The 144,179-nt window shown below is 44.5% G+C and overlaps 3 protein-coding genes and 2 long non-coding RNA genes across 5 annotated transcripts; 3 read left to right on the top strand and 2 right to left on the bottom strand.

Annotated features, from left to right (window-relative positions):
• Window positions 1-36,429: 36,429 nt before the first annotated feature.
• LOC134445347 (uncharacterized) lies at window positions 36,430-84,138 on the bottom strand. The gene is made up of 4 exons (XR_010034232.1): window positions 84,058-84,138; window positions 75,079-75,139; window positions 45,935-46,132; window positions 36,430-36,490 (listed from the first exon to the last, which is right to left on the bottom strand). It is a non-coding gene; the product is annotated as an uncharacterized LOC134445347 (long non-coding RNA).
• Window positions 53,897-71,698, top strand: nr6a1a (nuclear receptor subfamily 6, group A, member 1a). The gene is made up of 9 exons (XM_063194428.1): window positions 53,897-53,912; window positions 63,483-63,713; window positions 65,044-65,099; window positions 66,140-66,309; window positions 66,638-66,847; window positions 67,467-67,721; window positions 70,542-70,663; window positions 70,801-70,953; window positions 71,253-71,698. Exons 1-9 carry the CDS (start codon window positions 53,897-53,899, stop codon window positions 71,393-71,395), a joined length of 1,356 nt encoding a protein of 451 aa, XP_063050498.1. The 3' UTR covers window positions 71,396-71,698.
• Window positions 84,139-84,308: 170 nt separating the features above from the next.
• Window positions 84,309-90,912, top strand: nr5a1a (nuclear receptor subfamily 5, group A, member 1a). Its single transcript, XM_063195212.1, has 7 exons — window positions 84,309-84,384; window positions 84,610-84,708; window positions 84,811-84,952; window positions 85,745-86,478; window positions 88,952-89,071; window positions 89,377-89,524; window positions 90,131-90,912. Exons 2-7 carry the CDS (start codon window positions 84,613-84,615, stop codon window positions 90,382-90,384), a joined length of 1,494 nt encoding a protein of 497 aa, XP_063051282.1. The 5' UTR covers window positions 84,309-84,384; window positions 84,610-84,612; the 3' UTR covers window positions 90,385-90,912.
• A 1,862-nt stretch (window positions 90,913-92,774) lies between these two features.
• adgrd2 (adhesion G protein-coupled receptor D2) lies at window positions 92,775-116,954 on the bottom strand. Its single transcript, XM_063193802.1, has 25 exons — window positions 116,865-116,954; window positions 110,000-110,072; window positions 108,385-108,639; window positions 107,232-107,870; window positions 106,040-106,165; window positions 105,578-105,672; window positions 103,490-103,759; window positions 102,783-102,894; window positions 101,569-101,703; window positions 101,260-101,368; window positions 100,508-100,613; window positions 100,148-100,203; window positions 99,783-99,909; window positions 99,342-99,445; window positions 98,965-99,067; window positions 98,375-98,528; window positions 97,663-97,796; window positions 97,093-97,208; window positions 96,443-96,563; window positions 94,664-94,705; window positions 94,456-94,509; window positions 93,873-94,023; window positions 93,123-93,181; window positions 92,997-93,027; window positions 92,775-92,888 (listed from the first exon to the last, which is right to left on the bottom strand). Exons 1-25 carry the CDS (start codon window positions 116,952-116,954, stop codon window positions 92,881-92,883), a joined length of 3,270 nt encoding a protein of 1,089 aa, XP_063049872.1. The 3' UTR covers window positions 92,775-92,880.
• Window positions 116,955-118,008: 1,054 nt separating this feature from the next.
• On the top strand, window positions 118,009-121,327 carry LOC134445345 (uncharacterized). The gene is made up of 3 exons (XR_010034231.1): window positions 118,009-118,087; window positions 120,385-120,541; window positions 121,152-121,327. It is a non-coding gene; the product is annotated as an uncharacterized LOC134445345 (long non-coding RNA).
• Window positions 121,328-144,179: the final 22,852 nt, after the last annotated feature.

Below are 144,179 nucleotides of genomic sequence, written 5' to 3'. Positions count from 1 at the left end.
ACTTTGCCTTGTACGTATGTCTGTGTGTTTATTTGTTGGTGTGTGTGTGTGTGTGTGTGTGTGTGTGTGTATACATACAAGTGTGTGTGTGTGTGTGTGTGTGTGTGTGTGTGTGTGTGTGTGTGTGTGTGTGTGTGTGTGTGTGTGCGTGCGTCATATGTTTGTGACACTTTTATAGTCACAAACATATCGTGTCGGTGTGGGACTGTGTGTGCAAGTGACTAGATGTGTGTGTGTGTGTGTGGCTTCCTTTCATGATTGCACTTGCACTTGTCTCTACACCTGTGCTCCTGCTCCCTCTCCCTCTCCGCCTCCTCTGCTTCCCTCTTTCTCTTCTCTCTGCATCTCTTTCTCCTTCAAGTTAATGTTTATGGCAGTAATGACCTCACAGGCCCATAAACGTCACTCACTGACGTACTTAACGCACACTCTGCACTCTGGGCCACTCGCTGTCTGTAACTCAAACCCGCGCTGTCAGAGAGAGAGAGGGAGAGAGACGTGTGCACCCGCCCTGCCAGTTTCCCCGTCGACCCTCACGCTTCCTCTCGTCTCTCTGTCCCCCTGTCCTGTCTCTTTCTTTCCTAATCTGTGGCTCTCTCTCTCTTTCTCCATCCTTGCCCTTTCTTTATCTTTCTGGTAATCTATATCTCTTCCTCTGCCTCTCTATCCCTCCATTTCTGTCCTTCCTATAGCTTCCTTTTACTACCCCTGCACAGGTCAAGTCAGAACTTCATGTAACTTCACTGTGGAGAAATAAGTGTGTGTGTGTGTGTGTGTGTGTGTGTGTGTGTGTGTGTGTGTGTGTGTGTGTGTGTGTGTGTGTGTGTGTGTGTGTGTGTGTGTGCGCGCGCCTGTTGTTTCTTTGCAAATACTGTATATGTGTCTGTGTATGCATGAGCTACTTTGTACTTCATGATCAATAAAGTAGCTCCTCTACTATGAGAAGCAGGGCCTTTGTTTAAGTGCGCATTGTGTGAACATGTGTGCAAAACAGTAAGTGGTAGTAAATTGGTATAGGTAGTGGCTATTGTGTTAGGACTTCTGTCATTGCCATGCTCTCTAACTATGGTAAACTATAACGATTCCACTGATCCATCCCCCACCCTTGAAGTTTCTATCTATCTGTGAGTCTGGCAGGCTGAAAATGTGTCATTTAATCACAGTTTAATACTACATTATTGCAGACCTTTGGCCTCCTGCAAGTCTTATCTCTGGCGGAGGTTTTCTTTCTGCCCCTCTTCCTCTATTTTGGGCTGAACAGGCACATTCACACATGCACAACCGTGCACGCGTACACAGATATGTGCACACGCACACACACCCACGCAAACACACACACACACACACGCACAGTGAACGGGGGATTCATGCTTCTCATATGAGAACTTGCTAATCAAGAGAAGTATTAACGTGGTTGGACTCGGGTCATCCTCCAATATGGAAGAGGTCTGGCATATCAGCCATTTATTCATTAGCCCTGGGCCGGCTGACTGGCTGCTTGGCTGAATACATTAGCCACTGGTCATATCACTCTGCGCTCGATGCAGCAACTGCAAGTTTTTTTGGGGGGAGTATTTAAAAAATCCCAAACGAACTGGATGTTAATTGCATTAGATAGAGAGCCGGGGCTCGGGTCGAAATTATTATGGCTGAGTGGTTTTGTGGACCATTTACATTCCGCTGCATGCACAGTCCGCTCTGCGTGACATGCAAACACGAATTAAATGCAGCTGTTGGGACATTCGAGACACGCTGACCTGAGGGGGGGAAACATTTATGCATTTGCTGTCGATAATTAATACAGACTTTAAATAACATCCATGCCCTTTTCAATACTATATTAGCAACACGTGCGCTTGTGTTCCAGTTTCTGCAAGCGTTCTAAAAAAAAACTTCTAAAAAGACCCCCTTCCTTCCCCCAACTTCCTCCTTCAGTTATATACAAACGTTAAAACAAACCGTTTGGCTGGGCACACCTGTGTTCAAAAAAGGTCAAAGCTTTTTGACCCTGCAGCCACAGTGGTCTGCACTGCAGTGTTATGTTATGTTATCATCTGTTCAGTTTTTCGCATCAGTGGATTTTGTGGTCGCTGACCCATTTCCTACCCACCTGGCTCTTGACACCAATGCCTTCCCCTCCAACCACCCACCCACCCACGCTACAATCTGTTTATGGCTTATGGATATATACATTCAAACATGTTCATCATGTTTCTCGGGTCTTAAACTGCTCTGAAACAGAATACCACATAGCCTGGCTCAGATTTAGACATGTCATCGCCGGCCAGTCAACAGTAACACATAGTTGGATGCTCAAGCTTCCAAAACACCCGAGCCTCTGGTTTCAGGGCCTTTAGACAAGTGTTAGTTTGAAAGTCAGTCAGCCAATGCCGTCCTTCAGAGGAGTACAGAATTTCTTCTCATAGGCAGACGTTGTTGGTTGGGGTGCAGCAAAGTCAGTGTGGCCTGGTCATCATTGAAATATATGGCCTGAGCTTTGTGAGTGGGGGGTAAAGAAAGGGAGGAATGAGAGAGGTGTGTGAAGAAGGAAGTTGTTTGTGCATAGGCGGGTGGGCTGTTTCAGTGGGAACGAGGAGGGGGTGGGGGGGGGTGCAGGGAGGAAATGAGTGTGTGGTGCACCTTCAGTTGGAGTGGGAAAGGTGCACACGGCTCACTGTGAAACCAGACGCGTAGAGAGGAGCCTGTGTTTGCTTAACGTGCGTGGGTGTGGGAGTGTGTGAAGCAGGAACAGAGAGAACAGAGACAATAGAGACAGATGTGGTGAGGAGGGAGAGAGAGAGAGAGAGAGAGAGAGAGAGAGAGAGAGAGAGAGAGAGAGAGAGAGAGAGAGAGAGAGAGAGAGAGAGAGAGAGAGAGAGAGAGAGACGTGGTGAGGGGAGAGATAGAAAGAATTGGAGAGAGGGAAAAAAGGTGAGACAGAAATAGGGAGAGAGAGAGAGATAGGGAGAGAGAGAGAGAGAGAGAGAGAGAGAGAGAGAAAAGAGGCCTGCGTGTTGTGTATGCCTGTATGTGTGTGCACATTGGGTCAAGTTCACAGCGCTATTGTGCATGTTTTATGTGATGAGGTTTAGTAGGACCAGATGCCCATCTATCAACGTCCGTGTAATCTCTCCACAAAATGCTCTCGCAGCTTCAGGCTTACGGCTGGGCTCGGCTCAACTCACCTCGCCAACTGCCACATTTCACATCCCTCCACCCAGTCCAGTCCTCCCTCCCTCCCTCCCCCACCTCCTCTTTCTAGCAAAACACAAAAAAGAGCATGCATATAGTATATATTTATATATATACACACAGACACAGACACAGACACACACACGTATGTATATATCATGGACCACTTCCAAGGGCCTTACAGGGACCTCCAAAGAAAGCACAAAATAGCCTCTGTGCGCAGCCCATTACGGAAGTTAAACAACTTAAAATGGGTTTAATTGTACGAGTCTGGGTGAGCGAGCGCGATCTTATCAAAACACAAGCGGCCCCGGCTGTGTTTAGGCCGAGCGGCGAGCGGCGAGCCGGCCGTCGAGAAGGGAAGGTCAGCCAGAGGTCTTGCTGTTGGCTACAGCGGTGCACGCCAAGGCACACGCCATCTCGGCTCCCACCGCGCCACACCATGCCATGTCATGCCATGCTGGCAAGACAAGGGAGAGAAAGCACCTCAGAGAGACATACTTGTACCACCAGGTATCAGGTGACTGTAAGATGGTCTGTAAGGTTTTTTTCTGAAGGGTGTGGGGAAGGGTTGGTAAAGGAGGATGTCACACCCTGATACTTTTGGTTTTGTCTCACATCATAAGCAAATACTGTATGTCGACATGTTTTAAGTGTGTATGCATACACATGCATGCTCTCGCATGCACACGCACACATGTGCCCGCTTGCACACCCACCCACACACACAAGAAAAACGGTTCTTTTTGTTTTGTTACACCCGAACTGAGGGCAAAACCTACACTTTGGTTACATTTTTTCGCTGGGCCTAATCTGTATGCTGTGTGTGCGGTTCTGGCTCCCGTTCAGCTGCGGCTCTTTAACTGCCGAAAGTGCAGCCAGGTTCCCATGGAGAGAGGAGGAAACACCACCAACAATATACCACCACCCCAATAATGTCCCTCCCTTCCCCTCCCCTCCCCTTCGCAGAGCCTCCTCCTCCTCCCCCCTACTGCTCATACCTGTCGGCCAGGTAAACAAAGATGGAGAGAGAGAGAGGAGGTCAGACAGTTCATCGCTGCCACTGACATGAAACTAAACGGCTCAGCTGCAGACTTCCTGGTTCTCACGGTTTCGTTTCAGGCCTGACCAGAGACGATGGAGAAGTCCAGGCTTTTCAGCCAACCACATCGCTCCGCCCTGACACAAAGGAGAGAGAGAGCGAGAGAGAGAGCGAGAGAGAGAGAGAGGAGCTGCTCAATGTCAGACTCATCCCTTCTCTTCACCACACTAATCATCCTATTGAATGGATCCGCTCTCATGAGAGGTCAGTCCACAGACGACACTCTTTTCTTTCACTCTTTCCATTCTGTCATCCTTTTCTTTTTCATTCTTAATATCGCTCTTCTTTCTTTGGTTATTTATTATCATGAAATCAAATCAAAGAATGGTGAGGATGTGGCCAAAATGATTTTTCCAGGAAGCCCGAATGAGGAGAAGCCATTATGTTTGTTGGACAGAGAGAGAGAGAGAGAGAGAGAGAGAGAGAGAGAGAGAGAGAGAGAGAGAGAGAGAGAGAGAGAGGAAGTTTTTCTGTGTGAAGACAGAAGCGGGGAAGGGGGCAGTCTAATAGCTTGCATATATGTTCAGGCCTGAGTTGGGTTGAGTGTGCAGCCAGCCACTGAGGGGGGTGGGGTGGGGGGGTGGGTAGTGGAGTAGATGGGTGGGTATGGTAAAGGATGGTAAAGGAAAAGAGAAGAGAAGAGGGGAGTGGAGTGGAGTGGAGCGTGCAGCCACTGAAGGGGGGGGGTGGAGTGGAGGGGAGAGATTGGAGGGTAATGGTAGTGGAAAAGAGAAGAGAAGAGGGGAGGGGAGTGGGGTAAAGAGGAGTGGAGTAGAAGGGAGGGGAGGGGAAGGAAAGGCTGCTCCCCTGCCGGAGGTGATGTTCCTAAAACCCAAACAGTGTTTTACGGCGGTGTCTAGATGACAGGGCTGTGCTGTGGAGTGCTGCTGGGCTATAGACACCACTGCAGGACATGTGGAAGGGGACTCTTTAGCCTCCTCTTTTACTGAGCACCACTGTTATGTGGCACGGCTTCTCATCAAAGCAAAGGCACTCATTTCCTGTGCAGTACGACCCTCTCTTGCACAAACGCACACACACAGATTGCACACTGCAGCCGGACACACACACACACACACACACACACACACACACACACACACACACACACACACACACACACACACACACACAAACACATCCTGTCCTTTTTTCCCATCCCCCCACACAGAGCTGTGGTCCGCTGATCTTGCCCCCCCTTCCCAAACCAGTATGCGTGCATGTGTGCACATACACACACACACGCACACATGCAAACACACACACACACATGCGCGCACATGCTCACACGCACACGCACACGCACACACACACACACACACATCAGTATTATAAGCTTTGTGTTTGCTGGCAGGAGACTGGAGATCCTTATTGTCCAGGGTAATGCTAGTGACAGAGGGATGAATCACTGTCTGGTGTCTATTCAAATACAGGTAGTGTAGGGGGTGGGGTGGTTACGAGGGGGCCTAGAAGAAGTAGAAGCCCAACAAAACAAATAAAGATAAAAACAAAACAAATAAAGAGAAAAACAAAACAAAATGTGAAGATGATTGTCAGTGGGATTTTAACAGGATTGAAAAAAAAGAGAGAGAACAACATCCAACAGACTCAGAGTATGTGTGTGTTTTTTTATTTGACCACACTGGTTAATGATGGTCTTTGGGGGTGTGTGACAGACAAGAAAATGACTATTTGTGTGTGTGTGTGTGTGTGTGTGTGTGTGTGTGTGTGTGTGTGTGTGTGTGTGTGTGTGTGTGTGTGTGTGTGTGTGTGTGTGTGTTTGTGTGTGTATGTGTTTGTGTGTGTATGTGTGTGCGCGTGCGTGTGTGTCTACCAGCATGTGTAAGGACTACACAGCAAGACTCAACATGTTTCGGCATTTCCCAGCCTCCGCCGTAAACAGCTAAAAGAAACGGGAGGAGGAGATTTCACAGCCTTTGATGGCTGGAAATGATCACACAAATATTTAGGCACACACACTCAACAACACAACGCACAAACAGAGACCCACACACCAAGATCTACCGAACACTGTGGCACATCTTCTTTTATACACAGTCCGACCACACAGTTGATTTTTCTACATTTATGAACAGAACGAATTGCCCCGTCGTGCTCACAGTTGGGTCTGTAAAAAAAGAGGTGTTTTTGGCTAGTGTTGGATGGGTGTCCCTGCTGTGTTGCTGTCTGTATCTCCCCAAAACAGGCACAACAAACAGTTTTACAAATGCATGGCTTTGGACAGAGACAGGGAAGATACAAAGAGGAACTGGGAGAGCATTTCCTGTCTCACAGCAGCAACGCATAAGCCTGTGCATGCCATGTGCAATATATATATGAAGGGTTTCGTATCTCCATTTTGTAGAATGTTGGGAAATGGACTTTTTCTATTGGGAATTCCATTGCATTGCATTGCAAAATGTATTTTATCCAAACTATTTGAATGCCAAGGTGATAGGACCTCTGAACAGCCATTTTCAATAATAAAATGCAAAAGTCAAAAATGGTGGATACACCGTTTTGCAACAAAACCCTTACTATATATACATATACACACACAGGCAACTGCACATAATAAATGGGACAGGGCAGAGCAAAATTGTATAGTATTAAAACATCGTTTAAATTCTACAGCCAAAATTAGCAAACACTTCATGTCATTACTCTTATCATACAAATGCACTTTGTGCTCACATTTACTGCATATTTTATTTTTACCCGTCATGTTAATCTTTTCGCCTAATTACACCCCAATCTAGTTCTGAGGTCACATACTGTGCATTTAATTTGTGTGTACAATCCAAGCCATAGGAAAAGAAACACACACAGCAAGAAGTTAAGTCAGGAGAGAAGAAAAGAAAGTGGTGGAGATGGACACTGAGACCAAGAGAGAAAGAGGGAGAGAGAGAGAGAGAGAGAGAGAGAGAGAGAGAGAGAGAGAGAGAGAGAGAGAGAGAGAGAGAGAGAGAGAGAGAGAGAGAGAGAGAGAGAGGGAAAGAAAGAGAGCGAGCGATAGAGACAGAGAGAGGAGGGAAAGACGAATACAGGGAAACAGAGATGGAGAGACCGACAGATAAAGAGAGGGAGAGAGAGAAAGAAAATGAAAGAGAGAATGAGAAGTGCCCACCCCCCCCCCCATCTCCACACCATCCCTCCAAGGCCACCCCTCTTTTCTAAGCCTTTTGAGAAACTAGTCACGAAGTGGAGCATGGGCACCTCTAACCCCCATCGCTCCAGCCCCCCCAGACCCCAGGTCCCCTCCCTCGCTCCCCCCTGGCCCGGCCTCAGCAGCTGGCTGACCCGCCGTGCTGTCGGACGGTCATTAGGCTGACCTGACCTGTCTGGATGGGGCTGGGGCCACCACCACTTTTGTCCACTGTCTGGATCTGTCCGCAACCGCCCGCCTGCCCCCCTTTCAGTCAGTCATACACCCCCCACCCCCCTACCCCTAGCCCCTCTCCTCTCTACTTCACTCCACTGCTTGTCGCGCCACCGCACTGCACTCCACCCCACCCCACCCCAATCTCGTTGTCTGTGTCCGAACAACGTGGCTCAGACAGGGACTCCCTGTCACCCCCTCACCCTGCCGCGCTATGTGCACACACACTCACACAAAAACACATACATGCGCAAAATACACACCGCACTGAAGTCAACCAACCAGACAAATTCTCACCCACTCAATCCCTACACAACTGCTCTTTATTTTCTGTTTGGCTATACACTATTAAAAAAATCACAACCCTTCAAAAACTACACTTTTCTAGTTAGATCTTGAACCGTCAAGACGTGTGTGATCACCTCACTCATCCATCACAAATAAGAAAACTTTGCCAAGCGCCAGAAGGAGTATCAAAAAAGTCAACAACTGTTTTGGAAATGTTGACGGATTTCATTCAAACATTTAGGATTCACTTGAGGGATAGATAGGTTCCAAGGAGCAAGACAGAAAGAAAGAAAGAAAGAAAGAAAGAAAGAAAGAAAGAAAGAAAGAAAGAAAGAAAGAAAGAAAGAGTGAATAGAGAGAGCGAAAGAGAGAGAGAAAGAGAGAGAGAGAGAGAGCATAGTACTCTGCATGTGAGAGCATAACCCCTCATTCAGGGCTTAGATAACAGTAAAGCAAACAAGCGTGTGCCGATGGAATGCACTCTGTGAACTGCTCTGTAGCAACTGAGACCTTACAGTGGAGACCGCTAGACTCTCCAAGAGCTTACCGACAGCACATGCAGAACTGCAGAAATATGAATGACGAAAAAAATTGTTTGGAAAATGGAATGAGTTACGAGAAAAAAGGAGCTGGTACTTACCAATGAGCAAAGCACACGTTACCTTGATAAAAGTGACTAAAAATCAATTTTGACTGTCTGGTTCTTAAAACTTACACATTTTACGTGGAAGGGGGGAAAAAGAGGGAAAAAAGTAGGCTCCATAACCACGACTGTGCAGAAGTAAGAAGTTCCCATGAGCGGAGCGTGAATGAGGAGCTGGATGGGACATTTTCTTTCTGTCTCTCTTCCCCACTTTTCTTCCTCTTTCACTCATACTTAAATCGACTGCATTTGAGAACACACACACACTCACACAGACAGACAGACACACGCACACACTCATACACACTCAAAGCACACAGAAGGCACAAAGAGTACTCCACACTGCACCACACTCCAAACAGCCCTGTCTGTGTCTTGTAATGAACTATATACGACTCGGCTGATGGACAGGAGCAGATTCTGTCAGGTGACTGGGCTAGGGCTTCCCCCATTGGCTGACTCCCTACAGCCCCAAGGCTAAGGGCCTCCCATTGGTCGAGTCAAGAGTGACTGAAAGAGCTCTCGCTCTCTCTCTCTCCCTCTCCCTGTCTCCCTCTCTCAGTGCACAGGACTACTGTGGAGCAACAGAGGCAAAGCAGGGCAGGGTTGGGTTAGACTAGGCTGGGCTGGGCAATGGACTGTCACACAACCTTTAATCGGCGTGAGAGAATCCTCAGTTCAACTTCCATTTTCAAACTCCGTCTCTACCCCCCCACCCCCGCCCCCCTCCCCTCTCTCCAGAGGTGTCTTTCTGATCAGCTCAGTATCATAATAAATGTGTTTTAGCCTTTTGACAGAATGTTCTACACGCTTTGTTTTTGAGACTGACATTGGTTCACATCTAGGTTAGGTTTTTTCTCTCCATTTAGGCCTACTTGTTTACAGCTGCTGTGCAGTCAGTAAAATCATCAGGTTGCATTCTTCTGCTTTTGCAGAGAAAGATAATGGTATTTGTCCTGTTGGGTTTTGACAAGCAATGGTCATCATAATCCCTTCATGTAACAACTGAACAAAATGGAAAATACAGGGTAGATATTAAGCTGTTTTGAGAAACAACAAATGAATAATAAAATCCAAACATCATAGGTTAAAATCATATCTCCCAATATAAATAATGAGTAAGTAGGAGGATGTAAACAATTTAACCGCGTCAGTGATGATTACTGTCTGAAGCAGTGCCACTTCATAAGGCCCCATTGCAAAAAACAAAATGTGTATCAAAATATGCAAATTTAATATCTTCTGCCAATCCTCTTTACACACAACATTCCTGTGGTGGAGGAATGACTGTCGTACGAGTGCATGGCTGAGGTTTTGAAGCTCAGTGGCCCAGGGACAGCCGAGTGTCTCCAGCTGCACGCTCCACTGCGCATTCACAGCCATCATGACATGCGATGACGAACAAGAGGCACCGGGAGTGACGCCAACCGCTTTCATTCACATCTGATAAGATCCTCGCTGCTCCCGATAAAATCCCAACTCTCCGCTCCGCTCGCAGCAAGCAACCACATCACGACTCATTTTGAAAGCGCCAAATTTTTCTTTTGTGTTTTTGAAAAGACAGAAAGAAAGACAACGGACAAAGAAGAGTGTGTAACAGTGTGTTCCAAATGTGAACAATGTCAGTGATTGGCAATGCAAAAAACAAGAAGTAAAAATGACAGGATTTGGCAAGCACTTCAATAAAGACTAAAATCAACCCCCATATTTTAATCATTTGTATGCAGATCTAAACCTCAACTTCAATCCTGGACAACTGTGAGACATCTTTAAAGGTGGACGGTGTGAGATTGTGGCCAGAATAGGTATTGCAACTATGCTTCTCATTGAAAGTGTGCTGCCTATTGCCAAATTTGCTCTTTTCATGAATACTTACTAAGTAATAAACTAGTATTTTACTAGTATGACCACAGTACAGTAAGTTTTGCAGTTAAAAATGTCTATTTCTGGAAATTCAAAATGGCGGACCATGGAGAAGATCCCCCTTTTCATGTATGAAAAGTGCAATTTTCCCAGTCATATTGAATTTCCCAGAAGTTGATGGTGGTGGTAAGTATTTGTTAAAAAGGTAGCATTTGTGAATGGGCAGCATGAATTCTGGAAATGAACTACTAAAGACATCTTTAAAGGTGCACTGTGTAAGATTGTGGCAAGAATAGGTATTGCAACTATGCCTCTCATTGAAAGTGTGCTGCCTATTGCCAAATTTGATCTTTTCATGAACACTTTGTTAAAAAGGTAGCATTTGTGAATGGGCGTTATGAATTCTGGAAACGAACTACTAAAAATATTACATGGTACATCTTTAAAGGAATCAACTGACTGTCAATTGACAGGAAAAATGGGTTAGGCGTGTGAACTTGATTACTAAACTGTGTGTCATCAGCTACATCCAGAGATTTCTTGGTATGCAAAGCGTTTCATTATGAATCACCAATCTCTTCTTTCAACAGAACACATTACATAAGACTTCTAAGAAAACCCTGTTACGCTCCATTCATTTCCATGTGATTTAAAGTTAAAGTCATCTCACGAGGGAGTTAATACGAGATTCATCTTTGTTAACCTAAAGCTGTGGTTCAAAAATGGTTTGAAGAAGACGGAGCCTACTCTCGTGAACTGATTCAGTGCATGTGTATGATTCAATGAAGTGATTTAAAGTAGCTTTAAAGCAGGATACAGATTGTTCTAGTTGCTTGAGGATGAGTAAGCCCAACACCACCACCCTTTAGAGAAATACCTCAAAGAGCTTACACTACGAAGATTCTCATTCACCCAGGTCAGCTAAAGCCTATGATTAAGCTCTATTGACTATGTCTGCTTACATAATTCAGTTCAATCCCATTGAGCAGCATCTGTGTTTTTCTGTTTTTACCTAACATAAACTGTGAATTGTGTGTAGTGTAGTGTAATAAGAACTTGAAAGGAGGCAAAGTGAAGAATAAAAAAAACACACGTAGGGAACAAAGACATCTGTGGTTGCTGAGCTTAGTGTTCAGAGAACATTTAAAAAAAAAAATCAACATCTGGGCCGTCTGGGGCAGTGGTCACCACATGTGTCTGGGACTGTGTGCGTGCACACACACACACACACACACACACACACACACACACACACACACACACACACACACACACACACACACACACACACACACACACACACACACACACACACACACACACACTAAAATGCATGGACACAACTCCAGACCAGACTAAAGTTAAGTAACAATCGTTGGTAAGGTTGAATGTGTTTCTCTGTTTCTGTTAATTCAGTTTCTTCCTGAAGTTTAAAGTCTTAACGTTATCCTCACTTTGAGCATGTGTTTAAGATAAAAGCATGCACAAATAGATTTCTAATTACACACCCCCTTGATGTATAACCTCAGCTGCAACAGTTGGAGAAGACAAATTCCCTCGACAAAAAAACGGCTCTTGAACGTACGTCTGCCAATGAAAAATATTCCAGAGTTCGTCTTCTCCTTCTTCTTCAGGTCTTATGACATTTTTGATTTTACGATGACACCAGAAACCAGAGGTGGAGGTGTTTAAGGAACCTTGAGAGTATTATTTGAGACTATATGGTGGCAGAAAAAGTGGGGGAGGGGGTGGTAGAAGAATGAACAGGATGGGGGGAGCGAGCAGCCTTCATAACCCTCCAGCCCCCATACCATACCACCCCTATCCTATCCTACCCTCCCCACTTTTCCAAAATGAACCCGGTGAACCCAGCCCTGGAATGCTACTGATTGGACCCTTCCTGCTCAACCAAGGATCAGCCCTTGGCTTCTGTTTACTGGGGTGTGCACTCCAGGTGGGGTCTAGTAGTGCTCATATCATATGCCCAATGCAATACCTGACAATTCTTCACACTTGTTTACCGACCACATACGTTTAAAGAGAACACAGCTCAAAGAAGAGACACACGCAGTGAAAAAAAAATTGGTCTTGCTTCGGTATTCGTCATTGTGTGCTTTAGGGTAGGGTGTCATACTATGGGCTGTTGCCCCTTGGGTCTGAGCAAAGGATTTCTTCTTTTTTCCTCTTCTGCTGATTTGCAGTGGAGGTTTATCAAACTGTCATTGTGGTCCTCGCAAAGAGTATATTTAGACTTTTTTCGTCCGCGTGGTTGGACAGACCCGACTGCTCTTGGTTGAGGAGAGGGAGCGGGAGGCAAGAGCGAGAGAGAGAGAGAAAGAGAGGAGAGAGAGAGAGAGTGTGTGTATATGTGCAGCCGCCATCGCCTTACGTTGCCTCCCTCTCCCTGCCGACTGCTGGTTTATATTTTGGCAGCCCACAGCCTGGGCCTAAATGAGAGCCACATGGGTTCAGCTCGAACCCCTTACCCCACCTTACCTCACACACACACACACACTCACACACTATGCAACCTTCCTCGAGCCCCATCCTACTCCTGGTCCAATAACACACACACACACACACACACACACACACACACACACACACACACACACACACACACACACACACACACACACACACACACACACACACACACACACAATATGTGAGCCAGGATTACAGTGAAGGGAAAGCCCTATCTGCAAGCCGCTCAGGGCACATTTTTAGCACTAGTTGTTACCAGTCACAACACCGCCACATTCCACCAGTGCTCTGGTCAATTAGGGTCCCTCAGCCTTGCGCTCTGACAAGGGAGCCTCTTTGCCACACCTTCAAACTGCACTCTCTGTCTGCCGTAACAGGATTTTGGTCCTCCCATGGAGCCCTGATTGAACCCGGCTAATGAGTTCATTGCTCCTCCGCTTTTTGCCCCCCTCGCTCCCTCCCTCCCTTTTTTTGTTACTTTTTTCCCGCTGTGTTGGAACTATGTGGTCAGCACATTCAGTGTGACATCATTTTAGGGTTTCATTTTGCTGTTTGTTTGGGGTCCTTTTTCACGCTTTTTGCATGTTTATGAGCTGTCTACTGCTTGTGCCTATGGATATGAAGTGAACAATTTTCCTGAAGTTACATAGGTTCATTGCAGAGACCTACTGACACAATACTCACAATATAACTCCACTTGGACGATGGCGTATCAGTTTCCTCACATTTACATAAATGCTGTAATGTACTGTACAGTATCTATGGCAAGTCGGCCTTAAACCAAGCGGTTGTACGCAAGCATGAATGTCTGATTTGATGGTTCCAATACAGTGGAGGGGAAAAACCTCAACAGCATATCCACAGACTCTGTGGCAGATGACATCATGGTATTATGAAGAAGCATTAGATGTACTGCCTTGAAGCAGAGAGAGAGAAAGAGAGAGGGGGGAGACCAAGACAATGGACGAGAGAGTCTTACAAAAAACGTAATGCCTTTTAATGGCCCCATTATGAAGAGGGATTCCTGTAAACATGGATAAGTGTTGGCATGGTGAACTGCCACTTGTGTGTACGCATCTGTTTACAGTTATGGCACAGCCATGTTACATCAAATTCATACTGTGCTAGAAGTGTTCTGGAGCTTTCTCTCACACTTTTTTCCCGCCACAAGTATGTTCTCCATCTAAAAGACTTTGTGTTCCCTGACATGTTCCCTACCCCCCATTCCACACACACACACACACACACACACACACACACACACACACACACACACACACACACACACACACACACACACGCTAAGCTCCATACACTCACTCAAGGGGAACTGAGGGCCCCCTGACCACATCCTGCAGCTGTCTTCTGGATGACAGACTCTACTCAAACAGCCTTAACCAGGGCTATTACCTTTGCTCAATCAGGCAAAAACCAGTGTGAACCAGACCTGTTCCTTCTGCTCAACAATACTCGACTAACACATGTGACATAAGGTACTCAAGCTCAACCAGCCGGACTAGTTCACAAAAAAAGCCATCCTCTTCAAAGGCCATAAACTTCAGCACCCAAGGGGCATATTATTACTAAGAGACATATTAAGCGCCATGGGAAATGTGTATCTCAACCTGTACTCTGTAAACTATAACCATGCACATTTTGGAGAGAATAAAAACAATTTGTCAAAAATTTTGAAACTGGGACAAAGATGGATCTACAACAAGCGAGGACAATCAATGTTAACTTCCGGGAGGCATTTTCTCCTGGACACAATGCGCCTGAAGTGACAGCCGCTCAAAATACACAGAGAATGTAAAGTGAGATATACTTCATTTCCACGTAAAATACTAAGAAATATATTTCCGAAGCAACGGGAATCTCTTCAGTTACTTTGGTTTATACCAAATCATGCATTTTTCTGTAGTGAAGTTGGCTGAAGAAATTTATGTTAATTTTAGAGTGGGAGTGAATGACGACCGGAAACGGAGTGAATGACTTCCCAAAAAACGCCCTATTGTCCGCTCCTGTTGTAGAGCCATCTCTTTGACTGGGATTTATGGATATTTGTTTCAGTTAAAACGTGCCTGATGTAACGGAGGCCAACTAGCAGAGTTCAGTGCATGTGGAACGTTAGTAAACCTCCCTCCCGAAGCCTCAATACAGTGCGGTAGCGTTGGGCTATCGGACCGGCCCTTTAGCTCAGCGCGCTCGTACTGTGACTCCCATTGCCGAACCGATGTAGTTGACGAGGTGGCAGGTTCGCGCCCCGAGGGGGACGAACTGTGCAGGAACACCTCCGTCACACTGACACCTGACCTGACTCTCACCAGATCCTTATGTATTGTGCACAGCTTCTTGAGGGTTTGGAGGACCCTCAGATTTGCCCTGCTCTCAAACCAAAATGCAGTAGATCCAATCAGGATCGCAGGATTTTCAGATATGTGACAAAGGTAAACATAAGTGAAACGCGACAGTTGTTTCAGCAACAATGGCCGCATGGACACATTCATTGACATTGATTCTGTAATTTTAATTCTGTTGTCGATTCTGTGACTAGTTAAAATAGCAGCTCATAAAAAATGTCAGACAAGTGTTTCCCCAATCATGTGCAAGGGTTTCCTATTATAAAAAATGCCTTCTGAGACCTGGCCCTATGGTGTAGCTGCAAAAGGATGTTCGTGGAGCAAGGCGGAAATAAATTCATCTGGCAGGAGCCAGGTTATCTTATCTTCAACATCAGAAATGGTAGGAACAACATTGGGGTCCTCCAAAAAAAAGTCCTACATAGGGATGTCCGACATTGGCTTTTTTGCCGATATTGTCCAACTTTCAATTTTCAATTCCGATATCAGCCGATACCGATATATGGGTTGTTTTTCCTCAAAACTAATTTTAGGCAACGCTGTTGTGGAATTAACCCCACATGCTTAATTTTATTGTGATGCCCCACTGGGTGCATTCTCGAATGCAACAAGGCTTTCGCTCTCTCGCTCTTTCGTGTCTCTGACTCACAAAACGCTATGACTTTCGCTGTTTCATTATTTCACTGCAAGACTTAACTTCTCTCACTGCGACCTCGTTCGCTTAAGAGGAAAAAAGTCACACTAGCCATTGTGTTAGAAGTTGTCTACACAAACAAAGTGTAATGTCGCCCTTATGAAACTCAAATAGATGGTTGTGAGCTCGCTACTAGCTTTAAAAACTGCCCTCCCACCTCTTGCTTGCAGTTAGCACCAACCCATCAGAGTCTGGCATGGAACCTGACCATCGAACTGAACATGCTGAAAGTCACCCAACGGAGACCCACAAGCAACAACCTCCTCCAACTCCCTCAAACGTACCGAGACACATCGAGCCAATTCTTACACTGTACCCAACGCTTGACAATACCCAACCATTGGCTTGATGTGGAGTAGGCTTATTTGCACAGGCTCCTAAAACCTGAGGGTTTTCAGAAAAATGTAATGGCAACCCCTGAAGTGATGACGCTTCATTTGGAAACTCTATTTGGATGCCTGGCTTTCGTACCGCATCTTTGCGCAAGGGTGAAAGTTTACTCTTTTCCAGTAATCATGAAAGATATCTTCAAACATCGCTTGAATCCACTGATCTCTATCTATGAGTTAGTCTATCTCAACTCCATCCCGAATTCCACCCAAATCTGAATGAACGTCATCAATATCTATGGTCGATCACTGGTAACATTGGGGCTTTTTTAACACTCCAATGTCAAACCAACACATATATTTTGTGTATGTATTTAGACAAACGAAAATTTTTTTCACATTACTCATACAACCCCTTTACAACCCCAAGGTGTATGTCAGCCAATAAGACAACATAATATTAGCCATGTGCCTGTAGATCCTTGAAAACCAATTTAACTTAAAAACATTGAAATAACTATAGCCTATAGGCTGTGTGCAGTTTATATCATTCTAAATCACAGTAGAAATGAAATGGACAACTTGCTGTAAAAGACACAGTAACATAAAGAGCAAATATTTGTCACGCTGGTTGAGGCACACTGCTTGAGATCAATGGGGTTTTCATCTTGATGTAAACAAGGAAGTTACACTGGCCTTTGTATTACCAATTTTAGCACTAGCTTTAGCACTGCTCAGGATATCCTGAATGGTGGGAAGCCAGCCTGATATGTGACAACTACCTAAACAGAATGCCTTACACATGCATAATGAGCTGTCTCTTGTTTCGTTGTGATGGATGAGCCAATCTTCAGATTTTAACCCTTTACTGTAAACCATAATGACATAGGTTTCCCATGATGCCTCCCAAGGTTATCATTATTGAAGCATGACACTGTTTATGGCAAGTAAATTCCAATAATGATGCCGGATCAGCATCTTGAAAATGCTAGATGGTTCCTCTAAACATGTGAAACAGACAGCACAGTTAGCAGCGTTTGCAGGAAATCGCTTAGTCAAGATGGTTAGTCTTCAGGCTTGGGGCTTGGGAGGTGTTGTGGTGGATAGTGTCATGGCAGAAGATAGATAGATAGACAGACAGACAGACAGACAGACAGACAGACAAACAGACAGACTTAAACTACATAGTGATAGAACATGAATATATAATATTTTTCAAGATTATCTTTCTCAAGCACATGGCATGACAGTTGTGTATGATGTGGTATAAAGTTCCTATTGATTATTATTTCACAAATTCGCCCATTTTAACAAATATTCACATTGTTGCTAAAAGCTAATTTTCAATCAAAACCCAAAACGGGGTCAGCCCAATGTTCCCACGGCCCATTGGTCCCACAGTCCATTGGTCCCACATTGCTAAGACTTTTGCGTTTTTTCAAAATTAGGCCCAATGGTCCCACAGCCCATTGGTCCCACAGCCCATTGGTCCCACATCACTAAGATTTTTTAATTTAATTTTAGGTCCGTTGGTCCCACAGTCCATTGGTCCCACATCACAAACAGTTCAATGGGCTGTGGGACCAAGGGACCCACTAGTTTGACGCCCTCTCTGTACTTCACATGGTAATCAAACATTTCAAACAAGCGATTTAAGGTTAGTGTTAGGTTTAGGGTTAAGGTTAGGGTTAGGTTTAGGGTTAGGTTTAGGGTTAAGGTTTAGGTTAGGGTTAGGGTTAGGTTTAGGGTCGTATGACGTAAGCGGTAAGTACCGAAAGGGCGTCGAATTAGTGAGTCCCGTGGGACCAATGGGCCTAAAAATTCAATTAAAAAAGTAATGTGGGACCAATGGGCTGTGGGAACAATGGACTGTGGGACCAATGGGCCTAAATAATGAAAAAAAGTCTTAGTGACGTGGGACCAATGGGTTGTGGGACCAATGGGCTGTGGGACCAGTGGGCCGTGGGACCAATGGGCTGTGGGACCAATGGGGCGTGGGAACATAGGTACGCTCCCCCCAAAACAGCCCTGCAAAAATTACATTTTGACCTCAAAGAGCAAAAGAGTGTGTAGAGACACACAGACATTTATGCGCTCTCTCTCTCTGTCTCTCCCTCTCTCACAGTACTGTATGTGGGCATTAGAAGCAGCTGAATGCCTCGTGTGCATGCTCTTGTTCACCTAGTCCTACACCTCGTTGGGTTGACCTACACCTATTGGGGAACCTTTTGTCATTCGAGTGGTCACTTCAAATTTTACAAAGTCCTCCAAGGGCTGTACTATGAACACGAACCAGGATTTCCCCATGCAACTTAAGGGCTATTTTGAAGCCCTACAACAGACTCGCTTTACAAATGTGCCATATTTCATGTGAAACTGCATAACACTAAAATTATATCAGCGGCCGTATAAGACAGACTCGCTGGACTTGTTATGGCCTGCGAAACGCAGGCACTTGGAAGACGCTATTTCTGTTGGTCATATGCTACAGACTCGTGGAACCACACTGGTAGACTTGCGGCGTCAACTTACTTGGTCTTTTACCGTTGCCCTCAACTGAAAGAAATTGCGAGACAGAAACCATGTTTGCAACCCTGTATATGGGCCACCTAAGTCTCCACCCCTTCCGGGCGGCTCATGGGACTGTGAAAGCCAAACCTTTTGACTGGGTTGTATCGATCACACATATGCTGTACCTCAGAATTAATGATAACCAATGGTGTGCTTGTTGACTTCACTTGGCAAGCGATTTTTGAGTTGTGTGCGTGCAAAGATATGTAATTGTTTGGACTACACAACAGAAGTCGCACGTCCAACATGCAGCCACTTCAGCCACGGTGCAGCAGTAGGGTTATCTGTGCCTTGGTTCACGTCAAATATGCGAGGCGCACGTTGTAGTCTCTAACACAGTTTTGCAAAAAAAGGCAAAAGCTAAAATAACCTTTCTTGCGTGCCGAAAACGAGTGGTCTTACGACGTGAATACAAAGCTTATACATTCACTGCCATCATATGTGAAATCCGGAGCACATGCCAAACGGGATGAGAATTTACCTTGACTAGCTCCATTTACACCGATTCAAAATTTTGAGAGTAACAGCCCCACGGCGCGGAAGTAGAAGGGTGTGACTTAGGTGCCCCATACAGTATTTTCCTGATCACAATGAGATCTGCTTGGTCTTAGAAAGGTGGGGATGAATGCTCAGCAACTAATGTGGACAGAGATATCTAACATGACTTCCAAAGACAAAAAATGCTAATTCCTGCTTGAAGAAGCAAGTGAACTAACCTGATTTACATCATCTGGGCTGCGTTTGGCTACGTCACGCAGGGGCGTTCCCATGCCTCACCACCCCATCTGAAAAGCAGTGAGACCATTTGTGTCAGAAAATGTGTACAGCCAATCATGAATCGCGGGTGGGACTTTGAGTGGATGGGTGGTGTTATGGGCGGATGTGATGTAAAGCAGTAACGACGGAAATGTAGTCATTTGAGATCTCAACAATAATGGCTGCCAGTCTAGGAATTCGAGCACTGTATTTCATTAGGCTATTTCAACTGTTTTATAATATCTAATCTACCGCATGCTTATTTCCTGGCTGAAGGATGAACAGAGGACAACTTTGAGGGCACTTGTTGGTGTTGTGGATGAATTCGCACGTGTCTGGCAAGAGTTTGATGCTTTATATCAGGGCACCGCGTCAGGGACATTTCCAGCAAAGTTCCTTCATCATACTTATAACATCTCTGATTCCAGCGAGTATCCCAGCGCCATGGCCCAAGGATAAATGGATGGTTGTTCTAGCTTACCAGAAACAGAGACGGTTCAGGAAGAACTTTGCCACAACTGTTGATACTCTGGTAAACGTGATGCAAAACTTTCGCTGATAATTATATCACAAGTACTTGCTTTACGTTGTAACGAGTTGGCATTCTGGTTAGTTTACTCATCGTATTCTTAGCACTGAGAGGGATCTGAATAAATGTCGCAATCTTGGTCAGAAAATGTTATGTCCGTGCATTTGGCCTACTTTAATTAGTATGTCTTGCCTGTGTGTGAGCTTCAACGCAACAGCTTTACAAAGGGCCTATCTTTTCCTCTGGAATGACCATCAAGTAGTAGACCAAATAAAACTTACTTGAAAGATGACTCAGCAAACGTGTAAAATGGTTGATATCGTTTGCTGCCGTCTTTCATTGTATTTCGCGATCTGTGAAACTGACATCCAAAGGGTTTCACTATGCTAAACAAGCCAGTCCCTCCAGGAAATCGCGATGTTGCGATCGCAGCGTTTTTTGCAACTTCAATGAATTCCCGCGAATTCTGCGCGAGAGCGCAACTTTAACCAATCACCATGATTTCCCGCAACATTGAACACTTTGAACCAATCCATGTTGCGCTGACTTCACTGACGTCGACAAACTTCCTTTCAAAAAGGATAATACAATAAAAAAATACAATAAAAAAGTAACCTAGCAATCAGTCCCAGCACTTCACTATGCATGTACAAAGTTGTAGTGAGGAGGGGGGGGAACTAATAAATACTAATGTAGGAAACGCCATGTTCTCATTGCGCGTCTGCTCGCATGGTCATAGGAGGGAAAATGTATGCCTAGGCATAACCAATAGGCCTACATGTTTAAAATGTGGTAGGCCTACATAAATATATAATTAAAGGATTTATCCGGAGTTGGAACAAGTTTGCCTGATTTTTGCATGTTTGGGATGAAATACAGTCACTCTAGAGCAAAATCAAGGCAAAAGGATGCGTTTTGAGAAAGTTTGATAATATCACGTTAGCCTCGTTAGCCATATCAGCTATGCAATATGAAAGATGCGGGCATCGTTTTTCGGCGGTTACACACATTTCAAAAACACAACATTTTAAAGTCTTGCACAGCTCAAAACAACGTCACACTTACCTCGTAATATGTTGAGGGTATCCACACATAAACCAAAGTGTCTAAAGTCCTTCATGTATTCTTGAAAGGTCTGCAGAATGTGTTTTGTGAAGCTACTACCTTGAGAATATCTAAATTACGGTCAAGACAACTATTTGACACTAAAGCCCACCAAGTAGATTGCCGAGTGCGTCGCACCATCAGCTGTGGTTACTCGCTATGGAAATAATCATAGCTGATGGTGCGACGCATTCGGCAATCTACTTGGTGGGCTTTAGTGTCAAATAGTTGACTTGACCGTAATTTAGATATTCTCAAGGTAGTAGCTTCACAAAACACATTCTGCAGACCTTTCAAGAATACATGAAGGACTTTAGACACTTTGGTTTATGTGTGGATACCCTCAACATATTACGAGGTAAGTGTGACGTTGTTTTGAGCTGTGCAAGACTTTAAAATGTTGTGTTTTTGAAATGTGTGTAACCGCCGAAAAACGATGCCCGCATCTTTCATATTGCATAGCTGATATGGCTAACGAGGCTAACGTGATATTATCAAACTTTCTCAAAACGCATCCTTTTGCCTTGATTTTGCTCTAGAGTGACTGTATTTCATCCCAAACATGCGAAAATCAGGCAAACTTGTTCCAACTCCGGATAAATCCTTTAACTCTTCATGACAGTCATCTATACATTAGGCCTACGCCAAGAGGGCTCCTACAACAAGACAGGGTTCATACACTTTTTCACCAATTTTTTTCCATGACTTTTCCATGACTTTTCCAAAACCTTTTTCTGAATTTCCAGGACCGAAAAACCAATGACCAATCGCGCGCGGGGGGTGGGGGCGTATTAGGCTATATTACAGGCATATTATGTAGCCTATATTATAAATATGTAATTACTGTATATATTTATACTATAGACTATGGCATATTATATTATATATTACATAGCCTATATTACAAATATGTAAACAATAAACATATTCATACTATAGGTTATCTTTTACTACAAGCTATAAGCAACCATTATACTTCATGTTGTATTACATTAATTCTGCTATTATTCACCAATGTTATATAATTCGCTTGTCTAATGTACAGTCAGAAATGAAAATGAATAGACCTAGGCCAGCCTATAGCAAATTAGGTCGTGAAATCATCATGAAGACACATTTGTATCAACATGCTCTCTATGGAGATGGATAAATGCTCATCCTGCCCAAGTAAGAAATCATAGGCCTGCCTACTACACCTGCCTAAGCACAACAGTCCAAAGCTCCTGTAAGAATGATAATGTTGTCATTTGTTGTGGTCGTTGCTGGAGCAAAAAAAAAAAGAGAGAGAGAGACTGCACTGTTCGTGGCATAGTTCTAGTCTGACGCCCACTCAAGGAGATGCTAGGGTGAGTTTCATTTTGTGTTACAACGATCTGACAGATTTGAAAACAAAGCCACAGATGACTTTTTCAAACTCTAGTCACGCTGCCGTTTATACCGTATTTCAAAACAGGCGCGTCATGCAGACATTGGTTAATCGTTTGGCTCGCGGTCAGCTGCACATAGACTACTGTACGGATTTCATGTAATCTTTCAGCACACTGGACAAGTTCACTCGCAGGCAGCAGGTGCATTGCTTATCAATATCAAAATCTCGGGGCTTACCGAAAGCATAAAGGTTCGCTTGGTGCCCTATCTGGCAAATTAAACCAAGACCAAACAGGTCTTAGGATTGTATTCCTTTTGGCATTAGCTACGTTTTAATGGAACCGCTAAATATTTTAAAACGCGTATAACTGCTAACCTGTTAGTAGCTGAGGAGGTAACCGCCTGCTGTATCTTGCCCTTCAGGTGGCTAACAAGTGCCGCTGCTTCGCCCATATCGGACGGACACATCACAACTTTCGTCCCCTCCGGCCATTGTTGATCATCTTTTCAGAAAGTTAAGCCGCGCATTGTTGAAGTAACACTTCGCGACATGCTGTAATATCGTACAGAACCACATTTCTTTTCTAGGATTAGAGCTATGATCACCTCTCACCACCACGCACACACTACATCTAGCTCGCGCGTTACGAGGCGGGTTGCCAGGTGTGACTGATTTCTAGCGCCAAAAACGCTTGAAACCCGCCTGGAGCCATTACAACATGCGTTATTTGAAACCCACTCAATTTGGCAACACATGGTTAGGCAGACGCAGCCTGCACTAGACAACATTTCCACGAGAACTCGGACATTTAGATTTTATTACGCCGTGGCATCAACTTCATAAAGATAATTGATGAAACACTGGATGGATTTCCATGACTTTTCCAAAACTTTTGACCAAAAATACGTTTTCCATAACTTTTCCAGGCCTGGAAATTTGAATTTTCAAATTCCATAACTTTTCCAGGTTTTTCATGACCGTACGAACCCTAACAAGATGTGTTTTTTTTCTAAAGCAGTCCACCTGCTGGACCACTTTGTTGTTTGGCTTGTGCGCGCACAGAAGGCAACATTTTCCCTCCGAATTGAGATGCGCAAATGTCTTGTCCACAACAAAGGAGTAATTTTCATCCTTCATTGTGAATGCTGCGTGCGTGCCTGGCCGATATTGATCTCTTTCGCGCAAATTGGGCTATGGCTGGATACGAGCACTTGGTGACTGTGGTGTCAAATCACTTTCGTTTAACCTGACGCGGTCAAACGGGCAAGGAACACGGAACATGAATAAAACCAGAGCAGACACGTTGGAAAGCTGTGGGACTAAAGCTGGGCTTATACTGTGCTACTTTTGCCCCGATTTGGCACTCGCACGACTTTTTGAGAGTCGGGCCGATTTCTTGCTCAATCGCAGATCAATCGTGAGTCTCGCATCATGCAGTGTACATGGGGTAACGACAAGAGATTTCGCCTCACGATCGTGCAATCGCAGGGTCGCAAGAAAATCAAAACGGTTTGAAATTCTGGTCGTGGCTCGTGCGTAAATCGCGCAGTTAAAGCAGTGCTACGACCCGATTTGACACTTCACATGCACAAATTAATAGGGCCGTGCGATTCGCTGTTGAGCGCGACCTCATCTCCACCTCAGGTGCGCATGTTCCCTCCTCTGCAGACCGGGGAAACATGACTGTTGCATCGTACGGTGGAAGATTTTGGCTCGCATCCGACTGTCGGCTCGTGTAGTGTGAGGACGCGAGTCGTGAGTTGTGAACTTTTAAACAGTGAAATTCCATCGTGCAGTGTGAGCAGAAGCTTAAGACCCACGAGTGAAAATATCGCACAGTGTATGCCCGGCTTAAGTTGGAAAACTACTTTCTGTTTCTCCCTCTCCTTCTCTCTTCCTTGCGCGATTGACTGTATTGATTGACAGCTGAGACCTCCGTCTACAGGCGACGTGGTGTTTTATAGATAACAATCTCGTCGTCTTTTATGTTCACAAGAGCACCACGATTTATATAATTTCTGAGCATTATTCAGCAAGCACCCTTCACAACTGGAAATCTGTGAACTCCATCCTCGTTACATTGAAAGATCATCAGCCGTTAATTTAAAGCCGGCTGACGGCGTAGGAGAACAGAAAAAAAAAACCTAGGCCTATGCCTTCTTTCGAAAGCGACCCCTCCCTCTGCTTTTATTTGTGTTGCTTTTGACAAGCTTGAAAATTAAACGCCGACACGGGCAGGCTATGTGTAGCAGACGACTCACATTAACCAGGATTTCAGTCACAATAAGAGTTCCTGTCACGCATCCTCTTCAACTGGGTGGACATTAGGGGTGGGCGATATGGGCAAAAAAAATTATCTCGATAAGTTTTAGAATTTTCACGATAACGATAAGTTGACGATAATTTCCAAAAAACACTTGCAAAAACCAGTAGGGCCTATTTCAGGAGGAGGGGGGGGGGTAATCAATGTGTTTGAATTTTACTGTATAGGAATTTGGCAGGGCAGGGTGAGTAAAGCAGATAATTTGTAGGCCTATGTAGCCTAAACTGCATGTTACCAAGAGGTCTGCATAAATGATGGCATGTCTACACTAGGCTACATCACAAAGCATGGCAGTATAACAAAGCTACACATTTATGCTGTCTATTATTTGTGCATGATTCCAGACCAATTTCAATTCTGCACTGGAGGTAGTAGTGCTGCATTTGTGTTGTAACTGGGGAGGGACAGAGAGTTGGGAGAAATGCTGTGCTGAAGAGCTTTTGAATTTAATAACATGCATATGCTCTGGTCTGTAAAGTAATACTTCATCACTTGGCATGAAAACATATCCATGTAAATAAAAAATAGTTTTATAATGTATTGCTTATGATTCTGTTAGATGACAGCCATTTTTCACTGGAAACAGTACATGGATAGGAAACTAGGGCAGCTGCAAATTGCATGTGTTGAATTTCACACATTGTAATTTAACTCACTGCACCAGTCTAACTTCACAGTACTTGTCCACCTAAGCAGTTATGCCATCTGTATGCAGGTGGGTGTTTGAGTAGTGAGTAACAGCCACTAATAGTTGTAGAGAACAACATTGCTTAGCCTAGTTCGCTAACTAGCATGCTAACTAGCGATTTCTCAGACCAGAGACAAAGCTATTTATCTTCCTAACTATTTGGCTTTCCATAATCACAGACGGTTGCTAAGTAAAGCACATAGTTTCAAAACGCCCTCAGCACCATGCAATGGCTGGTTTAGTGGTTGAATTCCTCATGTAAATCCACCATTTGGATAACAGCAACTCTCCTCCAGTGCCCAGCAGCAGCAGTGCTGTCTGTGCACGAGTGACACGGAAATTTTTCTCTCCTGTCTGCATTGTAATGAAGGGTGTCGTAATGGCAGCATGAAAGAGATGGAACTTTTCACGACGACATTCTGGCTAAAAACTCGCCCTGGCCGCTTCCCTGCTTTGCTTAAGTATCAAAATTATAATATAAAAATGGAAATAATATAAAAACACCAGAGGACTGGAATGTGGCAGTGTCCTTTACTTTCAAGCGTGGGGAAACACATTAAAAATCGCAACAAAAATCGCACCTTTCAATTCATGCCGCAACAAAATCGCAACAACACAGTAAGAAGCTCCGCAACTTTTACCGCGATTTTCTGGAAATCCTCGTGCACCATCTGGCAATTCCGACCGCGATTTTTTGAGAAAATGCCCGCGATTTCCTGGTGGGATTGACAAGCTACACAGTAGAATGGGTTGACCTGAGCTGCTTATGTTACACAGACTCATGATAACACGTTAGTAAACGTACAAGTTGAATACAGATTTGCCCATGTCAATGATTTCATATGCACCCTTTTCAATATCTGCTGTATTGTTAAAACAGAGCTCTTCTCTGACCACCAGGAATGAAAGGCCTTCCTGCTCAGTTGGGAGAACAACGTTACAGCAAAGGTGAGTCACTCTTGTAAATAAGTAGGCCTGCACCGATTGTCATTAGGAGGCAAAGTGTGGTTGTCTGTTAGTATACCTGTTAACATCATGCACCATGTCTTTCAGACACGGCTGTCATGGCTTAGATGGCATCTGCTGTCACAGAAGATGGGACACAGAGAGCTGCTACATATGGAGAGAGTGTCATTCAACAGTGAGCCCACTCAACAGGACAGTTTGCACTAGGACACAGCTTATTGAAGCAGCAGTGGGGCATTAGTCCCTATATCTTTGACCTAACATATAGTACATAACCAACAACCTTCCTGTTTTCAAAGTGTTGCATGTGCAGGAAATCCCAGGTTATGTTGATTAAAAGATTGAGTATTTTGTCAGTGAAACACCACAGAGTAGTAGCTGGTTCGTTGACCAACTAACATCCTTTGGCAGTGCTTGGCAGCAACCTCGTACATGCTGTTGTACAAATGTGTATGAATGACCGTGTCTGTATAGAAGAACTGTAAATAAAATTACACATTTGAAAAAAACTGTTGCCATGGGTTTTTTGAAGGAAGAAATATTGTAGACTGTTTAGTGTTGACCGTACTGTTTAATTTACTTCAAGTCACACAACATACCTTAAGCTTTTTTTATACATTCACAGAAAGACAACAAAATATTATTAAAAAGTTGCACTGGGTTATTTTATATACACTAGTTACATCACACAATTACATTATTTACAAACATTACTACAGTAAATGCATTTACTCCACACGGGAGTAAACTGTTGGCCAACCAGTTCAGGGGTGCGTCCCCTCGGAGGCAGAATGCAGACGAACATCAACAGGGATAAGCAAAGTCCATCTGCAGTCGTATTGATTCCGTGATAGTTTGACACCATGTGACATGTCACCTTGTCATCACATTTTGAGGTAATGATGGAAAGCTCGCACATCCACAGGAACGTCTGACCTGGGAGCAGGACCACAAGTGACTAGATGATTCTGAGAAAAAGTCCGCTGCACGACCAGGATTTCTTTTGCTCCCAATATTTTATTTTTACGTGACGTTTCGGGTTTTACCCCTTCTTCACCTTGTCATCACATGACTGAAATTTGGTAAGCTGGACAAGAGAACTAACCATCATGCAACATTTTCATCCAGAATGCATTGCTGTCTGCATGTGCATGCAGACGTTGAGCCCACTATATGCAGGAGCAGGAGCAATTGGTAGCAAGTAGACAGCATCTGCTCACCGTTGAATGAACGAATATTATTTCAAATGTTGGAATTGAAATAATGTGACAGTAAGTCAATTAATTAGAGCATCTGAGGACTGAGCGTAACGTGGTGTGCCACAGGAATTAATTCTTAGGCCTCCACTATTTAACCTCTACTATGAGTTAGGTACACTATTGGGAACACTATAGCTCGGCAACATTACATCTGTCTTTCTTTCCATATGTAAGCAGCCCAAAAGACTGACTAACCGTACCAACAGACCGAAAATGCCAAGTGCCAGAAGTAATTGACTTCTTATATATTTTATATAATCGTATATTATTGTGATATTTGGATGATTGGAGCCGTTTTGGGTGACAAGAGTGACAGGAGTGAACTTCAGCAGACTTTAAAATACTGAGCTTTGACAAGTTGTGATAACAGCTGTGGCAGCCAGGTGTTTCAACCAACAACGGCACTGATTGAGATGTTGAAGTTCAGCAAACTTAAAGGCCAACTTCCGATAAAACACAGCTTTACTCACTCCTTTTGAAAATCAGACGGTCACCCCAAGTTAAACTCACTTGCAAGCCTCTCATAGCGGTGCGTCACCTCATCTGGCTGTGTTTCCCGGTGTTTCCCAATTGACATAAATAATGCAGAGAAACGAGCAAATCACGAAAGCCTTTCTGTGTTGCATCACGTCGAAAGAAGGCGTTGCCCACAAAGGTTTATGTCGACCCATTTTTCTAAAAACATGTTGAGTCATTTTTTTCTGCTTGTTTTCAAAACAAAGAAAGTTGGCGTCTGCGCCTTGAACTTAGGATCGCTTGTTGCGACTGCTCACCAAAAATAGTGATACTAGGACAGTCAGAAAGATGAGGCGCACACAAGGCTTGCAGGTTCAAAAAGTGTATTGTGTCCGACAAATTAACAAAAGAAGTCAACGGAAAATATCTGGAGCTACAAACGTTTCGGATTTAGTCCAGGTACGCTTCCGGGATACAACCCCATACACATCTGGCTCCAGCTCTGAATATATCACTGACTCTGATGGTGATTTTTTATCCGAGGGCGAAAGAGATGCCAACTACCGAAGGCCGTTCCCGACGCGCGCAATGCGCGCCTACAACACCAGGACCGTAAGAGAACGCGGAGGGGGCAACGTGGAAAGGGCAAGAGGAAGAGGAAGATACAACAGACAAGGGAGGTTTTAAGAGGGGATCACACAACGGGGAATGATGACACAGGGGAAATCGACCGTCAGCAACTCGTCTTCAACCTGTCCAAAACCCAATTAAACCAGCCGGAACTGCAGATTCTCAACAAAGGTTTGTCTTATGTCCCTCCTACACCTACTGACCCATTCAAACTCAAAGTAGAAATGTTCCGTTTTTACAGATCGCTGAAACTGAGATATTTTTTCAGAAAAGAAAATCCTCAGATGGACATTTCACATAGTTCCCACCCCGTACAAGCGCAGCCCCTAAGACCTATGAACCAGGCACAACCCTTAAGACCCAAGAGCCAGTTCTGCCCACCGGTCTGTAACGCAGCCATCACAACCTTTTGTAACCTGGTTGACAGAGACATTGACAACATCCTCCTCGATACTGACTATAAGAAATATGGTAGCAAAGAAAGACACCTCCTTACCCAATTGGGCAAAAAACAAGAAGTGGTATGGAAGGATGCGGATAAAGGCGGTGGAATTGTCTTATTAAATAAGGACGAATATAGAACTGAAATCATATCACAGCTCTCCAATGACAGATGTTATGTCAAATTAGCCAAAAACCCAACCCCCGACTTTAAGAGAGAGATTGACATTTTTCTGAACGACTCCCTTGAAAAGGGCCACATTAGCCAAACTGAAATGAAGTTCCTCACTACTAATCACCATGTCACTCCTGTGATATACATCCTACCAAAGGTACATAAGACATTGGTGAAGCCTCCAGGGCGTCCAATTGTTGTGTGCAATGACAGCCTCATGGAGCCGCTATCATTGTATGTTGACCGAATTTTGAGACCTCTTGTGGTATAACTCCCCTCATACTTACGTGATACTAATGACTTTATTGAACAGCTCTCCAATGTCCACATTGATTGTGAAACTCAAGACATCTTCTTGACTACCATGGATGTAGTATCGCTCTATACGAACATACCACAAGATAAGGGCATCGTTGCCATCGAACACTTCCTCAACGAACGAACTGACAAAACCCCCCCTGCGCAGTTTTTGACAGATGTTGTTTACCTCCTTTTACACAAGAACTTTTTTCTTTTTGAGAACCAGTACTATTTGCAAACACAAGGGGCAGCAATGGGCTCGAGATTCTCTCCTGATTACGCGTGCCTTTTCATGGGCTACTTGGAGGAGAGATATGTCTGGAATAACAATCCTTTTTCTGATAATGTGATCCTGTGGAAAAGATATGTGGACGACATTTTTTGCCTGTTTAAGGGCTCGGTTGAAACCTTTCAGACTTTTGTGAACTATCTAAATAGCGTTCCTGGACACTGTGGTACATCTTGAAGAATGCAGCCTACGGACTACGCTTTACACAAAGCCAACAGACAAGAACAGCATCTTACATGCTACCAGCGCGCATCCACCTGCTCTGAAACGTGGTTTGCCCTACACACAATTCCTTAGAGCCAAGCGTATATGTACTAATGCATCTGAGTTCAACAGGGAAGTCACCAGGATGTATAAGCAGTTCAGCCTGAGAGGGTATGACAACACCTGTCTCAATGAGGCCTTGGAAAAAGTCCACCGTACTTCGACGCCCCCGAAAAGAGAGAAGCGCTCCTCTGTTGTCTGTACCACAACATATAGCAAACACAGTACGCAGATAAAAGAAGCTGTCAAAAAGTATTGGCACGTCCTGAGCAGTGACGACACATGCCGCGCCCTCTTCCCAGAGCTACCCCTCTTTGCCCACCACAGGGCCAAGAACATTAGAGATTTTTTGGTCAAGGCTGATAACTTCAGTACACGCAGTGGTGTTGAACGCCTAAGCAGGTTTCCACCCATGTCGGTCATGCGCCGCTTGTCGCAACAACTCAACCAAGAGCAACACAATCTGCAGTCCCGTCACCACCAAGACACACAAACTCCACCAATTCACCACTTGCTCCACTCGGAATGTTGTCTATTTGATAACATGCCCATGTAAAAAATAATATGTTGGAAAAACAAACAGAGCAGTGAAGACGCGCATTATTGAACACAACAGCGCCATTAGGCGTAAGGATGAAAAGTCACCAGTGGCACGGCACTTCCACGAAGCGGGCCATCCTGTGTCATCACTGGCATACACTGTCATTGAACAGGTCACACTGACACGCAGGGGAGGGGATATGGAAAAAAGATTACTGCAGAGGGAATGTTTCTGGATTTTTACTTTGAAAACTGTTTACCCATTAGGGATGAATGAAGAGCTTGTCTTATCATGTTTTCTATGAATTGACCTAACCACTTAGTATGTTTTAAGTCTCTGTAGCCTATATAACCTGCATGGTATACATCCCGTTATCACTTTGATATTGTTTATACTTGTTTGTTCATTTTATCATTTATTTTGAATTATCCAGGTTGGATGCTGACAGGGTTTCACCTTGGGGGAGCACCTCACCTCACACGTCACACTATTTAAGACCGGAAAGCGCGCCACGCGCTTCCTACTGGAGACATTGATAATGGACTAGATCCGAAACGTTTGTAGCTCCAGATATTTTCCGTTGACTTCTTTTGTTAATTTGTCGGACACAATACACTTTTTGAACCTGCAAGCCTTGTGTGCGCCTCGTCTTTTTGACTGTCCTGTTTTCAAAACAAGCAACGTCTGGTGGCCCAACCTAGCTTAGCTTAGCTATCAGCTGGTTGCTACTCTCAGATACATACAAAGCACAAAGCCTCATACATACAGCATGCCCACTCTGGTTGCTCCGTGCCTGCAGCTCGCCTAGGGGTCGCTGTCGAAAGAGCACAGCCCTGAATGGAGCCTGCACGCCTCCGTTGGCGCCCCTATAGTGCATTACCACCCGGGGAAGTGGCTCTGTTTCCCATTACAAGCTCTCCGAGGACAGGAGGACTGAGCCAATCAGAGTCGCATTTCCACGAGAGCAGGAGGAGTGAGCCAATCAGAGACGCATTTCCACGAGAAACCCGGAACACCCTCTCGTTTCTCCACCAGCCACCTTGCTAGCTTAACAGATTCAATAACAATGGGGAACACAGCAATATTTATGAAATGACGTTGAGAGGCGGCCTTTAAAAGGTGCACCGTGTAATATTTTTAGTATTAATTTCCAGAACTCATACTGCCCATTCACAAATGTTACCTTTTGCTAACCACCACCATCAAATTCTAAGTATTCAATATGACTGGGAAAATTGCACTTTTCTTACATGGAAAGGGGGATCTTCTCCATGGTCCGCCATTTTGAATTCCTAGACATAGGCATTTTTAGTTGCAAAACTTCCTGTACTTGGTCATACTAGTAAATATTAGTTTATTACTAAGTACATATTCATGAAAAGGTCTAATTTGGCAATAGGCAGCACAATTTCAACGAGAAGCATAGTTACAATACCTATTCTGGCCACAATCTTACACAGTGCACATTTAAGGAAATGAGCTGTGACATGTTGCGGCAACATACGCCAGAGCCAATAAGAGTGTCAAAATGCTTGCATCCTGTCTTGCTTGTCTTATTCCGGGCATACAATGCACGATTTTTTATCAGATTTTTTGGGAATCAGGATGATATTTGTTTCAATTGTTGGTCATTTGTGTGTCTCGATAGTGTAATGTACATGAGGTAACGAGAAGCGATTGATACCTCATGACCGTCAAAAAAATTCTTGGCCGTCATTGGGCTCCTTGTGACCTTTCTACAAATGCTTCCTACGGGGAGAAGGAGAAATGTTGTTACATGCTGAATATAACTGTACCGGTTTACTGTTCATGCCCACCCAAGGGGACCCCGGTTCGATTCCGGCTGGGGTCATTTCCCGATCCTCCCCTGTCTCTCTGTCCCATTCGCTTCCTGTCACCATCTTCAACTGTCCTGTCAAATAAAGGCATAAAAGCCCCTAAAAAAATAGGGGCTCCAGGTAGTATTAAAAAGTTAAATTAATCACGTTCCCGAGTCAGCTGATGCTTATGTGAGTCATTAGTAAGTTAACGATGGCTCTCGCGACCACTTCCACGGTCTGCTGTCACATGCCGCTTTCCATAATGCGCATCAGCACTGGTGCGTGCAAAATAGCACCTTCTACTATTAATTCGACTCATAAATGGAATACCACACAAATCATTAGCTCCGCCAAGGAGGTTATGTTTTCGGTCGCATTGTTTGTCTGTCCGTTTGTTTGTCTGTCTGTCTGTCTGTCAGCAGGATGACTCAAGACGTTGGGGGATTTGGATGAAACTTTGTGGAGTTGGTGGAAATGACAAAAGGAACAGGTGATTTCATTTTGGTGGTGATCTAAATCACGGTCCGGATCCAGGAATTTTTAAATAGATTCTTCACCATTGCGGGATAGGGAGAATTTTGACATTCCAGTTTCTAACTCCACAAAAAGAAAGCAGACACACTTAAAAAAAATAGGGAGTAACATAGTCAAATGTTCTATCAAACAGCTTCCATGGCGGAGGTCTACACTCTCTGAGTGCAATTGTAGTTTGAAAGGTGAGAATCCAGAAACAGCTTTAGTGATATGACTCATCTATGACTTAGGCCTACACACAGGGCCGGTGTCCTGTCTATATGAGCGACCCGTCGAGATGTGATACTTTTCGCTACTGAGTATGCGCACGCATGCGCACACCCTCGCAGCGGTTTTCGCGGGTGATTGCCCATCGAATTGTGCGACCGCGGCAGTAGACTACTGGTTCGGAAATTGCATACTCTCGTATGGGTTAAGTAGCCTATGGTTGGCTTGCTACAATAATAAGAAATGCACTGGTGGGGATGTTTTGAAAATATGACTCCGGTCATTAAAATAGGCCTAGGTGTTGCCCATAAATTGACAGACATCTGCCAAAACAAAGCCACAATACGCTATCTGCTATCTGGGAATATCTAAACCGTGCTTGTTTATTCCAATTTCATATGGCAATGTTGCCTTGTGAGACAGGCCCACGTCGCATTGAAACCAAACCAACAGCAAATGGCTGCATTAAACAACCCGTAGCCAGGCCCTGATCCCAAACACTTTCTCCAGTATTTGCGCAAACTCAACTCAATCTCTTTCATATGGCACGTTTATTAACTTGCTCAAACGAGAGGCTCACGGTTTTTTAGTGGTCAGCAGCCGCACGTTCTTATTAAACTCCGCACGAACGATTGCACACCCCTGTCCGTGAAATAAACAAAGTAGCCTAATGGTTATTAAAACAGTCCTACGTGGACCAATTGAAACGTCTTCCATGGAAAATCAAGGTCGCTCATTTAGATGAGGCAACATATCTCGACAGAGCACCGGCCCAAGCCTTCACAGGGCCCAAGGCAAAATGTAATCCGGGGCCCCCATACCACCACTTACTCAGCATCAGATGCTTCATAAGCTTCACTTACTTGCACGAGTTAGGGGTAGTAGCTAAGCAGGCTGTATGTAGATTGTGTACCCATTATGTACTACACTTCTTGGAGCAAAAATTCAGAAAAACAGAAAGCCCTTTATCGCGAAGGAAAGTGATTAGAAACTATTACTCTTTGTTATATTCCGCGTTTATTGTAGGCTTTTTAAAATTAAAAGTGGTACATTAAATGTGATGTTGTACCCGCAGTCATTACATGAAATACATGACTAGGGAAAATGGTGGAGAGTTCATTTCTTCCTGTAACTTTGCTACTCACAGGGGGGCCCTGACATCATGGGGGACCTAAGCCATCGCGTAGTTCACTTATGCCTCGGGCTGGCCCTACCTACACATTAAATGTTGCACAGGGTCCACCCGGCTTTACTTTCCAATTTTGCTACTTTTTTCCCCTTCTGATCTGGAATAGCCCGGCGATGCATTATGGGCTTCATGTTAGCTTCTGGTCTGTTCAGACATCGAGTCAATGTGAGTAGAACAAATTGGGGAACATATTTCCTTTAAACAAAGATATTACCATTTGTCTTTGACACCTAAAACCAGAGATTAAGTTTGCAATGTTCAAGAAGAGCTCAGACCTCTATGTAGAGGCATCATTTGGTGACGAGACTGTTTGCAGCCTCAACAAACACGAGCAAACTGCACCAAGACATGGGGTGCATTTCTCGAAACCATAGTTGCTAACTATATTAGCTACTTTGTTGTTTGCAATGCAATTTCCCATAGACAACTACCCAAGTTGCTAACTGGCTAACAACTACGCTTTGATCTACCCCAGATCAGGTGTGTCCCAAATATTGCTGCAGTCTTCAAAACCACGTTGGAGCATTTGCCTTGTCACATGGCTCTTTGACGCTTTTTACTGTAATGAATGTGATGGTTTATTTTCATATAATTCGACATATCAACCTAGTTAACTATATAGTATACTATAATTAAATTGCACCATGGATGCATCTCTGTAAGAAAATATATGTGTTTTATTTTGACCTGCTTCATTCAGGCGAAAATATGTCTGCTTGTATATTCATATGTCATGGGTCAATGAGTTAAGATGCTCATGGAATATGCACATTTTATCACGCTTCTTTTAAATCCAAGTGATTGTATGGACATTCTTTTGCAGCCAGTGTGGTCATATCAAAGTTAAAAGGGGACAAATATGTAGGCTTCCTTATATATCACTACACAAAAATTGCTATATTACAATGACAAGTGGTGCATGATTTTATGTTCCAGTGAACATTTCTTGCACAGTGAACCACAAACACATTCTGAGTCAGCCAACAAACCTGGGGAATCTCTTCAACCCTGTACGGGTCGCTGAGAATCTAGGTCATTGTGCATGCCGCCAGTTGTGGCAGCATTTTCCCTGTCTTCCCTCTCTCTAAACCTATGAAGTAGGCCTTTTATATAAGAGAGCGTTTGTTGGTGAGGGGGAGGGGTGATGGGTATTTGTTGGGGGGGAATTTTCCCAGACTGCATTTGTGCACAGAATGAGAAAACATTGCATTTCTTCTCTCCCTGGCACTGTACCTTCAAAACCGGAGGAAATGCGGTGGGATCTTATTATAATCGTGAATGTGGAGTAAGGGAGGAGCCGGGAGAGATTAAACACAAGTCCCCGCTTTGAAGTATAGCTCCCATTCTTTGTGTGTCATATCCACATCCGCATGTATGGCAATGCCGTGAAAGAGGGGGGAGGGATGCCTAGCGCAGAGGAAGCCATTAAAAAGTGGTTTTTGCATAGCTTTTTTGGATGGAATTTTCCCCATTCAAACACTAAAGCTTTTTGGGCAAGGCTGGAAATATCCCCTCTGTATGTGCAGTATAGAAATCTATAAGACGAATGTACTTTTTTTTTATCCCTGCTGTAATTTTCCTTTTCCATGGTGGCCAATTACAGGCATTCAAACGTTTCGCTCAGCATTAACGCCAACATTACCTCAGATTTCCTGACGCACAGCAGGAGTGGCCATTTTACCTCAGCGGTTGTCCAAACGTCCAACAGTTTCCGTCCACCACCATGTCTGCAACAACCCTGTCTGGATTGACAGCAAAAGGAATCATTACAAAGGTTGTTTTGGTCGTAGCAGTAAAACAACTCTGGAGTGTTGAAAAGACTATTTGATGCGGAGCAGATTGCAGAATTGGGTGCCATAGTGCAAACCTTTGATCTCCTGAGCCGGTGTCTTGTGCGCGAACTCTTTGAACTCTGGAAATGTGGGCCCAAAGCTGCTGGTGTTGGGTGTCAGTGGAGGGATTTCCATTCTGCTGATGTGTGTGGTGGTCGCTGGCGTGAGGTTACCCAGGGCACAGCGATTAGAACCCCCTTATAGTGTCGGACGGGAGCGCAAGGGTCCCCTGAACTTGCAACAGAGATCCTGTTGCAGTGGGAGACATGGGATGTGTGGAGGTGCTAGACCAAACAAAAACAGAGCCCCTAGCAGGCAGGTGTCTGTCTGAACATGCCCTTTACGGAGCAAGTTATCTTCATGGTATCCATTCCCCTTCCCGCTCTATAACTGCTAGCTCTTTCATTGCTCCCTCCTCCATCCTAAATTATCTCAGGTACTGATCACAGATATTATTTTTCGGAGTGGTCTCTGTGGAGGTTCACACATCATAATGTGTTCACAAATAGCACATTGACTATACGTATCTACGTACAGTATATATCTTATGCACTTTCAGTTATCTATCACATGACTTAAGCTGGCACAGTAAAAATCACAAGATGAAGTGCAGGCTTCAAGAGAGAGGCCCAGTCCTTTGTACAAATAGACGCGTTTAGTTGTTGACACAAAACAATAAAAATTCTAAGGGCCTCTATCTTCCTGCACAGCACTCTAGGATTTGTTGGCGAACAGCAGCTCAAGCTGTGAAGAAACAATTACTGTGGAGGAGAGCCAGTAATTCTTCTGGTGCATTACTGAGGAACTAGAGCAGAGCTATGACTTGAGGGTGCCAAGCTACAGCACAGCGAGCAACCCCCAATGAATGTATGGATTCATCCTACTTCCACGCTGATGCATTTTTCATATTCCCCCATAAATACAGTCCCTCAGTGGTTCATTAAAAACCAGAAAGACAGAAAAGCAGGTCAGACCACAAAATGAAAGCTTTTGCGTCTGCGTTTTACAGTCCTTTGAAGTGCTAATTAGATGTTTTGGCGAGTGGTTAACACTTGAAGGGCATCCATTCACTGTTATCAAGTCAGGCAACATGTTACAGTGGCATTCGGAAGACCCATCATTGAGGCAGATTGGAAGTGTTCCTCTCTTCCCCTTCAGCTTTGTCTAAATTATTTAGCTGGTATGGGGAAGCCCAGTACACGATACAGGAAGACAGATATTTTTAGCTAACAAGAAGGAGCACTGTGAAAGAGACTCCCTTATGCAGCTCTCTCCTCTCTCTCCTCCACACTCCTCTCCACTTTCTCCATTTCCTCCTCTGGCTTGCTTGCGTGAGAAATGTTTGATGCGACAGTGGGTTACTAGGTAACCTAGATGTGCGTCTGAATGAAAGGATCCACGGGGGATGTTGTCTTGAAAAAAAAGAGCGCAGAAAACCAAACAAATTAAAACAAAAAGTTCATTTGTGATGTGTTAGGGCAAAAAACATCAGATGCTGTTTGTTCTTTTCTATCCCTTGTGTAGTCCTCCTACATAAATTATTTGTGCTTGAGAGGTTTTGTGGTGAAAATATATAAGAAATACTAACTGCTCTTCCACTTTGAGAGAGAGAGAGAGAGAGAGAGAAAGAGAGAGAGAGAGAGAGAGAGAGAGAGAGAGAGAGAGAGAGAGAGAGAGAGAGAGAGAGAGAGAGAGAGAGAGAGAGAGAGAGAGAGAGAGAGAGAGAGAGAGAGAGAGAGAGAGAGAGAGAGAGAGAGAGAATGACAGCAAGAGAGCCTGGAGCAAGTGCGATAAGAAAGTTGGAAGTAGGGAGACTTTGCTGACATGTTTTCTTTTTATCAGAATAATTTTAATGCAGGTTTTGTCATAGCAGCACAGGTTTCCCATCAGTCTCCGAGTCTCTGAATCTCTGCATCTCTAGTTGATTCTCATCTGGCTGTAGGAGTAGGCTACACAGCAGGGAGACTTTTGCATCCATTTTTAATCCGCATCTCCTCATCATTCCTTCCCCTCCCTCACAACAACATCTCCCTTGGACCCACCCCCCCCCCCCCCCCCATATTTCTTTCTGTTTTTTTCCTTCACGAAATTACATGAAAGTGTGCAGCTTGCAGATGGAGAGAGAGGGAGAGAGAGAGGGTATGCGTCAAAGAAGTGAACAAAGCCCTAGATATGGATGTGAAATTGTGCTTCTGTTGTGTATTTACATCACTGAGCAGGCCAGCACTTGGGCCCCCTTATCTGTGATGTAATTTTATGTGACATATTGAGTCTAATTCTTAGCCGACAGTACTAAACAGATGTGGCCCACTTCCACTTCCACCCCCAACACCATCACCCCCACCCCCAACCCCTCCTCCACCCCCTCCACCCCCCTTTCGCTTCTTCCAGCATTTCTGCCTTGTAAGGCTGAGCTATTCCGGGTACATTGCTGTGCGGACAGGCCAGGGCAGAAGGTTAGGTTGTCATAGCTTATGACCACACAGAGGATGAGATGGTAGCCGTGGGATTAATATATGGAAGGGGGTCAAACAATGCCTGAAGGAAGGAGGCGTCAGGGTTAGGGAGGGAAATCTGGGGATGGTTGGTGAGGTTGGGGGGGGGGTGATGGGGCACTGCTGACCTTGTTTACATTACATGCCAAACGCACACACAAACACACACACACACAATTTCGGATCTACCCTGGACATTAACACTATTAACATGATAATATATATTAAGGTTTATATGATACGTGGGCAAGAAGGCAAGATTAGTAGAGGAACATTTCTCACATTACTGGATTCCAATTCTGCAAGAATGCTAAGAAATGAAAAACTGATGGAAGATGGGGAATTTCAATATATATATATTTATATATATTTGTTTTACTTCAAACATGTGCCTTCAGATCAGCTTACAATCACAAAAGGCGTATCATTGGGTAAAGCATTTAAAAGGCCTCCCCTATAAAAAAGCATGAAACCTCATTTGGAACCCCGAGGGGCCAAGCAACCGGCAAATTAAGGCTAAAATATACAATTTCATTCACGGTGTCTCGTGTAACGATCCCGGTGCGCAGACACACCCAGGATTCAGTTTCCCACAATATTTGAGCAATTTTTTTACAGCCTGCAGTAGACGGCTCCTTTAATAAAACACATACTGTAACAGTTTGCTTTGAAGCAGCGAGAGGCCACACCCTGCCCAGGCAGCACGGGTGCCACGTGGGGCTTCTCTCGGGAGCAGAATGCATCTTGTGTGCGAATGAGTAAACTCAGCATACCTGTGCAAAAGAGAGAGAGGCATACCTGAGCCACCAGCTGTCAGGATTATGCTATCAATCCACACAGGCTCGGGCATGTCGAGCCGAGCATCAGACCGTACGGCCCAGGAAGGCTCCCTAATCTCACTGACTTGTCTCCTCTCTGTGCTTTGTGCTGCACCAGACGTTGTGTAATGTAGCATTTTAGCCGGTAGTCTTTTGTGTCTACAAGTCTGCACATTTTCTTCTACTGTACTTAAACCAGATCAAGTTGTTGTATCACTATTACATACTGTAGACAAAAACGGTTTATGAAGTGGACAAGTTAATTGGACCTCTGACGATACTTTACCTTACTTTACTTGAACCTTTCTCAAAGAATTACGTTTGTATAAGCACTATGTTTGTAGAAATACGGTATTAATGACTTCATAACCGGTAAAATAATAAGGCTGGAATTTCCTCATGTTCAAATATTTCCTTGTGTTCAAATAACACATTTTCTGGCCCCATTTCACCATCATAAATCTTGGTTGATAAAAAAATACAGGATGCACTTCAACATTTTCAGTGACATTATTGGTAAGATTGTATCTGAAAATGCTTTAGATAGACACGTTCACTCACCAAATATGACAGTTACTTTTTCTTGGGTGCCTTAATAATCAAATACAGGAGAAATATTATCCCGCCAAAACATGACACAATGACGTGAAAGATTAATGTGTTGAATTTTCATCTTCAGCTGCCGACCTGCTGCAATATGAATCAACAATTAATGCAACAGCCTTCACACTCAAACCTTAGACAGTAAAAAATGGGGTGTCAATATTTCAGAGTAAACGTATTGTACATTACAGTATTTACAACACCGTGAAGTGTTAAATTTCTCTCATAGTGAGTCGAAAGTCTGTGTATAATTCAGCAGGTGGCCAGTGTAGTTTCAACTCTACAGCTCTTCATATTTACACAATATTGAGTAGAATTAACTCTGAAAATGTTAACTCTGAAAATGTTAATTTCAAGTTCATTTCATATTAATTTCATATTAACAGAGTTTATTTAAATTAACACTGATGTTCTTACTGTGCAGACATTTTTCCATAGTAAACTCATTAAAAGCTAGACTAAACTGAAATTCATCACTTTCTCGACAGGTAGGCCTTCATCTGAATGTGTTCAAGGCACATGCCATTATCAGCATGATGCAATCTTTGGATATTTCAATGGGCTGTTTTTCATGTCACATTCTTTCCAGTCTACGTGCCTGCGTACGTGCTATGGGCTGGGTCTTGTCCCTATGCTTTTTGTCTGGTCTTTCACCTCGCCTCTGGAACAGCTTCATTCCTGCACAGGTGTTTTGAAACTTGTCGTATAAGAGTTTATGTTCAGGAAATTACCACACAGACTGGTTGACTAATCTGAAACAACCCATGGCAACAACGTTGTTCTCAAAATAGAGGCAGTGTTGTAGCCTAGTGAAGTAGACCAGCCCAATAATCCCAGAAAATAGTTTTGCCTTGCAAACTGGCCTAACACTGCACCATTGGACATTATCCTAAGGGACAGAAAACCTGCCCTTCAATCACACCGCTCTGCCTGTGTGTAACAATATTTTGCTCTCATGGAATCTGAGTAGCAAGTTAGGGTGGGCTTAGCATGGCTTGCCAGGCTAGTAGGGTAGAATAGTTCATGAGAAAATGCTACAGCATAAAAGGAGAAAAAATAATATTATAAGAAAATCAAACTACTTCCCTGCAGCAATTGCTAAGCAAATGTTACTCAGCACAGCAACCACCAAAGTTGCTGTGCAGTGTAACATTTGATGAGTTCATTATTCTGCACCTTAACTCTGTGGCTTGGCTTGACTAGGCTAGGCTATCCCCCACCACTTGTTACAGAATCAGGCCAGGCCAGCCAGAGCCCCCCTAAATGCTGACACGGTGGGAACTCAGCATTCCGTCCGCAAACCAGCTAAACGTGGAGTCCCGGCCTAGTTCCTGATTACAGGACGCCTGTGGATGCCTAATGACAGGACGGGGCTGCTGCCAGTTCCTGCTGCCTGGTAGGGGAGTCACCCAGAGACTCCTTTTTTTCTCCCCCTTCTCTTCTTTTTTTAGGGGAATGGAGTGGGACGGGACGGGTTAGGGTGGTGGGTTTACATTGTGTCATTAGGTCCCCCCCACCCACCACCAGCACCTCTCTGCCTTCCTCTACAGTGCACGGACCGTGTCATTACTCATGCCAGAATCACAGGGGTAGGCTGGCCCTGACACACAATATCACCTGTTTCTTTTTGTAGTGAGAATAAAGTGGTAACCAATAGTGCTGTGGTGGTGGTGGTGAAGTCAGTTTTGTGTTGGTGGTGGAGTCAGTAAGTAACAAAATGGAAGAGGAAATGTGCAATTGGAACAAATCAATGCACACACGAATAACAAATAAATGGAAATTAGATGGTTTGATGGTTTTGGTTTTTACCGCATCTGTTACTTCGTTTCAAAGATATTTTGAGTCTAAGGAGGGAGGATGAACACACTTTACATTAAACAAAAAAGCCCATAAGAGATATTTAGTGTGTGGCTGTAATTTAGTTCTGACAAGGAGTCAATAGTAATCATAGATTGTATATTCTATGGTAGAAATACATTGCTGCATTGATATACAGTATAAATAAATGATTTTCCACCTTGTATGTGTAAAAGCTATTTACATATGAAATGAACAGTGCATTAACTAATTATATCACAACACAAAATATTTAGTGCAGATTTTTAAGTATGTGCTATGACCTACTGTAGACATTTAGCAATTCATTGGCGACAGACAGAAACCTTTATGTAAAAAATATGGGTGTAGCCTCTTACTACAGATGGGGTCGCCGGCGGGCCTATTCACTATTTGCTGAAAATACTCAACTACATCATAACAACATTGCTATGACGGTACCGAGAGCCTTTAGTAACAGATTAAGACAGCCATTACAAAACTGGTGACAGTAAGGTTAGGCGCATAGGCTCTGTGCTAAGGGGTTAAGTTTACTGAAAGATTGTTTGTGTTCGCTTGCTTTATTGTAATGCAATGCATTGTCTGCTGCCTACACTTACTAGATAGGCCTACATGGCTTGAAAAAATACTTCCCATTCTTTGAAAGTTTAAAATAAAATAAAAAAACTATGTTAAAAAAATGGAGCATGCACAACTGAAATGATGACAGCAAGACAACCCCAATGCGCAAGTACTGTATTAACCTGGTAATAATCAATTTGCCGAGTTGCCACCCATATCAACAGCGGAGGGCTAATGTTTTATTAAAGGACATTAGCGTTCACCTGACCTATAGATCTCCGTCATGTGAACTCAATTATTAATGCAAGGCGCTGGTCAATAAAAGCTTGTCGGGAAGGCCAAACTATCGACCTACTACTAACTTGCGCACACACACACAAACACACAAAACACACACACACGCACACACACAAATACACTCACACACACACACATGTATGTGCTGCTATGCTATGTTGCTGCAGTGTGGCCTTTTTTAAGTGAGGCGCACTGAATGAGTAAAGGGGGCTGCATCATGAATAAAATAATGTTGGTATTTAGCGAGAAGCTAACTGGAGCAGGAGAATCGCGCTGCTCCGCTCTGCTCTGCTCGGCGAGGTTCATGGCTGTTATGTCCGCAGGCGAGGGAGCGTGAAATGCACTAATCTGATCTGACAGTTCTGGAGCAAGAAGAGAAGCAAAGCGCTGGACGGGCGGAAGAGGAGGGGAGGCAAGAGAGGGAGAAAACGACGACGAGAGAACGAGAGAACGAGAGAGAGAGAGAGAGAGAGAGAGGAGGGGGTGGGCAGGGAGGAAAAACAGAAAGGAAGTGAGTGGAAGGGAGGAAGAGGAGAAACAGCTCTGGAGAGAGAGAGAGAGCGCGCGCGAGAGGGAGGGAAGGAAAGGAAGGAGGAGAGGAAAGCGCGAGGGAAGAGGAGGGGGATGGGGGAAGGACAGAGCGCAAAAGACTGAGGGAATGGAGTGGGTGGTTAGATTGAGGTCACCAGAGAGACTGAGAGAGCTTAGTCTCTGACCTCGCTGAAGGAATTTCTCATTTTAATGATCTCCAAAAAGTCACTGCAAACGCCTCAGAAGAATGACTGCCTTCAGATTCAAACAGTGTGTCAAACACATCTGGCACGCTATGTCATGTTGACATATGTGGCAAATCATCCACACAGACGTAGTACCGTATGTACACACCTGAATGAAATATCTCTGTGTGCTCCACCACTCTCTCATCTAGCTTGATTCCATTTGTGTCCTTCACCACTATACCAACACCACCATTAAAATTGATCGTATGATTACGCATTCCATACTTTTGGATTCATGAGCTATGGCAAACGCAAGCATTGCACCGGAAAGAAAGGAGGAAAATGCCATCAGAAACACTCATAATAAATAATTCGAAACTCACATGAGGTCCCGATACTTTGCACACTTTCAAGTTCCCAGTGCTCCTTAAGGGTGACGTTGATACAGGCACCTGGGAAAAGGATGAAGATGTTTCTGCCATGGCCTAACGCTAGGGCACTGGGTTACTACACCGGCAACCCGGGTTCGATTCCGGCCTGGGTAATTTGCTGATCCTCCCCAATCTCTCTCTCCCCACTCATTTCCTGTCTCTCCTCCACTGTCCAGTCAGGAATAAAGGCATAAAAGCCCTCAACATATATATTTAAAAAGGTGTTTCTTTACTGAATGCCATGTGAATTACTGCGTGTTCCTTAAGGCTTTTACTGAAGAAAGAGGAAGTGCTTGGAAAGAGGTTAACTGTCATATGGTCGCCATATACTGCAGAGCATATGCACACACATTAATATCCAGGTGCTGGACAAAGGTTACTGAGATGAAGGTGATGACTAACATACAGTGTAAGTCAACAACAAAGGAGTAACTAAACTCGTTTCAGTCCTTGCATCTGTGGCGTCAATGGGGAACAGAAACGCTAGTCCCTTGATATGTTCTGCACCGATTAAAAAAGAATGCATGTGTCGCTCTGGGATCACACTTTTTGGAGTACGCTTCAAAAGACCATGTTAACCTGTACGTACTGTATAACAAACGTACAAGCTTTCGAGCATTTAAGTCTTCTTTTTGCCTGCTTAGCTTCTTTTTCATTTGGATTACAAATCCTCCTCACACTATGAAGACACTGTAGTTTGCAGTGGTAGGACACGTGATCTGTCTTTGAATTTCTTACAGTCCCTTAATGTTTAAAAAAATCCTTGTTTTTGAGTATTTGTGCTACTTCTCAGCAATTACATGTGCACTTTTGACAAACGTGCACTTTTATTTTGTCTAATCTGACCCGGAAGACAGAGAAGCTTCACAAGACGTACAGTACAGTAAACAGTAAACAGTAAACACGTGCCGGGTTTCACATATTTGTGTGGTTGGCTGGTTTAGTTTCAGACGTCTGGCTGGCTCTCTTTCATACACCTCCGTCTCACTTGCAGCCTAATTGCAGGTGGGGTGTGGGGTGGGGGGGTGTGGGCGTAGACAATCTGTCCAGGTGCTGCTGCCTCACTGTGTGCGTTTCCATGGCGCTGGAGGCACTCGCTGACGGCCGGGGGACGGGGACGGGACGGGGAGGAGCAGGATCGGCCGGCAATTCTTCAATCCGGTACCGCGAGGAGTGATTTATGGTGTTGCGTGCCCCGCAGCAGCACAGTCTAACTGCCGGGGAGGTTATTATTACTATTGGCTGCTACCTGGCTGCTACAGTATCTAACCGTACCTTAGCCGTGCGGTGCGAGCCACACAAAGCAATGACTAACACCCAGGTGGATTATTCACCAAACCTCATGATGGAATGGGAAAGTGAAGAAAGATAGGACAGGAGGATGAAAAGGTTTTTTCATTGTTTTTGTTGGCTAAGGCAGCATCTGCTTCATTCATTTGTGTGTGATTGTGTGTTTGTGTGTGTGTGTGTGTGTGTGTGTGTGTGTGTGTGTGTGTGTGTGTGTGTGTGTGTGTGTGTGTGTGTGTGTGTGTGTGTGTGTGTGTGTGTGTGTGTGTGTGTGTGTGTGTGTGTGATAGTAATCACAAACCCCTACCTCTGCCTGTCTTGATGCGGCGCCTGCTTTTTTATGAGTCATGTTTTCCTATTGAAGTTTCTTGTTTGACTGACTGGGCTCCAACCGATACCGCTCTTGAGTGACATGTTAAATATGGCTGACTCATCCCCTTGGTGGTGTTGATTCATATGCTGGGAGACACATCTTGTCCTGTTATTGATGATGGCATCTGTTACACTACAAAACAAAAGACCACCAAGGAGTGTGAGAGATCAGAATCAGAAATAAACACATGATGGTGGCACAGGGAGAGAAAAAAGAAGACACAGCTCAAATATTAAACAGTGTGACCTCTGTACTCTGTCATTATGCAATTGTGTGTGTGTGTGTGTGTGTGCGTGTGTGTGTGTGTGAGAGAGAGAGAGAGAGAGAGAGAGAGAGAGAGAGAGAGAGAGAGAGAGAGAGAGAGAGAGAGAGAGAGAGAGAGAGAGAGAGAGAGAGAGAGAGAGAGTCAGGCTGGCTTCACCATTTCTTTGTGCACCGTCTCCCTCTGCTGGAGAAAAGTGTACATTGCTGCTTTGACCCAATGGAGAAGGATGTATTTTGTTTTCAAAATAAATGTTACATTTACATTTGGGTTAAGAGGGTGTATTTATTGCATGGGATCTTTCAAAACATGCAGTTAAAACTATAATAGAATTTTGATGGCGATTTTACAAATATAAGAGTGTAATTCATTCATCTTCAAAATCTTCATTAATCACAAAGTACAATCCATCTTAGTAGGTCTGTATGCGGTAAGTTTCAGATTTTCACCCATTTTTTAGTACCTATATGATTGGAGATGTTTTTACAATGGGCTGATTAGAAACCAGACACAACATGAACAGTTGAACAAAGAAAAGGACACAATAAAATGCAGCCATAATTGTTTCACCAGCTGTGCTTCAGTGACATCATTGATAATTTTACTCTTTTAGTAGCCCAGCCTCAATGACTATCTACTCACACCAGGAATCACGAGACTTCACCAGAGCCTTTTGGGGAACATCATGCAACTGCTTTGGAGGCTGCTCAATCAGTGACCAGTAGGGTGTAACCATGTCATAGCAAATGGATTCCCACCATGTGGAAGCAGCTGGCAGACAAAAATAGTAACCCTTGCCAGCATCAAAACATGCAGGTCTGTGTGTAAATGAGGTTTTATGAGAATGTTTGTGGAAAGTATGATACATAGTATGGCCATGTAGACAAGCACAAAGTAAGGAGGAAAGGTACACATCTGGTGTAATAATATTGCCTTCACGTAAGACCGCTCTTTTACTACCCACCCCACAAACACACACACTTTACATTTTGCTATATTCTCTTTGTCCTTTAAAGGTACACTGTGCAGGAAATGGTCAAAAAAGGTACTGCAACTATGCTGCTCATTGAAACTGGGTTGCCTATAGCCATATTTGATCTTTTCCTGAACGTTTACTAAGTAATGAACTAATATTTTCTAGTATGACCCAAGTACAGTCATTTTTGCAGCTAAAAATGGCTATTTCTGGAAATTCAAAATGGCGGACCATGGAGAAGATCCCCCTTTTCATGTATGAAAAGTGCAATTTTTCCAGTCATAATGGATACTTAGAATTTGATGGTGGTGGTAAGTATTCATGAAAAAGGTAATATTAATGAATGGGTAGCATGAATTCCGGAAATAAACAACTAAAAATCTCACACAGTGTACCTTTAAGTCGTTTTTGAGAAACGTGTAATGTAGTATAATGAGCGTGTAATGCAATATAATGTAACAGCAGATAGTTAATGATATCAGAGTTTATTTGGTTCCCACTATTTTTCACCTACATCTTTTCAGAACCATTCCATAACGTTTACATTGTCAAATGTTAATTGTCCATGACTTGACAAGATCCAACACATGTAAAATATGTATGATACTATTGTTGTGAAAATACTTTTTAAGGGGTAAATATAAAATGTTAACCCTTTCCACTCACTCTATGGCGTTGAACTGTGTTTCAACTACTGTCAATCCATGTACTGTAGCATTTTTGACCCACTGGTGCATGCATACCCTTGGAAATAATCAAAATCCCTTAATTTTTGCAGGCCTTGACATTATAGTATTTTCAATTTCCATGACTTTTCCAGGATTCCTGTAACGGTGGGAACCCTGCGACGTCATACCTTAAAGGGACATGCTTCGTGCAGGATAAGCATGCCCGAACGCGTCACCATTCGGATTTTTTGTCAATTTTGTGTGCACAGACACATGCGTACAGTGAAATATTGACTGAAATGCAAGGGGCAACCGTTTACATTCCAATAAATTACATTTAGCTGATGCTATTATCCAAAGCTACTTACAGATATTATTCACATGGTATTATATGGTGTGACGTCATCGGTCGAATGCTCCATTCATTTCAACGGGGCTCCCCAACGTTCGCACGTCTGTTATTTTTCGATAACGGACGGGTTGGTCTATAACAGACCGCTGTCAATGGCAACAAGACTTTTCAATGCTAAAGCGACTTTTCAACAAGACTCTAATCAGCTGCTGTGATAGACAACTGGCTACCTAGCTGTTGCCTAGCGGTGTTCCACAACGGCACTGTTTTGTTTTGCGCAGCAACAATCTTAACATTAAATAGGCCTAAAGAAATGTCCCCGCCATGTGTGAATCATTTAAGTATATCCATATAATAAGCGGGTTAACTTTCGGCGAGTCGGTCGCTACCGTGGAATAGCAGCACTTCAGAATCTAAAGATTCTCTCTGTCGTGCTGCCATTCCACAGTAGCGACCTTCTCGCCGAACGTTAACCCTTACGTATTGGTTACAGTCCATTGAGCTTTGCCAGGTGGCTTGCTCAAGGGCACTTCAGCCATTGACGGAGGTGTAGGAAGATGTAAGTGTGGGATTCGAACCTGAAACCCTCTGATCTTAAAAACCCCACGGTTGCGCCCAAAGAGGAAGTCAGGCAAACAGATCTTTGGAACTTTCATGCTGAGTGTCTCGGTAGAGTCCAGCAAGGATAACAAATATTAAAGAGAGCCCTGTTGGCCATCTGCCCCCTACATGATACCTCCATTATCGTGCATTGTACTGTGATCGTTCTCTAGCGAGTATGTGTACTCGATGGCATGCGGTTGCATGCGTCATTTAAGGCTAAAAGCAAGCATGTCCCTGGTCTAAGAGGATACATGATTTCAAAAGGACACCTTTGCAGGCACATACGTAATTGCAGTAGTGCAGCAGCGTTTGACTTAAGCTTAATGCCATCTTGGCCAGTACTCCCTGGAAGAAGAGGTTTCATACCTCAATGGGACCTTCCTGGTTAAATAAAGGTCAAATAAAAAATAAGATTGTTCCGCAAATAGGATACATCCTGACTGAAAAGTAGTTGTACTCGGTAATCTACCTTGTAACATGCTCATGAAAATTGTGAGTAAAAACATCTTAATGAAGGTCTTTATTCATACAAATCATATGGCAGACAGCTGACCAACTGTTTTCTGGATGTTTTTTCAGGTTCAGAATGAGCCTGCAGCTGTTAACTTTTAGCATATAATACTTAGATCATGTATATCATGGGCTCAATCTGCTAAATTTTTTGCCATAGTCCTACAGTTGTTAGCGACTGTTTACACACTTGGTCTATGCTTAGAGCATAGTATGACACACACAGGCATTTTGAGTCAACTGTATGATTAGGATAAGTATGCTTCATACGCAAATACCTTTCATTTTGATTGACTGATAAAATCTGTTGCAAATTCCACATTCTGTTTTTACGTCTCATCCGAAGCCAGATTTGAAATGGCTCAAAGACACATAGTATACTGTACCTGATCCCCAAATGCTTGAATGCATTTTTGGGTTGGGACGGTTTATTATACACACTCACCTGACAATACAAAATTGTGATTGTGGCAGCCTGGCCAAACAAAAATCGTTACACATACTTTGCTGTGGGACTGCCTTAAGCTCTGATTATATGATGGATATACATTTTGACATTACAGAAGTTAACTGAAATAATTAAACACTAAATGGGCACCATAATCAAAGTCAAAGGTGGTCCAACAACACACTTGTTTGATTGGACATTTTATTGGTGGCTTTTTTTGGCCAAGCTGTGTATTTAGGACAATGTACTGGCTTTGCAGTTTTGTTCTTTTAAGCAGGAAAAACTTTTAAACTCGACTTAAGAAAAGGACGGATATCACAAATAAAATAGCAAAACTCTGTGATCATCATGACATGTTACCTAGCTGTCTGTTTTTGTTATTTTCATGTTATTCCGGACAGCTGCTTCTGTTTTCCATAGACAGATTAGTAAATATGACGTGCGTGCACAAATTAAGGCTGATCTTAGAGGGAGAATCCAATAATACAGGGTCAAAAGGTTGTGCCAGCCTCCATATCCTGAGCGCAGGGCTGGATTAAGATGGCCTAGGGCCCCTCGGCTACAAGTTGGTGTGGGCCCTCCCGGAGGGCAAATTTCGCGGCAAATGTACATAAACAGTGTCATAAATACGAGCTAGGAATTAAGAATAACACGTGTACCAGCTGTACTCAACACGACAGATGAATTTTTCGACATTGCATGTTGTCGCAATTCTGCAATTTTTCACGTTTGGCCAATCAGGGGCCCCCTGGCAGGTGGGGGGCCCTAAGCTGCAGCCATATCTAGCCTGTGCGTTAATACTGCCCTGCCTGTGTGTCTCAGCTCAGGTTGTATTCACTGTGGAGAAAAAAATTATTGTGATGATACCAAATGATTTATCGGGTAAAATGTAAAATCCAAACATAACTCATATACATGACTGGAGGCCTGACCTGGGTTGCACCCATGCACCACTTACTTTGCAAGCAACATACATAGAACCAACATATTTTGTTTTGTTGGAGCAACACGGTCAACAGTGTTTAAATACTTCAGCCAACTTTGACCTCAGGGCTTAAGAAAAAGAGCTGTCCATCTGAACCGTGCGGAGGTTAGCAAGGGTCGTATGCCAAGGTCAAGGATGACATATGGTGGCTCCCCGCCAGCTAATCTATGCTCATCTAGTTTGATCACTTATTAGGAATGACACAAGAGGTCATGTCCCTTTGCATCCCCAGTGGGTTCACCCTGAAATGACACAGCCATTGGCAGCTGCACATCTCTGCTTTTTGTACATGTATAAAACAGGATGTTTGCTTGCATTATGAAGACACCTCTCTATTATACAGGGCTTTGGTTTGTGCAACACTGATCAGTCTATTGATCATGTGCCCATGTGATATCTGCCCTGCCCTAAAATCCAATGGGTGTCACAAGAGTGATGACCTTATACTGTACTTGTCTTTTACTGACAAAATGAGGAAAAAATCCTGAACACATGGGTAAGCCATTTATACAATACATTTTCAATAATGTTTAAGGGTCTTTTTTACTTGTTTATTTTGTGATTACTTCAAAAACAGAAAATGCTATACAAATGGAAATATAGGTATAAGCCATTCATAGCTAGTCATGTTGTTAAACTAACTGGGGTGAAGCATATGGCACACCCCACTTTAAAGGGGAATAATTAGTGGGTTAACTGGTGAGAGGGAAAAGGTAGCTTAAGGCGGCGAACTTGTTCACCTCCATGAGTAAAAAGAAACCATTATAAAAATGATAGAACTGCAAACACAATTGACAATTGGAAAAGTCACCTAATTTCATAATTTCATGGTTGTGCTGCACAATATGTTCAATAAATAAATAAGTGTGATGGACCAACCAACAACACCTAGCAAACAAAACGCACAAAATACACACAATGACAAATGCAAAAAGCATTTGCAAAGTAGCTTTTGTTTATTGCGTCAAGTCAACAGTGATATTGCGAAAGAGCGGCCTCTGCAAGTTCCCATGCATAAACCACCTTAGCCTGGGGTGACATTGACAAGGTCAGAGTCTCCGGAGAGACACGGCCAAACTGTTTGCTTTGGCTGTGAACAACGGCTATACAATATTTAGAGCAAACTGGCATGGGTTTGACATCAATTTACTGTCCTTGTTACATCATCCAGGCACATAGTAACGAAGTGTGTAACAATATGATTGATATGATTAGGAGGTTTACTCACTATATTGACACATACTGTTGGGACTAGTATTATTATAAATAATATTATTACACTTAAAATGATGATGTACTAAAACTGAAATTCAGTACATCATGTATTTAATTTAGTACATTAAAAAATAAAACTGTTACCAAATGTAAATGCCAAATTTTACCCCACAATTAATGCACTACTAAAAGGCGATAGGGGAGAAAGGAGAGAATCTACTGAACACACACACACACACACACACACACACACACACACACACACACACACACACACACACACACACACTCACACACACACACACACACACACACACACACACACACACACACACACACATACACACACACACACACACACACACACATTTTTTTAATACGCACTCAGGCTATTGTAGGTAACACACATCTCAATGTGTCATTGAAAGGAAATTCAGTTGCAAATAGGGGTGAAATCTATTACGAGAAAAGACTAACAGAAAAAAAACTAACAAGTGATCGAAGCCAAAAGAAAGTGCTAGTGCTCCACTGTAAATTAGGTGTAAATGCATTTTATCTCAGCACACCCATCAAATCCCAATTCTTCTTGGCAGTCTCTCTCACCTTGTTCTAGATTGCCCCATCACCCCAACCCCCATCCACACTCCACACTCCCCTCTCTCTCATTCCACGCATACACACACTACCTCTCTCTCTCTCTCCCTTCCCCCGCCTGACTCCCCTGTTGCATTTGAATGTGAAAAGCCTCTTATGTGTGACTTACTAGGGGGTGGTCATTAGTGTCAGTATGGGGGCAGTGTCGCTGGGAGGCGAGGCCTGGGGACAGTGGAGGGCCACTCGCCAAGCAGGGGACAAGCGGCAGCGCTCTAGTGGCCGATCGGCAGCACGACTGGTTTTGACTGGTCGGGGGAAGTGTGCTTTTGGGATTGAGATTGAGAGGGCTAGCTACATCTACATATGCAACAGTTTGTGGACAGCCCCCCTCGAGAGAATGCGCTGGCCAACAAGCGGCCATGTTTCTTTTTTAAGGTTGTGTCCATAAACACTGATATGGTGAATTAATAAGACACATTTGGTAAAGCTAAAAAAAGTATTACCTTATGCCTCCAAGACACAAACACAGTACAGTAAAAAAAGGAAAATACAATCAATCCCTTAGGCAATCTTGATGAGCCATGAATATCTAACATGACCAACACCCATTAGCAATCGCAGCCAATTGTCATTTAGTCAGCATTTCAGTCCAAATCAGCAAATTATGATGTTGGAAACAATGAGAACCCATGGTGTTATCTCTTACAGTCGCCTCAATTTATTTCAACATTTCTATTTCTTCAGCAGAGAAACAAAGAAAGAGATTCTGACAGAGAGTGACAGAGTCAAAGAGAAACAGAAATAAACAGAAAGGCAGCAGAGATGAGAATGAGACTGGAGATGAAGAGAGAAGGGGTAGTTTGAGCAGAGCAGAGCATAGCTGCATTGTTTCAGCCACACACACAGCAAAATAGGGAGATCAGTTCTTCAAGAGAATCAACCCCCACCCCACTCCACCTTCACCACCCTCTCTTCCACCCTCCCCCCTCCCTTCACTACCATTGGACCTCGAGCCTAGCTGTGACCCCAGGGCTTGAACTCTAGGGTCATGTGACCGGGCTGTAAACTGACCAGCGGAGGAGCTGTGAGGAAGCTCAGTCAGTAAGAGCCTAGGCAAGCGCTGGAGGTGGAGGGGAGGAACCCTCACAGGCTGAAGAGAGAGAGAGCAGAGACAGACAGAGGAGACAGAGAGAGAACCAAGAGTCATGAGGCCTACGTAGCTGCTTCTTCCTGAGGAGGATGCTTGAGTGAATGGCTGCCTGGCAGATTGGGCGAAGCATGAGATGGACGCATGGGAAGGTAAGAGATGCACGGACGGACAGCAGGTGGAGGGGGGAGGACGAATAGTATGGATTATGAAGGAGGAGGGTAGAAATGGCTTGAGATGTGCTGTGCTGTGCTGTGCTGAGGTGTTCCTATCTCATTAGCAGCTGATAGCCATGGCTAGTTGGGTTGTAGCCTACTGGAAAACACAGGGCGCAGATTTGACACTGATGCCCGTGGGAATGAGTGTCTGTATCAGTATCATTGGGGGAAAAAATACAAGAAAAAATCTATACTTCATACAGTCTTTGCATGATTGTGTTTTGGGATCTGGGAGCGAAGCAGAAGGTTTCTGTGTCCATTTCATTTCACTAACCATGAAGATTCACATTCACGTATGGTCTTTGATTGTTTTGATACAGTTGGATGACCAAGGCAATTGGTGATTCTATTTGAAAATCATTGAACCTAGTGTGTATTTGAATTTCAATTAGATAGAATGGTTACAGTTTTACAGTGGCAATGCTAGCAGTAGCCTGTACTGTTAATGATGCCTTGGGTAACATTTGTACAGTCTCATACAGTATAACCTCCACAGTAACTTTATGTAACTGAAATCAATGCATGTGTATTTGTGTGCCATCATCAATGATGGCTGTTAAAGGTTTTTAAAAAAATGGTGGCCCTTGTAAGGTCCATGTCCTGTAGTTGGTGATGCAGTGGCTAGCAGCTTGGTCTGTGGTATGTGACTCTGTGGCCCATCTGGAAAAGGTTTTGTGTGTGCTGGCAAAGCTGGATGGCTCATGTGATACAGAGGGTCAATAGGATGTGGCCAGTTGGGACTGACTGGTTGCTCAGATCTGCTTAAAATCTGGTTAAAAGAGTTGACCCCCCCCCCACACACACACACACACACTCCCCCATTGGGGCCACTGTAGCTCAGTGGACTCAGCAATTCATCTCCCATTGAGCATTAGAGGCCACGCAGGGCAGCTAACTTCTTCATCTGTGTACCATCTTCCAATGTAATTATCACTACATTAAGTTAATTATGAAAAGCCCTTTAAAAAGTGTGCTCATACTGGAGATTTTAAACACATACAGTACAACGTCTATATTCCATTGTGTATACGTCCGATTACTGTAATTGGCTTTATGTAATTGACGTTACATAATTGACCATCTAATTTTTCAACAGTCTTTACATTCTTGAATTAGAAAATCACACTGAAAGTTACTATTAAAAATATATATATATTTCAAGATATACAACAGAGACGTTATACAAGGTTACTTTAAGGAATAATGTCACTGTTAACTCTTTTTAGTATTATGCTAATAAACATGCCGAGCTGAATTCATAAAAGCTTTTCAGCGACGAAGTTTTGGAAATGCATTTACATGCAAAACAATGTGTTTCCCAGAGGCTATTGAAATGCCTCATTAGCTGAACTTCAAGGAGCTGTACCTATTGCATACTTAGGTGTTATTTAAGGATTGTTGTATTATTGAAGCAAGACTACTCTTCTGCATTTAACATTTCACTAAGTCTAGGGGTGGCTTAACAACTAGTTTCTCGCCTCACTGTCGCTCTAGGTCAGGGTCACGAAATAGCTTTCCTTCTAAGCCGCAGAAACATTGTTCACGCGGGTTACGGTAATAGCGATATTGTAAAGTGCCATTTCTTCGCTGGTTGGTTGCACTGGATGGTAGATAGATACAGCATCTGTGGAAGTAAAATAAAGATGCCACAGCATTGTGAGTTGAGTGAGACTGAATTTGACCCAGCGGGAAAGGGTGGACATGCCATTGTGTTTCGGCAAGGGGGGGTCTGAAGGTGACTGATTGAGAAATGCTGAAAAGGTTACTGTACTGAGCTCCACCTCCGTGATAATCCTATTGAGCGGCCGCCCATGGCAGTGTTTTTGTTTCAGGGGGTTGGTTGAGGAGGGGGTTATCTCCTCCTAGCCCTGTCCGTCGGGGCATTCACCATTCCCTATCTGCTGTTCCTCTCAACTCGTCACTCTTCAGAGCAGGAAGTCCCTTCTCTCTCTTTCTCTCTGTCTCTCTCTCGCTCGCTCTCTCTCTCTGGCATTCTCCAGTAGGCGGGGGAGGGTGCGATGTGGCAGGGGTGGGATGTGTTTTCTGTGTGTGTGTGTGTGTGTGTGTGTGTGTGTGTGTGTGTGTGTGTGTGTGTGTGTGTGTGTGTGTGTGTGTGTGTGTGTGTGTGTGAGTGTGTGTGTGTGTGAGCGTGTGGTGACGGGGGATGGGGGGGTTAAAGCGGTGTGAAGATCAATAGCACTGGAGGAGGTCAGGGACCCAAGGTTCCATAATGCCGGCTAAATTTAGTTGTGCCCTAAGCTTGTTTATAATGGACACGAAGGACCTTTTCCCCCAATTTCTCAATAATGGCCTACACACTTTGCGATGTGTGTCAATGAGTCAGAACCATCAATTTCCGCCAATCTTGCTCATTTGTGTTTCTCCGACTTGGTTATGTTTAACGTCTTGGTGACCGATTGGCCGATTGGTAAACACTGATGTTGAAAAAAAATTGATACGACTTCAAAGAGAAGCTTTATCCTGACTGTGTCAAGTTTGATGGATTCTTCGCAAAATCTTGTTCGACCACTTAGTTACAGCTTGGCTATTGCATCAGTTACGGGAGAGGGCTATCTCTTGGTTAGATTGATTTGCTTACTGTAGAAAGATAAAAGACACGAGATGCAGTCAAACCATGTCAACGTAATCTCTGTTACAAACGGGGAAAATGTTAAAGGGACAGTTTGGTCAATTTCAACATGCAGTTGTAATGCTCACACTACCCTGGACTTGTCAGTGCCTGAGATTTTTTTTTTCTTCTTCTTCAGCCGTTTCCGAGATCCTGGTCATTGTAATGGGGGCAGCTCTTTGTTTACATTTCAAAAAAACATTTTTATTTATTCCCAAAAACATCCAAAAGGTTATAAAACATCATCAGACAACTAGCAAACAGCAGTACATTTTGGGAAAATATTTGGAGTTGGCCTATGTTTCACTATTTAAAAATGTAAACAAACGCTGCCCCCATTAGAATTGCTCATATCTCGGAAAGGGCTGAGCCGAAAAATGTGGCATCACCAGGTACTGACAAGTCAAGGGTAGCGTGAGCAATACAACTGCATGTTGAAATTGACCAAACTGTCCCTTTAAGGTCATTTGGCTTCAAATTCATCTCGTTAAAACATTCAGAGCCCAAGCGCAACAGATAAGCAAACATTGGATAACACTGTATAAATGAAAGTATCCAAAAGTGAGCTTCTAAGCAGCATTTTCCACACAGATTTCATTTTTAATATTTTCAAATTTCAGAACAATCTATTTTAATTCATTAGCTTGCACACAGAGCATGATCACTTAAAACAAACTTGAACTAAAATAATTGTTTCTTCGATGGCCAACACATGATTTAGCTCCACATTGCATAAGGCTATATGAACAAACGCTTATCAACTGTAAGGGTAATTTTGGTTCACAATGAAACCTATTGAAGACCACAGAAAGATTGTAAATGTCTGAAAACTATGCATAGGTCAGTTATGTTTTTTATTTAATGAAGCCATTTTCATTGTCATGACAGTATCTCACGCACTAAAGAATAAAAAAAACATTGAGCATTGTCCTCAATTGAATATGCCAGAGTGAATAGAATAGATGACAGTTGTTGTATGGTAATCTGCTGTTTGTCATGTGTACTCATTGGGATGAATGAAAGGAAATGCTTGGCAACAGGAAGAGAACACTGACCGAGGTCATCCGTTCTGGATTAAGGAATCAATAGGTCACACATGATGTTTGTACATATTTTGATGTATCAATGGTGCTTGATTATCTTTTATTGATCTCATCAGTTTAATTGTTGTTGCGTAGGGTAACCAAACAATGGATCCGTGCTGAACAAGTCAATATTCCTCAGAAATTTAAGTTGTTGAGGAATAAGTACAGCTAGGCCTATGTATTATGTATGTATTACATAGCCCAAAATGGATGTTTAAAAGTTATATTCGTCCTGACGTCATACCATTCCTAGATTATTATAGCCATGTGAAAAGCAAATTAGATTTGTCATGAGACTACAGTAAATGGAGAAGAGAATATACTGTATCTACGTATATGTATAATTTCATTTCAGTGGTTGTGTGAACGTTATACTCGTAAAAAAATCACCTTGCATGTAATAACTGAAGGTTTCATACTTTTCATTTTGAACAGAGTGCTTCTGTGTTTTAGCATAGCTGAGAGAAGTCTAGTGGAGAGGGTAGTCATCCATCATTACTTAGCAGTAATAGACACATACTGTCAATATAGATGAAATCTGCACGCGTGTGGCGAAAAACACACAATTAACATATCACTGTCCTCAGCAGGAGTGGGATTGTAGCACAAACAAGAAAGAAAGCGTATAGATTTTGTAGGGAAGCCCTATTTTAAACAGTTGTTCTCATCAATCAACAATGAAAAAAATAATCAAAACATTTATCCTACATTAAAAAAAGAGTTAGTTGAAGTGAATACCATCAGACATAAGAAAGGGAGAGAGAGAAAACAGAGAAAAACAGAGAAAGAAAGAGAAAGGAAGTAAGTGAATGGGGTGAGACAAAATACTCTTGTCAGTCGAGGGTGTGGGTAGGGAAGGGGAGAGAGAGAGAAAAACAAGAGGAATGTCCACAGAGATGAGAAAGGGGGGGGGGGGTTACCACAGCACCAGCGGAGGAGGGAATAGCGGAAAAGTACAGCAAACAGCAGTTCCCCTCCTCCGCAACTGGCGGTGGTGGTGGTGGTGGAGGCTGCTTTTTGCCTCGCCTCAGCTGGGTTGATTGTAATGGAAACGTAAGACAAAGCCCCTTCAGCACACTGCTGCTGCTGCTGCACCCAACCCAACCCTACCCCGGTGCAGCCTTCACAAACCAAACCCCATCCTCCGACACGGTCGAGCAACTAGTCTAGGTTGGGTTGTAGTGGGCTGGGGCGTAGCCAACATACCACAGTTCATTACACATCTTGCCTAGTCAGCCGACATATACACAAGTTTAGTAAGTTATTTATAAGGTTTGGGAAATTAGGTAGGTCATCACATGGGCAAATTAGCTGAACCACATAAAGAGCAAATACAGTATGATGCTGTATTATGGTATGGGTTTGGCTGTATTTTCTGTTTACTATTAGGAATGGTTTTGCAGACTTTGCACAGTTACACATGAGTGGATAAGTAATTTTGGTTTCTGCTGTACACACTGCATCAATGAAACTAAATCCGTGAACAGAAGGAAGGTTGTGATTTAAGAATAGGGATGTTTAATTCTTACATAAGAAAAAAGAAGCATGTCGGGTCTAACTTGTTGTATTGGCTTTGCATTGCTTGATATTTTGAGCTTTGGACTGAGGCAACTCCTGACCCTGAAGAAACAATGGCTTACTGCCCAAAGGGTGTATCCAAAGGGGCAGCAATGTGTGTGTGTGTGCGTATGTGTGCGTGTGTGTGTGTGTCCTGAGAAACCAGAAAGGGTTCAAGATGAGGCTACGGGCTGATTTTACTACCCCGCTTTACTGCCCTCTCTTCCCCAATAAAAAGAACTCGAGACTCAACACAGAAAATACCAATTATTCACCGTCAGCTTTATCCTTAAAAATGCATAATGTCTATACAAAATGTATCTCAGGGAATTATCTTCGATGAATATATGGGCACATTTTCTACCATTGAATTCAGTAAGTGTGAAAATACTGCCTTTGTCTCGTCAAGAAAAGTGAAGAAAGTGTCTTTTCACTAGTGGTGCAGCTGCCTTATTGCTACAGCTGCTTGTTTTCTAGTGTAGGTAGTCTCTCATTACTGTAAAAGACGTGGCAACACTGCTATCAGGCTGTCGGTGTTTACAGGCCTCCATGAGACAGGAGGGGCGAAAGAGGTGACACATTGAGATCAAGTGTGTGAAGGTGTGAAGCCAAGTCTTATATGGTGGCCATGCACTTGAAAGAGCGGGTGACAAATTTGGCTAATCAAAGCAGCTATGGTGTGAATCTAGGAAGCCAACTTTCGTCGCAATGTTTTCTCATTGAAGGAAGTCTGGCGTTTCACATGGGTCAGTTAATAAGAGTTTTAAATCCCCTGAATTTCAACATTTGTTGTGTGCTCTTGACAAATGGCAGACCGAATAGGAAGGATTTTTTTATAACGTTTGGGGGGTCAGCATGATGTGTATTAGCAAGACAGGCTTTTCCTTTGTTTGGTTTAAAGGGGTATACCACTATTTTGGGGCTGAATACAGTTAAACTCGTTGCCCTGGGTTTATAAAGGTGGTCAAGTGTCTTACTTTTCATGTTTAATGTTGTCATGGTGTTGTCTTGCTTTAAGGAGGGAGTAAGTATCTAAGCTAGTGACAGTCAATGGATCACACACGCTACAGTGATCCATTGACTTTCACTAGCTTAGCTACATACTCCCTCTTTTAACTTCTCTTAAAGCAAGACAACGCTTAACATGAAAAATAAGACACTTTACCACCTTGATAAACCCCGGCCAACAATTTTAACTGTATTAAGCCCCAAAACAGTGGAATTCCCCTTTAACTCGACAAACTGTTGATTGGTTTGGTGTAACATTCTTTCAATATTTGTGGAACTACACAAGTATTTTTCTTTTCTTTTTTGCAAAGTCTACCTCCACAAAGGATTTTTACTTCAAGCTAATTCAAATCAAGTCGGCTTTACTGTCAATTTCTTCACATGCACTGATCATACAAAGAATTGAAATTACGTTTCTTACTTTCCCATTGCAGACTAATTCCATGTCTGAATGCCTTTCTGTGACAAATGCAAAACATAGCCTATAGCTTAATCAGTCTGGGTGTTTTTTTGCAAATAACTTCCAAATTCCTTAACTGCATTTTGCATAGTTAAAAAACAATAGTGAATTAAAATGAAGAAACACTGGATTAGCTGGACCAGCAGCCTAACAGAGAAAGGGAGCGCTATTATCCATCACAATTCAACAGACCCCACCAAATTTATGGTGAAACCCCACTCCCATTGTCATTAAAAACCCAATTGTAGTAACTACAGTATGCCCCCCCTTTCTCTTAAGCCCCCTGGCAGTAATTCAAAGCCAATGTTATTTAGATGGTAATACTGCTGTGCATTTAGCACTTGTATGAGAGGTAAGGCTCTGTCTCTTGCTGACTGCTTGCCTGTGACTTTGAGCTCGCATTTATAACTGTTGTTTCCCATAGTCTCCATATCAGCCAACCATCTGTTTCAGCCCCGCATTGGGAACCCCCCGCAGTACTTTTAGCTTTGAGATAGCAGTGGCGTTTAAATGTTGCATGCGAAAGGGAAGATGAGATGAGATGAGATGAGATAACCGAGCCCTCTTTAGCATTCCTTCTAATGGTTGCAAGACATTTCATTAACCTTAGGGACAATGCTTTGCACCAGTCCCAACATGTAGTGCGGAACTACAAGCGTAAAGGCTGGCGCTGGTGCTTAATTAAATAGCAGAAAATAAATGAACGTCTGGTTCCTAGCATCAGCACAAATGGACAAAAGGAAGAGACAGCTCCCTCGATAAAGACATGTTAGACAATCCACTACAGGAAACAAAGACTTTGGGCTTTTGGATGATAACACATGTAGGCTATAAGAAATAATTGTCATCTCATTAGTTAAGTGTATTGAAATTGTACATTTACATATTGCATCTACATTTTATGCATAATCTAATCTGTATGTTGGCAAGTGGGAAGGAAGGGTTCAGTGTCGTTACAAATTCACTGAGAAAATCACATGTAAAGCTGAGGTATAGCCTATGTCTACGACAAGGATGAGCACAAAGATTGTATAGACATGTGTTTCATTAACCATTCAAATTATATTTGCTAAATTTGGTAACACTTTATGTTCTTTTTTAGTTTATCTACATATATCAACATGCAATATCATACCTAACCCTAAGTTACATAATGTTACTTTTTCGTTACATAGTTTTGTTATACTGCACATCATTAACGTAATGGACAGCAGAGTATGTAATTACCATTTACAAATTTGTTCTTTTCATGAATCTTAAAGTCTTAAATAATAAACTAATATTTACTAGTCTGACCAAAGTACACTAAGTTTAGCAGCTTTAAGATGCCTATTACTGCAAATTCAAAATGGCGGTCATGGAGAAGACCAACTTTTCATGTACGAAATGAATGAATAGGCTTACTTAGAAATTGATGGTGGTGGTATATGCTCATGAATCACATAACATTTGTGAATGGGTAGCATAGATTCTGGAAATGAATTACTGAAATAAATACATACTCTACCTTAAGAGTGTACGTTTAACTGAGTGAAAGAAATGACAGATGAGCGAGTGTCATTTATCCTCAAATGTATGAGACATGCAGTACTAGCCAAGTCAAGACACGGATAACAAAGTATAACGAAATGAAATAAATATCTTCAGATGTGTGTGTCCTTGTGTATTGAAATGACACAAGGCATGTGCTAAGCTTAATTAAGTCAAGAGACTGACAATCACTGAATATTTGCACTCACAGATAAGTCAATGGTCAGATATGATCACTGGATATTTGCAGGGATTTAAATACAGGGCAATATAGTGAACATTTAGTCTTCTAATTCAGAGACAGACATGGCAATGTTTTAAGGATATGTTCTCAGTTCAACTTATTGTTATAGGTTATCTATGCTACCTATTCACACCACCCTGGGCCTCTGTCAAGAAATGCGTTTAGTACAAGTTCAATACGTTTAAAAAATAGAGTTATTGATGCCTTGCAGAGGAGACAAGAAAGAGAGAGAGAGAGAGGGTTGTCTGTAATGGTATTCACGGTAGGAACAGTACATCATTATTCCCTCACACTCTCTTTACCCATTTCTTTCTCTCCCTCTCACACACCTCCTCCTCCTCCTCTTTCCCCTCCTTACTCTCACCCTCTGTCTGTCTTAGCTCATCAATATTTAATATAGCCTATTTCACAGCTGCCATTCAGAAAGTGATCCATGAACTCAAGTGTCTTGACTTAATTGACGGAAGAAAATGTGACTGGCGGTCGAAACTTATTAACAGCCAAACTGTGTCATCTGCCATATTTCACAAATGGTATTACATCATGATTATGTCAGTTAAATGGCTCTCTCTCACCTATAATATCGGGAGGCTATTGTGATGACCCCATCTAACAAAATGAGTCTGAAGTCCTGGACGACCATTATGCCAAAACAGATTGTTAGCTGTCGGCTAACATGGCTTCATCATAGATCTTACAGTGGATTAAGAAATTCAAAATACATAGCATGAAAGGAGGCCATCACAGGGAGAAAAAAACAATAGATTTGGATTGTGTCCCAACCTGTCTTTCTCGCTTATAAGGGTGGGCCATCACAGTACCCATTCCATTAGGCTTTGTGTGTTTGCCAAGCCGACCTGTCTTCCTTGCCTCTAGAGGGGGGACACAGTATGCAGACAATTCCAATGATTGTACAGTTCCTGTCAGGTAACTCTCTCTCTCGCTCTCGCTCTCGCTCTCTCTCTCTCTCTCTCTCTCTCTCTCTCTCCAGATGACCAGGCTGACCAGCGCTCGTGCCTCATCTGTGGCGACCGTGCCACCGGTCTGCACTATGGCATCATCTCGTGCGAGGGCTGCAAGGGCTTCTTCAAGCGCAGCATCTGCAACAAGCGCGTCTACCGCTGCAGCCGTGACAAGAACTGCGAGATGTCGCGCAAGCAGCGCAACCGCTGCCAGTACTGCCGTCTGCTCAAGTGCCTGCAGATGGGCATGAATCGCAAAGGTAATGTCGACCGGGGTTGTTAAGTTATATTACGTTACATTAAGTTACACTTAGGCTAGCAGATGATGTTCTTCTGGAATAGATTCATGTAACATTAGGTTACCTTTTTAGTGTATGAAAACTGTATGAAAAATCATGCACACTGTCCATTCCTCACGGAAAACAATTAATGAAGTATGCCCATTTTATTTTGGCTTGTGTGCGGATTGCCTTACACTTGAATGGTAATCTCACTGTGGTGATAACCTTACTCTGAGTAGAGGTCTGCATTTTTTACATTGGGAAAGCATTTTTATTTCCACTAGTGCCAGGCGACTTACAAATGAGAATAAACAAGCAAGTATGTGCAGGAGTACAGAGTAAGTCGTGCAGTTAAGGAGCAGGAATGATTTTTTGGGAGTGTACGTTTTTTAAATAAAGGAAACAGAAGAGTTGTCATAAGTTGACGCATAGGCCTACTGTTCAATTGTAGTATTGTAGCATTGAGGGACTATGTCAGAGAAGCAGTTCTTGAGGGAATACGGGAGCTCTGGTAGCCTGCACGATACACCTTTATGTGTTACACAGTCACTGAAAAGGCTCGTTTCCTTTTATGTGTCCATCAAACGTGTCTGCAAAAGGTAGTCTATGCTTAAATTTTTTAAACCCTTTTCCCAATTTCTACTTTCCTGTGACCTGACAGAACCTGGGCTAAAGCGCTGGCTACTAAATATTTATGCCCTTTGAATGGTCTCGCAACTCAGTTGTCTTGTCTAATAAGCCTGGAGTAACACAAGACTCTCTGGTGGCCAAACATTACAGTAAAAGGCAGCTTACAAAAGTACAATAAAGAAGAGGTTGCCCTCAAAGAAAGATATGCTCATGAAATTGTGTTCTCAGTGAGTAAGTAGGTGGACTGATAAAGTACATTTAGAAGAAACTCTAATACAAAGCTGTGGCCAAATATTTTGACAGTAAACTAACTGTATGCATGTTAAAGTCAGCGTATGAGGGTAGTTCGACTGGTAACTTAGAGAAAGTGCAGTACTCTTGTTGTCACATGGCACCCTCTGGTGGCCACAGTATCAAACTGTATTCAAATCAAACACTGCAGAGTAGACTAAGCAATTTCTCAGTGGGTAGAACTGTTGAAATGCTGGTTTTGTATGACAATGACCTCACCATCTATTCACAAATGCTTACAATTTCGTGTTTTTGTTAGAATTATTTTAATTGTATCCTCACAAGATGTTCTATGATTGATTTCATGTAAGCCTTCATATAAACCATGTAAAAGCATACATACAGTACACTACCATCCTGAGCCTGAGCAACTTTCTCCACTCTGCAGCAATCAGGGAAGATGGCATGCCAGGGGGAAGGAACAAAAGCATCGGGCCTGTGCAGGTAAGCCCTGAAATCTCACAGAGATGCTATTTGAGTTTTTTAAAACCAAAGTTGGTCATTTATTTGTTTGTCATGTACCTTGTAGTAGGCCTAGTGGGTTGAAAACACTAATTGAAAGTCATAGAACAAAAGCAACTCCAAACAGAAATTCTATTTTATGTTCTCTGTCAGGGCTGAATGTTTGGGATAGCCTGTGTCATTTCTTTCAGTCAAAATTGTCCTTGAATGCTTATCCTACATTTCACTGTTTTGGGTATAGTGTAGGTGGCTGTGTGGGGGTGTGTTGGTTCAGATCAGAAAGTGCTTCACTTTGGTATTAGTCCTGCCTGTGTCCTTGAAGAGAGAGACAGATTGAGAGAGAAAGCAGGGGGAGAGAGAGAGAGAGAGAGAGAGGGAGAGAGAGAGAGAGAGAGAGAGAGAGAGTGAGAGAGTGAGTGAGTGAGTGAGTGAGTGAGTGAGTGAGTGAGTGAGTGAGTGAGTGAGTGAGTGAGTGAGTGAGTGAGTGAGTGAGTGAGTGAGTGAGTGTGTGAGCACATGTCCTTGTGTTGTCTCCCTAATCAATCCTTGCACAAAGGCCATGGTCTCTCATCTTGTTCCTTCATACTGCAGATTGGTGAACCCATTGAGCAGCAAAATGCCTTACAGTGAACTCACACTGAAAATGAATTCACTGTCTTAAAAGGCCTTTATGGTTCTATCATTATGGGTAAAAGGTGCATAAATAATTGGAAAAGGGCCAGTGCAGCTGTGGCCTTGAAAGATGGTCCTCAATACTCACTCTACTCCCCAAAATACACTCCAAACACATCACCCAAAAACAGTTAAATGTACTCTATACCAAGTCTGAACTGGAAAGAGCTTTCAGAAGTAAGGGATAGGGATCAGCATCGATATGCATCTCCTTAACTGATACAGTGACAATACACAAGGTCACAATGATCCTCAGTCTTAGTAAGGTATGTAGTTGAGTTTGAATCTGCTTACATATATTCCTGTTAATATTCCCTTTTCTGTCACTGCTTCTGGCATCTGCCCACCAGATATCGGATGAGGAAATCGAGCGGATTATGTCTGGGCAGGAGTTTAAGGAGGAGGCCAACATGCCAGACCAGACCTGGAGCAACAATGGGGACAGCAGCGACCATAGTTCCCCCGGGAACGGGGTCTCCGAGAGCAACCAACCCTCTCCAGCCTCCACCTTATCCTCCATGTAAGAGGTTTCCCTTTTTCCCAGTGAATTCTACATAGAAAGCAAGATTGAGGCTAAAATGTTTCTTCCGTAGTAGCTCTGCCATTGGCATGCTGCTTGGGTCAGAGGAAAGTCTGATTGTAGCATACACCAGTGGCATACAGAATCATAAATACAGGCTAATTCCGCCCTCTGAGACGTCTATAATCAGAGCTTGTTCATCAGGCAAGACGCTCAGAAGAACTTCATGGCCATGATAGTCAGGTTAATTTACTGCATCGGTAAAAGGCGTTTTCAGATGTAAAAGACATGTAAGTAAATTATATTTTTCCATTCTATGTCCTGCCAGACGCTCTGTGGATATGAATGGCTACACCACCGCTTTCAGAGAGCAGTACATCAGCAACACCATGACCACACACTACCAGTTCCTCCCGCATCTGTTCAGCTACGCCACACAACCACGCAGCCTTTACCCACAATCCCACACGCTGATCAGCCAGCTGGTGGCAGCAGAAGAGCTAGCCCCATTAGGAACACCCATGCTCATTGAAGAAGGGTAAGTCACTTTTATTATACTCATACGATACGTGTGCAGCACCACTGTTTGTACTTCCCACCTGCCTCAATTTGTCCATTTTTATGAAGAAGAGCTAAAACACTGCTGACTCCCGCCTGGAAAGCACAGGTCAAGGGTGTTGAACGTGGGAAACGATTCAACCTGAAGCGTTCGATCAGACAAATGTGAACATTCCATTGGCTGACGCTTGCTGGCGCCGAGCTCATAAGATATTTTTAGCTGAAGTTCAACTTCTATTTTAACGCTTTTAACGCCCTCGGCGCAAGAAACGCTTTTGCAGCTTTGGACCATTCAGCCGCCTGCTCTTCCATACAAAGTCAATTACTTCCACCGCTTACCATGCGGTTAATGCCAGCGGTGTGATCGCACGGTTAGGTGGACTGGGCTTCTAGTGTAGACACACCAGTGAGATAGTTTTGTACACGAATCATGTTCTGCATATACCACACACACACACACACACACACACACACACACACACACACACACACACACACACACACACACACACACACACACACACACACACACACACACAGAATCACAGACATTCCTAAGGTCCTTAAATCATCGGTTTCTCCGCTGTTCTCCAATGAAGATACAGGGTGACCCAAGTGGAGCTGTTTGCCTTGCTGTGCCGGCTGGCGGACGAGCTGCTGTTCAGGCAGATTGCGTGGATCAAGAAGTTGCCGTTCTTCTGCGAGCTCACTATCGAGGACTACACCTGCCTGCTCAGCTCCACCTGGCAGGAGCTCATCCTCCTGGCCTGCCTGACCATCTACAGCGCTCAGATACTGGGGGACCTGGCTGACGTCACCGCCAAGTACACGCCCTCGGATGAGGAGCTGCAAGGGTAAGTCATGCTCAGTCACAGCAGTGGCTTGCCAAGTCATCAATTCCTCGGCGAATGTCACAAAGCTTAGAAGGGTCAGTAGTACGTACCTAGTTATCGCAAAGCTTGCAAGTGTTAGTTCCACAGTGAAAGTAGTGGTCTAAAAGCTTGCCATTGAAACATTGAAATTACTCATGGCCAACTTTGCAAGGCTCAGTTCCACAGTGAAAGTTGTCAGTGGTTAAAAAAGCTTGTTGCAGCGAATTCCACAGTCAAAGTAGCGATCACAAATCTTGCAGAGGTGAGTTTCAACAGAGCGGATCTATGGGTAATACGAGAGAGGAATCTCGCAACTTTTTCCGGGTGGTACTGTCCACTAAGTGGCGCCATCCAGACAGCGCAGAGGAGTGCCAAGGAGCGCAGAGGCTGTTAGAATGAATGGGGTCCCCTGGAGCTCAACCACATGCTGCCATTGCTTTGGGAGAGAATTGGTATTATCGTTTCATTTTATTTTTCCCAAAGGCAGGATAAAATATCCTTTCAAACAGCACTTAGTTTGAATGTTTAAACTCGCTGGATCTTTGTAAAATACATATTTATTGTCAATATAACGTCACAAGTGGCTTCACACACTGCATTTGGATTGGTCGGCCGGCTGTATTGCTGTGATCACGACGGCCGTAAAGCAATTTTGTTAGCAAGATGCTAGCGGAGCCTGACTCATAAATGCCAAAGCTGTAAGAAATCAGAGAAGGACATAACTCACAGGTTATTGTATATTTCATTTACATCCACATTGGTTTCTCAGAACTTACAGTAATATTGTGAAGTTTCAGCCGACAGCGAGCACAATTGTCAGTTATTAGCGCCAGCCTTATGGGCTCTGCTGTCTCGACAGCGCTCCCTAGGTGAACTGCAGGCACGGGTTGGAGGGCGAGATTGGACACTGTATGTAAACCCACTGTGGTTTCAAAGTGAAGGTAGGGGTCACAAAGCTTGCCAGGGTCAGTTCCATAGAAAGTAATAGTTGCCAGGCTTGCAAGGTTTCCCGCTGTTTGAGTTCAAAGTAGGGGGAGCTTTTATGTGTTATAAGTAATGGTTTCAACAGATGATTTCATCTCCCAATGTTATTGAACAAACGTTTTTTCAGACCATTGGTTCAGTGGTTGGATCAGCTGAAGTAGATTTGCAGCCTTCTATCATCTCACATCTTGGCAAGAAGGGACAAGGGCCATTGCAACGTTAAATGTTTCATGAATGCATGGTGTGAAATTGTCCATTAGTGTTGCATGCAACAGACTCCACCATTAAGTGACCAGGAGCAGTCTGTTTTATTTTATTGAAAAGTATTTTTCTTTTTCTGAAGAGAATAGATTACACAGATTTCTTGTTCAGCAAATCTTTGCCATATATTTCTGTAAAATTAAAAAGCCCATGTTCATTTTAAATCAACCCTACACTTTCTTTTCTCAGAAGAAAAGGACTACAGGATGTGTGGGAGTGAACTTGACACAGTCAGACACAGAAAACCTAAAATGGCTGCTGTGTCTGACATGCTCTGTATGAAAGCATCTGTATGGGGTTGTAAATCTGTCACATTGTTTGATAACAATTTCCAGACTGTTCTGCTTCACTGAATGGAACTTCAAGCATTTCACAGTTGTGCAGCTCAGAATCACTGAGTTAGGACAAAAAGTCTACAATTGTACATGTATATTTTGTGATTTGTGACATCAGGTTTCCCCCAGCACTTAATGGTTAAAGGAACAGTCCACCTTATTTCAAGAAATTGTTCATACGTAGTTAATCCCTATTAAAATACGAGAATACATAGGATATTTTCTCTATGTGTTTGCATTGCCTTGTTTGACCGTATAACCCATTCACACTGAATAAAGGGGATGCAGTTGGTTCTATTCTAAAGTGAGGCAGTGGCAGGGGGTAGTACTATACCCGGAAACTGGGAAAACAAATCACAATTTCCCGATTCATCTCTATGGGAGACTTGCAGCAACGCATCACCTTGCCAATTCTTGCCAAGTCTACTCTATTTCGTGCAAACGTTAGTTTCCTGTCCATTTCAAACAAGCCAAATATTTTTTTCTTCTTTCGGGCTGACTCTTTATTTTACAGAGCAATAAAAATTGTTGAAATGACCAATGAGCAACCAATGAGTTAGTTGATTTGACTGACAGTTAGAATTCCTTTGATTGACAGTCAAACGCAACCGCGTTGCTAAGGTACGAATCCAAACATTAGGGCTGAAGAATCCTCGCAGATCAATCGCAGATGCTTTAAAACCGCTGAATGGAACACAATAGAGGTCCGCTGTCTATATAGTATACGTCGGTGGTGTAGCCATATAAGTCTATGGTACCAAACAAAACATAATTAAATGTACTTCTAAACCATTTTGAAAAGCATGTAAAATTCACCACAGTGCAAAACAGCTAATTAATCCCATCCAGTGATCACTTGTGGCTTGATGCTAATGGTTCAATTTACTTCCAGTCATTATGCTAAGCTATGCAAATAATTCTGATACCAATAAATCTAAGTACTGAAAATATTAAGAAACAAACGTATATGAACATTCATGAATAATACTTGAAAATACTGCAAATGTGAAAATCAAAAAAGGGTGGACTGTTCCCTAAAGGCATCACATCAAACACCTACCACCTTGACTAGGAGTCGTGCAAAAATGAAGAGTTTGTTTTGTGAATCTAATTTCTAAAAGTTGCTTTGCCAAAAACTGTATACAGTGTTTATGTTTTGGAGGGTTCCTAACACAAAGATCAATGTTTCATGCACGTCATTCTCTTATTGCCCATAACAAAGGTTCAGTGAGGATGGGATGGAGGTCATGGAGAAGCTCATATATCTTTTCCGCAAGTTCCACCAACTCAAGGTCAGCAACGAGGAATACGCCTGCATGAAAGCCATCAACTTCCTGAACCAAGGTACCGTCTTCTAGCTGTTGTGAATAGTTAAGCTACCTGTGTTTCTAGTCGATCAACCAGAAGCCAAGAAATGTGTAACTGAAATCAATCATCTTCAAACTAATCTGAAAAGGCATATACTGTAAATGATTTCACAGATATCCGAGGTGTCACCAGTGTTTCCCAATTGGAGCAGCTGAATAAGAGGTATTGGTACGTCTGTCAGGACTTCACCGAATGCAAGTATCCACACCAGCCAAAACGCTTCCCAGAGATTATGATGTGCTTACCAGAGATTCGCTGCATTGCAGGTAAGCCTTCGCTTTAGTTTGGTGAGTGTAGTTAGACTCCCCATGCATTTCACATACAGTAGCTTTTAAGCAAAATTATGGTGTCCTAACAACATTTTTAGTTAGTTAGTTTAAGTATTATGTTGGCTGTGATATGCATTTGTTCTTGTGTGTCTTTATGCCACTACAAGAGACATTTCCATTTTATATTTAAGTTGAATGGACAGTTAAGGAGTCTACGTCTAAGCCACTTCTATCACCCATTTCTATCACACTAGAGTAACCACAAACTTAACCCAAAACTCCTGCTGCGTTTTCAGGGAAGTTAGTACACGTCCCCTTGGAGCAGCTGCCCTTGCTGTTCAAAGCCGTCTTGCACTCCTGCAAGTCCAGCCTGAACGGCACCTATCGCAGTGTGGGATCCACCCCACCTGTGCCCAAGGGCACGGCCCCTGCCAACTGAGGTCCTGACGGCGCCGCACCACATGTCCTCCCATCAGCACAGGGGCGACACCCAGGAGCTGAGGCATGCCTCTCCAGGGTAAAACAATGTGAGGACAAGTGGGACATAGCAGGCAGGGGTAAACTGACATCCAACGAAATGAATGTGTAAAGCAGCTATATGTTAGTTTTGTTTCTTTATGTATTTATTACCTGACAGAGCTGAATGTATACCGAGCCACATTGTGCACATGCTTCTGTTAAAACAAAAACAAAAATGCACAAAATGCATCTTTTCTTCAGAGTTTACAAAGTGTGTATCCAATTGTGTAAAATGTGTTGGTGTTGCCATGGGTAGAACTAGTTTTTACAGTACTGTATGTGAAATTATATTTTTGACTTTTATTGAAATACTACCTCAGGAATGTGATTCTACTATTATTCAGGTACCTTCTCTCTGTGCTTGTAATGATGAAATGCCCCTCAGTCTATTTAAATAACATTTGTGTTCACATACAAGCTATAGAGGATTTAGCCATTTGTTGTAGACATCCGCAGTGCCCATGAGTAACTGCTTGTGTAGTTACATTTACATTTACAATCACACAGATCTACTTCTCAATACTCAACTTCTCTGTTTTCTCCTCTTTGTATCCCTCTTCCCTGACATGCTCTGCACAGTGCACTACTAAAGTGGTCTAAATTACCTTTAGAGATAAGGTGGATATTTGTAAAATCATAGACTGAGGGCAATTTTTTAAATAAAATATTTTTTTTTGTCCTTGTGTTCATGAATTGAACTTGGACGTTATGCAAACAGTCCCCATCAGAGATGGGCGACTTTTTTAAGTGATGAAGGTGTAGACAGACACCCATTGCTCAAGTCCAATCGCTGTTTCTGAAAAAAGGAGATGTGTGCATATAACGCAAATAGTCTCCTCTATGCACAATGTTGGCCTCAAATACTCAAGCTCAATTCAAACAAGCCTTAGGAGAGAAACTATATCGTCTGAAAACCCGTTCTGGGCTTTTATTTCAAATACATTTGTAATGCTATGTTGACTGAAATACTACAGATGTGCAAAAAACATGAAGGCAAAACATTGGCTCTCAAAACACACAGCCCAAACCGCACCACAACTCCAGAAAATGGTTAGATATAGTTGAGAGCTACAAGCCACGTTACGACAAAGACCCAATAACAAGGAGTTTTAAGTTTGGTTTACTCTGTTGAAAGCAGCAGTGTTTATGAATCTTTCTCATCTCAGTAACACTGATGCTGCTTGAAAGAAACAAAATCCATTCCTTTTTCTGAGGTGCAATTCAGCAGCTTTTCTGTGAACATTCAGTAGGCCAAAAAGTCAAACCCTTCTCAGGTCCAGCTTCAGTAGTTGGACCAGCAGTTGGACTCATACATTAAACAGGGTAAAATTACCACTTTTATTGTTTGTTTGTTTTTGTCATTTTTTGCAGTAAGTCGGATATCACAATATTGGCATACTTATAGCTTTAGTAGTTTTAGAATTATGGACATTGTAGGTCCTTTTTTAGTGAGAGTTTATGTTTTCTTGGGCATTTTACTTGTTTTGTTTCGCTATTATTTTTGTACTGAAGGAGATTTTATTTCAAGGGTGTTTTGTGAGACTATGGTTCTAAGATTAAAAGAAAAACAGACTAGTTACAATCATCCTTCTCAGCCAGCGAGATTTATCAGACCCCACTTAAAACTGAACAGTACCACAATACCAATGTGTTTATCTCACGTCTGGGAATTCAACAGCCACAGACGACGACTTTGTATAGGTATGATAATAAAAGTTCCTCATTCCCATTTGTTGACATTCCAAACAAACAGTTATTTTAAAAAGATGTTTACAATTTGCACCAGACAATGATTAGCAGGGAGTGATAGATATATGCATGTTTAGAAAGATGGCCTGGCCTGAAATGGCACATCTTGAGTTTCCTGCTTTATGGCTGCTCATCACATTATTGTTCTCCTTTTGGAGACTCATATAAATCCTGCATGTAAACGCTCATTTGACAGATTCATAGCATTTGAGGCGTTGCTGATCATTTTTGTTCTATGATTTTCACTGCCGTTATGTTACATTCAATTGTATTGTTTGCTACCTCATGAGTTTGTTTTTTTTCAATGAAGGTGTGATGTTGCTCCAACACTTTTGTTTAAGGTCCTATGGGCTTGAGGTCCTTCACAATTTCTTTCAGTCACTTACAAGGATGCTCTCTAAAGTCGGAGGGAGTCTAGCCTACAACAAAACCAAAGATGTAATAATGCGTAATGAGATTCATTGAGTTTGTTGCCAACCCTCAGCAACTGATCCATACCAATATTCCAGCCTTAACAGTGATCGACTGCCTAAAACATATGTGACTGTTTCACTAATATCATGTCTACCACCAATTCAGCCGATAGTTTTAAAATGACACACGTTTTCACATAGCTATTTGCTGTTCAAATGCAGTACGTTCGTTCATTTGCAATATTTGTTAGCAGTGCTGGGTGGGGTGTGTAAGGGTTTTTCTTTTATGAGACATTCTAACGCTCAGGGATTAATATTTTGTTAGTTTGACCTCTAAATGGCCTTGGTCTGGTACTTGTTCTCTGACCACCGTGATCGCCTAACTCAGCACTGGGACAAATGGTTAGCTATGAAGCTGCTAATGTTAAGCTAATCTCCAAGAACTCTTCCAGTGAAAAATGCTTTGTGTTTTGACCTCACTCCACATCATCCTGAAACACCTCACATGCATTTACATTTTTGAAATGTATGTTTTTATTTCTCTGTGATGTTTTTACATGAGTCTCTGCAGAGCAAACCTTTTTTGTTATTTGTATCATGTTATCATTTTTTTTGATCATTTGACATCGAAACTACCTCTTTTTTATGTCTCATCGTGTTGAATAATTCTATGGTAGAAATGTGTGCTTTCCTTGGTTCCATTAAGCTAACATCAGTACCCTTCTAGATTGTCTGTTGATACTCTTCGTCTCTGTCGTGTAACATTGAATCATTTGTTTGTTAATGTGTTTAAATGCTTCACATGCAATGCTACGCTACCTCAGTTTGACCCAAAACCTTCTCTAAGTGTTTGGCATTGTTGATAATCCATTATACCTGCCATAAACAATTTGTACATGGTACTTCATTATTCATTGTTCTGTAAGTCTATCCACAGAACCGGGCTACATTGCAATGTCTAGAGTGTGCATTATGTGCATTTCAACAACATGCAGTATTCCATCCAAGAATTGCAAAAATGAAGGCATCCACAGTATTTTTTTGTTGTAACGTCATTTTGTGATTTATTTCTAATGCAATTCTTCTCAGAATGACATTTTGTGCACCTCTTGACATTAGTGTGTTTACTTTCAAAAAATGCTATGACACTTTCTCAGCCAATCAGTTTTTTTTTTTATCAACTATTACGGGTTTACTGATTGGTTTTCTGAAGGACTATCATTAGTGATGTCAATGTTGAAGAAAGATTACCTTGAACAGGTGGTGTTTTCTGATGTCCTGTCCCTCTCTTGAATTTGCAAGAGAGATTTTGAAACATACCAAAGAGAAGGAAAGTTGAAGGGACTTGGACAAATCAAAGGAAAGCAAAAGGTTCGGATGACAAAAGAGAAATAGAATCAGCAGAAGGGACAGGAAGTTTGACAGAAATAGCTTTCTTTACCTCAGAACACCAGCTTCTCTTCTGTGTAGTCATCCTGGACCTCAGGCTTTCCTTGAGCTACCTGTGACAAAATGTGATCCATGTGTTATTAAAGCATGTTTAGAATGTGGTAGAACTTGAAACCAAAATAAATGTGAATTTTATGCAACTGTGAAACTTTGTGTCTCTTGTTCATTCTTGTTGGGCTATGATAACAATTTTATGGCTACAACGTATTTCATCTTGACTTCAGATCAAGACGAAATACATTCACCATTTCATAATTTATGTTGCACACTCTACTTCATTATAAATAAAGAAGTTGGTATGAGTTTGTGTTATTTTCATAGGCTCAGTTTGCCATCCGCATATTGTGAAACTTGCGCAACTTCACATTTTCACAAGATTTTTTAAAGATGGTATTTGGTAACCAAACTATTTGGGCTGAGTGAACATTCAGTTTTTCCAAAAAGCATCACTGCAAGGTATATCGTCACATGCCTTGCAACGTGAAATTGTACATAGATATCACCTAACTGATATCAGTATTTTGGAAAACACATGCATAATGTACGCTTTTACATGTCAAATAATACAAATGATCCTGACCTCAAGTCAAAACAACCACTAGATATCGGTATCACAGGTTTACACATTTAGTTTCTTTTCCCACAAGAGACATACAACCTCGGAACAAACTAATATCCCACAGGAAATGACCCGGAGTACTCAGCAAGTACTTGTTTCAGATCTTAATTCAACAGTGACCCGAACTCTGTGAGCAACATCATCATGAAAATACAAAATCATGGCATTAAAGATTACATCCATATCAATGGTTACTTTAACATGTGACGGGTGCTCACAAAATTGCTAATTGCTCCAGAATTTAGCCCTTTCATGCAAAACTTCTATTAAAACCTTATATTCACAACATGGTAATGACCATGTATGTTACTTAAGGCTCTTGGTGATGCCCTAGCAATGTTGCTATGGCGTAGTTAAGATTTTTCAGCAAGTAGTGAATGGGATCACTGGCGATCTGCATGAAAGAGCTACAAAGACATAACTTATCCTTTCAACACATTACCAGGAAGCTTTTTTCAGCATGAATTTGTTAAGATTGACAAAACTGTTATATGTGCTGCCATATTGGCATACACATTGACAAATGGAAGAACCAGGAGAGTGAGTCCCAACTGTACCCAACGTGCGACAAACAATAACCAACCGTTGGGTTGGTGTAGAGCAGGGGTGGGCAACCTTTTTCATTCGAGGGGCCACTTCAAATTCCTACAAGGGTCACATAAAAGTCCGAGGGCCGTACTATGGACACAAACCAGGATTTCCCCATGCACTTCAGGGCTATATTGAAGGTAGACACCTTTAAAACAGTCCCCACCTTCTCTAGGCCCCTGAATATAACTTAATTGCATTGGAAATGTAATTTCTAAGATTCCTTTACAAAACATGTCATATTTCATGTGAAGTTGCATAACATTAACCGCAAACGGCCCTCGAGACATAGGTCCCCCACCCCTGGTGTAGAGTCCCTATTAGACTAACCTGAACTGAACCCCAGACAGATGCTGCACTGTTTGGGTTACTGGCCAGTATGACTTGTGGATGTCAGCATCTTAACGCCAAAGAGACACTGTTCCATTGCAATGCATCGCGTGCCAGGGAACTGGGTCTGGGCACACTGCTTATCAGCCCAAGGTTGCCCGGAGACTCGGCAGCATGAACACACGAGACAGGTCCCCCTCCCTCTTTCTTCCTCTTAATACAACTGGTGCCTTTTCCCCACCCCAAACCCCACTTTGGCTAACCCCACAATCATGTCCGACCTTCCCCCACAACCCCACTTCTTCTCAAGGCTCTAAAAATGGATGTGTGCTATTTGTGTGTGGGCCTAAAATCTCATCATACATCATGTAAGAAATTCAGAATATGCTTCGACTCTCTCACTCTGTGTGTGTGCGCATGTGCGTGTTTGTGTGTGTACGTGTGCATGTGCATGTACCAAAGACTCAAATGTTGTGTTTTTTGGGGAAGGGGCTAAATCTGCACGATGTGCGGTCTGCCCAGAACGGTTTGAAGGTGCCCAAAGGCTACTCACACTTTGATCATCTGCTATCGTGTTTCAAGAGTAATGTCCTATTCCTAAGACATAACACACTACACAGCCAGCACTCAACATCTGAGGCTTTAGGGCAGTGTCTTTTTGAAAGAAAATTCCACAAACTTATTTGTTTTACTAACAATTTTAACATTTTCGTGAACAGTTTAACTAGTGCAGTGTCCAGACTTCAGTAATCCTTCAGTGATTTGACAACAATAGTGATGATTTTGGAGTGGGAACAGCTACTTAAAAAAAGACATTTTCAAAGCAAGTGAGGAGTTCAAGTTGATGTGTGTGCAAATGCACACTGCACCTGTAACTTGCACGTAGCTTGCACAACTGTAGGTGTTGTGTGACCTGCATTTTTGAGTCTGTCTGGGTGGCAAGATTTCTCTTTTTTTCTCCTTATGAAATGGGATGTTTTTGGCAGCATCAACATGGCTGTGGACTTCTCTCTAAGTCTGGGTCAAGGGTAGAGAGATGAGAGAGCACTGCAGGCCAGACCACACCTGTAGGCTGCACACTCCTGGAGCGTGGCGCAGAGGACACACACGCGCTTGTGGCACGCACCACACGCTAATCCTGATAAGGCCCAGCCAGAGTGGACAGCGATTGGCCTCTCTCCTCAACATCAAGGCTGCTCAATCACCCACAGGACTCTCTCAACAGTCAACAACATACATCTATGCCAGAACCTACTGTACCAGACGAAGTGTTGTGTTTAGCTACACTGAAATTCACTTGTTTAAAATAAGTTAATGTTTTGCCGAGATTTTTTTTTTTTTTGATATGACAAACAATATGTTTATGTGCCCTTAGGCTACATATTTTAAAGTTGTGCACATTTGTTAATTTTTCGCATTGTGATTCACTGAATTTTGGAGGGAAAAAATAAAAAAAATGAAAGACCATCATTGCAATCAATAACTTTCTTTTAATACTAAACAAGTAAAACTTTAACAAATGAAATATCTTACAGATAAAGCTATCGAGGCTTTAAGAATATTTCATACCTGTTTTATGTTTTTTTTTTTTTTTTTTAAACCTGCAGTATTGTTTTTACGTAAAGGTGCACTGTGTAAGATTGTGGCCAGAATAGGTACTGCAACTATGCTTCTCATTGAAATTGTGCTGCCTATTACCAAATCTTTTCATAAACATTTAAGCTTACTAAGTAATAAACTAGTATTTACTAGTATGACCAAAGTGCCGTAAGTTTTGCAGCTAAAAATGTTCTTTTCTGGAAATTCAAAATGCTGACCATGGAAAAGATCCCCCTTTTCATGTATGTCATATTGAATACTTAGAATTTGATGGTGGTGGTAATATATTTATTAAAAAGGTAACATTTGTGGATGGGCAGCATGGAGTCTGGAAATAAAAACTAAAAATATAGCTGCAAGCAGCAATGCGGGGCCAAGCAGTAAACTTGCCAAAGTCGCCACGGCAACAGAAGGAACTGCAGCGCCCCCTTTGGCCCAAATCTCGCCAATGTTGGTGTGCATTCCTTGGAGGGGGAGTGTGCTCACATGAACCAAGTTTATTTTGAATCCCTTAAAGGGCTGACAAATATAAGCTCACTTCCTGTTACCTGTTGGTGGTGCTAGAGAGTTTGAGCTGGGAATCTGGATTTTTTTTTTGTGGGAGGTCATGGGATTGACTAGTATGTGTGCAAAAAATAGCTAAAAGAATCTGACAAACGGTTGCTGAGATATGACCTCACTTCCTGTTTTGCCACTTTTACGACAATTTTAATTGGCTGTCACCTCCAAACGATAAGAGGTATCAAAAATTCTTTGGATACCCTAATGCCTATCAGTCTGAAGATGATGTGTACCTTTTTGCTGGTCATTCTGACAAAAAATTGTGTGACAAGTAGCATTTTATTGAATTTTACAAAATTCAAAATGGCGGAATTTCCCTTCTGCGTTTACATAACGTTATATAGTGCGTTGTATTCGGCTTGGCCCAAGGATTCTAGTGATAATAATATATTTTACATTGTGCACATGGTTTAAAAGCTACAGGCAAAAATGTAGCTAAAAGTTTGACCTGTTGGTGGCGCTACAGAGTTTGAGCTGGGGGGTCTGATTTTTTTCTGTAGGTCATAGGATGGACATCTATGTGTGTCAACAAATCCTAGCCGAAACCGACAAAGGGTTGCTGAGATATGACCTCACTTCCTGTTTTGCCACTTTTACAACAATTTTGATTGTCTGTCACGGCTAAACGATAAAAGATATCAAATATTCCTTGAGACCCCATGTGATGCTCAGTCCAGAGATACTATAGACCAAGTTTCGGGTGAATTGGTCAAAAATTGGGGGAAAAATAGCATTTTTATTGAATTTCGTAAATTTCAAAATGGCGGGAAAACTATCCAGGCGGAAAATGACGTCATATGGTGCGTTGGATTCGTCTTGGCCCAAGGATTCCAGGGATACCAAGTTTATGAAATTGGCCCAGCGGTTCAAAAGTTACAAGCAGAAATGTACCTGCAACTTTGACCTGCTGGTGGCGCTAGAGTGTTGGGGCTGGGGTCCTATAAATTGCTGTGGGTAATGCTGAGACTGCCCCGAATGTGTGTGCCGATTTACAGCATTTTCCTGCCTACGGTTCTATGGGCTGCCATAGACTTGCTAAGGAGAGGAAAGATGTCTACGTAATAATAATAAATATAGCTGCAAGCAGCAATGCGGGGCCAAGCAGTAAACTTGCCAAAGTCGCCACGGCAACAAAAGGAACTGCAGCGCCCCCTTTGGCCCAAATCTCGCCAATGTTGGTGTGCATTCCTTGGAGGGGAGTGTGCTCACATGAACCAAGTTTATTTTGAATCCCTTAAAGGGCTGACAAATATAAGCTCACTTCCTGTTACCTGTTGGTGGCGCTAGAGAGTTTGAGCTGGGAATCTGGATTTTTTTTGTGGGAGGTCATGGGATTGACTAATATGTGTGCAAAAAATAGCTAAAAGAATCTGACAAACGGTTGCTGAGATATGACCTCACTTCCTGTTTTGCCACTTTTACGACAATTTTGATTGGCTGTCACCTCCAAACGATAAGAGGTATCAAAAATTCTTTGGATATCCTAATGCCTATCAGTCTGAAGATGATGTGTACCTTTTTGCTGGTCATTCTGACAAAAAAATGTGTGACAAGTAGCATTTTATTGAATTTTACAAAATTCAAAATGGCGGAATTTCCCTTCTGCGTTTACATAACGTTATATAGTGCGTTGGATTCGGCTTGGCCCAAGGATTCTAGTGATAATAATATATTTTACATTGTGCACATGGTTTAAAAGCTACAGGCAAAAATGTAGCTAAAATTTTGACCTGTTGGTGGCGCTACAGAGTTTGAGCTGGGGGTCTGATTTTTTTTCAGTAGGTCATAGGATGGACATCTATGTGTGTAAAAAATCCTAGCCAAAACCGACAAAGGGTTGCTGAGATATGACCTCACTTCCTGTTTTGCCACTTTTACAACAATTTTGATTGGCTGTCACGGCTAAACGATAAAAGATATCTAATATTCCTTGAGACCCCATACAAACCTCAGTACAGAGATACAATATACCGAATTTCGGGCGAAATGGTCAAAAATTGCGGGAAAAATAGCATTTTTATTGAATTTTACAAAATTCAAAATGGCGGGAAAACTATCTAGGCAGAAAATGACGACATAGGGTGTGTTGGATTTGTGTTGGCCCAAGGATTCCAGGGATACCAGGTTTATGACAATTGGCCAAGCGGTTCAAAAGTTACAAGCAGAAATGTACCTGTGACTTTCACCTGCTGGTGGCGCTAGAGTATTGGGGCTGGGGACCTATAACTTGCTCTGGGTAATGTTGATGCTGCCTCAAATGTGTGTGCCAATTTACAGCATTATTCTATGTATGGTTCTATGGGCTACCATAGACTTACAGTGAATTTTACAAAATTCAAAATGGCGGAATTTCCCTTCTGTGTTGACATAACTTCATATAGTGCGTTGAATTCGGCTTGGCCTAAGGATTCTAGTGATAATAATATATTTTACATCGTGCATATGGTTTAAAAGCTACAGGCAAAAATGTAGCTAAAATTTTGACCTGCTGGTGGCGCTACAGAGTTTGAGCTGGGGTTCTGATTTTTTTTGTGGTAGGTCATGGGATGGACTACTATGTGTGTACAAAATCCCAACCTAATTCAACAAACGGTTGCTGAGATATGACCTCACTTCCTGTTTCACCACTTTTACGACAATTTTGATTGGCTGTCACGGCAAAACGATAAAAGATATCTAATATTCCTTGAGACCCCGTGTGTAGCTCAGTCCAGAGATACTATATACCAAGTTTCGGGCGAATTGGTCAAAAATTGCGGAAAAAATAGCATTTTTATTGAATTTTACAAAATTCAAAATGGCGGGAAAACTATCCTGGCGGAAAATGACGTCATATAGTGCGTTGGATTCGTCTTGGCCCAAGGATTCCAGGGATACCAAGTTTATGAAAATTGGCCCAGCGGTTCAAAAGTTACAAGCAGAAATGTACCTGCAACTTTGACCTGCTGGTGGCGCTAGAGTGTTGGGGCTGGGGACCTGTAAATCGCTGTGGGTAATGCTGAGACTGCCCCGAATGTGTGTGCCAATTTACAGCATTTTCCTACCTACGGTTCTATGGGCTGCCATAGACTTGCTAAGGAGAGGAAAGAGGTGACATAATAATAATAAGAATACCAGCTAAAACAGTAGGGGCCTTCGCCAGCTTCGCTGCTTGGCCCCTAATAAGAATACCAGCTAACACTATAGGGGCCTTCGCCAGCTTCGCTGCTTGGCCCCTAAATATTACACGGTGCACCTTTAGGTATAATGAAAGGAAATTAACTAAAGTTATAATTTCCTTATTATTTGATGTGTAACAAGGATGTGAATGATCATGACTTCTGTAATTATTCTCCTTCCAACATTGCAAGGGAAGCACACGTGCTCTTGTAAGCACATGTTATCAACTCAAGCAAGTCTGGCTTTGTCTTCAAATGTACTTAAACAAAAGAAAAATGTGCAAATCATATTACATCCACAGTCTGACCACAGCAACGCCCAATTGTAGAGAAGCATCGAGGACCCTTCAAGGGCATGACAAAATTGCTGCACTCTTTGTCCCAATGTATGCCCACACTGTTCTAACCCTTCACACTATTATGGTAAATGGTACAATGGTACATTTTGTATGTTTACACCCAATTCTGACTCGCATGTAGGCTACTTTTTTAGAGTGTGACTTGTTCAAATACAGCTGATGTAACTGTATTCAGGTGTAACATAAGCTTAGTCATATTTTAGGCTGTGCATAACAGTCTCATCATCATTACAGATGAGCATGCCTGCTTGGGATATGTTTATTCATCTTCACATGTTTTAATTTAACCAAAAGGCATTAATGGGACTTTACAGCCAATAATGTTAATTCTGCTTCTTTGTTTCATAAACCAGTCTACAATGTGGCTGTCCATGCTGCTAGAAAAAAACCCTCTCTGAATAGTGCTGCAGCCTGCAAAATGCTGAGCAAACAAAAATAAGAATATATATATATAAAAAACTCGCACCAGACAAAGCAACCTGCAGTTTATACAAAAAAAACTATGGCATGACATCACCCAGTCTGTGATTTCTCCGCACTCGTGCAAAAACGACTCGTGCACACACTGTGTTGACTGTAGCCAAAGCAAGGCGCGCTGGTAGTAAAGCAAACTATTCATAAGGTCACGCGGTAGGGGAGCACATAGGTTATTATCATGTTCATGATACCACTATTTCACGAGGTGATAACGCAGCACACGGAGCATACCAGAATGTTGCATTGCCAACGAAATGGCACGTTAGAACGCATTTCAAAAACTGGCACTGAAACGAATAACATTTCACACGTGTCGAATTGATAGAAATACATCCATGTCCCAAGTAGACTAATTGCACTCCCAACAGGCAACTTGTGCAACATAGCCTATCGGACTCACTGGTTCATGGTATGATGATCAAGACATTTCGCTACAATCCCCGAATGTTCTAGGCTACACAACACCAAAGCACGACTACCTGTTGCCATTAACATACACCACATTAACGAACGCAAAAGATAAACATTCCCGGGCGTATGGCAACTCCATATTTTTAAATGCACGTCCAAAGAGACAAACCCACTCACCACTCCGCTAGACCGCTACATAAAAAAACCTGTCGTAAATTACGCACGCAGAATCACACCATCCAGAGAGCATAACCAATCAAAAAGGGCCATACTCCCTAGACTGAAAAAGAACAGATATTTTTTTAATTAAAAATTAAAGACATTTTCATGGACTCTCTATGTTTAAAACGGAACATAACGCGGTAAAAGTGACATTCTACTGCAGCCATGTATGTGGCTCGTGCAGAAACTACAAAGGTAAGTGTAATTCTAAAGCTCACAGCATGGCGCTTTATAAGGGTTTATTTTCTCTATGCTATTCCACTGTTAAATTGTCCAACTTCAATGTCACTCAGGAACATTTCAGACAAGCGCAAAACCCATAATCAATGTTACCTTACTAACTTCTCAGACAATAGGCTAACCTATCCTCTTGGACACTTGGGTAGTTTTGTTCAGATTCCAATGTAAATTGACTCTCTAACTTTTTGAAGGTTTAACTGAAGTTAGTTTGGAAACACCAGACTGTCATGTTAGCTGTAGTTCTAGGCTACTTTATAGCAATGGCCGACCTTCACACAGACAGGTGTGCACAAAAGATACATCCGCATCTAACAAATTATTTTCTGATTGGTACCGTCTACAACTAATGTCCAGAGGTAGACTACTATTTGGTGGGTTCGTGCTTGCAGTTTAATAGCCTTACTTACCGAACTTGCCCGTTTTTCCAAGAGTATCATGTCCTTTGTAGATAAGGTGGGAGACGTTGATTGGCGGTCCGCGGATACGTGGGAAGTTGTGACCTTTGGGAGCGCGAGGGGCATGGACACATTTGATATGCGCAGTATTAAAAAAGGCCAAAGCGAAGATGAGTGATCTGTCTTGTGCTGCGCGAGGACCTTGCTACACTGTTTTTAGGCCAGAGTTTGACAGACCGTCTGTTAGTGATGTTTATGAAAGATTAGTTTTTCAAGAAAAGAAACGTTTTTCAAGGATTATCTTCGTTTTAAAGGCTGCCAACATTAACAGTTTTTCAGGTAGGAACGACAATATAACCGTAGCCTATTACTGCGGTAATTATTATTTTTCTGCAGTGATTATTCGTTGCAGGTTTATTGTCAGTTATCTAGGAATATTTAATGTAATTTTCAAGTTCATTTGGTGGTGGTATTTTAGAAAATATTTCCAGCAGTCCAATATTTTGTAAGTGATAATGAATTTAGGACGTTCTTATTTATATTATTTAAATTGTGACATTTAAGGGAATGGAGTACAGACCTGAGTTTGAAGATCTCTGTCCAGTGTGTGGAGATACCGTTTCAGGGTATCATTACGGCTTATTGACATGTGAAAGTTGCAAGGTAGGCTATATGTCCTTCATTTTGGAATTGTAATAACTGTTTTAATTTCATCAACGCAGTTTCTTTCCATGCGCCTTTACTGTGAAATGTATATCTCTACAGGGCTTTTTCAAGAGGACGGTTCAAAATAACAAGAAATACACTTGTGCTGAAAACCAGAGCTGCAGAATAGATAAAACTCAGCGCAAGAGATGTCCCTTCTGCCGATTTCAAAAGTGTCTTAATGTTGGAATGAGGTTAGAAGGTAAGGCTTTTATGTCCGAAAAGAAAAGTATCCCTTATTTTAAATGGAAACATTTGACACATTATTTGAATTTTGAACTTTCAAGTAATGTTGACATGTCATTGAGAATTAATTAGCCTTGGCCTAATTAGAATATGGTTATACCCAGCACGCAGGTTGTAGGACAATATTGGAATTTGCTATTCGTTTCGCAAAATCTCAAATCTAAATAGAAGAATGAACATAAACAACCCCCTATGTGGCTCAGAGAGTACAACCTCCAGTAATGTTATAAATGTATCCTTGAGCCATAAATTTTGTTCTTGCTGGCAGTATCACGAAAATAAACTGCTTGCAATTCCCAGGCTATGAAATAGAAAGCACCTGCCTCTGCAGAGAAATGACACATTCTTCCCTCTTGCTGATAAGACCCACTTGCTTTATGAAGCCCACCCTTCGCCTTAAGGCCTACACACAAAATCATTCATGCAACAGGCACTAAGGATTGTTATTTTTTGTAACCTTACCTGTCCTTGTTAACTTGTGTGTAAATTGTAGCCCCAAAATGATGGTTGTTATTTTCTAATTCCCACATAACAATTTATACATTTGCTTCTTTACTTATATAGTAAACATACGAGTAGGGTTGACTCAGAAAATAACAGACAGTAATTAGTCATTATTACATGCATGAGGTTTTTAGTCTAATGATAGCCATACATGGACATTTTTAATCCCGTCTTTTTCCTTCTCTCTCTCTCTCTCCTTTCTCTCCCTCTTTCTCTTTCCCCTTTTCCCTTTCTCCCTCATTAGCGGTCCGTGCTGACCGGATGCGCGGGGGAAGGAATAAATTTGGGCCCATGTACAAGCGTGACAGGGCGCTGAAGCAACAGAAGAAAGCCCTGATCCACATAAGCAGCTTCAAACTGGAGCCAAGTCCCTCGCTGGTCCCGAGTCTGACTCCGTCCGAGAGCAGCAGCTTCCCAGGGGGCGGCCTGTCTGGTCTGTTGCCCCCTCTCACCCCTCCAGACTCTGCCTACGGGCCTCCTCCATATTGCCCCCCTTCCCTGGGGGTCGCTCTCCAAACCCACGGTGGCGCCAGCTTCCCTGGTCAGTACCAATACACCACCACAGCAGCTGCCGCCGCCACACCTTTCTCCCCCAGGTCCATCAAGTCCGAGTACCTGGAGCAGTACACCTACATCCCTGACTCCCCTCCTGGGTACACCTACCCCGAGGGCAGGCTGCCGGGCTCGCCCCACACCCACACCCCCAGCCTCCCGCCCCACACCCACAGCCCCTCCTCCTCCACCACCACGCCGCCACAGCTGGTGCTGAGCCTGCTGCACTGCGAGCCGGACGAGGCCCAGGTGCGGCTGAAGGTGCTGCGGTACCTGAGGCAGCAGGAGGAGGGCGGGCGGGGCAAGCAGCAGCAGGAGATGGAGAGAGTGGAGAGCTCCTTCAGGCTGCTGTGCATCATGGCCGACCAGACACTCTTCTCCATCGTGGACTGGGCCCGCAGCTGCATCTTCTTCAGAGAGCTCCAGGTAAACAAAAAACAATTTCATTTTATTAACCCCCAGCCTCTCTCTCTCTCTCTCTCTCTCTCACACACACACACACACACACACACACACACACACACACACAGGGCCGCCGCTAGGCATAAGCAGAGTAAGCAGAGTGCTTAGGTCCTCAACCACTTGGAACCCAAAAATTGGGGCCTCCTAAATTGAGATTGACTAAAAACGTATTAGTATCATTGTTAATTATGAGGGAGGCCTCCTGAACAGTTCAGCTTAGAGCCTCCAAAACCTTAGCAGCGGCCCTACACACACACACACACACACACACACACACACACACACACACACACACACACACACACACACACACACACACTTGCATAGTACAGGCAGACGATTCTAATTTCACTGCATGTTATACTTGTTTAGTCTCTTTGTGCATGTAACAAATAAAACTTATTGTAATCCTTGTAGCCATTTCAGTGCGGGTTGCACTTGTTAATTTAACTGTGTATGTGTCAAACAATTTTTCAAGTGTAGCAAGAGTACCTTATCATTATAATCAATGGCTCCCAACAACACTACCCAAAAGTTATGTTCACTAAAATGTTAATGTAAGGAAGATGTCATTGTTTCTGTTTAAAAGGGACAGTTACTATTTCATGTATCAGAGCATGAATCAGCTGATAAAACGGACAATGGAATCCTTGTCAACACTGAAACATGTTAACTTTTCAACTGTAGCCACATTAAAAGCCTTTCATGAAAGGCGGTGGGATTGCTGATTGCAGAAAAAAAAATTCCGATCTAGAGGTTTTTCAGGGATAACAATTGCTCGCACTAGTAAGTTCAATCATCCGTAGTATCTCCACAGTCGGATGAATAGGGAGTCTCGTATTAAATGCAGGGCACAGCAGAGTCATAAATGTTGCTACGTGCACCAAACTTCACCCACACTGCTACACTCTGGAGTTCTCACTCACGCTGAAATTACATTCTTTCCAACTGCAGATAAGTGAGGAATGTAAGCTTGCTCAGCCAAACAGATTTTTTTGCTTTAGTTATTTGTTTCTGTAATGTGAATGAAACTCACAGAGGGTTGAGTGGATCAAAACAATAAGAAACTTCAGCTGAATCGTATTGTCATCAACATGTTGTCATCATCACTACCTTCAAGTGAGTCGAGTCAAGTCAAGTGAGACAACAAATGCTTTTTGGGCAGAGGATTTCACAGGGATTTTCCTGCTCTATTGGGATAGACTGCACACACACACACACACACACACACACACACACACACACACACACACGCACACACACACACTTCCTCCACAATTCAAAATGACTCACTGTTTGCGTTCCACATCCTTGGCCAGGGGAGGAAGATTGGAGGGCCTTCTCGACAGATATATATTTCTTTCTTCTACGCTTCACTAATTCTGTCACCCATATATAAACATATGCCTGATGAATGCATCTACCGTTAGTAAAGGGGTGTCATGACTACAAATTGTGGATACATTCAGTCTCCAGATCTCAGAGGAATATTTGCATACTAGATGAACTTCACAGGCTTCTTTTTTACTTTGATGGAGTGTGCTGGCGGAAGACTGTTCAGAATGCAAAATTGGAGTGAAGCATTGTTTTGTTTTGTGCGAGGGGCCTACCTTTTATGACTGGATAGCCACTGATATAAGTATGATAACGATGGTTTTATTTATAGTGCATTCCACTGAAAACCTGTGGTCAGACAGGTGTGATGCATATAACCACAATGAGATTATCATTCAAAGTAAGACACACACTGTCCATTTCATATTCCAAAAATGTTTAATCATTATGTTTCGGTCATCCAACCTTTTTTTTTTGTAAATTTATAGGTTATTTGAACATTTAGAAAAAATGTAGCTAACAACATGATGATGTAATTTATAATGGCTATAGAGATAATTTAACTTATGTCCATAGACAGGATATAAGCATTGTCCTTGTTGTCACTGTCGGATGAAAAGCACATCTCCCGAAGCGCTACTGTGGGAAAAAACGATAATCCAAAGTGTTGGGCTTAAAGTTGTCATTCTTTGTATAACAAAAAAGAGATGTCTTCACCATGAGGGAAAAACTTGAGAAAAGCCACACGGCCGAAACGTTGTTTGTTGTTAATGAACTTGGCATCAGCAAGAGAGTGTGGTTTCTTTCATCCTGGAGCATACTTGGTATACCGTCCTTTATTGTTATCATATTCTTGCTAGTGTGGTAATATCCGCCTGACTTTACCAAAGTGGCATGGGTGTCATTTTAGGTGTGGATGGTGGGGACATGTCCATACTAGCACTTTTGCGATGAACCTAGCTTATCCCCACCACTTTTTGACAAATATAATGCAAAAATAGCTAACCTGGACAATTTGCCATGTCCCCACCACTTTCAAAGCCAAACCTACTGCTTTACAAAGTGGAGTATATATCGATATCCATCTCCTGTTTTGTTCCAGGTGGGAGACCAGATGAGGCTGCTCCACAGCTGCTGGAGTGAGCTGCTGGTGCTGGATCACGTCTGCAGACAAGTGCATCATGGGAAGGAGAACACTATCTTGCTGGTGACAGGAGAGGAGGTAAGGCTTTCCATTTCATAGAGGTTCAGGGTGTGGTCAAATAATCCCCCCCTTGTTGTAAACGTGCACTGTGTGAGGTGTGTATGGTGTTCCGATACTTTAAATCAGTAAAAATAGATGATGCACACTCAAAATTGCAATGCAATATTTTGTCACCAACATTTCGGCCTTACCTCAGTGGTAACTGAATAAAAGTCTGAATAATCTGAAAAAGCACGCAATAAAAAAATATCCATCTGGAGGCAGTTGAGACTCAGATGTTAACAATTATTTTGGCCAACACTAATGTTGCATATTGGTTTTAGGTGGGGATATCCTGCATTTTAGGCCAGGCAGGACCGCCCCTGGTGGGCCTCATGCAGAGAGCACAGGAGCTGGTCAAGACACTGCACACCCTGCGCATGGACACCAGGGAGATGGCCTGCTTCAAGTTCCTCACTCTCTTTAATCCAAGTAAGGAAGATATCTGGATGTGTGCTCATACTGTATATTGCAGATGTCTTTTTTCTTCTTTTTGGAGCCAAGGGAGTAAGCTTACATTATAAACATCTGCAATAAATGAACCGAAACACAAACGTTTACAGTGATTAGGCCACAGATGGGTTCCTTTTTTAAAAAGCATGTATTTTCATTCTATATTGTATTATCTTTATTATATTGTAAAATGCCAATGCTGGGGTTTCAGAGCACCAGGAGACACAGATGAAACCATGGAGGTACCAGGAGTGACATTTCTTAACAAAAAATAAATAAAGTAAAAACTTTTCTGACTTTGATCAAAAAGGAAAAAACATACAAGGAATTGATTACCCTTTTAGTTCATAGAGGGTTCAACTTTTTTTTCACACACCTCAGTTGGCAGGTGCGTCGGAGATGGCCCATGGGTTGCTTATCAGACAATTTGAAAAAACTCCCGCACACTGACCATTTCACTGTTTTCTTTAATACACAATGTTTCGGTCCTAGACCTTCATCAGGCGAAGCTCTAGGACCAGAGCTTTCTTCAAATTGTACAATGGAGGGTTAAAATTAAACCAACTCATCCTTGCTGTGCTGTAGGTGTAAAGCTGTTGGAGAACCAGGCATTTGTGGAGAGCGTCCAGGAGCAGGTGAATGGCGCCCTGCTGGAGTACACCCTGTACGCCTACCCCCAGTCTGTGGATCGCTGCAGCCAGCTGCTGATGTGCCTCCCGGAGATGCGGATGCTGAGCACGCAGGCTGAGGACTACCTGCACTACAAGCACCTGACTGGAGAGGTGCCCTGCAACAACCTGCTCGTGGAGATGCTCCACTCCAAGAGAGCCTCTGTATGAGCCATGTGAGGTTCTTACCGTGGCTTTTGTGTGTGTGTGTGTGTGTGTGTGTGTGTGTGTGTGTGTGTGTGTGTGTGTGTGTGTGTGTGTGTGTGTGTGTGTGAGAGAGAGAGAGAGAGAGAGAGAGAGAGAGAGAGAGAGAGAGAGAGAGAGAGATAAGATATAAGAGAATGTGTGAGTGTGAGTGAGGAAGAGACAGTGTGTGTGTGTCTGCGTGTGTGTGAGGGAGAGAGTGTGTGTGTATGCATGTGGGTTTTGTTTGTGTTTGCAGGAGACAAAAAGTTTGAGGTAAGAACTAGATTTCAAATTGTAAAAATAAACAAATAAATAATAAATAAATGAGATTAACCTGCAATGTCATAGTATTGTTCTTGCATGTGTGTGTGTGATATTGCCTTTATTTTTCTATCATGTCATTCTGTTACTGTATCTTGAAGCTCTTCACTAGTCCAACCAAAAATGAACAGTCTTACTGAATGGACCGAATTTGAAAATTTCATAGATTGTGGATTATTTTTCCTAAAGCTTTTTTTTTTTTTTTTTTAAATGTGTTTATTTAAAATGAGTTTGTTATAAAATACCTGTTTGAAAAATTGTTTATAAATGCTGACATCCTTTATTTTATTTTAATGTAAGTGAATTATTTATATGATTAAAAGTATTGCTGTTTCCTATTGCTGTTTGCATGCTCTTTTATATGCCGTCTAACAATATAAGGGGCCCTGTGCTATGTGTCCTCTTTTTAAATAGTCACTTGTACAGCATTATTTGTTATACTTAATTTTCAACTGTGTGTTACTCTTCTCATCACATCTTGACTTTTAATATTTATTGATACTATTGCCAGGCATTATTTGTGAAACAAGAATCTTTACTACCTATTGTCATCAATTGTCTGATAAGAGTTGTGACAGAATACGAATCTGTAATGATGAAATATATATTAAAAATAATAATTCTCCAAATCCCTGACAAAAATCTGTTGCCAATTTATTTATTTATTTTCAGATCACGCCAAATACATTATTTTTGCATGTGACAATACAAAAAAGCTGGGAAAAGCTGTTCTGCAGACAATTTTGCAACAAACACAAAAACGAAACAAACAGAGTTTTCTCATAGTATGTTGCCATAATTTCCAACCTAAAATCACAAGTGGACTTTACTTTCCCTTCTCCACAATTCTCATCTCCATTGAAGCTTCTTTGTTGCAACTGATGTGTGTTCAGACCAATGAGATAAAGTGAATTCATTATGTAGCTGACGAAAGCGGCGACTGGTGTCTTGTCAAGTGATAGGCATACGGTACACAGTTAATTGACTTTTCACCACACCCTTGTGCATTCAGCTCTGCACTGTTCAATAAAGTAAAATATTACTGGAGAGGGAATTACCCATCTCGCTCAAAATCTACATTTGTTTTACACTGACGGCATCTTAGTGCTGTCTGGTCATGCAGTAAGATGATGCTTTACAAAACTACTTCTAACAAGTTGATGATTTTTGTGCGTTACATACAGAGAACAAGTATGAGACAAACACTCACTCACTGTATGCTACTTTATATGCCAATATATCACTAGAAGTTGTATTAGCGAGTTGCATCATAATAACACATTGAACATATTGCAGTACCACTGTGGTAACGTTCGATGTACATACCGTATCGTAAACAATTGAACTGCTCTGTATAATATTTTTTTCTTCATGAGCTATCTTTTGTCACCCAGTTTATCAAAAAAATATTTGGCCTGTCAAATGGACCCCTGCTGCCGTCAATGCCCTCTCAGCATGCTCTACACACAGTGTGGAGAGGGTACATACAAAGCTGAACAACACTGTTTTGCCAGCCAAGCCAGATATGGCAAATGATGTCATCATGGCAACAATAAGCAACTGTGTAAATGCACATTTTCACCATATTGCGCAGCCTCTCTGCATTGTGCAGGAACTACATTCACAAACGCCAAATATATGTGTGCATAAACTTCCTGTGGTCACAAACACCAAATCTGCAAATGAGTGCAACGACTTCATAATGCTGGTGTGGTGGTTTGGCTAGCTTCATAGCAGATAAAGGCAGTGCTGGCTGGGCATGATACACATTGTGTCTCTCTCCGCTCTCTGTGTCTTAGTCCTGGGAATGCTGCACAAACTGCGGAGGAGTCGTGGGCTATCGAGGGGGAGGCAGCTATCTGACCAGCTGCTTCCTGCCTGCCTGTGTGTGTGTGTGTGTGTGTGTGTGTGTGTGTGCGTGTGCGTGTGCGTGTGTGTGTGTATGTGTGTGTGTGTGTGTGTGTGTGTGTGTGTGTGTGTGTGTGTGTGTGTGTGCGTGTGCGTTTGTGTGTGTCTCTGTGTGTGTGTGTGTTACTGTGTTCCATTTTCTTTTGTAGCCAGAGAGAGAGTACAGTGTTTTGGTCTTTTTTTGCTTCATCCCATGAGGCTTTTCAGCTTTCCACAAATTCCATGTGTTATGCAAATAGCACAGTTCGGGCATCAGCAACCTTGGAAAAGAGGAAGAATAATAAGTAATAGACAAAATAAGTGGTCAGCTAAACCGCAGACGGATTTCAAATGTTACACAGAAAAGAAATCAAAAACTTTTGATTTACCTGAAGGTTTGAAGGCAGTCAGCTCAACTACCTGAGGACAAAAAAACATGTTCTATTAGTCTCAACAAAATACCTCCTTTTTTCACCTCGCAACAAATGTAGCTGATAAAATGAACATAGACTCACTTGATTTCCAGAAGATGGTCTTATTGAAAAACTCACAAAGCTGTCCTTCCTGAAACTTTCTGTTAGTAGATAGAAAAGTGACCATGCAATCAGTAGATCGGTTTAGACACTTTTGTGGGTGCACCAGAATGTTGAGGCACAGCAACAGGTTACAAGCATCCAGAACTAGGAGTGTGATTTTGACAATTACTGCACCAGTTTTTCCTCAAGTCAACGTTTTAAAATGTCACCCTAAGCTCAAGCTAAGCATAGATTGTACTGTAAAAGCATGAATTGGTGGCACATCACAATCAATATACAGCATATTTGTGAAGCACATTGAATTGCACCTGTGTATAAAATGCTCTTTACAAATAAACTTGCCTTGCCTTGGCTTACAATACAGGCACCCTATGCATCACTCCATAGCATCATCTACACATAAAGGGAGAGTATGCAATTTGAATGCTCAATGTATGCGAAATACATTCACAAATTTGATCATCTCATGATCATATTTTAAGTAATAAACTGATACACGCATTTGCTGATTTGACCAAAGTACAGTCAGTTTTGAAGCCAAAGATATCTATGACTGGCTATTTAAACTGGTGGACATGGAAAAGATCCACCCAATAATGTGTGAAATGTATTGCCTTGGGTTGTGTTATGTTGATTAAATGCAAAGATCTTCAAGTGCCCACATGACATTTAAAAACACCTGATGACCTAGCACCTCCACCCACGCAGGCCCGCCACGTGTTCACCTACCGTTCTTGAAGACGAGCGAGCTGGAGGTGGTGCTGGTGTTGGGGTAGGAGGCCTCGCTGCTCTCCAGGCTGGAGGGGGAGGGAAGACTCTGGGCCCAGAAGGACACGGGGGTCCTCTGGGACGGCAGGAAGCTGATGGGCTGAGAACAGTTCTGAAAAGACACGGGAAAGAACATACACCTAAATATTATATACAGTACTTTTCGCTTCTGCTTTGGGTTTGTAGAGTAGAGTAGGTGTCTGACAGCTTACATACAGTAGATACAAGACATAGACAAAGACTTCATACACATTATTGCACATTGTACTTAATAGCAAAATATGAGTATAGCAAAAAGCCTTACAGCCTTGGTGCATACTTCTCTTCCATACAAAATAGCAAATGGAATACACTGTAAATTTTCCAGTTGCCAAATCAGATTCCACACTGTGTCACAGCCTCAAATAGGCATGACATAAATACATGCCCCACACTTTGATTGAATCATCAGAGTGCATGGATTGCATTCCAATGTCCTATTGATCCAAAACAGCAGTGACTTTTACTTACGCACAGCAATATCTAATATTAGATGAGTACTCACTGTAAAGGACAATGCTTTCCTCTTCTCCTGAATCCTTCTTATGGCACTGCGCACCTGGAGGAGTACATCAGTTAAACATTGACAAAGGCTACCGTAACTACTCATAGTAATCCAGATAGGATTTATTCAATAAAAAATCACCAGGTCAGATGATTTTGTGCTACTAGGTGTTTCAATAGGTGTTTTATCATTTGAATAGGCAACATACCTCACTGTTGTAAACTGCATACACCAGGAATATATACAAGCCCTGTTTGAGACGAAAGGATGATTAACTTCAGGGATTAAAAGGGATGGTTTAATTTCAGTGTGACTTTTTTGTGAACTGAAAAGTATGCCTCAAATTTAGAATGGTCCAGATGGGGTATGAAGACCATTACTCTGCCTAATAACAGCCTGCTTATATCAAAGTTCTTTGTTGAAATTTATGAAGACTCTCTTTCTCTTCCTACCCCTTCTCTCCCTCTCTCCCTCTCTCTCTCTCTCTCTCTCTCTCTCTCTCTCTCTCTCTCTCTCTCCAGAGACCAAATACTGTACAGTAAATTTGAAATAATGAGCGGTTGCCGGCAGGTCAATAAAAGGCTATTTCATCCCGATTAGGGAAAGCAAAACACCAGAGGGAAGCTCCTGCGCACTGATAACGTTCTTTCTCTTTCTCTGACATGTCTCTCTTTGAGTGTGTGTGTGTGTGTGTGTGTGTGTGTGTGTGTGTGTGTGTGTGTGTGTGTGTGTGTGTGTGTGTGTGTGTGTGTGTGTGTGTGTGTGTGTGTGTGTGTGTGTGTGTCAGTGTTAATTTCGTCAACCATGACTATGACTAAAATATTTCGTCAATGCCCTTTTTTGATTTTCGTCATTTAGACTAAGACTAAGACTAAATTGGGAAGGCAATGACTAAAATATGACTAAGACTAAAATTGATTTTCGTCATTGTGACTAAGACTAAGACTAAATTTTAAAAAGCTGACGAAATTAACACTGGTATTAAATAAAATAGAGAAAAAGCGAACCAGTGTGTGAAGAAGTTTTATTCTGTACAATGTGATATATGTTAAAAAGAGAAGCAGTGTGCGGTGAAGTTTATTCTCTACAGTCAATGATATATGTTAAAAGTGTGTGGAGAAGTTGTGTAATGTACAGTGTTGACTAAAATGACGATAATGACTAAAAACTTACTAAGACTAAAATTGATTTTCGTCATTTGGACTAAGACTAAGACTAAATTGGGAGAGCAATGACTAAAATATGGCTAAGACTAAAATTGATTTTCGTCATTGTGACTAAGACTACGACCATAAAAAAAAAAAGCTGACAAAATTAACACTGGTGTGTGTGTGAGTGAGTGAGTGAGTGAGTGTGAGTGTGTGTGTGTGTGTGTGTGTGTGTGTGTGTGTGTGTGTGCACAATACAAATGTGTGAAAATGTGCCTAAAGAAATTCAGCAAAACAACAAAAAGCCTCTTAGAGTGATACAGTTGCGGAAAATTAGCATTAATATAAAGTTACTAAAATGCTGAAGAAAAAAAAATCTTTCTTCGGACATTCAACTAATTTCCTAAGCCTTTCTTCTCATAGTCTTTCTTCTCTCCGCTCCCCCACACTTCTACAGTCCTCAGAGGAGGAATTCTTTCAACCGAAACCTACCACCTACACATTCCCACCACCTGCTTTCCGATTATTCAGGAGGCTGGATCAGATATTATTTTAAAATGCTCTACATTATTTCTTTTACATTCTGTACTGTATACAAAGCAGTACACTACGGTTTGTAGAACTATATGATACTAGGGAATTCAAAGTCTAATAGCATTTAACATATCCCTGAAATACAGTTTGTGAAAGAGCTGTTATTGAATCACATGGTGACATCTGATGCAACTGAGACATGATGCAGCATACATCTCAAACACTTTCAGTTCAGTAACACACACCGTCAACAACAAAAAATAGATTGCCGTAAAAAAATATTGCTGTAGAAGACACACTCTCACCTGAAAAGCGTTGAGTATGATGAACAGGTATGCCACTGCTGGCGAGGTGTGCACAAGGACCCCACACAGCCAGGTGAGGCCCAGCACGGGCAGCAGGATCAGCACAGGCCGAGTTGCAGCCCTGCCCAAAAACAAACACTAGGGGTCAGCACAGCCTCACAGTCACAACCAAGTCAGAGAGTCAAACCCCCAAATACACACGCAACAGCAGAGGTCTTGCCGCTACACAGTACATTTTGAAAATGGAACACTCTTTTAGTTGATCCTCTCTTCTGTGTACAGTTAACTGTGCATACATATTCAATTTTGCACCATTAATCCAACATATTATGTATTTCCTGTTTTCTGATCCATCATGTTCTTCAGTAAAACATATTAGATGCTTTCCCTGTTGTCTAAACAAACTTGTTTTCCCTAATGGTCTCCTAGGGATCACAAACTTCAATAAATGGGCTAGAACAAATATGGGGCAGGAGATCTACATTGTGAGGACCTGGATGTGTGTCTCTGCTATACTGTAAGCACGCAGTCACAGAGTCGCAACCAACTCAGGCAGCCAAAGGTCTACATAGCCCCCTACTCCCCATCCAGTATTACAGTACACTGAGCTGACAAAGTAACTTACAAAAGAGAACATCATCGAGACTCACCAGGTGAGGTCAAACGTGTGAGGTTTGGAAGCACAGCTGGGACTGAGCATCTTGGCTCTCCGGCGAGCACTCGACACTGTGACCATAACCACACGGCACAGCACAACAGTATTCACCTGGGATGGAAACACAAGGCTGACACATGACACATGTTTTATTCTAACAGACACTACAGTGGGCCCTGCTGTGGCCTAACGGTAAGACACTGGGTTACTACGCCGGCGACCCGGGTTTGATTCCGGTCAGGGTCATTTGCTGTTGCCATTCCCCATCGCTCTCCCTACACTCACTTCCTGTCATAATCTCTGCTTCCCTATCAATAAAGGCACAACATCCCCTAACATTTATTTTTTTTAATTACAGAGTATGCTTTTTGAAAATGAAAAACAATGGTTAAAAAAGTCAAATCTGTGTGCGGTACTAGATTTGGTATGAATTCACAGATTTAAGAAACGAATCCACACACTTCAAGCCTTTACTGAGACTGCTACCTATAAATGTGTCAGGCAAAGTCACACAGACAAACATGTTCAGGATTTTTTCTTAATGGGCATTTTGAAAAGAACGTACCGCCAACACAAAGAGAACAGGCCCAACAAAGGCCCATATTACATTGGATTCAATGTTCAGCCAGCAGTGTGTCTCTGCCTTGTACTTGTTGAGTGAAACCATTAATGTCACTGTGACTATTGCAATAGGCAGACCTGAAAGACAAAAAAGGAAGTCACTTTACCAGGACAAATCATACATCACATTTATTTTACATGGACAAATTATATAATAACAAAAACATTTATGATCCTGCAGAGCAAGTTAAAAGTTAATAAAAAAAAAAAAAAAAATGCTGTTTCACTCATTCCTTACATTGCATCAAATTCAAAATCAAGTTGGCTGTTCATTGGAATAATGTCATTGTTGATATTGGAAGAGTAGAAGTCCGCAGACTGTAGCTCTGCTTTGAACAACGTTTCGACCCAGCAGGGTCTTCATCAGGCATGTGCACATGTGTGCCGTTATAATACTAGACATATATGATAGGCCTACTGAAGTATATGATACAGAGCTACAGTGTACGACCTTCTACTCTTTCTATTGTCAGATGCCTTTGAGGCAAAGTTTGTCCTGCACCTGTCCTCAGCTAGGTGGGATGTGCATACTGTTTACTCTTCAGAAGGTATTGTTCACATTGCACATTTAAAGAGGCACTAGATATTTCAAATGAATTCATTACCGTCATGAGTTAAGAGGCTATGGTTAAATGAGTCTGGTTAAAAGCTCGTACCCCAGCCCAGTGCGTAATAGAAGCGCATGCGTCTCTCCTCGCTGATGTTGACAGACACAACTTTACTCCACAGCAGCAGGCCCTCCACCAGCATCCAGCTAAAAGAGGCCATGAAGAAGAGATGCAGCAGAGCCGTCACCAGCATGCACGCCTCCTAGTGGACACACAGCAGAGTGCAATGAGGGAACACAAAGCTAATAAGCAACTTTTCAGTACAGCTACCAATGCACAGTTGTCAACAAGAATATTGTTCTATGGAGAGACTTGTGAAAATAGGGAGCATGCCATTTTTGCCTCTTTTCCACTGCCGGTTTTCTGGTAGGCCTACAGCTCGACAAAGCGTGACTCGGCCACCAATTTTTGCTTTTCGAATAGGCACCACGGAGCTTAATTGTAAAGCAAAAATTGGCAGCCAAGTCGTGCCGTGTTGAGCTGTAGGCCTACCAGAAAACCGGCAGAGGAAATGCATTTGTCACTAAAGGCATTTGTCACATGTAAGCATTGTCTCACAGTGTACATGGCACACTGTTTGATATCTGAAACGGTGCTATTTATCTGCTTGCTACGCTGTTTTCTCTGTTAAGACATACATGGTTTGCCGAGGCCCAGTCACTGAACATCAGCAGCAGCTGCCCCATGGCCAGAGCCACAATCAGGTTCTTGTGGACAGTAGTGCGGTCCGATTTGGGCACTCTGGGGAAAAAAACAACAACAACCAAAGACAAAGAAATCAGCGCTGTCGGTCTCACGCAGTGTATGATGGTCTCATGAAGTGGTAGCAATACAATGGCCCATATAATCACACACTACAGGTCATTTCTATCAGTTAGACACTGAGACTGAAGGAGAAAACATGTAATTGGTATATGGTTCTCTAGTGACTAGTAAGTGGATTAAACATCATCTAGATATCTATTCACTTTAATTACCAGAATACTTGGATATCCATGCTGCTCTAGTCACTTACCCGACTGCAGTGAAAAGGATGAGGGTGAGAATGAGGCCACACAGCGATACCCCACATCCAGTGAAGGTCAGCATCTGCAGGGCCTTCTCATCCTCTGGATTTCTCTATAATGTAAATGCGGGGAACAGACATTGTATTATCCCAGGACATACATACTTTACCCTGCTTATCCCAGAATATACTGTACACTTAACCCTACCCTGGCCATCTTAGATGTTTTTAATGTAACTCGAAAATGTAATTTTTTTCATCTCACTTAGGCTACATACTGTATCTATGGATGAATATTATTGATGGAAGTTGTAGATGAAACTTTTCTAGCCATGAAAACATGGTCAAATAAAACCAGGCCAAGCCATGAAACATAGTCCAGCGGTGAGATGAGAATCTAAATGCTGTAAGGTGCGCAAAAAAAACCCAACAACGTACAACTCAACTTACCTCCACTTCGTAGATCTGTAGAAGAATGGCAAAGTTGGTGGTGTGGTTGCAGGAACAGGTGGTGGAGTCCTCTCGCGTGGAGAGGACCTCACAGCCATAAGAAGACCAGCTTCCTCCATCCTCTGGCCTGAGACAAAGTTCAACTTGGTCAGCACGTGTTCAGAGCAGAGTTGTATAAAGTTGAAGTACTTTTACTGGTGTAATTACAGCAGCAGTATGCTATTACAAAGTTGAAACCATTTAATATCATGTCCCTCGTATGGTAATTACATTTGTAAGAGTACTTCTACTTCTACTTTATACAACTCTGGTTCAGAGCTTCCACTACCGCAATGTTTGAGGTAAAGGGCTGAAATGATACTTACATGAGGTTGAAATCCCAAAATGCACAAATGGGCTGATAGACCAAGCCTGTGGGATTCTGTTTAACAACAAAATGCTGTTTTTAGTTTCGCTCAGGAAACAGATGGACTGTAAACCTCACGTCCAAGTATAGGGTGCCATAGATACGTATACAGTACTGTGCTATTACTGTGCTATGTATCCAGTACTACGTAACATTTGATATTAACACCTTAATTAACACCTGCATTAACACCTTAATGTTTTAAAATGTGCTCTCTCCCACATTTGCTTTCCTCTTGTCATGCCCGTGAGCAAGACACGTTAACATGTGCAAGAAGGAAATCTACTACAGTATGTGTGAGCAGCAGGTGTTGTCTTGCCTGTTCTTTGTGCTGCAGCTGGAAGCGTACAGGCATACTGATGGGCTGTCCATCCCCCAGGACTGTGCTGGAGATGACTGATGACCCCAGCATGGTTCCAAGAGACCTAGTGGGCATCGGGAGGAAGACTGCACATTAAGAGTAGTGAAAGTACAAGGCACTTGTGACTTGAGGTGAGTCCGAGTTTTTTGTGCGCATAGGTGATTGATTGCGGTAAATGTGTTGTCTTTGAACAACCAAATTTGAAAGACAACTTAGCAACACTATGACAATCATCAATCAATCAATCAATCAATCAATCAATCAATCAATCAAAATTACTTATATAGCATATTATCATACATAAATGACATTCAATGTGCTGAAGAGTAGAGAAAAGAGAAGAAAAAGAAATATTATTATATAGATCGTATGTAATCACCAAAGACAGATGAGAATAAAGCTGTTTTTAATTTATGTTTAAAACAAGATAGTGTTGAGGCAGGTCTAATTTGGACAGGAAGTTGGTTCCAGCATTTTGCAGCATAATGACTAAATGCCATTTCACCATGTCAAGACTTGACCCTAGGCACAACCAGTAGAGGAGATTCTGAAGACCTAAGGCATCTTTTAGGATGATATTGCTCAAGCACATTTACAGAAAGTGTGCATTGGAAAGAAGATGTATACTCTCTCACACATTAGAACCAGGCATGTTGTTGTACTATGCAGAACATATTTGGCCATTTACATATTAGGCTATTTCAGCGTACCTTTGTGTCCCATCACTGACATCAGGAAAAGTAATAATCTTTTCATCTGTGTTCAGAATTTCATGCAGTGAGCCATACCAGGTATTCAGCAGTGTGACCTTCCTGAACCCTACAGTGAAGGGAAGAAGAGAATGGATGAGAGAGATGGCAAGACTGGAAAAGATAATGAAAGAAAAAAAAAATACTGCATATAAACTTTCAGCATAACAAGCCATGCATTACTTTGTTTTACGGTATCAACTCAGCGGAATGTTAATGTTATGTAAATCAATTAATGTCAGTTAATTTCAAGCACAAGTTTGGTTGTACCATTGCTTTGGAGTTCCTCCATTTGCTGAGATGACAAGGAGATGCAGTCTAGGCCCGTGCTATTGTCCAAGTTGGGACCACAGAAGTTGGAAGTCTCAGATGTTTGTCCCAGACTCTTTTGCTGGACCTGTAGTTCTAAATTAGTCACATACATTAGTTCATGATTCTGATGATGATGATGATGATGATGATGATGATGATGACGGTAATTATGATGAGCAATGAATTAGCAAGGACTAACGTATTAATTGTTTTCCTTTTATAGACATTACAGTAATCTACACTCACCGGACACTTCATTAGGAACACCACTCTAGTGCTGGGTTGGACCCCCTTTTGCCTTCAGAACTGCCTGAACTGCTGTGGCATAGATAAATTGGTACTAATTAGCCCAAATTGTGCTAAGGAAATATTATGCCATTATATCTCCAGCCTGAAAACGTTGATGTAAGGCAGGTTGGCCCATGTTTTCATGTTGTTGACAGCACATTCTGACCATTCCACCTGAGTGTTGCAGTAGATATCAAGACTTATCAGACCAGGCAACATTTTTCTGATCTTCTAGTGTCGTTTATGGTGAGCCTGTGCAAATTGTGGCCTCATTTTCCTGTTCTTAGCTGACAAGAGTGGCACCAAACGTGTTTTCTGCTGCTGTAGCCCATTTCCCTCAATATTTGATGTACTGTGTAATCAGAGATTCTCTTATGCATACCTCTGTTGTAATGAGTGGTTATTTGACTAAATGTTGCCTTTGTATCAGCTCAAACCAGTCAGGCCATTCTCCTCTGACCTCTGCCATCAACAAGGCATTCTTTCCTACAGAATCACTGCTCACTGTATTTTTTTCTTTTTCGGACCATTCTTTGTAAACCCTAGATGGTTGTGTGTGAATATCCCAGTAGATCAGTCTTTTCTAAAATACTCAAATCAAGCCCTTTCTGCATCAACCATGTTCATGCCATGCCATATTCAAAGTCATTTAAATAGCCTTTCTTCCCCATTATGATGCTCGGTTTGAACAGCATCAGATCATCTCAACCATGTCTACATGCATAAACGCATTGAGTTGACACCATGTGATTGGCAGATCATAAATTTGCCTCATTGAACAGTTGTAACAGGTGTTCCTAATAACGTGGCCGGTGAGTGTATTTATCAATGAATAATCAAAAAGGTAGCTTTCCGGCTAGTGAATTATGATGCATATAACTTACTGATGTTGCTGCTCTGGATTTGAACACTATCTCTATCAGCTATCAGCAGTGGGTTTAGGTTGGAGACCATGCGGTCAATGCTTCTCACCACAGACATCGGCCCACTGGCCACCTGAACACAATCCGACATGAATCCAGTTAACACCACATTTACCAGTGGACAATTTGAAAGATGCTGTTGCCTCTCCTGTAATACAGGCATTGAAATGTCCTTATAGAGAAAATGGATGGTCAAATAACACTTGAAAAACTATACAGTAGAGAAACCAAGGCCTAGGGTTAAGAAGATTAGTTGTGTTCTTATGGTAGTGTAATGGTAGGCCTTTGATATACACGTTGATAGATATAGATACGTATACCGTAAGTCGTTTAGGAAAAAAGCGACTGCCAAATATCATGTAATGTAATCTAATAATATGTTTTAGGGAAAGTACAATCACATTTTAGGCACATCTAGGTGATGTGAAGACTGAATATTGTAGGTATAGCTGCAGTGATTAACTTATCAAAGCCATTAGATAATTAATGCAATTTTTCCAAAGCCTCATTTCATCATGTGCATCAACATTTCAACTTTGAGACATTCACCTCTTTCAGTTGAAGAAGGCAGGTCTGTACATTGTGGAATAAGCTCCAAAAAATGAAGTTTATTAAATTAAAACTGCAGCGTTTCGATCACCCTGGATCTTCGTCGGGCATGAGTTTACCTCTTTCACCACTGTCCACATGTGGGCATTGTCAGAGCTGATGATGCTGTCGGCCACTGTGATAAACTGCTGACTCAGAAGCTCTGCGGTTGCTCCGCTCTCATTCACGGCCACGCTCGGCACCTCGGCAGCGCGAGACAGGATCTGCACGAGAGACAGCACGTCTGCCGCTTCCAAGGGCTCCTGGGTCTCACTCAGAGCATGCTGGGAGATGTTCAGGAGCTGAGAGGCCTGGTCCCAGCTCATGGCTGCCTGTGGCTCCTCCATCACCTGAGTAGGAAACACAGGGTCAGCTCTACGTGTACGTTTCCACAGCCCATTGGTCCCACAGCCCAACGGTCCCACAGCAGCTTATTCCTGCTGCTCCATGTTCCCACATTTTCAAGAAAGTATTCAAATATACGCTCTATGTTTCACAACTTCATGTTCCCACATTTCCAAGTAAACTAAGAGAACATGCCTTTCTCCCCGCCATGGAACATAGGGCCTAAATTTGAATAAATTCTTAAAGATGTGGGAACATGGAGAAGCACGAATATGCTGTGGGAGCAATGGGCTGTGGGACCAATGGGCCTAAAAATTAACGTTTAAAGTCTTAGTGATATGGGACCAATGGGCTGTGGGACCAATGGGCTGTGGGAACATAGACACGTTCCCGGAAACACAGGCTATGACTTGCCACAGTGATTGGATGGCCTGATGTTTTTCATAAGGCCTGATGATTCCAAGAACACTGGTCACGTTTGTAAGCCAACCCCAAACTTCTAATTGAACTTCCTACAAGTTTAGTTGCTCTTTCAACCATTTTGAAAACAGAAACCATTTTTTGAGGGAAAAGCCAATGCAATGCCTGAGGTTTCGAGGTGCAGGTAGCGGGTACTTGTTCAAAAAGTTGAGAAAGGCTGGGGGCGCTGTGCCCATGGAGCTGCTAAGCCCCCCACATTTGGGCTTGCATGCCCACGGGGACCCCAGTTCGAGTTCGGCCGGGGTCGTTTCCCGGCCCTTCTCCGTCTCTCTCACCCAATCGTTTCCTGTCTTCTCTCATACTGTCCTGTAATAATAAAGCCCAAAAAGCCTAAAAAATAGGCTACAAAAAAAGTTGAGAAAGGCCACACTGGCCAAAACGTGGTTTGTTCAATAAAAATTCAGCATTGGAAGGACAAGAGTGAAAAATAAATCAGAAACCATACCATACCATACCCTTCAGACTCCGTAGAGAGTCTGGAGATGCCGAATTGAGCACCAACTTCAGATGGGAGGGGTGAACTCTGTTAAAGTTTGAAACGTTTGGATCTGATTTAACCCACTGTGTCCTGGAGCGACGTATTTGCTTCATTAATGTTTTTGAGATTTGACCTGTTTTATTAAAAAATGTGGGTATGTTAGAGCTCAATGAACACATTCTAGTGCAAAATGAAAGTTGTAACATTTAAATGAAACTCATTTCATGTTTTTATGTGCTCCGGAGGTTTTATGTTTTAATAGGGAAAGGGCACCTTTTCCCAAAAAGGGCTAAAATGGGTTAACCCAGTTTCGAACGTAAGATTGTGAAGATGCCCGTATGTAATGCGTCGTTGTTCACCCACCTCCCTCCCCCATTTGCTGAATGGCTACTGTAGGTTGTGTATGTATGAAGCCTCAACGCATCATTTTAGACCCAGACATAACTAGTAGGGGAATTAGAATTGAGCAAATAAGGGATGGAAAATCCAGACTTGGGGTTGGTTACATAAGACTAGAGTATAATTTATTAGTGCCGGGGGAAATTAAGTAGCAAGATTCAAAAACTGGAAAAGTGTCCAAAGTGTCCAGGTGTCTAAAAAAAGGGTCAAGTATCAATTCAAGAGCTGGGAATCCACAAGTTGCCCACTATGTCTTGCCACACCCCTCTTAACCCTCACACACACAAACACACACACACACACACACACACACACACGCACACACACACACACACACACACACACACACACACACACACACACACACACACACACACACACACACACACACACACACAGTGTGAAAAATAATACAGCATGCACCACCAAAGCAATGGCACAGTGGAGGACGGTGAGGACAGTGTACCTGTGAATCCCCTGTGACCTGCATCAGGTGACTCATGAAGGGACTGGGTCGATAACTCTGGCCCCCCTTCAGCTCCTTCATGGCTAGATAACGCTCTGCACACAGACAGAGAGGACAGTTGTGATTGTAGTAGTTTGATGATGATGTTTAGCATGGGAGACAGATACTGTGTGTGACCTGATGGCAAAACCCTGGGAAAATGACTCAGAGTGACCTAAAAGAGAAAACTAAAACCTGATACAATACATACACTTGTATGTCATACATGTCAGAAAAACATATTTAACTGTGGATGAGATATCACCATTTCAAATATGTCCTGACAAAAATGTTTTTGAGTAGCAGGCGATATTTCAATGGTGTGTAGCCTACATCCTAAAATTTGAAATGATGACTTTGCGACGATCCCGTTTTGCCCATTGAGGTCACACATTTTTTTATTGTGATTCTGGAGCTTCTCACTTTTGCTGGTTCTGCAGACGAAGGGAAGAGCCTGGGAGCAGGGCTGCCTGCTGTACTGTGTGGTGTTGTGTGAGGACCAGCCCTCCAGAACTTCGCACTCTTCTTTCTGCTTCTGGCTGTGCAGCCCTACAGTGCAAGAAAGGAAAAAAAACATCCTGACGTACTATAAGTGGATTTATTCCAGCCAATGAACTGAAACAACTCATAGCTCGAACGGTGATATACTTAGTGAACTTTCCTGTGTAATTCAGAGCTTTCAGTAAAGAATGTTGGTTTTCTTAGTATAGTTTGTCCACCTCTTAGTGATAATTTAACTATTACAAAAATCAGTTTACAGAAACAACGAGTGAACAAACTCTATGACTGACCCATGTTGAATGAAGTGAATTCAACTGTCAAAAATAATTCAAGTGTCTGTATAAAATGGTTTTTAAGGGCCAAATATTAGTGTTGTTTCATATAAATTAGATTTATAACAGCAAAATGGTTGCCAAATATCTCGTTAGCCAAACTAGTTCTTTTATTGCCAAAAGACAGTCGCTTTCTACATTCAATTTAAAAAAAACAATAATATTAATTTATTTTAGATTATATGTGTCTTAGGTTAATACTAATAGTTGGATTGAAATCTCAGACAGCCAGTGATAGCAAGGAATGTCCTATAAATGTTTTCCCACAGTCAATTTTTCATTGTGTTACGCATTGACCGCTGGTGAGCTCAGGGCTATCTCTCACAACCACAGACGACATTTGTGAGGCTGATCTGCCAATGAACTGGTGTCTTTTAGTGTGAGGTCATCAGGAACGATGCAGGGTCCTGCTGGTGAAAAAGGCATCTGATGCAACAGACAGCATTTACCTTGAACGAAGTTAGTCCTATTTTCCCCTAATTGAATCAGCATGCAATTCAAACAGATGTTCAGAGATAAATAATTCTCCGTATCTCTTCAGCTACCTTCAAGATTTGAATGTGGCATGACCTTCCATACCCCTTGGTAATGGATTCATTTGGGTTTTAAAAGCATCCTTACAAGATTACGTTAGAGTAATGTGATTGATGGAAGTACACAGCCAAGCTGAGCCAAAATTGTATTACAAATGGGCCAACTGAACAATATCCTCCTCACCCTTATTAAAGATTTCTTCACAATAATACAGAGAAGACAAATCATGCAACAAGTCCCTGTCCTACCTGGACAGTATATGTTGGCCTGTACTTCCTTTGCATCCTCGTGAAGGGTCAAATTCCGACTACTCCAGCTGAAGACGGCATCCAGGTTTTCCAGAGGCCTGCAGGCCTTCAGCGTGTGGATCTGAGCCTCCCCCAGGGTCGCATTCCACACGTTCAAATCCGTGACATTCCCCACAAACGGCTCGGTGAAGTCACCCCCAAAGGAATCCTGATCTTGCCCCACTATGAATATTCCCGCTCCGTGGATATCCCGGGTCGTGGTGTCCACCCTGCTCCCCGTATCCCGTATCTGCCCGTCCACATGTATGGCCCAGAGCCCGTCGCTGTTCCTCCAGCTGACGCACACCTGATGCCAGTCCCCATCATTGGGGAAGTAGGCCTTGTACGGGCAGTGGTGGCCCTGGACGATGAGAGCCAGCAGGACCTTGCGGTCTGCGCCGTCCGCTCGGCCCCGTAGCTGGAACTCGTTGATGAAGACGGGGGCGGCGTAGGAGAAGATGGTGGACACCTGGTCGTGCCGGTGGTCCCACTGCACGCGCGCGCACACCGTCACTGCCTGCAGAGGGGGGAAGAGGGTGTCCAGGCGAGCGTGGCCTTCCTTGGACTCCAGAGAGAAGGACAAGGTGGGCAGGACCTCGTCTGCATGGGAAAAGAAACAACACTTCACAACATAGCCTATTGCCTCTTTTTCACTGCCAGTTTTCTGGTAGGCCTACAGCTCGACACAGCGCGACTCGGCCGCCACTTTTTGCTTTTCGAATAGGCACGACACAGCTCAATCGTAAAGCAAAAAGTGGCGGCCGAGTCGTGCTGTGTCGAGCTGTAGGCCTCCCAGAAAACCGGCAGTGGAAAAGAGGCATAAGTGTACAAAATATCAGTGGCGTTTACTTTTTGGTCTCCTGCTTTATGATCTAGGCCTATCTGTTTCAATTAAGTAATTTAAAGAATTACTTAATGAAAAGTGGCAAAGACATGAGTCATTTTGAATCATTACATTCAGTCTTGTAGGCCTGCACTACATACGTTTTCACACATGGGCTTTTGAGCCCTGCCATAATAGTTCATTCATCTGTTTAGCTATTAATATGTAAGTCATGTGATGAAAGAAGAGGACAAACAGCGCTGGATGGATGCTAGTAAACGGCTTACTTACACTGTGTGAAGACAGGCACCGATTCTCCGCCACGGGGTTTGTTGGGGTCCGTCACCCAGACGGGCTCCCGCAGCTGGGAGCGCTTCAGCAGCAGCAGAGCCCCCTCCTCATCCTCCGCCATCTGCTTCACTGTCAGCAAGCTGAACTGAGTCCTGCAAAAGCGCTCGGCCCACTGGAAGCTCAAAGAGGCATTGATGAGCTGGAACACGCTGTCGCCGGTCATGTGCACCAGTGCAGAGTCCATGCTCCCCAATTCTATGGGGAAATAGAAGACAGGGACATAATGAGTTCTTAGCTACACTGTAAAACATTGCAAGCCAGTTAAACGTAAAAAAGTTTGTAAGTTAACTCTCAACACGAGACTTAACTGAACTTGAGGCTTTCTCAAGTTGACTTACCTTACAAACTTAAGGCAGCAGGGCAACTTACTTTTTTACATTTAACTGGCTGCAATGTTTTACAGTGAGTCCTGTGTTAAGTGTATGGGGGTACAATGTATATCAGGCGTCACCAACGTGGTGACTGCAGGCGCCAGGTAGCCCTCCAGGAGCTTCTGAGGTGCCCACCAAGGATGTTAACAAAAAGTGACGACTACAAGATTTAAGTCACAGTTTATGTTTTTCTGAATTTAAATATGAGATTATTTCTTTATAACTTATAAAGGATGTGTCTTTACAACCTATTGACAAATAATCATTCAATGTGATTTGAGAAGAATGTCAAGACATTGGTAGAGGATTTTGAACAAGTAGCCCTAGGTAGCCCTTGGTAGCCCACAAACCCAGAGAGGTTGGGAACCCCTGCTGCATACTGTTTATTGGAGTGCTACTGCCTGGGTGTAACGGCAAAGAAAGGTTTTGCTAGACTGAAAACTATTTCCTCTCCATCTGGGACAGATCTTACATTTTGGCAGCTTGCTTGCAAAATCGACTGTCAGAATCCATTTCATAGGGTACCTGTACATTGGACTTTGGTTTGAGTCTAACCAAATTTACCTTCCCAAACCCTGTGCACTTGAGTTGCTTGGGCACAATCCCTGGTGCTGAACAAAAAAAAGCAACGTTTTGTGGAAAAAAGTTTGCACACTCCTTTGGATTTTTTCTTCTTAGATTATTTTTTTCTTTTTATTCACTCACTGGCATGATATGACGCCGAGGAATCTGAGGAAGACCGAGAGGTCAAAATGTCCTATCAAGTGAGTGAAGAACCTCAGAAGAAAAAATCCAAAGGAGTGTGCAAACTCTTTTCCACAAAAACCATCCCAACCCCCCCTTTCCTTGCTGGCTATTCTTTGCACAGTCCTTTCATTATTATACAGTGTAATGAATTTAATATTGTTTGCAAACAACTTTGAACTTCAAGACGTTTAACATTACTCCCAGCATTAAATACAGAGTAGTAGTGGACTTAAGTATCGGTAGTAATAGAGATGGAAGAAATGTGTTTTAGTACAGCCAAGACTCTTCATGGCTCCACAAGCTATGGACCATAGACTACTTTTATTTGGCAGCCAGTGTAAGCTGGCAAGCCGCGAAAGGGTCTCTCTACAACAGCCAGACATTATCTCAAATGCAGAGCCAACAGAGAAAGGAGCAGATCCAGAACTCATCCTCACCCTCACCACCACCCTCCAAATCCAGTCCTCCTCTCTTTGGCCAGGGCTGAGTGGGCTCGCTCCTACCCACCACCTGTAGAGCCAGGACAAAAGACTCAAATCAGTCATGTACTGGGAATGAAGAACTTTGGCTAAATTTACATGAGGCATTTAATTCAGAATTAACTCCATTTAATTATGAACAAAGCTTAATTCCGCTTTGAAAATGTCAAGTTAACACTTCTTAATTCGGAATTAAATGAAAAATCAAAGTAAACTCGACTGAACTATTTAATTCGGAATCATTAATTCGGAATTAGAACCATCATGTAACCATTGTGTAATAAATTTAGTTAATGCACATGCTGCACCCTACGATGAGTAGCCTAAATGTCATATTTTATATAACCTTTTTGGCATGTCATTATATGGTCAAATATGAAATGTGCAGAAAATATATGTGCGTATTTACCAGCACATGAGCCAGAAGAATGAAAAACAGCAGTTCCATCATCTTTGCATAGTTTGCCCTTGAGGTGAAGCCCAGTCCGGGAGATGTTGTTACTAAATGAAGAAAAAAATTATTAACACACATTAAAGAAAAAAACAAGGATTCCATCTCATCTCATCTCATCTCATCTCATCTCATCTCATCTCATCTCATCTCATCTCATTCCCTTTCAAATAACAAAAAGTGATAACTTTATTGCGGTATTACTATAGGTACTTACAGAATAGATACGTACACACCATCAAGGTCTATGAAACACCATCAAGGTCTATTGGCTAATAAAAAAGATCAACTTACGTGTAAAATATCCACACTTTCAAAATGACGCCAGTGATGCTCTGAAGACCCTTAGCATTTCCAACCATGCATTTGTGCGTTAGTGTGTGTGTGCAATTTGTGTGTGTTTGTGTTTGAATAGCATGTGTGTTTTGCGCGCAGCGAGTGTGTGCACAATGCCATGTAAAGTGAAAGGAGCCCTGTAGGTGCCTGTGTGAGAGCATGAGGGATGAAGGCCAGTCCTGCTCCTCTTCCTTACGTTGGTCCTCTTTCTGCAGCAAGTCTTCCTCAGTTTACCATAATCCCAAACATCTCCAGCAGTAATAAAGACAGCTCAAACACAAGCATCCAGGAAAAAAAGTCTTTGATTTCTTCATCCAAGTCTGTGTGTAAGGGCAGCTGTTAATCTGTTCTATGGTAGTGCCTCTCCCTTGCTCTCTCTCTCCCTCTCTCTCTGCCTCCTCTGTGAGGTTGTGATGCTGGGGAGGAGGTGAAAGGAAAGCTTCCCTCCCTCTCTCTCTGTTTCCAGCCCTCCGCCAGGCTTTGGTGGTGCTGTACCAGGCCTTTGTCATGCAAATGGTTCCTGATTTCTGCAAAGAAAAACCTCTTGCGCAAGCAATGTCAACCTTGGCACAGAGAGTTAATCAAGAGCAGCAGGCAGCCATAGGAAGAGGGAGCTGGCCATATAGAGAATAAATGAATTTGGGGGAACACAATGCCTTTTTTAAGGCCCATAGGGTTCCTGTCTCTCCTCCATGGGCCATGGAAATGCATCAGAATGCATACCACAGATGATGGGCTGGCCCTCCTGCTGTTCCATTATAGGTCAGATTTGTCATAAAATTACACAGTTTTGTGCATTGTCTGTAACTTATTTTTGTAATAAACTGGATACAATGGGTTAAACCAATTTACAATTTACTATTTAAAAGAAAGTTACAATTTAAAACGTTTCATGACAGCATTTACCAACTTCATGAAAAGCATAGCATCTATGAATTAAGACGATGCGCAAACATTGGGCAGAGCAAGACTCGAAAAGAGGCACCACGAAAGAGGAAGGACGGCAAAGCTCCTTAGACCACGTTTCCTCTTGTGTTAGGGAATAGTCAGCCCCTCTGTGCGCCCCATTAAACACACGTGTGTGCATGTGCGTAAATAGCCCTCCAAAATGGAGTGACATCACTAATGCCCAGAGTGCACTGCTGTGTAGACAAAAAACTGCTGCATTAGTATTCTACAGTCGCAAGTCCCACCAAAAAACAACTCACCATCAAGTAACATTGGTAACAGTGGTAACATTTTTGTTTCAACGCAAAAGAAAAATCATGATCTACATGCATTATTTCACATTAGTGCCACGAGTGAAGAAAATTGAAAATTATTCTGCGATGTTGATATTAAACTCGGAATTGCAAGAATAAAGTGGAAATCAAATGTCGACTTGTACACGTTAAACTGGAAATATCAAGAATAAAGTTTAAAACGAAAGTCCACTTTAATCTCAGTCATCCATGGCCCAATTTCTCTGTCATATTTTACAGAGTCAGGTATACAAATAGCAGAACACATATGCTACTGTATCTTCTAAATACTAGGCCAAGTTTCACAAGAAAGAAAAAAATAGTACCATCTCAAACCAAGCAAACCTAAAGACCCCATCAATAGAAACCTCCAGCTGCGCCCAAATACACCCCCCCCCCCCACACACACACACACACACACACACACACACAAAACAGAATGCATGACTTCCCTGGCCATCAACAATGGCCCACACACCAGTCTGACCACATGCTAACCTAATGAATGTCTGGAGAATGCCCTAACCTCACTCTCCCGTTGTCTTCTTCTGGGCCTTGACACAAAAGGGCATGTAGGGTCCCTATGTGCTGAGGGGAGCGCAGGGGTGATCATGACAGGTTTTTTTACAGAGTAGCGCTGTGTGAAATGTAAAGACAGATGTGATTGTGTGGGCAACTGGGTTTTCGCTTTTAAAACGCACACAGCCCTTTCACTGAATAGGCGGAGAGGTCAAAGGGAGAAGGGTTAACAGTCCAAGTGCATTTTTAGGAGCCTGCAACAGCAACAGCAGAGTCAAGACCAGGAGATCTTCAGTGATTCTTCATAAAACGCCAAAGCTTGAAAACCTAACCATCCTCACAAACTGAAGTAGACTTTCTTTATGCAAAAGTATTCTCTTACATTGTTTTACTGCACAGTAAACTCTTTGGGAAGAGGGCTCTATAGGGATAGGGCGAGCAGGATATTGCTCTGAGGGAGGAAAGCTTGGTGGCCAGGCCCGACGCAGGGGGCTAAAAGCTGCAACTGACTCAGATGGTTACATTGTCAACTACTGAGCAATGAATCACGGGACCTTGTTAAAGGCTGGTGCTGGTCAACACAAATGATAGCCATTAGGTCTTATGGGGAGGAGGAGGGGAATATGAGGCATTTTCCAGGGGAACCCGGAGCAACAGACCGCCACTACAAAGATAAAGCGTTTGCGTTTAAGAAAGTACCTTTTAAACACTGAAGCTGTCACGGAAATAGAGGAGGTCAATCAATCTTGAGCCGCTCAAAGACTTTGACCCAGTTTCACACAGCCCTCTGCTGATTCAAGCAACTTCTGCCTGACTTCGTTTTTTTGGGACTTATTATTTGTGGAATACAATACATTACGATGCATCCATATACAGTGTATACATACAATGAAACATAATGAAACGTTATTACTGTATTGGCCCAGGACAAAGTTTAAGCAACCACATAGTTTTATCCAACATCTATGAAACAGTATGAATTAAACACAAATTAGCATTTCACACACTGGAAAATGTGCTCTACCAATTGACAGACACCCCCCTCCCCCACTCACACACACACACACCCACACCCACACACACACACACACACACACACACACACACACACACATACACACACACACACACACTAAGGAAACAATTGAAGGCGTTGAAAAAGTTAAGTTAACAGTTAAGTTGACTGTTCATATGCCCACTCTGTACAATACATGCAGTGTGTCTTCTTAGCATTCTCATGTTATGTTGTTGCTTGATATTACAAAGTAAATTTAATCAACTTGAAAAAAAAACAGATTGCATTATTGTGAATTGCAGGTGTGCTACAAAAGAACGGGAGCACTAGTGTACTCGTGGTAGTAAATCTTTAGTGGGTTTGTTTACAGTCCCGATGCAATCTGGACCCTCTTTCCAGTAAACGATCCCTCTTTTTGAACCTAAGACGTGTTGTCATGCAGGAGGCAGCCAACAGGTCCTTTTAATCAACACGGGACCATCATGTGTCCGACAGGGACAAAGAGAAAACAGGCATCCATTCGACGTTCGCCAACATAACACTTAAATTCATTGACCGGCCCCCTTCTTCCCTCTGTGCTCCACTGTAGCTTTTGCCGCCATTGCTCCTCTATGCATTGCCATGGTTACCCAAGTGTTCTAAGGATGGCATGGTAACGCCAAACAGAATCCAGGCCCACATCAGGGGAGACAAAGGGCCCGTGACCTACATGTGGAGAGAGGATGGGTTGTTTCCCAGAAGAACTGAGTGCACTGCACCACACACTCTGGGATGCTGAATCCCCAAAATCAGTCATTGTGTCTGTTGGATGTTTTCATCCCATGTGATGGCAAGTTGAATAGACCTGGCTTGTTGATCTTCCAAGTGCATACACATCTTACACATGCTGGTCCAGTGGGAATAACACGGTAAGCCCCCGTGAATAGATGCCCAGCGTGCCACCGTGGAAGACGTTTTCAAGAATGAATATTCGGGTACCCATAATTGTGTCCAAATAAGTTAAGTGCATTCTTCTCTAAACACCAAAGTGATGGTAAATATTTGGACTTACAACTATTAATTACTACAGTAAAAACTCTAATAAACGGAACTAGACTTGACTTGAATATACTACTGAGGTGATTTTACTGAGATAGAGATAGAGTGATGTGATCACACTTCCTGGACCACGGTGAATTCAGGAAGCCATATAGCTGTCATGAAATAGCGCCTTTATGTGATGTGATGTGATAATAATAATCCCATGAACACTTTAAACGGTCTTAATCCAAAATCATGTGTACTCAGTGGAAAATGTACGTATACAAACACACCACTGGTCTACCGACGTCACACATTTCAGTGACGTCATCACGCAATAAATATAGAAGGGGTCAGAGGTTGTGCTGGACAAAACCAGTCACGTGACGCAGTTTTGAGAGAGCAATGAGGCACACACACCTGATGCTCCTTGCTCCCTCCATGTGACTGGTTCCAACCTTCCCTCTTTCTCCCCCTCTTTGTCCTCAGGCTTGACGCCCCCCACATTTATGGCACTCTCCTGAAAGACCATCTCCTTGGTTACGCGATGACCGGCCAAGGGCCTGAATGATGGCGGAGTGAGCAGACCATAAAGCGTGCCTGCTGGGACCAGATTAGAGCGGACAAACACCGGCCCTGATTGCCCATCCCAACTGGAATGTTTATTAACGAGAAGGAACATTCCACCATTTTTTTCTATCAAGGACAGCAAGAACATCCAACATCACAGAAAAAAGTCTACTGTGTGCTTGAATGTACTGTAGTGTATGCACTATATAAATGTTACAATGTTGTACAGTGCTACTGAAAGAATAGTTGTAGGCTGTTATCTAGAGCAGTATTTCTCAAACTGGGGTGCGCGAGCGAAATGGAGCAATGGCGGATATGTTTTTTAAATAGCATTGATGAACATTAAGTAGTTTTTAATTGTATGGTGAATTGCATGATGGAAGGGTCCATCTGAAGTATAATTTATAACTCTTAGACTTGTCATGCAACAAGACTTGTCATGCCATTGTAATGACACCAGAAAAAAAGATTCCCAAAAATATGCATAGCCTAATGTGGGGTGATTTGCAGTGCCAATAGCGCAGTGAAGCCATATTTGCATGGCCAACAGCACACAAAAACATTCACTTGGGGAGTGCGCGGACCACATTAAAATATACAAGGGGGTCCGCAGGGAAATAGGTTTGGGAACCGCTGATCTAGATAGAGCTTATGACCAGATTCACAATCCATACTAAAGTCTAGAGTTTTGACCCATGGGCCTATGGGTCCCACTAGTTTGACGCCCTCTCGTGACTTCACATGGTAATCAAACATTTCAAACAAGCGATTTAAGGTTAGGGTTAGGTTTAGGGTTAAGGTTAGGGTTAAGGTTAGGGTTAGGTTTAGGTTTAGGGTTAAGGTTAGGGTTTGGGTTAGGTTTAGGGTCGTATGACGTAACCGGTAAGTACCGAAAGGGCGTCGAACTAGTGAGTCCCATGGGCCTATACTACAAAGCTGGTTCAGAAGTAAACCAGGTTAAGGTAAGAGGTAAATCATCTAATAGAATAGCATTGAGTCCTAATTTTCTTCTTTCTCCTCATCCGCTGAGGCTGCCATGCTTGCTCCTAAGGTGACATAGAAGTGACCCTCCACAGCAGCATGATTTCCTCTGATGCTACTTCATGACAATGCCCGTCAGTCATGTGCATTTCAAAGTTGTGGTCCATTGCTAACCTCAACAGGTGCACATCCTTTATATCAAATGTGTTTTCATTGGAAGCACGACAGGGCTGCATGATTGGTCATAGTGTGCAGAGGGGCAGTGGTGACTCAGGTGGTAGGAACCGTTCGAGTGGTTCAAGCCCCACTCTGCCTGACCCCATCGGTGTGTCCTTGAGCAAGAAACTTCACCCAAGTTGCTCCTGGTGGCAGGGTGGTACCCTGCAGTGAAATTCATAGACAATGCCATGTATATGTACAGTAACTGTTATTTGATTCGAATATTCATATCAGCAAAAGATACAAATTAATTTGTATGTTTTTCAGTTTCACAATCATCCATAAACGACCAAACTTCACCCTTGGTGTCGCAAGTGTTCTTCTAATGGAATTGTTTAGCTGTCTGGATAGCAGTTACTAGGACAACTGTGAGGCCAGAACAGAGATGATAACTTCAGAAAGGGATGATGTTGAGAAGGAAAGCGTAGCAGAATCTACAGATTTGGATTTTTGACAAGGTTGGCTACTTACAGTGTTGTTTTGTTGTTGTTGTTCCTGCTGCTGCTGCCGCTGCCCCTTCTTCAGGTCAGAGCAACAGCCCTTCAAGATTCCTGTGCACATCCCTGTTTCCCATGGCAGTGCCTGAATCACCCCACAACAGAATGAAAGACCAAAAGTTTCATTTTCTGCTGGTTGTTGCCCATCCAGAAAGAGTAAAACATATCCATGTGTCTCCTTCCTGGAGACCTTCTTTCTCGAGACAGCTTCTTGCTTCGTGGAGTCACACTATCCATCTGCCTTCTTTTTATTTTCAAACGAAATTATTCCAGTTGTGCTTAATATAGCATACATGGCAAGCCTTATACTTTATTTTCTGACATGAAGGTGTATTCTTGGTTAGAGCAGTCCGGTTTTCTTTGAGACTGTGTGCGTATTGACTCTCGATGGAATTCTGATGTAACAACTTGTCCTATAGCTCCTGCTGGGCTATCTTTTTTCTCGTGGGAGAAAGGGAAGGGCGGTCACCTGTCTTGCAAGCTTGAGATAAGTTAATATCAGTTACATTTACATTTATTTAACCAATGATGGGAATCATACACATTGACAGGCTGTAAGCGTTTTAGGCCTATTTCTGATGACCATGACCCTATTACATGTCACACTATAATATCGTCATATGATCATAAAATCCCACAAATGTGACCGTGGAATACGAACATTGTGCAACTGCGCAAATAGTGTACATGTTTACGCACAGGTGAGAGGAAAACATTGGCCACATATTGGATTAACCCGCAAAACTTTGAATTGCTTATGTGGTTTTAGGTTGTTTATTACCAAATGTATTCCCCAAACACAGTGACAAGGATTGTGTTCAGCCAACTACTCCGTTAGAAATGTAGGCCTAGCGTGTCGCCGTCTTTCATAATGATTTCAATTCTTCGATTACACAGTGATTCCACTGCCATCTGCTGATAGCGCGCCCATCTCAGTGGTTTTTGTGGGTTCAAGAGGTTGCGCCGTTGATGACGCAGAAATGATCAATTTGGTAATGACGCGCCATCGTTTGTGACGCCCAGAATTCTAATCTTGTTTGTGTCCCCCCGAACTGTCATCTTGTCAGTCTTGCCTGGCCCTCTCCACTATCGGCCTCCATTTTTCATCGTCCGGGCGCGCCAGGCTGGGGTCCGTGCCATTTACAAGTCACAACACCAAGCTAAAAGTGCCTGATCATGTCATCTAAACATACACAGGTAAGCGGGGCATTTTTGTAATAAATAGACACTGCTTTTTACTTGCACGTTGTCTGCGCAGCATTGCTGTCTGTGTTTACAGGTCCGAAACACAAAGTTCAGTGTTATGCAGTATGGTCTACTTTGTATTGTATGTGTATTTAAAACACTGCATTCATTGCACTTACACTGCTGTAATTTTGTAGCTTCATTGGACGATGATGATTGAATCATAGGCCTATATCACTTTTTGTAAAAGAAAGCCTTATGACAAGAGATGTTGCACACATTGTGAGAAATGACAAACATGGACATATTTTGGCCTTGTGAAACATACAAATCCTGCCGTTTTTACCATATCCATCATCTTTTGGACTCAAAATGTCAAGGAAGCATACAACAAAAAAACACTGCATTGCACTCAATTGGGTGGAGCAGTATTAAGAAGCGTTTCAATAACACATCTTGTCACAGTTCTGCAATTGTTTTATTTTTTGCCCTCCTTTGGTCGCTCTTTCTGTGTATGAAATGGGCTATGCCAATAAATATGACTTGACCTGACTTTATAGTGTCTCTAGGCCTTCTCTTGCAATGTTTTCCTTTCTGTAGTGCTTACAGTGTGACAGTTCTTGACCAAAAGCCCACCATTTTATCACNTGCTGGTCCTTTGATGGAGCCAAACTGTTAAAACATAGTAGAGAATGCAATTTGACTTTACTATGTGGCAGTAATCGAAGATCTCCCTTCAAAATATAATGCATGAGTGGCTTTTCATGCTGTTTAAAACCCATTTATACCATTCAGCACTGTATTTAACTCTACAGATGAGTGAGATCATCTTAACCAATGCACTACTGCACCCGCATGCCATCATGGAGGCTGACTTTTGAAGCTAGCACTAACACAAGTTGGATGGTCCATTTTCACTGTAGCACAGGATGTGCAATGCTCTATTATTGTCAAAAAGAATGGACTTCTACAACTTCTGCCGACTTCTGTAAGCAAAGGACAGTTTCCCATGTCTTCTGGGTCTATTTCAAGTGAGCTCAGGTGCTTAGGAGAATGTTACACCCCTGTATCATTTGCACGCATTAAGCATTCTTAATATGGTCAATTTTCAATAGCTCTAATTCCTGGAGTGCTAGAGTGAGACTACAGCCAATATATATTTCATGATGTCATGAACCTATACAATGATTTTAGTAACAAAAATATGTCTTATATACACTCAATCGTGGTAAATCACAGGGAATTCAAAAATGTATGTAATAACTATGGTATTTATTCCCTTTGCATCTTTAATTCTAGTGACTCAGCCTCTCTGTGACCTTGACACCTATATTGTCCGTCAGTACAATTCATTTTGAAATGTTCTTCTTTGTTGTTTTATCTTATTTGGATGTTTACTAAATTTCACTGATCCCCGTCCCAAATTATTTGAGACGTGTTGCATTTATCAAATTAGAAATGAGTACATATGTCCCCCAAAACAATATTTTTTCTCGGTTTTAACACTTAACATGTTGTCTTTTCACTATTCTCCATCTAATGAATAGATTGAATGTTTTGAAAATGATAGCATTTTGATTTTATTCACTGTTTACCAAACGTCCCAACTTCACCGGAGTTGGGGTTTGTACAATTGAAGTGTACGGCTTGAAATTACTCTGGCCATCTTTTATCCTGACATCTGGTGGAATTTGACTCTCCACAATGTTGTTAATACGCTAGGTGTTCATCAAGTTTACACTGAAACATTTGACACAACATTTTGCACTGTGAAGTAACTTGAAGAGTATGATACACTAGAAGTGTATGGCTTGAAATTACTCTGTCCATCTCCGGACTTTTTGACTCCATATTGGAATTTGACACAGTGTGATTTATTAAATTTACTCTGAAACATTCACAACCCCGATTTTTGTACTGTGTGAAGTAACTTGGAGTGCCTGATGCCTGTGACTACTTGTGTTGCTCTAAGTGAAGTATTCTAACCTTGCCAGTGCGCGTAACGCTGATTTCACCAAGGAGTAAGCTTATCCAATTATTTATTGCACTTATAACTAGTTATTGGATACCCCTTGGTGAAATCATTTAGTTGTCCTGCTCCCAGGGCAGACATTTTTTTATGTGTGGCCTTTAACCTACCTACTCCTTCACCTCTCTTATAATGTTCAATTCAAGGGAACAATGACAGCCCATACAAAGCTCCCATACAAAAATGTCAGTTTCCCAAAATATTCCAAAATGAATATACAAAGTCATTTTGCGATGAAGCTCTTCATATAATGTCCTGTCCCTCTCTTCTTGATATTCAGTGCAAGGCAACAATGACAGCCCATACTCCATTAAGCCGTACCTGAGGGAGAACTACCGGACCCTCAGGACCCTCAGGACCCTCGTCTCTCCCAAGATGCACCATGTCAAGTTCACCAAGACACAAAGACCCTGCAGATGCAAAGTTACATCAGACAGGTAACACACGCATGCACGCGTGCGCACACATACACACACACATGCACACACACGCACACACACACAAACAATCACATCATAGCCATTTAAAAAAAAATGTGTATTGCTTTTCATGCTTCACACTTCACAATTCAGAATTAAATGAAAGTGCAATGTAAACTCCACAGAATGATTTAATTCAGAATTCTTTTTCATGTATTATTTTCATGTATTATTTTTACATTATTCATCTCTCCTCTCCACTCCTCTCTTCTCCTTCCCTAACCTCTCCTCTTCTCTTCTCTCCAACACACTCTCCTCTCCTTCCTCTCCTCCTCTATTCTCTCCTCTCCTCTCCTTTGTTGTATTTTTATTCCTCCTCTCATGCCCTCTCCTCTCTCCACCTCTTCTCTCCTCTCTCCACCTCTCCTCTTCTCCCCTCCTCTCCTTTCATCTCCTCTTCTCTCCCCTCCTCCCCTCCTCTTTTCCCCTCTCATCTCCTCTCCCCTCCTCTCCTTCCCTCTCTTCTTCTCTCCCCTCTTCCCCTATCCTCTCCCCTACTCTTCTCTCCTCTCTCCACCTCTCCTCCTCTCCTCCTCTCCTCTCTCATCTCCTCTCCTCTGCTGTTCAGGCAGGCGCAGGGCTGAGTGTGTGCCTGTGCACCCTGACGGCCTCCAAGCGTTAGGAGGCGCTGCACTCGTGGGCGTCATTGCTGAGCCGCTACCCAGACTTCCTGTGCCTCCCCACCTTTCCCGAGGCCTGCAGCACCTACAGCTGGACCTGGAGCGGCCGCCTCGACATGCTGGACCTGTGGGAGGTGGTGGAGGAGGAGGAGGAGGAGGAGGAGGAGAAATAGGAGGAGGAGGATGCTGGATGTCAAGAAACTGGTGCACGCACGCACACACACACACACACACACACACACACACACACACACACACACACACACACGTAGATGCCAGAGCCGTATATAGAGAGAGTCTGGCCAACTATGGTTTCGAACGTTCGAGCTATCCCGCTATTTTGATTTGATCTGGGCTGGTCACATGTTTTATGGACGCCATTTTCATTCCCCACGCTCCCATTAATGAGCATTAACAGATAGGCCTATAAAAAATAACGCTTCACTATAATATTATTACATTATTATTATGACAAACTGTTGTGCATATGGCTGTAGTGCAGGGCCGGGCCAGGAGAATAAACAGCATCGTTTAACTCGTGACAGAAACGGAGGATTTGGGACATACACGGATATGAACTCCCCTTTATGGAATATGAACGTCAGAATTAATAACCGGAAAGCAGCAGGTTTCTCCGTGTTGTGTGAGGTAAACGTATTTTATATAAATATATTCGAGGCCCATTTTTTCCCGGGCACAGTGTCCCGGGGCCCATATTACCCATGTAAGATATTATTATAGACCTACAGTATTACATTATATTAGGCTATATTACATTAAATTACATTACATTACATTATATTATATTATATTATATTATATTATATTATATTATATTATATTATATTATATTATATTATGATAATATAATATAGGCTTATAGTATTGATATAAATTATAAATAAATAGGTTATTACTGAAGTATTTTTTCCACAAGGAATAGCCCTATATTAATTAATGCTAATGTTAATCTCATTTAATCTCACTCATAAAATCCACTCACACGCTAGATTTTCTATCTGCCGTCGTGATTTTGTGTATTTCATGCTTATGGTGTTGATGTATGTGTAAAATGTATATTTGAAATCATTTTGTAGTCGATTTTGAGGGGAAACATTGCCGTTTGAACTTGCTACAATAGGCTTCCTATATTAATGGAGCATTTAGTGAGGTTTAATATATGTCAGGCTAATGCATATTTTTCTGAGCTGTGGATGCTGGCTTGTTTCATGCTAATTTCATATTAAGTAATACATTTTCTCCTTAGTTATAGAACATTAGAACATTATGTATAATAAGACCCCAAAAAACCTTTGAGCAAGTGTGTGTTCTTACTGATACCCATCAGTGGCCATAACTTTCTGCAAATAACTCATTATTCACCATAACAATATTATATTACATTATATTGTATCATATTATATTGGGCTATTTGGTTTGGTGGGCCCCAGAATTTTTTCACATTTCAAAGTGGGCCTTGGTGTTCTGAAGTTTGAGAATGGCTGGGCTAGACATTGCTGTAGCCTTGGGGCCCCAGGCCATTTTAATCCCAACTTGCCTGCACCCTATGCGCCATGGGCGACCAGCCACCTGAAATCATGCAGAACATTTGACTCCTACTAAAAGGGGAGGCGCCACACCCCTGCACCCACTCCTGCCTGCTACCCACTCCTGCCTGCTACCCCCCCCCACACACACACACACACACACACACAGAGCTAGATATGGCTGCAGCCTGGGGGTAGGGGTGGGGGTCCTATCTAGCCTGTGGTGGGGTCCCCAAGGATACAGCTATATCTAGCTTGTGGTTGGGGCCCTTCGGCTGTAGCCATGTCTAGCCTGTGGTGGAGGCCCCTAGGCTTCAACCATATATAGCCTGTGGTGTGGGGCCCTATCTAGCCTGTGGTGGGAGGCCCCTAGGCTGCAGCCATATATAGCCTGTGGTGGGGGCCCCTAGGCTGCAACCATATCGAGCCTGTGGTGGGGGGCCCTATCCAGTTTGTAGTGTGGGCCCTAAGCTGCAGCCATATCTAGCTGGTGGTGGGGCCCCCAAGGCTGCAGCCATATTTAGCCTGTGGTGGGGACCCCTATCTAGCCTCTGGTGGGGGCCACTAGGCTACAGCCATATCCAGCCTGTGGTGGGGCCCCTATGCTGGCCCCCTAGGCTGCAGCCATATCTAGTGTTTGTGGGGGGGGGGGTAGCAGGCAGGAGTGGGTGCAGGGGTGTGGCACCTCCCCTTTTTAGTGGGAGTCAACTGTTCTGCATGATTTCAGGTGGCTGGTCGCCCATAGGTTGCAGGCAAGTTGGGATTAAAATGGCCTGGGATCCCAAGGCTACAGCAATATCTAGCCTGTGGTGGGGTGCCCCTAGCTGGCCTGTGTTGGGGACCCCACATTTACAGCAATATCTAGCCTGTGGTGGGGTGACCCTATCTAGCCTGTGGGGGCCCAAGGCTGCAGCCATATCTAGCCTGTGGTGGTGGGGAGTGGGGGGTTCTAGCCTGTGGTGGGGGGGCCCTAGGCTGCAGCAATATCTAGCCTGTGGTGGGGTGCCCCTATCTAGCCTCTGGTGGGGGCCCAAGGCTGCAGCCGTATCCACCAGTGGTGAGGGGGTCCTATCTAGCCTGTGGTGGGCCCCCCAATGCTACAATTATATCTAGCCTGTGGTGGGTTGCCCCTGTTTAGCCTGTGGTGGGGGCCCCTGGGTTGCAAAAAAAATCAAAAAGAGGGCCTGCGCCTTTCAATGTGACTTTAGTAATGTGGTGGTGCGTTGGCTTGGAATATGGAGTAATGCAAAGTCAGAGAGTCTGGAGCTCGCACTCAAAAAAGACTTGAAAAGAGATGCCCAAATAAAGTGGGTTTTTAATGATCTCACAATATGCCGTGCAGTATAAAGGTGCAAACGTTTCAGGTGATCCCATCCTCAGTGCAAAAAAAAACAGAACAAACATTCACATAGGTTTAAAAAGGAAGTGACATCAGAAGTCAGGAGGCAATCAGTTAGGAATAGCCAATCAGGACACGTATTCAATGATGGGTGATTCAGTTGCTGTATGGAGAGATGACAATGATTAACAATTGTTTAAAAAACAGTAGATCATGTGCTCAATCACAATCACAGCAAAACAGATTAGACTTTTGTATCATGCTGTGTCTATATATTGGGAGACAATGTTTGCATATAAAAAATCCATTTGGCTTCACATTGTAATAATTTGGATCCCCCTGGGTTGCAGCCATATCTAGCCTGTGGTAGAGGGCCCTATCTAGCCTGTGGTGGGAGGCCCCTAGGCTGCAGCCATATCTAGCCTTTGCTGGGGAGCCCTAGGCTGCAACTATATCTAGCCTATGGTGGGGGCCCTATCCAGTTAGTGGTGTGGGCCCTAGGCTACAGCCATATCTAGCTGGTGGTGGGGGCCCTAGGCTACAACTATATCTAGCCTATGGTGGGGGGCTCTATCCAGCCTGTGGTGGGGGCCCTAGGCTACAACTATATCTAGCCTATGGTGGGGGGCTCTATCCAGCCTGTGGTGGGGCCCCTATGCTGGCCCCCTAGGCTATAGCCATATCTAGCCTTTGGTGGGGGTGGAGTAGGGGGTTAGTAGGCAGGAGTGGGTGCAGGGGTGTGGCACCTCCCCTTTGTTGTGGTAGTCAACTGTTCTGTATGATTTCAGGTGGCCGACTAAAAAGGGGAGGTGCCACACCCTGCACCCAGTCCTGCCTGCCTTGTGGCCCCAGGTCATTTTAATCCCAACCTGCCTGCACTAAAATGACCTGGGGCCCCAAGGCTACAACAATCTAGCCTGTGGTGGTGTGTGTGTGGTGTGTGTGTGGGGGGGGGGTATTCTAGCCTGTGGTGGGGGGCCCCAACTAGCCTGTTGTGGGGGCCGCTAGGCTGCGGCCATATCTAGGCTGTGGTAGGGGCCCCAAGGCTGCAGCCATATCTAGCTCACCACAGGCTGTATCGTGCTCACCACAAGCTAGATATGGCAGAAGCCAAGGGGCCCCCACAACAGGCTATTTATGGCTGCAACCTAGGCCACCCAGAGGCCAGATATGGCTGCAGCCTTGGGGGCCCCACTATAGCCTAGATGTGGCTGCAGCTTATGGGGGCCCACCACAGCCTAGGTATTGCTGTAGCCTGGGGCAGCATAGAGGCCCCCACCACAGGCTAGATATGGCTGCAGCCTTGCCCCCCCTCACCACCACCACCACCACAGGCTAGATATGGCTGCAGCCTAGGGAGCAAGCATAGGGACCCCACCACAGGCTGGATATGGCTGTAGCCAAGGGGTCCCCACCATTGGCTAGATATGGCTGCAGCCTTGGCCCCCCACCCCAGGCTAGATATGGCTGCAGCCTAGGGGCCCCACCAAAGGCTACATATGGCTGCAGCCTAGGGGGGCAGGCTGGGGCACCACTATAGGCTGGTTATGACTCTAGCCTAGGGCCCCCCAAAACAGGCTAGATATGGCTGCAGCCTAGGGGCCCCCACCAAAGGCTAGATATGGCTGTAGCTTAGGACCCCCCACGAGAGCCTAGATAGGGGTCCCCACCACAGGCTAGATATGGCTGCAGTCTAGGGCCCCCACCACAGGCTTGATATGGCTGTAGCCAAGGGGCCCCCACCAAAGGCTAGATACTGGTTCAGCCAAGCCCCCCCAGGGGTGTGGCGCCTCCCCTTTTTTGTGAGAGTTAACTGTTTTGCCTGATTTCAGGTGGCTGGTCGCCCATGGCGCGTAGGGTGCAGGCAAGTTGGGATTAAAACGGCCTGGGCCCCAAGGCTACTGTAATATCTAGCCAGTGGTGGGGGGACCCTATCTAGCCTATTGTGGGAGGTCTCTAGGCTGCAGCCATTTCTAGCCTGTGGTGGGGGCCCCAAGTTTACAGCGATGTCTAGCCTTTGGTGGGGTGCCCCTATCTGGCCTCTAGTGGGGGCCCCAAGACTATAGCAATATGTAGCCTGTGGTGGGGCCCCTATGCCTATATATAGTCTGTGGTGGCGACCCCTATCTAGACTGGTGGGGGGCCCTAGGCTACAGGAATATCCAGCCTGTGGTGGGGCCCCTATGCTGGTCCCCTAGACTGCAGCCATATCTAGCCTCTGGTGGGGGCGGCGGAAGGGGGGGTAGCAGGTAGGATTGGGTGCAGGGTGTGGCAACTCCCCTTTTAGTAGGAGTCAACTGTTCTGCATGATATCAGGTGGCTGGTCGCCCATGGCCCGTACGGTGCAGGCAGTTCGGGTTAAAATGGCCTGGGTCCCCAAGGCTACAGCGATATCTAGCCGGTGGTGGGGGGGGGCTATCTAGCCTGTGGTGTGGCCCCCAAGGCTACAGCCATATCCAGCCTTTGGTGGGGCCCCTATTTTGACCCCGTATGCTGTAGCCATATCTAGCCTTTGGTGGGGTCCCCGAGGCTGCAGCCATATCTAGACTCTGGTAGGGGCCCCAAGACTGCAGCCATATCTAGCTCACCACAGGCTAGATCGTGCACACCACAGGCTAGATATTGCAGAAGCCAAGGGGGGCCCACAACAGGCTAGATATGGTTGCAGCCAAGGGGCCCAAACCACCGGCTAGATATGGCTGCAGCCTACCCCCCCTCCCCACAGACTAAGTATGGCTTTAGCCTAGGGGTCCCCACCACAGGCTAGATATGGCTGCAGCCTGGGGCTGCCTAAGGGGGGCACCACAGGCTAGACATGGCAGAAGACTAGGGTCCCCCAGAACAGGCTAGATATGGCTGCAGCCTAGGGGCCCCCACCACAGGCTAGATATGACTTCAGCCTAGGCCCCCCAGAGGCCAGATATGACTGCATCCTTGGGGACCCCACCACAGCCTAGATATGGCTGCAGCTTAGGGCCCCCCACCACAGGCTAGGTATTGCTGTAGCCTAGGGCAGCATAGAGGGACCCACAACAGACTAGATATAACAGCAGCCTTGGGGCCCCAACCACTGCTTAGGTATGGCTGCAGCCTAGGCCCCCCACCACAGGCTAGATATGGCTGCAACCTAACTTTCCGCCCCCACCACCACCACAGGCTAGATATAGATCACCTAGGGAGGCCACCACAGGCTGGATATGGCCGTAGCCTAGGGGCCCCCACCAGAGCATAGAAAGGGGTCCCCAACACAGGTTAGATATGGCTGCAGCCTTGGGGCCCCTACAGCAGCCTAGATTGGGCCCCCCACCACAGCCTAGATATGGCTGCAGCTTAGGTACCCCCACCAAAGGCTAGATATGGCTGCAGCCGAGGGGGGCAGCCTAGGGGGCCCACCACAGGCTGGATATGGCTGTAGCCTAGGGGACCCCATCACAGGCTAGATAGGGGTCCCCACCACAGGCTAGATATGGCTGCAGCCTAGGGTCCAGAGAGGCTAGATATGGTTTAGCCTTGGGGCCCCCACCACCAGCAAGATATGGCTGTAGCCTAGGGTCCACACCACAGGCTAGATAGGGGCCCCCGGATGCTAGATATGACTGCAGCCTAGGGCCCCCAACACAGCCTAGATATGGCTGCAGCTTAGGGGCCCCCACCAAAGGCTAGATATGGCTGCAGCCGAGGGGAGCAGCCTAGGGGCCCCACCAAAGGATGGATATGGCTCTTGCCTAGGGGCCCACACCACATGCTAGACATGGCTGCAGCCTAGGGCCCACACCACAGGCAAGATAGGGGCCCCACCACTGGCTAGATACTGTTGCAGCCAAGCCCCCCCCCCCCCCCCCCCCCACCAGAGGCTAGACATCCCCCCCTAGGGGACCCACCAAAGGATGGATATGGCTGTAGCCTAGGGCCCAGCACCACATGCTAGATAGGGGTCCCCACCACAGGCTAGATATAGGGCCCAGAGAGGCTAGATATGGCTGCAGACTTGGGGGCCCCACCACCAGCTATATATGGCTGTAGCCTAGGGTCGACACCACAGGCTAGATAGGGCCCCCCGAATGCTAGATATTGCTGCAGCCTAGGGCCCCCAACACAGCCTAGATATGGCTACAGCTTAGGGGCCCCCACCAAAGGCTAGATATGGCTGCAGCCGAGGGGAGCAGCCTAGGGGCCCCACCACAGGCTAGATATGGCTGCAGCCTAGGGCCCCACCACGAGCTAGATATGGCTGCAGCCTAGGGACACCCACCACAGGCTAGATACTGGTGCAGCCAACCCCCCCCCCCCCCCACCAGAGGCTAGATAGCCCCCCCCCCCAAACTGGCTAGATATTGCTGTAGCCTTGGGGTCCCAGGCTGTTTTAAACCCAACTTGCCTGCACCCTACGAGCCCCTACCATAGCTTAGGTATGGCTGCAGCCGAGGCCCCCCATCACAGGACCCCCACCACCACCACCACAGGCTAGATATGGATGCACCCTAGGGGCCCCTACCAGGGCCTCATTTAATCTCACTCATAAAATCCACTCACAGTTTAACAAGTTGAATACCTCTCTGACAGCTCAAAGTTTGCGTGACAGCTCTTGACTTGCACTTTGTAATGAATCTTCTGATCGTGAATCCCAAAACACTTTTCTATATAAGTGGAAACGCAGCGCGGGAACAGGAGAAATTCCAGAACCGGACGGAAAACTCTCCAGTATCACTCAAAATTTCACCCAAAAAGGACTGTCATGTTGGGGACACACAAGTACAGTGAGTCCAATATGTATTTGATCCCTTGCTGATTTTGTTGGTCTGCCTACTAACAAAGACATGATCAGTCAATAAATGTTATGATAATATGTATTCTAATATGGAGAGACAGAATATCAAAAAGAAAATCCAGAAATTAACTGAAGAGAATATATATTAATTTATTTCCATTTCATTGAGCAAAATAAGTATTTGATCCCCTGCCAACTGATTACAGTTCCGAGCCCACAGACCAGATGGGCACTTCCGATCAACTTGTCATCTGAATTAAAGACACCTGTACATACTAACATGCATAAAAGACACATTGAATCAGCAGAATCAGTCCATAGTATGAATGAATCAGTCACACTCCAACCTCACCAGCATGGGAAAGACCAAAGAGTGGTCAAATGATATCAGGGACACGATTTTAGACCTGAACAAAGATTAAATGGGCTGCAAAGCCACAAGAAAGAGACTGCGTATTAATGACCCAGCTGTTGATGCATTTCTTCCAAAATGTGAGGAATACAAAATGACTATCCATCAGCCTGTCTGGGGTTCTATACAAGATTTGACCTTTTGTAGGGATTTGATAATCATGAGAACAGAAAGAAATCACCCTATAGCTGTACGGGATGAACTAGGCAATCATATCAAAGCTACTGGGACCAAAATCACTGAGAAAACTACTGGTAACACTTAATGCCACAGAGGTTTAAAATCCTGTAGTGCACACATGGTACCTCTACTTCAGAAGGAACCTGCGCAGTCCCACTTGAGGTTTGCCAACGGACATCAGACTGGTTTAGGATATGATAAGGAGGTGCTGTAGTCAGATGAAACCAAAATCAAGCTGTTTGGCATTATCACAATTCAATGTGTTTTGAGAAAGAGTACCGCTGTCTATGATCCCAAGAACACCCTCCTCACCATCATGCATGAAAGTGGTATCATTATGGTTTGAGGGTGTTTGTCTGGCCAAGGCACAGGACAACTTCACATCGTCAATGAATGGATGGAGGGAGACATGTGATGTGCAATCCTGAGTGCAAACGTCCTTCCCTCCACCACTACACTGAAGGGTGGGCCATTTTTGGATCTCCCAACATGACAATAATACACAACATACAGTCAAAGCAACGAAGGAGTGGCTCAATAAGAAGCATATTAAAGTCGTGAAGTGGCCTAGACAGTCTCCAAATATTAACCCTATAGTAATTCTATGGAGAGAACTGAACCTCCCATTTGCCAAGCTACAGCCACAAACTATTAATGTTTTAGAGATAATGTGCAAAGAAAAATGGGCAAACATATTTTCTACTATATGCACAAACATTGTCATTAACTAAAAGAAGCATCTAACCTCAGTGCTAGACAACTAGGGCTTTGCCACAAAGCACTTTATCTTCTTTAGTTAGAGGGGTCAAATACTTATTGGCCTAAATTAAAAACAAATAAATTAAAATATATTATTTTAAGTTATTTTCTGGAATTTCTTTTTGATATTCTGTCTCTCCATGTTTGAATACATATTATCATAAATTTATAGACAGATCATGTCTTTATTAGTGGGCAAACCGGCAAAATCAGCAAGGGATCAAATACATATTGGACTCACTGTATAAGGGATAAAGATTCAGTAACTAGAATTATTTTGAGTAGCCTAACTACTAAAACGTGAGGATAGTAGGACCCAGAAGATGTCGCCAAATCAGCTGGGAACCATATTAGTAATTTCTCTTTTTTCAAATAGCCCACTGCAAAGGGTGTTACCATCACAGGCTGTGTTACTGTCTCGTTCTTAATGAATCTCCCCCCAACAACAAAAACGCATGGTGTGGTCATTGTGTTACTATGACAGAGTTGCGTTTGAGGGAAAAGATGCACACTAGTAGTCTATTTGATAAGCGGTCCCACGGCCCAAGCGGCCCAATGGGGCAAAACTGAAAGTTGACTGCGGCCCTGGAGTTTGTGAGCGTGGCCCAACTTTGGGCCGCGGCCCTATGGTTAAGAATCCCTGCGCTAGATAAGGCTGCAGCCTAGTCCCTATCTAGCCTGTGGTTGGGTCCCCAAGGCTACAGCAATATCTAGCCTGTGGTGGGGTGCCCCTATCTAGCCTGTGGTGGTGGGGAGTGGGGGGTTCTAGCCTGTGGTGGGGGGGCCCTAGGCTGCAGCCATTTCTAGCCTGTGGTGGGGGCCTCAAGTTTACAGCAATATCTAGCCTGTGGTGGGGTGCCCCTATCTAGCCTCTGTTGGGGGCCCCAAATTTACAGCAATATCTAGCCTGTGGTGGGGTGCCCCTATCTAGCCTCTGGTGGGGGCCCAAGGCTGCAGCCGTATCCACCAGTGGTGAGGGGGTCCTATCTAGCCTGTGGTGGGCCCCCCAATGCTACAATTATATCTAGCCTGTGGTGGGTTGCCCCTGTTTAGCCTGTGGTGGGGGCCCCTGGGTTGCAGCCATATCTAGCCTGTGGTAGAGGGCCCTATCTAGCCTGTGGTGGGAGGCCCCTAGGCTGCAACTATATCTAGCCTATGGTGGGGGCCCTATCCAGTTAGTGGTGTGGGCCCTAGGCTACAGCCATATCTAGCTGGTGGTGGGGGCCCTAGGCTACAACTATATCTAGCCTATGGTGGGGGGCCCTAGGCTACAGCCATATCTAGCTGGTGGTGGGGGCCCTAGGCTACAACTATATCTAGCCTATGGTGGGGGGTTCTATCCAGCCTGTGGTGGGGCCCCTATGCTGGCCCCCTAGGCTATAGCCATATCTAGCCCTTGGTGGGGGTGGAGGGGGGGGGGGGGTTAGTAGGCAGGAGTGGGTGTAGGTGTGTGGCAGCTCCCTTTTGTTGTGGTAGTAAACTGTTCTGCATGATTTCAGGTGGCCGACTAAAATGCCACACCCTGCACCTACTCCTGCCTGCCTTGGGGCCCCAGGCCATTTTAATCCCAATCTGCCTGCACTAAAATGACCTGGGGCCCCAAGGCAACAGCAATATCTAGCCAGTGGTGCGTGTGTGTGTGTGTGGGGGGTATTCTAGTCTGTGGTGCGGGGGCCCTAGGCTGCAGCCATATCTAGCCTGTGGTGGGGGCCCCAAGGCTACAACAATCTAGCCTGTGGTGGTGGTGGTGTGTGTGTGGGGGGTTATCTAGCCTGTGGGGGCCTTAGGCTGCAGCCATATCTAGCCTGTGGTGGGGACCCCTATGCTGGTCCCCTAGGGTTGGGGGGGTCCTATCTAGCCTGTGGTGGGGCCCCCAATGCTACAGCTATATTTAACCTGTGGTGGGTTGCCCCTATCTAGCCTGGGGTGGGGGCCCTTGGGCTGCAGTCATATCTAACGTGTGGTGGGGGCCCCTGGGTTGCAGCCATATCTAGCCTGTGGTGGGGGGCCCTAGGCTGCAGCCATATCTAGCCAGTGGTGGGGGGACCCTATCTAGCCTATTGTGGGAGGTCTCTAGGCTGCAGCCATTTCTAGACTATGATGGGGCCCCAAGTTTAAAGCGATATCTAGCCTGTGGGGGGGTGCCCCTATCTGGCCTCCGGTGGGGGCCCCAAGACTATAGCAATATATAGCCTGTGGTGGGGTGCCCCTAACTAGCCTGTAGTGGGGGCCCTAAGGCTACAGCAATATCTAGCCTGTGGTGGGGAGCCCCTATGTAGCATCTGGGGGGCCTTAGGCTGCCGCCATATCTAGCCTGTGGGGGGGGGGGTATCTAGCCTATGGTGGGAGGCCTCTAGGCTGCAGCCATTTCTAGCCTGTGGTGGGGGCCCCAAGTTTACAGCGATATCTAGCCTGTGGTGGGGTGCCCCTATCTGGTGTCTGGTGGGGCCCCCAAGACTATAGCCATATCTAGCCTCTGGTGGGGGTGCACTATCTAGCCTATGGTGGGAGGCCTCTAGGCTGCAGCCATGTCTAGCCTCTTGTGGGGCCCCCTGGTTTAAAGTGATATCTAGCCTCGGGTGGGGGGCCCAAGACTACAGCAATATCTAGCCTGTGGTGGGGTGACCCTATCTAGCCTGTGGGGGCCCAAGGCTGCAGCCATATCTAGCCTGTGGTGGGGACCCCTATTTAGCATCTGGTGGGGGCCCCTAGGCTACAGCCATATCCAGCCAGTGGTGGTAGTGGTGGTGTGTGTGTGTGTGTGTGGTGGGGGGTCCAATCTAGCCTGTGGTTGGGCCCCCAAGGCTACAGCTATAGCTAGCCTGTGGTGTAGTGCCCCTATCTAAAGTGTGGTGGGGGACCCTGGGCTGCAGCCATATCTAGACTGTGGTGGGGGCCCCTGGGTTGCAGCCATATCTAGCCTGTGGTGGGGGACCCTGGGCTGCAGCCATTTCTAGCCTGTGGCTGGGGCCTCAAGTTTACATTGATATCTAGCCTGTGGCGGGGTGCACCTATCTGGCCTCTGGTGGGGACCCCAAGACTATAGCAATATATAGCCTGTGGTGGGGTGCCCCTATCTAGCCTGAGGGGGCCCAAGGCTGCAGCCCTATCCAGCCTGTGGTGGAGACCCCTATGTGGCATCTGGTGGGGGCCCCAAGTTTACAGCGATATCTAGCCTGTGGTGGGGTGCCCCTATCTGGCCTCTGGTGGGGGCCCCAAGACTATAGCAATATGTAGCCTGTGGTGGGGGGGGGTATCTAGCCTGTATGGGCCCTATGCCTATATATAGTCTGTGGTGGCGACCCCTATCTAGACTCTGGTGGGGGGCCCTAGGCTACAGCCATATCCAGCCTGTGGTGGGGCCCCTATGCTGGTCCCCTAGGCTGAAGCCATATCTAGCCTTTGGTAGGGGGGGGTAGCATGCAGGAGTGGGTGCAGGGTGTGGCACCTCCCCTTTTTAGTCAACTGTTCTGCATGATATCAAATGGCTGGTCGCCCATGGCGAGTCGGGTGCAGGCAGTTTGGGTCAAAATGACCTGGGTCCCCAAGGCTATAGCGATATCTAGCTAGTGGTGAGGGGGCCCTATACAGCCTCTGGTGGGGGCCCTTAGGCTACAGCCATATCCAGCCTTTGGTGGGCCCCCTATGCTGGCCCCGTAGGCTGTAGCCATATCTAGACTCTGGTGGGGGCCCTAGCCTGCAGCCATATCTAGACTCTGGTGGGGGCCCTAGCCTGCAGCCATAACTAGGCTGTGGTAGGGGCCCCAAGACTGCAGCCATATCTAGCTCACCACAGGCTAGATCGTGCACACCACAGGCTAGATATTGCAGAAGCCAAGGGGGGGGGGGGGGCTACCACTGCCTAGATATGGATGCAGTCTAGGGCCCCCACCACAGCCTGGATATGGCTGCACCTTAGGGGCCCCCATCAAAAGCTAGATATGGCTGCAGTCGAGGGAGGCAGCCTAGGGACCCCACCACAGGCTGGATAAGGGGCCCCAACCACCGACTAGAAATGACTGCAGCCTAACCCCCCTCCCCACACACTAAGTATGGCTTTAGCCTAGGGGTCCCCACCACAGGCTAGATATGGCTGCAGCCTGGGGCTGCCTAGGGGCCCCCACCACAGGCTAGATATGCCTTCAAACTAGGCCCCCCAGAGGCCGGATATGACTGCAGCCTTGGGGACCCCACCACAGCCTTGATATGGCTGCAGCCTAGGGGCCCCCACCACAGGCTAGGTATTGCTGTAGACTAGGGCAGTATACAGGACCCCACAACAGGCTAGATATAGCTGCAGCCTTGGGGCCCCAACCACTGCTTAGGTATGGCTGCAGCCTAGGCCCCCCACCACAGCCTCGATATGGCTGCAACCTAACTTTCCGCCCCCACCACCACCACAGGCTAGATATAGATCACCTAGGGAGGCCACCACAGGCTAGATATGGCTGCATCTTAGGGGGGCCCACCAGAGCCTAGATAGGGGTCCTCACCAAAGGCTAGATACGGATGCAGCCGAGGGGAGCAGCCTAGGGGCCCCACCACAGGCTTGATATGGCTCTAGCCTAGGGGCCCACACCACAGGCTAGATATGGCTGCAGCCTAAGGCCCACACCACAGGCAAGATAGGGGCCCCACCACGGGCTAGATATGGCTGCAGCCTAGGGACACCCACCACAGCCTAGATACTGGTCCCAGGCTGTTTTAAACCCAACTTGCCTGCACCCTACGGGCCCCTACCATAGCTGCAGCCGAGGCCCCCCATCACAGGACCCCCACCACCACCACCACAGGCTAGATATGGATGCACCCTAGGAGGCCCACCACTAGCTAGATATGGCTGCAGCTTAGGCACACCCTACCCCCCACCACAGTCTAGGTATTGCTGTAGCCCAGGGCAGCCTAGAGGCTAGATATGGCTGCAACCTTGCCTTCCCCCTAACAACCACCACCACCACCAACAGCATAGGGGCCCCACCACCGGCTGGATATGGCTGTAGCCTAGGGGGCTCCTCCAGAGCCTAGATAGGGGTCCCCTCGACCCCCCATCTCAGGCCAGATATGACTGCAACCTAGGGGGCCCACCAAATGCTAGATTTTGGTTCAGCCAAGGGGGTCAGGCTAGGGGCCCCATTACAAGCTGATTATGGCTGTAGCCTTGCCCCCCCACCACAGGATAGATATGGCTGCAGCCTTGGGGCCCCCACCAAAGGCTAGATATGGCTACAGCCTAAGGAGGGCCAGCATAGGGGCCCCACCCTTGGCTGAATATGGCTGTAGCCTATGGGCCCCCACCAGAGCGTAGAATGGGTTACCCACCACAGGCTAGATATGGCTGCAGCCCTGGGGCCCTTACCACAGCCTAGATATAGCTGCCGTCTAGGGGCCCCACCACAGCCTAGATATGGCTGCAGCTTAGGGCCCCCCACCAAAGACTAGATATGGTTGCAGCTGAGGGGGGTAGCCTAGGGGCCCCACCACAGGCTGAATATGGCTGTAGCCTAGGGGCCCCCACCATAGCCTAGATTGGGCCCCCCACCACAGCCTAGATATGGCTGCAGCCTTGGGGCCCCTACCACTGCCTAGATATGGCTGCAGTCTAGGGCCCCCACCACAGCCTAGATATGGCTGCAGCTTATGGGCCCCCATCAAATGCTTTGATATGGCTACAGCCGAGGGGGGCAGCATAGGGGCCCCACCACAGGCTGGATATGGTTGTAGCCTAGGGGCCCCCACCACAGGCTATATAGGGCCCCCCAGAGGATAGAAATGGATGCAGCCTTGGGGCCCCCACCACCAGCTAAATATGACTGCAGCCTAGGGACCACACCACAGGCTAGATAGGGGCCCCACCACAGGCTAGTTATGGCTGCAGCCTAGGGGCTCTCATCACAGCAGAACAGAAACCCAGAGCCCGGTTCCAGCCAGAGGTGACGGGCGCAGCATCACTGGAGGAGGCAGAAAGGACATCAGAGAAGGAGGCGGAGCATACAATGGGAGATGTAGCAGGCTTGCTGAGGGAGTTCGTGACTGTGCAGCTGTGTCGTGAGGAGACCATCCTGGCAGAAATTTGTGGCCTGGCTAGGCTACACACCTGGGAGAAGGACAGGCCGGAGGACAGCATGCAGCGTTGAGGACCGCAGCTACACCGGGGAGTGCCGTAGAGTCGGAGAGTCCACGGATGGGCCTCCCCACACCAACCCCCCATCGTCGTCCGAACGCCAGAGAAGAGCCAGCAGACTCGTTTGATGAGCCGTGGCCGGTTCCTGCTCCAGTGCAAGCTCAGCCTGCTGCAGCTCCAGCTCAGCAAGCGCAGCCAGAGAGGGTTGTGGCAAGGAGCCCAAGATGCCGCTGCACCAACAGGGTGAAGATATCGGAGATTACCTGCTGCGTTTCGTGGGCGTGGCCAGAGAGAGACTGGGCGTGTCACCCAGGGCCGGATTAACACTTTCTGAGGCCCGGGGCTAATTACCCGGATGGGGCCCTTCATATCATGTTCTGACGCATGACGTCACACACAAACCCACTGACACATCAGCGTACACAGTAGGCCTACCAATCTATGACAGATAACGTTTAAGTTAACTGGTGATATTATTTCTAGGGGTGGGCAAACATGATAATCTTTAATCGCATTAACTCAATGACTTTCTGTGATTAATCCCAAATTAAATTAAACCCAAAAATAATAATGAATAATAAATAAATCATAAATAAAATAAATAATAAATAAAATAAAATATTTTTTAAATTAATAAAATAAAATAATTAATAATAATTTGCATATGTACTGTGTAGATAACCTATGTAGGTCTAATATAATATTCCACAATGGAAATGTAGGCTATTTGCCAACCTATCAGTCTAAATGTAGTAGGCTACATGCCTATCCAATGTAGGCCTACTAATGAAACAAATTGTTGCATACAATATTACACTAGGGATATTTAAGATTGTAGGCTACTGAAACTGATATATTAGAAATTATAAACTCAAATTAGGATGGTCTACATGGGCCTACAAGAAAAAAAAAAACTTGTCACTTAAAAAAACTATATGTTGAAACGGCTTGCCATAGGCGTGCGTCTGTGAGATATGTCCCGCCTTCTCTCACTGTCAAAGACTCCCACCTTCTCTCTTATCTGTCGCTATTTTTAAGGTGTTTCAGCGACTAGAAACTAATTGACTGTCTGTTGGCATTGACAGCAATTACATCTTTCAAAACAATAACGTTGACATGACTAACACTATCTTAAATGCTGACGAAGTTGCCGATGTCGCAAAATCATAGCCTACCATGTTGATGCAGCCCACTATGCACGCGCATAAAAACGTTGAGTGAGGAGTGTAAAATCTCGCGGTTAGCTTTTTCATCAGGGCTTTAGTAAGTCCGTGTGGCATTATTGACAGCTGATAGACGGCCAGCATAACACTAGACTACCTTTTCATGCTGACCGTACAATAGACTAACCTTGCGAGCTGCAAGGCGAGCCACATGCTGCTCGAGAGTTGCGCAAGGAGGACCAAAACTGTGTACCGAAAAAATCTTTGCTGGTGGTAGCCGCCACAGCAGGCTGACTACTCCACAGGTTGGTTAATGTGGGTGTTTTCTGTAATAATTCTTTGGCTCTCTCCTTTTTTTATTTCTACTAATTTTCGTTTTTTTTGCTCCGCTCTCCTGTTTCCTATGGCTCGACATTTTCGCTCGTTTCTTTTTTTTTTTTCTATTATTTTTTTGTCATTTGACATTCCGCGACCGGAGGCCCCCCCTAGCGGTGATGCCCGGGGCTGCAGCCCGTTTAGCCCATTCTTTAGAGACGGCCCTGGTGTCACCTAGTGCCACTGCGGCAGCCTACACAGCGATGGATGAGGAGAAGTCCAACACCTACAAGCATCTGCGAGAGGCGATCCTGGAGAAGTTCGACGTGACAACTGAGACCTACCGACAGCGCTTCAGGACGCCGACGACACCACCAGGAGAGACTCCGCAACCGCCTGAAGAACCTGTATCGGCGCTGGATGAAGCCGGAGCAGCATTCCAAGGAGGACATCGCGGAGACGATCATCATGGAGCAGCTGATCAACATTCTGTACGACGTCTGTACCTGGGTGAAAGAGCACAAGCCGAAGGATGCTAAGACCACTGCAAAACTTGCCATGCAGTACCTCAACGCTCATCGGTGTGGCAGTCAGCAACCTCAAGCACCACAACACTTTCAGACTAATCAGCGACCCCAAGCACCACTGCACCTCCAAGGTGCTCAGCGTTCTCAAGCACGCCAGCGATCTCAAGCAACCCAAGATGTCAAAGACACATGGGACGGTAGAGGTACTATGGGTGGGGCTGTGAGATGGGATGGTTCGCAGAACAGAGGGTCAGAGATAGTCTGTTATAACTGTCAGCAGAAAGGTCATAAAGCTGTTGTGTGTCCTCTGAGAAAGCCAAAGCTGAATGGGTTTTGCTATGTATCGAGGGAGGGAGGGAGTCTTGGTGGGGATGATGATGAGGATGACAATGCTTATGAAATGAAATCTGAGATTCTGTTGTAAGGGGGGGTCCTATCTAGCCTGTGGTGGGGCCCCCAATGCTACAGCTATATTTAACCTGTTTTGGGTTGCCCCTATCTAGCCTGGGGTCGGGGCCCCTGGGCTGCAGCCATATCTAGACTGTGGTGGGGGCCCCTGGGTTGCAGCCATATCTAGCCTGTGTTGGCCCCTGGGCTGCAGCCATATCTAGCCGGCGGGGCGGGGGGGTATCAAGCCTATGGTGGGAGGCTTCTGGGCTGCAGCCATATATAGCCTGTGGTGGGGTGCCCCTATCTAGCCTGTGGTTGGGTGCCCCAGGCTATCTAGCCTGTGGTGGGCTGCCCCTATCTAGCCTGTGTTGGGGACCCCAAATTTACAGCAATATCTAGCCTCTGGTGGGGTGCCCCTATCTAGCCTGTGGGGGCCCAAGGCTGCAGCCATATCTAGCCTGTGGTGGGGACCCCTATGTAGCATCTGGTGGGGGTCCTTAGGCTGCAGCCATATCTAGCCTGTGGTGGTGGGGGGGGGGGGGGTATCTAGCCTGTGGTGGGAGGCCTCTAGGCTGCAGCCATATCTAGCCTGTGGTGGGGACCCCTATCCAGCCTGTGGTGGGGGCCCCAAGTTTACAGCGATATCTAGCCTGTGGTGGGGTGCCCCTATCTGGTGTCTGGTGGGGCCCCCAAGACTATAGCATTATATAGCCTGTGGTGGTGGGGTATCTAGCCTGTATGGACCCTATGCCTATATATAGTCTGTGGTGGCAACCCTTATCTAGACTCTGGTAGGGGGCCCTAGGCTACAGCCATATCCAGCCTGTGGTGGGGCCCCTATGCTGGTCACCTAAACTGCAACCATATCTAGCCTTTGGTGGTGGCGGGGGAAGGGGGTGTAGTAGGCAGGAGTGGGTGCAGGGTTTGGCACCTCCCCTTTTAGTAGGAGTCAACTGTTCTGCATGATATCAGGTGGGTGGTCGCCCATGGCCCGTAGGGTGCAGGCCTGGGACCCCAAGGCTACAGCGATATCTACCCAGTGGTGAGGGGGCCCTATCTAGCCTCTGGTGGGGGCCCTTAGGCTACAGCCATATCCAGCCTTTGGTGGGCCCCCTATTTTGACCCCGTATGCTGTAGCCATATCTAGCCTTTGGTGGGGTCCCCGAGGCTGCAGCCATATCTAGACTCTGGTGGGGGCCCTAGCCTGCAGCCATAACTAGGCTGTGGTAGGGGCCCCAAGACTGCAGCCATATCTAGCTCACCACAGGCTAGATCGTGCACACCACAGGCTAGATATTGCAGAAGCCAAGGGGGGCCGCACAGGCTAGATATGGTTGCAGCCAAGGGGCCCAAACCACCGGCTAGATATGGCTGCAGCCTACCCCCCCCCTCCCCACAGACTAAGTATGGCTTTAGCCTAGGGGTCCCCACCACAGGCTAGATATGGCTGCAGCCTGGGGCTGCCTAGGGGCCCCAACCACAGGCTAGATATGCCTTCAAACTAGGCCCCCCAGAGGCCGGATATGACTGCAGCCTTGGGGACCCCACCACAGCCTAGATATGGCTGCATCTTAGGGGCCCCCACCACAGGCTAGGTATTGCTGTAGACTAGGGCAGTATACAGGACCCCACAACAGGCTAGATATAGCTGCAGCCTTGGGGCCCCAACCACTGCTTAGGTATGGCTGCAGCCTAGGCCCCCCACCACAGCCTCGATATGGCTGCAACCTAACTTTCCGCCCCCACCACCACCCTTGACTGGATATGGCTATAGCCTATGGGCCCCCACCAGAGCCTAGAATGGGGGCCGCTCCACAGGCCAGATATGGTCGCAGCCCTGGGGCCCCTACCACAGCCTAGATATAGCTGAAGTGTTGGGGGCCCACCACAGCCTAGATATGGCTGCAGCTTAGGGCCCCCTACCAAAGACTAGATATGGTTGCAGCTGAAGGGGGTAGCCTAGGGGCCCCACCACAGGCTGGATATGGCTGTAGCCTAGGGGCCCCCACCAGAGCCTAAATAGGGGTCCCCACCACAGGCTAGATATGGCTGCAATCTTGGGGCCCCTACCACTGCCTAGATATGGCTGCAGTCTAGGGCCCCCACCACAGCCTAAATATGGCTGCAGCTTATGGGCCCCCATCAAAGGCTAGATAAGGCTGCAGCCGAGAGGGGCAGCCTAGGGGCCCCACCACAGGCTGGATATGGCTGTAGCCTAGGGGCCCCCACCACAGGCTAGATAGGGTCCCCCAGAGGCTAGAAATGGATGCAGCTTTGGGGCCCCCACCACCAGCTAAATATGACTGCAGCCTAGGGACCACACCACAGGCTAGATAGGGGCCCACCACAGGCTAGTTATGGCTGCAGCCTAGGGGCTCCCATCACTGCAGAACTGAAACCCAAAGCCCGGTTCCAGCCAGAGGTGACGGGCGCAGCATCACTGGAGGAGGCAGAAAGGACATCAGAGAAGGAGGCGGAGCATACAATGGGAGATGTAGCAGGCTTGCTGAGGGAGTTTCTGACTGTGCAGCTGTGTCGTGAGGAGACCATCCTGGCAGAAATTTGTGGCCTGGCTAGGCTACACACCTGGGAGAAGGACAGGCCGGAGGACAGCATGCAGCGTTGAGGACCGCAGCTACACCGGGGAGTGCCGTAGAGTCGGAGAGTCCACAGATGGGCCTCCCCACACCAACCCCCCATCGTCGTCCGAACGCCAGAGAAGAGCCAGCAGACTCGTTTGATGAGCCGTGGCCGGTTCTTGCTCCAGTGCAAGCTCAGCCTGCTGCAGCTCCAGCTCAACAAACGCAGCCAGAGAGGGTTGTGCGTAAGGAGCCCAAGATGCCGCTGTACCAACAGGGTGAAGATATCGAAGATTACCTGCTGCGTTTCGAGCACATGGCCAGGACATGGGCGTGGCCAGAGAGAGACTGGGCATGTCGCCTAGTGCCACTGCTGCAGCCTACACAGCGATGGATGAGGAGAAGTCCAACACCTACAAGCATCTGCGAGAGGCGATCCTGGAGAAGTTCGACGTGACAACTGAGACCTACCGACAGCGCTTCAGGACGCGGACGACACCACCAGGAGAAACCCCTACGGAGACATACAACCGCCTGAAGAACCTGTATCGGCGCTGGATGAAGCCGGAGCAGCATTCCAAGGAGGACATCGCGGAGACGATCATCATGGAGCAGCTGATCAACATTCTGTACGACGTCTGTACCTGGGTGAAAGAGCACGAGCCAAAGGATGCTAAGACCACTACAAAACTTGCCATGCAGTACCTCAACGCTCATCGGCGTGGCAGTCAGCAACCTCAAGCATCACCACACTTTCAGACTAATCACCGACCCCAAGCACCACTGCACCTCCAAGGCGCTCAGCGTTCTCAAGCACCCCAGCGATCTCAAGCAACCCAAGATGTCAAAGACACACGGGACGGTAGAGGTACTATGGGTGGGGCTGTGAGATGGGATGGTTCGCAGAACAGAGGGTCAGAGATAGTCTGTTATAACTGTCAGCAGAAAGGTCATAAAGCTGTTGTGTGTCCTCTGAGAAAGCCAACGCTGAATGGGTTTTGCTATGTATCGAGGGAGGGAGACAGTCTTGGTGGGGATGATGATGAGGATGACAATGCTTATGAAATGAAATCTGAGATTCTGTTGTAAGGGGGGGTCCTATCTAGCCTGTGGTGGGGCCCCCAATGCTACAGCTATATTTAACCTGTGGTGGGTTACCCCTATCTAGCCTGGGGTGGGGACTCCTGGGCTGCAGCCATATGACCATATCTAGCCTGTGGTGGGGGGCCCTAGACTGCAGCCATATCTAGCCTATGGTGGTGGGGGGGTATGAAGCCTATGGTGGGAAGCCTATGGTAGGGCCTATGAAGCCTATGGTAGGGCAGCCTAGAAGCTAGATATGGCTGCAACCTTGCCCCCCCTCCCCACCCCCACCACCACCACCACCACCACAGGGGTCCCACCACAGGCTGGATATGGCTGTAGCCTAGGGGGCTCCTCCAGAGCCTAGATAGGGGTCCCCTGGGCCCCCCACCACAGGCTAGATATTGATGCACACTAGGGGCACCACCAAAGGCTAGATTTTGGTGCAGCCAAGGGGGTCAGGCTAGGGGCCCCATTACAAGCTGATTATGGCTGTAGCCTTACCCCCCACCACAGGATAGATATGGCTGCAGCCTAGGGGCCCACACCAAAGGCTAGATATGGCTGCAGCCCAAGGGGGGCAGCATAGGGGCCCCACCCTTGCTTGGATATGGCTGTACCCTATGGGCCCCCACCAGAGCCTAGAATGGGTTACCCACCATAGGCTAGATATGGCTGCAACCTTGGGTCCCCTACCACAGCCTAGATATAGCTGCAGTCTAGGGGCCCCACCACAGCCTAGATATGGCTGCAGCTTAGGGCCCCCCACCAAAGACTAGATATGGTTGCAGCTGAGGGGGGTAGCTTAGGGGCCCCACCACAGGCTGGATATGGCTGTAGCCTAGGGGCCCTCACCAGAGCCTAGATAGGGGTCCCCACCATAGGCTAGATATGGCTGCAACCTTGGGTCCCCTACCCCTGCCTAGATATGGCTGCAGTCTAGGGCCCCCACCACAGCCTAGATATGGCTGCAGCTTATGGGCCCCCATCAAAGGCTGGATATGGCTGCAGCCGAGGGGGGCAGCCTAGGGGGCCCACCACAGGCTGGATATGGCTGTAGCCTAGGGGCCCCCACCACAGGCTAGATAGGGCCCCCCAGAGGCTAGAAATGGATGCAGCCTTGGGGCCCCCACCACCAGCTAAATATGACTGCAGCCTAGGGACCACACCACAGGCTAGATAGGGGCCCCACCACAGGCTAGTTATGGCTGCAGCCTAGGGGCTCCCATCACAACAGAACAGAAACCCAGAGCCCGGTTCCAGCCAGAGGTGACGGGCGCAGCATCACTGGAGGAGGCAGAAAGGACATCAGAGAAGGAGGCGGAGCATACAATGGGAGATGTAGCAGGCTTGCTGAGGGAGTTCGTGACTGTGCAGCTGTGTCGTGAGGAGACCATCCTGGCAGAAATTTGTGGTCTGACTACACACCTGGGAGAAGGACAGGCCGGAGGACAGCATGCAGCGTCGAGGACCGCCGCTACACCGGAGAGTGCCGTAGAGTCGGAGAGTCCACCGAAGGGCCTCCCCACAACAACCCCCCATCTTCGTCCAAACGCAAGAGAAGAGCCAGCAGACTCGTTTGATGAGCCGTGGCCGGTTCCTGCTCCAGTGCAAGCTCAGCCTGCTGCAGCTCCAGCTCAACAAGCGCAACCAGAGAGGGTTGTGCGCAAGGAGCCCAAGATGCCGCTGCACCAACAGGGTGAAGATATCGGAGATTACCTGCTGCGTTTCGAGCGCATGGAGAGGACATGGGCGTGGCCAGAGAGAGACTGGGCATGTCGCCTAGTGCCACT

The sequence above is a fragment of the Engraulis encrasicolus genome, chromosome 3 (assembly GCF_034702125.1).
Source record: "Engraulis encrasicolus isolate BLACKSEA-1 chromosome 3, IST_EnEncr_1.0, whole genome shotgun sequence".
In the NCBI taxonomy this organism is placed as follows: domain Eukaryota; kingdom Metazoa; phylum Chordata; class Actinopteri; order Clupeiformes; family Engraulidae; genus Engraulis; species Engraulis encrasicolus.
Note: the sequence above shows the minus strand (reverse complement) of the source record. Positions and strands in the feature narration are given on the sequence as shown.

What these genes read in the sequence shown, in the direction of transcription:
- nr6a1a (XM_063194428.1), top strand. An exon ending in CCCATGCTCATTGAAGAAGG is followed by an intron (nt 66,848 to 67,466) that starts GTAAGTCACTTT and finishes TCTCCAATGAAG; the next exon opens with ATACAGGGTGACCCAAGTGG. An exon ending in TCGGATGAGGAGCTGCAAGG is followed by an intron (nt 67,722 to 70,541) that starts GTAAGTCATGCT and finishes CCCATAACAAAG; the next exon opens with GTTCAGTGAGGATGGGATGG.
- nr5a1a (XM_063195212.1), top strand. Translation starts at nt 84,613, where the DNA reads ATGGAGTACAGACCTGAGTTTGAAGATCTCTGTCCAGTGTGTGGAGAT. An exon ending in TGTTGGAATGAGGTTAGAAG is followed by an intron (nt 84,953 to 85,744) that starts GTAAGGCTTTTA and finishes CTCCCTCATTAG; the next exon opens with CGGTCCGTGCTGACCGGATG. An exon ending in TCTTCTTCAGAGAGCTCCAG is followed by an intron (nt 86,479 to 88,951) that starts GTAAACAAAAAA and finishes GTTTTGTTCCAG; the next exon opens with GTGGGAGACCAGATGAGGCT.
- adgrd2 (XM_063193802.1), bottom strand. Translation starts at nt 116,954, where the DNA reads ATGTGCACAGGAATCTTGAAGGGCTGTTGCTCTGACCTGAAGAAGGGG. An exon ending in AACAACAACAAAACAACACT is followed by an intron (nt 110,073 to 116,864) that starts GTAAGTAGCCAA and finishes CTGGCTCTACAG; the next exon opens with GTGGTGGGTAGGAGCGAGCC. An exon ending in AATCCAGAGCAGCAACATCA is followed by an intron (nt 101,704 to 102,782) that starts GTAAGTTATATG and finishes TGACTAATTTAG; the next exon opens with AACTACAGGTCCAGCAAAAG.